This window comes from Notolepis coatsorum (assembly GCF_963971535.1).
Source record: "Notolepis coatsorum genome assembly, chromosome: 1".
Classification (NCBI taxonomy): domain Eukaryota; kingdom Metazoa; phylum Chordata; class Actinopteri; order Aulopiformes; family Paralepididae; genus Notolepis; species Notolepis coatsorum.
The window spans coordinates 201,517,290-201,661,468 of record NC_140165.1 but is presented as its reverse complement, the minus strand read 5'-3'; positions in this window follow the sequence as shown (position 1 = coordinate 201,661,468).

Here is a 144,179-nt window from a genome sequence, read left to right as displayed (position 1 = left end):
AAAAGAGAGTCAGTGGAGGTAGGTTATTATCTAACATTATGTTGTTGATCTTTTCATCAATACGAAAGCTAAGCAGGATAACATAACGTTAGCTAATAACCATACGCCAATTTTACCTGTGGCAGTTCTCGATGTTAACCCACCTTTCTATTTTGGAATTAGCATTCACCACCTTCTTTAAAGCGTTGACCAGGTTTATACATCCATGGCTATTGCTTGTCTATTATAGCTCTACTGATTTTTCATTACTAATACCACTCTCCTAAACAGCTAACTTCACCCACTCCCAGCTTAATATGGTAGTGCTGGGTGAATTTTACTCTGATACTGCTCTGCTCCACACTGCTCTGCATGCATGGGCGGAACTGTGTGACAAGCAGAGTGACGATCGAATCCCGATAGGTGGCAGTCTCGCCTACCTTTTGAGTACATCTGGGCTAGGATTGGTCAATTAAAGTGTAAAGAAGCCAGTTGGTCCTGTCCCCATGAACTCTGCATGAACTTTAGCAGCTGAGCAAAATTTTTTTGAAAGAGGTGGCAATATTGATCGGTGTGTAGCAAACGACTGGAGATCATCATGAAGAGGAAAAACAAATGTGAAGACTATCCAGAAGGTGCGTTTTCACCAGACTATGTTGGAGTCCGCATTTCTGGTAAATCAGAAAAATAGTAAAGCCAAACCGCGGCTGAGGATGTAATGTTACCGAGCCAGGGGCCAAGCCTGGCAGGGCCGAGTGGGGTGACTGGTCGCCAGTCTTTTCAGAGCGTCGCAAGAGAGCACGTCCAGAGCCCGAATATTTTACTGAAATGTTCAGTGATAGCGACACAGACAGCGATATTACCAAGTCAGACCCAGATGAGCTGGAATGGATGCCATATCGAGAAGCAGGTAAGATTAGGAACCCTAGGAAAGCGGCGGGGCCAGACGCGGTCGTGGGACGGGTGCTGAAAGACTGCGCTGACCAGCTGACAGGGGTCTTCACTAAGATCTTCAACCAGTCCCTGTCCCAGGCCATCGTCCCACCCTGCCTGAAAACCTCCATAATTATCCCGGTCCCAAAGAAGAACTCCATCAGTTGCCTGAACGACTATCGTCCAGTCGCACTCACCTCCCTACCCATGAAGGTCTTTGAAAAGACACTCAAGCCCCACATCATCTCTAGCCTCCCACCCGGACTAGACCCCCACCAGTTCGCCTACAGAGCCAACAGGTCCACGGAGGATGCCATCGCCATGACTCTCCACTCTACCCTGTCCCATCTGGAGAGAGCGGGGGGCTACGCACGGCTGCTCTTCGTGAACTTTAGCTCTGCATTTAATACCATCCTGCCTGACAGTGCCCAAACTCATGGACCTTGGACTAAACCATCCCCTCTGCCGGTGGTCCAAGGACTTCCTCTCTGACCGCCCCCAGAGGGTCAGGATAGGCCCCCACACCTCCACAGCCATCAGCATCAGCACCGGATCCCCCCAGGGTTGCGTGCTGAGTCCCCTTTTCTATTCTATTTACACACACGACTTCACCGCAGTCCACCCCAGCAACACCATCATCAAGTTCGCTGACGACACCACCGTGGTGGGCTGCATCACAAAAGGTGACGAGACCGCGTACCGCGATGAAGTAGAGCAGCTGTTAGCCCTGTGCAAAGATAACAACCTACAGCTGAATAAGCTAAAGACCCAAGAGATGATCTTGGACTACAGGAGGAAGAAGACCGACATACAGCCCCTGTACATCGACAGGGGATGTGTGGAGAGAGTCTTGGTCATCAAGTTCCTGGGTGTCCACCTGGAGGATGACCTGACCTGGAGAACCAACACCACGGCGATAGTGAAAAAGGCACAGCAGAGACTCTACTTCCTGAGAGTACTGAGAAACTACCACCTCAGACAAGACCTGCTTGTGTCTTTTTACCGCTGCTCCGTCGAAAGCATCCTCACCTACTGCATCAATGTGTGGTTCCTCAGCTGCACAGCCGCAGAGAGGAGGGCGCTCCAGAGGGTCGTCAACTCGGCCCAGAAGATTATCGGCTGCCCCCTCCCCTCACTGGAGGGACTATACGACTCCCGCTGCCTTGGAAAAGCAGTGAAAATACTGAAGGACCCACACCACCCGGGCAACAAACACTTCGTACGGCTGCGCTCGGGCAGGCGTTTCAGCGTCATGCCCACCCAGACAAACAGACTGAAGTTTAGTTTTTATCCCAGGGCCATATGTGCACTAAACTCAGCTAAATTTTAAAACAACAGTCTCCCTTGCACCGCCCCCCCCCCACGCACACACAACATTAAGGGATAGTGCAATTATAATTATCTTTTACACCCCCCTGTTTCTATTAATGTTATTTATGCCTTACTCCTGTTTTTATATTTAATATTGTGTTTAGGACTGTGTTTTTATATTTTTACTAGCACCTAGGGCTGCATTTAAAATGTCGTTGTAACAACTGTAACAATGACAATAAAGATCTATTCTATTATTCTATTCATTATCCACCGACATTTACAACAGAAATTGGCTATAATAAATTAGCACACACATCCCTTCTCCAACTAACGTTATTTATTTAAATTGTTCCTGTTCAGACTCAGACACTTCGGAGGAAGAGTGGACAGGGTTTGGCAAATAGAACAATAATATGTATCAACATGAGCCCTTTGACCTGGAAATGTATAAGTGTCAGACAAGCAACAAGCACAAACTGTGCATGCTTCACAGAAGACGCGATATCTCTCTTCCAAGAAAATTAGCAGGGTTTTCTTGGAAACTGGCCACTCTTTAGCCTGGGATTGCACAGGAACGGAGGTAACAAATACATGGTTTGTTCCCTGTTGGAGTAGAAAGATAAGTCTTTCAAATGAGCCATAGTATTTGTAACTGAGGGGTACAATTCCCTGACTGTATTGATAAGTATGGTATCATTAAACCACTACCGCTTTATGTACTTTAATTACTGGCCATACAGTACATGATATATAAATATGATGAACACTTCCCACAATGAAATCGGTTCCACACAAAGGTATAATCAAGTATTTATTGCAGCAAAAGGTACATAATATACTTCTTTATTATACTTTGGATGCGCTTATAAGGCAAAGGAATATGCGTAGGCAAATCAATAATGAATGTCCATTCTCTGGTTACGCAGGAGGTAATTATACAACCTGAATCTTAGGGAATTATATCTATGGTACACTAGTAATATATAGCGGGAGATACTGGAAGGGTCCCCCCGGTTGTAAGCCAGCAGGGGTAGAGGATCTGTCGGTAGTAGAAAGTCTGGTCAACGATGACTAAGGAGACTCCAAGTACAGGAGACGGTGCAATAGTCTCTTGATCCACAGACGAATACAGCTGTTCTCCGTAGACTGTAGCTCCACAGTGAAGAAAGCTAGCCGGCCTCAGGCTCTCTGAGGCGCCGACTCGACTTGGCTCCTCACAGGGTAAATCCCACACGTGTAGGCGTCGGCGATTCTCCGCTCCATAAATCACAGGACCAAAACAAATATAATCCAGCCGCAAAGGGCTATGTAGTCGTCGGGTAGATTAATCCAGTGTACATGTCCACACGGTTCTCGTCTAGGTCTCCTCGGGTGAAAGCGCCATGAAAGCAGCCCAGCCTGGATAAGCACTCTAGCTGGTACGAGGAAGCGTTGGTGATGCTGGTCACTGTAGAACTTTAGCCGCACGATACACTATACACAAATAGACTATTACTGACTTAATAGAAATATGTCGCACTCGACGGTATAGCGCCAAACTCTGACAATTCAGTTATTAATTCGCACGCGGTCTCAATGCTCTATTTGGGGCCAAACAGGCCATACTTCACCGCACGGAGTATCGTGGGTGAGGCTTCAACTTATTGGGTAACTCTACTGAACTGAACTACTTCTGTATTCACCTGCGCCATATTTATATGTACGGGGAATAATCTAGTGCCAGCCTCATTTCTGTCTCGTAGTCCTGGGCAGAACCGGGCATGTTGAGACAAGCCTTGACGGTAGCTTTGAACTCGACTCTGGGGGTAAGACCCTGGCGCCTGTGGACCGCTGTCCAATAGGAGAATGAAATATTATGGTCTGTACTAGGCTAAAGGGACATTCCGTGTATATGTACAAGGAATATACAAGGGATATCAAACGATATACAAATACTATGCAATATATATCAATCAATAAATATATATATTCGGTTTAATCTGATCCTTTGTAACAGCCGCCCCCTAATTAGTCCCACCTAATTAGCTAAGCAGAGACAGATTAACCGCACTGTCCACTACTCAATGTCTGTTGTGAGGGGTCGGGCAGTTCACAAAGTCATGGGGTCATGGTCGTCATCGATAGTATCAGGGAGCCTTGGCAGTTCTATTAGCCTCGCCACGGGTCGGGTGTAGATCCGTCCTTGGACGAGCACTTCGGCTGCTCGGACCTTTCCGTCGGCACCGGTGATCACTTTGCTTACGCGGCCAGCCGGCCACATAGCTCGGGGTAGTGACTGGTCGATAATCATGACGACTGTTCCTTCTGTCAAATTGTCTCTCTCTTTCACCCATTTCTGGCGGGTCTGTAGAGACGGTAGATAGTGGAGTAGGAAGCTGTTCCAAAACTTGTCAGCCAATACTTGACTGTACCTCCACATTCTTCGGCCGTTCGCTTCTTCAGGCCTGTACATTGTCTGTGGTAGCGCGGGGTCCAGCCGCCCCATCAAGAGTGTGTTGGGGGTGACTGGGTCGACATCTGCTACATCACTTGAGACGTAACCGAGGGGCTTTGAGTTCAATACTCCCTCGATCTCCGTGAGGACTGTCATTAGGACTTCTTCCGCCACGGTCTGGGCCCCAAGCACGGCGTACAGGGCTGTCTTTATTGAACGTACTTCTCGTTCCCAAGTTCCACCGAAGTGAGGTGCGTTCGGGGGATTAAACTGGAAGTCAATCTGGGATGGAGCGAGGTGGGTCTTAAGTTCTGGGCCCATAGCTTGGAAGCTCTCTCTCAGCTCTCTTTCTCCGCCTTTGAAGTTTGTCCCGTGATCAGACAATAATATAGACGGTTTGCCTTTCCGCGATGTGAATCTTCGGAAGGCCATAAGGAATGAGTCTGTGCTCATGGTTGGAAGGAGTTCTATATGCATCGCTCGGGTGGTCATGCATTTGAATACAATACCCCACCGCTTCTCTGTTCCTCTTCCTTTCTTTATATACAGCAGGCCGAAACAGTCCATACCGGTGGAGTGAAAAGGCTTGTCGCCGAGTCGGAGGCGACAGGGAGGTAGGTCAGCCATCCGGGGTATACTGGGCTGCGCTCGCCACTTACGACAGTCTAGACAGGTTCGCTGGAAGCGCCGCACTGCTTCTCTCCCTTGCAGTATCCAATAACGACGTCTGATCTCCGCGAAGACTCTCTCTGCCCCGGCGTGATGCACATCCTCGTCGTATTTCTTTATGATCAGCTCTGTGACCTTGTGTCGGCTGTTTAAGACTATCGGGTACTTGACGTCATCCGGTAAGTCTGGAGCTCTCCGCAGACGACCACCCACTCTGATGAGACCATGGGCGTCGCTCTCGGGTGCTAGGTGGAGCAGTCTGCTGTCTGATGGGACGGGCTTTGCTCCCTGTAGACAGTCTAGCTCATCGGGGAACGAGTCTCTCTGGGCTCGTTGTAGTAGAAGAAGTTCTGCTTCTTCGTAGTCAGCTGCTGTAATGTCAGTAGTGAGCTGAACCTCTGGGTGGTGCCTCAGGAATGTCTTTAGCTGCGCACTATCTAGGGTGAGGCAATCGTCTATGTCGGGTTCTGTAGAGACGAGTGTGTTCAATCCACAGAACATAGATTTCTTGTTTTCGGCCTCCTCCTTACTCGCTTCCCGTGGGGTGGGTGTAGGCCACTCTTCTTCCGGGAGCTTGAGGAACTCTGGCCCGTCACTGTATAGGTTGTGACGGGTGAGGTCATCCAGGGACATTCCCCGGGTGATGACGTCAGCTGGGTTGTGTTTTGTGTCCACATACCTCCAGCTTGCTACTTCTGTTAAATCTTGAATCTCTGTGACTCTGACTCCCACGAAGACCTTGTATCTGCACGAATCAGACCGGATCCATGTGAGTACTGTCGTGGAGTCTGACCACAAGATTGTTCTTTGCACCGGAATGGTGAGTTCACGTTGGATTAACGTGGCGAGTTGCGCTCCTGCTAGGGCTGCGCAGAGCTCTAGACGCGGGATAGATTGTTGCTTTCGTGGGGCTATACTTGAGCGAGCCAGGATGAAAGCAGTATGTATTTCTCCTCCCTCCTCTCGGGCACGCAAGTAGGCCACCGAACCGTAGGCTACTTCGGAGGCGTCGCTGAAGACGTGCAGGTCCATCTGGCACGTCTCCGGCCTCACTGTGGGTGGGAAGTAGCTGCGGCGTATGTTGACACCTGGGAGTGAGCTGAGTTCCGTCTCCCACTCTCTCCATGTGGATGCAAGGTGTTCGGGTATGGGGTCGTCCCAGCCCTGGTCCTTGTCCCATAACGCTCTTACAATCATCTTTGCCCTGGTGGTGTAAGGTAGAATACATCCCAATGGGTCATATTGTCTGGCGAGTGTTCTGTATACACTCCGTCTGGTGGTCGGTAGTGCAGTCGACCTTCCCTGCTCCTTGGTCAGGGGTGTGTGTTTATAATGGAGCGAGTCTGTTTTGAAGCGCCAGACTAGTCCTAATGTCATTTCTTGGGCTTCTCCTGGGATGGTCGCCATCCAGGTCTCGCTGCTTGCTGCCTTGTCCTCGGGGGAGAGGCTGCGCAATACTTGCGGGTCGCTGCTGGCCCACTGCCTGAGATCAAAGCCGCCTTTGATCAGGGAGGCGCGGAGCTTGAGTAGAAGGGCCTCGGCTTCTTCTGGCGTCGAGACGCTTTGCAGACAGTTGTCCACGTAGAAACTATTTCCTACACTTTGTCGGACCTCTTCATCAGCTGCTGGGTCCTCTGCGACATGTTTTTGCAGTGCAAACGTAGCACAGCATGGGCTGCATGTGGTTCCGAAAGGGAGGACTTCCCATTGATAGATGGCTGGTTGCTCATCCCCGATCCTCTCTCTCCATAGGAACCGCAGCAGGGGCTTGTCCTCCTCCACTAGTCTCACCTGCAGGAACATCCCTTTGATGTCGCCGCTGATGGCCACCTTGTCTTGGCGGAAACGTAGTAACACGCCTAGTAGAGAGGGGCCGAGTGTTGGGCCGGGCAAGAGCTCTTTATTCAGATTTTGTGATCCGATCTGGTAGCTGCAGTTGAACACAATACGATCCTTGCAGTTGTGGTGGACTTTGTGGTGCGGCACGTACCATGATTCGGTCGTCTGATCGGCCTCTTTAATGTCAATTTTCTTTATGTGTCCCGCTGTGATTAGCTTGTTAATCTCAGCGCGGTACACCGTCTCTTGAGCGGGGTCTCTGGCTAGGCGCCGCTCTGTGTTCAATAGATACCGCTCCGTCGCTTCTTTTGGGGCGTGGAAGGTAGGCATACCCTCTCGCCTCAGGAGTGGAGTTGCGTATCTCATCACTCCGTTGACTTTGACTCTCTTTGTCCCTTGCTCGAGGAGGGCTATAGCGTAAATGTCTTCCTTGGAACGAATGTCTTTCTTTTCGTTCTTAAAGGGCATTGTCTCTAGTCTCCATAGCCTCTCGACATGCTGTAGGAGGGTGGTGTCTTCTTCTGTCACTCTGGAGTGGAGGCAGTTAGTGGCTGCTGTTCGGTTGAGAGACTTAGCAAGGGGGCCTTGTAATGTCCATCCTAGGCGGGTCTCGACTGCTGCAGGACAGCCTCTGGGCCCTGTGTGGACCCGGTCAATCGGGAGGATGAGGTCTGCATGGTCGGAGCCTATCAGCAGGGTTGGGGTGGCACCGTCTATGAGCGGTATAGGTAGTTGACGCAGGTGCACATATTTATCCATCAGCTTGGCGATGTGGTAGGTGTACTGCGACAGGCCTATTTCTTGGCTGGTGAAAGCATTAGTAATCCTATACCGTCTCTCTGGCTGCCCGCTTGCTGCGATAGTGAAGGAGACATTCTCGCCCTTTATCGTCTTTAGATCTCTTCTTATTGTCCGAATCGTCATCTGGTTTTCGCTCCCCCGCAGCCCCAGCTGGGCCGCAGCGGACGCGAGGAGAAGGGTCTTCTCTGACCCGTCGTCAAGGACGGCGTAAGTGTCCATGACCTTATCTTGGTAACTCAGTGTTACGTGGACCACCTTTAAGAGCACCCAGGCGCCCCCGCTGCTGGCGGGGTCAATGTACATAACACTTGCCTTTGTGCTGCTTGAGGGTGCAGGCTTTCTTCTGTTACTGTCGTGTAGGACATCTAGGTGGGCTCCGTCACACCGACTACACCTCTTCTTTAAGCGGCAATCGGCTGCCATGTGACTGCGCGCACATCGGTAACAGCGTCGGTTGGACTTTATCCATTGACTCACCTCGTCGGCGGTCATCTTCTTGAACGTGTCACATTGTGACAACCAGTGTTCCTTTTCGCAGTACGGGCACACCATCTTCCACTTCTCTTTCATCGAGGGGGTACTGTGGTTCTTGCTGCTCGGTACTGATTCTGATTGGTGCATGACGGTCACCAATCTGCGGCCATCGTTTGCTCTCCTAGGTCCCTCTCTGGAGCTTGGGGTGCTCCGCATGAACGTATCCAACCGTAGGCTGTTGACTTCTCTCGCCAGGAAGTCGGCTAGGTCTAGGAGGGATGGCTCGGGACCGTTAGGATCACGGTGGTCTCTTTGCCGCCTGAAGCGCTCTTGTCGGGCGGGCGGAAGCTTCTCTAAAATCCTCTCGACATTAGAGTTTGCGTACAGTTCGTGCATACCCTTTTCTCTTTGCGCCCCCAGCATCCCTACCAGGGATTGCACCTTGATAGACAGGTCATCTAGTGAGCGATTGTCTGTGGCTGGGGGTAGGCCGTCAATATGCCTTATCTCTTGTATTACGTAGTCCCATATGCGTCCATATCTTTGGTCGAGTGCTGCTAGAGCCGCTGTGTATGGGGTAGTAGAGGTGGCATAGGCCAGCGCTATATTGTGCGCTCGGGGCACCTTGAGGTGCTTCAGTAGGATAGCATACTTGTACGGTTCATCAGCTACATCGGACATCATTGTCTCTAAGCACATTCGTAGCTCTGTGTACTGTGCTCTGTTCTCGTGGGTGAAGTCCGGAAACGTCGGTGTGCCAATGTATGATGCCATGGATGGCTGGCACATCGGTGAGCGTTGGAAGAGAGGCCTCCTAGGCGAGTCTCCTCTTACGCCTCTTGGTGGGCTGGTACCTGCTGGGTACCATGGCCCGCGTATCCAGGTGCTGTTCCTCGGGGCTGGTCGTGCGTCAAGCTCACCCGTGAATTGAGTCGGGGGTCTGTAGCGCAGAGCCGCGGGGGTAGAGCCTGGGCTGTACTGGACCTCCTGGTCCTGTGGAGTACTGTGCTGCTGTCGGGCTTGACTCTCCTCCTCTCCCTCTTCTTCTTCCTCTGGCAGGTCCTCTAGATCCTGTAGTCGTCTATTTAGCCTCTCCGCGGTGTAGACCGTTTCTTCCTTGTAGCTGGGTCTCACTTGGACCGGTCGGGGAAGGGGTTTGGAGGGGGGTATAGGCTCTCTCTGGTGGTCGGGCTCAGGGTCGCTTGATCGGGTAGGGGAGGGTGCCCTTGACCCTTGTCTTGACGAGGCCCTGGAACCCCGTGCGGAGGGAGGGGGTGTTGCCCTGGTGATCAGCTGCTCCATTATCCGCGCTTGTAATCGGTCGCGCTCGGCTTCGCGCTTGGTGAGAGCGAGGTCGCGCTCTGCTTCTCTTTGGGCACCGGCAGCGGCGCGCTGGGCTTCGGCCCGGCCCCTTACCATATTCTCTTCCGTCTGAAGGCGTCTAATCTCTAGACGTATACGATCTTCGTCGCTCCGTTGCTGCGCCTGAAGGCGTTCTCTTTCCATGGAAGAATGTTCGCGCTCACTAAGCGTCTGTGCTTGGAGTCGATCGCACTCTGTTGAGGCTGCTAGGCTGGCGAGGAATGCCTGTGCCAGCATCTTGTCCGCCTCGCTGGGGGAAGACGCTGGTTGAGGTGATCCGCTCCTGGCAGTACTCGTTGGAGATCTGTTCTCCTGTGGCGAGTCCTGGAGATCCATCTCCGGGGTGCTCTCCTCTTCTTGTAGCGGGTAGAGTTCCATCCCTGGAGAGCTGTCTTTATCCTGGAGCTCTCCGGGGACTACTTCTTCGGTCTTGGCGGGGGGTAAAGTCATGTCGGATCCCTCCTGGTCCCTACCGTGAGCTTGGTCAGTTACGTTAGAACCCACTAGGGCCTCTATTGGCGGGGTAGCCTGGTCGATAGGGTCGGACATAATTTTACTATCTACTTTTTCCGCCTTTACCGTCTGTAGAAAGCTAGGTAGTATATTGGCAACGTAATCCTCTAAGTACTGAGGTGTCTGCCGTCTACGCTGCGGGCGATTTGTGGAGTGTTCATCATAGGCCTTGTCAATATTAATACCACTATATTAATATTACACTAGTTACCCTCCGGCTCAAAGGACCAATTGTAACTGAGGGGTACAATTCCCTGACTGTATTGATAAGTATGGTATCATTAAACCACTACCGCTTTATGTACTTTAATTACTGGCCATACAGTACATGATATATAAATATGATGAACACTTCCCACAATGAAATCGGTTCCACACAAAGGTATAATCAAGTATTTATTGCAGCAAAAGGTACATAATATACTTCTCTATTATACTTTGGATGCGCTTATAAGGCAAAGGAATATGCGTAGGCAAATCAATAATGAATGTCCATTATCTGGTTACGCAGGAGGTAATTATACAACCTGAATCTTAGGGAATTATATCTATGGTACACTAGTAATATATAGCGGGAGCTACTGGAAGGGTCCCCCCGGTTGTAAGCCAGCAGGGGTAGAGGATCTGTCGGTAGTAGAAAGTCTGGTCAACGATGACTAAGGAGACTCCAAGTACAGGAGACGGTGCAATAGTCTCTTGATCCACAGACGAATACAGCTGTTCTCCGTATACTGTAGCTCCACAGTGAAGAAAGCTAGCCGGCCTCAGGCTCTCTGAGGCGCCGACTTGACTTGGCTCCTCACAGGGTAAATCCCACACGTGTAGGCGTCGGCGATTCTCCGCTCCATAAATCACAGGACCAAAACAAATATAATCCAGCCGCAAAGGGCTATGTAGTCGTCGGGTAGATTAATCCAGTGTACATGTCCACACGGTTCTCGTCTAGGTCTCCTCGGGTGAAAGCGCCATGAAAGCAGCCCAGCCTGGATAAGCACTCTAGCTGGTACGAGGAAGCGTTGGTGATGCTGGTCACTGTAGAACTTTAGCCGCACGATACACTATACACAAATAGACTATTACTGACTTAATAGAAATATGTCGCACTCGACGGTATAGCGCCAAACTCTGACAATTCAGTTATTAATTCGCATGCGGTCTCAATGCTCTATTTGGGGCCAAACAGGCCATACTTCACCGCACGGAGTATCGTGGGTGAGGCTTCAACTTATTGGGTAACTCTACTGAACTGAACTACTTCTGTATTCACCTGCGCCATATTTATATGTACGGGGAATAATCTAGTGCCAGCCTCATTTCTGTCTCGTAGTCCTGGGCAGAACCGGGCATGTTGAGACAAGCCTTGACGGTAGCTTTGAACTCGACTCTGGGGGTAAGACCCTGGCGCCTGTGGACCGCTGTCCAATAGGAGAATGAAATATTATGGTCTGTACTAGGCTAAAGGGACATTCCGTGTATATGTACAAGGAATATACAAGGGATATCAAACGATATACAAATACTATGCAATATATATCAATCAATAAATATATATATTCGGTTTAATCTGATCCTTTGTAACAGTATTGATTGATTGATTGAAAAGTTTATTAACAGATTGCAGAATGGGTACAGTACAGTACAGCTCAATACATACAATTGTTAAGAGGATGCAGACCTGAGAAAGACTTTCGTCTTGTTTCCATCAGGGTCCCCCATTTTCAATTCATCATATGACACACATGACATACAGATAGACAGTACTGCTACATCTATACATTTATGACATACCAGATTTTCAAATACAGTACTGTTTGTGATACTAAAAAAATCCAGAAGAAGAGTATATACATTTGACATAGAAACTGTGCATTGGGGGAGGTTGGGTAGGTGGGGTGGGGCTGTACATTGGAGGTGGGGGGGGGGGGGGGGGGGTGGGAGTATGTCTCCATAGCTATAATATAGAATATACTATGGGTCTACAAACATCGTCAAAACGGTCTGAAACGCTGGCACCAGGGTGTAAACTTGGGAAAACAGCGTGGCAGTCAATTAGTTAAAAGGAATGCTCTCATCGTGGCCGCTGGGCTCTTGACTCTCAAATATGTGGATCCGGGTCTGTGTTTCCAAAAATAGGAGGATCCGGTTCTGATTACAGGCATGACCTTTTGTACCCATGAAGGGTTTGTACCGAGAAGAGGTAAAAGCATGCCGTATGCAAGAGAATGAATGTGCACTTCTCTCTCCCGAGCGCAAATTGTGCTGATCTGTTGTCGATCCTATGGGGGTTGAGTTTTTTTTTGTTTATGTGTAGGGAAGGGATAGGGGTGGTATATGTGACAAGAAATTAGTGGGGGAGGGGGAGAGGGGACTAAGGTAGTGTTGACTCCTCTCACGCCTAAACATACCATTACTTAACCTCTTAACACTTTCCCGGCCACTTGGATGCGTCTAATATCACTCTAGACGGCCAGCATATCAAAACAGACTTGCATAGTTCGTGAGGCTGTTTGTAAAGCTAAATTTATACTTTATAGTATTGCTATCTGTCCATTCTCATTGTCAATTGAGACCATAAACCGTCCCATCAAAATGGCTTAAAAAAATCAGTTTTTCATCAATACGTTCTCATTTTATAGCGTCTTGAATATAAGCGTTATAAGGGATTTAATCTAGTATATTTCCTGGAAGGCTGGATAAAGGGCTAATAGCTACTAACGTTATATCCAATGGCATTTAGGTCATACAGAAGCTACAGTTAAAACTCAAAGTGCATATGATCCGTACGATCCTCAACCATGAATGCATGAAAGGGGGGGGGGGGGGGGGGGGGGGGGGGGCGGGGGACGTTGTTTCTGATTATTGATTACCAATAACCGTGTTAGCCTCAGTAGCCACATTCATTGATCGGCTGGTTGAGTATGATAACAAGGCCTGATCAGCGTGTAATTTACGTGAAAAGGATCTTACCGTGAGCCGGTTGGATCCCCCAGACCATTTCCCAGTTATCGATCGCCATCTGGTAGATCGATATGTCCATTGGCTGATGATAAATTCCTTTACTGCACACTGAAATTCGCGATCCAAAACGTATTCCAAGCTACAGGCTGCACATCCAGAATCCAGCTAACTGGAAACTCCATTGAAAGTAAAAAAAAAAAAATGCACTGTTCAGCCACAGGGCACACTGCATTATCGCGACAGCGCCCCTAAGAGGATCTGGCCGGTAATGCACTTTTTCGAATTCAAAGAGTAGGGTACAGTACATCTGCAGTGCCGCTCGGCGACCTTGAATAGGTTATTAACACTTTGAGTGCCACACCAGGTTTTCCTTTTTACCCCCTTGATGCCACGGTCCACTTCAATGTTAACGTTAATATCGCCTAATCTATGTTTTAAATTATGTGTCTAATCTGCCAGTCGCTTATCAAAGACTACTTTTCCAGTCAGTGCTGTCAAGGCAGATTGGTTTTTTATCGCTTCATTTCCGTTTCAGAGCATTTAGAAAAGCACCCTTTTTGAGTTAAAAAACAGTTCATTCTGGACCATTCTATGATAATCGTCTTTTACTGGAATATTCCAGAACGTTGATATTCGTCGGCCTATTTATGAATCGTTTTCAAATAAACGCTAGATGATTAATATTATATGCGCACGCAAGCACAGATAATCGCTGTGTTCATTTCCTCTCGGACTTTTACAGTGAAATCGAAAGAGCCCATTTCACAAAACAGCATATATCTTCATCAAAATTTGTCTGATTATCCTAACACTGATAACATAGATTCCTTACCTGACATCAGATGGTATCCAACTGGTATATTCCAATTCCTGATCACCATTTGAAAAAATCGATAAGTGTATGGATCCAACGTGATACAGTAGTACACATGATTCCGCAGGGCTGAGAGGCTCCAGAATGAACTGTGGTAACCCCGGCTGGATCAGTGGACTGGAAAATGTGGAGTACCGGATTTTTTTCCCCATCCATTTTCATTGAGTCCATTCCAAAATCCCTTATGTCATCTGGGAGACGATAGGGGGCGCTTTTTTCCACATATGATCGCCGGCGGCGCTCGGGTATACTCGGGTAGGCTCGCGTGATGCAATGTGATTTCAGATCGCTAAAAAAATAAATTAAAAAAAATCAGAGAAATCTCGTGAGTGGCTTTCAACATATCTATCGGAAACCCGAGATATCTCGTGTGTGGCAGTGAAAGTGTTAAAATGGAATAAAATCCAAAACAACCTTGCCACGGACATGTCATTTATAAGGTCAGATAAGGTCATTTATAGGCCTGATATTATTTTCTTTTATTAAAAAAAATGTCTGATATTCTATAATCATATTTCAAATTGTGTCCGTCCGGATGGCAGAATTCAGTACTGTATCTACAACATTTCCTGATTAATCATCTGCCCTTTTGTACACATGATCTCAAGAAGGTGCTGAATGAGCTCAATGGCAATTTTTCATGTCTGGTCATTTTTAGCATGGTGTTATTCACCGTCAAAGGGGAAATAAATGATATTCTCCTTTGGTTCATCACAATTGACCCAAGCCTAGCAACAGACACAATATTTCTGACACTGGGAATACATTCCCTGAGATCCATAGATGTCCCTAGATACCAAGAACATGCAAATGGACCGTGTAGAAGTGGAGCAATCTTACATTTACTTAGGTATGTATTTAAAAAAATAAAGATTGGCAGATTTTCAGAAAATAGGGCTAGGGCTTAACAGGATAAAGATTTGAAAAAACTAAAAATTGTGATATTGTTAACGACTTTGGACATGTTCTAGGTAATACTTCAGGCTATGGCCCCAGCAGTGTTTTCAGCTAATAACTATAGAGTAGATAGACCTGCAGGCATCTGTTTGCTAAATAATTCAGACGAAAATGAAAATAATTTTTATTTCAGTGTGTTCAACTTCAAACCTCTGTAACTCTATGCCAATAGCACTCAGAGTGATTACTTTCAAAAGAGGCCGGACTTGTGCATCTGCTACAAATGGTTCCAGAATAGCGTCCAATTTACTTTCAGTATGCAATCGACAGGCGTTTTATGCAAAATTTGCAGGACTGTTAATTGAGTGCCACGCCCCTTTGACCATATGGGCTAGAGTGCCAGCACTGAAGTCAATGGGAGGTTGGGGGAAATTTGCGAAGGAGAGAGAGAGAGAGGGGGGAGTGAAATACATTAGGCTATATGATAAGAGAGTAAGACGGGAAAGATGATAGAGGCAGATAACCAATAGCTCCAGTAAACCCTCAGATAATGCCGTCAGTCAACCATATATCATAGCTCATATCATCATATCAAGACAATCCTCACAGTAGACTAATTATATCTCCTTTGTACCAGGAACCATTGTACTAGGCACTTTGGTTGAATATCCAAGAGCTATTAGATAAGCAATAATTCATTTCATGCTTAATATGAGTTGATTATTAGTATATGCATTACCCATTGCTAGATTGTGTATTAATGTTCGGCGTACTTCAAAGCAGTCATGCCAGGGGGCAAGTGGTCCAGTTTTATTTAACTGGGTCAGGGATCTTCAGAGATATTACACACTCAACCCAAGTAGTTTATCATTATTCATTATTCTAGTTAAAAAAATAGTTTTTCTTTCAGCAAAACATCAAAACAGTCTTGACAAAATAGATGACACTGGTCACTCCTTATACTTTGATGTGCAAGATTTACATTACAGATGGCCTTCACCATTGACACCCTTTATCTTCTCACAGCCTTCATTATGCTGGGCCACACAGCAGGGCCAAACTCTGGGTCAGGCACTGAGAAGAAAGGCTTACTTTCGTTTTCAGTCAGGAGGCTACATTTTCAGCAGCACAGCATAAGGATACGAGGCTGGAAGCTAAATGTCCATCTCAGAGCAGCCATTCCCCTCACATACTTGAATTACCTTCAACCTGTCACCACAGTGCCTGGGAGGGTAGTGGGTGTCCTGGTGTCAGCTGCTTTTAGCACAGATCTATTCCCTGGCACTACAATACATGCCATTGGGCTCTAGTCCTCAGCAGCCTGTCCTACATCCTTATGACCCTGACATGATAGAATTGGACACAGTGTTAAAGACAGGGCCTCAGGACATTTTAGTTAACACACACCTTTGGCGTCTGTGGGACCAAGGCTTTCCTGTGAGAGACGGCCTATTTCGCATGACCCTACAGGGCTGTGGTAGATAAAGTCAGGAGGAAGGATGTTATTATCACTTATTCTTATACATAATTACCTTGCATTGTTATAAACTGTAACCACATGTCACATGTCCAAATCAAACGTATCTATTAGGGATGGGACAAAGAATATATTCACTTGATTATCGCAATCCTTTGTTGTGATGATTTTGATATCGCCACACTGCCTCCAAAATCGATAATTTACTGACTAGGTTGCCATGGCATAGTAGCCAGGCGGAACAAAATATTTGTATTTCAGATTGGAAGCAGTATAATACGTATATGTTTCTGAAAACTATCAAACATTTCTCAGGTGTCTGTATTTTCTATCAAGCCAAAAGATGCTACAGTAGGTAGTAGGTACACACTCCTGCTATTGTCCTTGACCAATGTATTGGCATTACTACTGGAGGTGGTCCCCAAGTGCTGCACTGTGGCTACCCATTGCACCTTAATAAGAATGTTTGTTTATAACTGCTTTTAAATGGTCTAATATTTGTAAAAAAAATTAACGTCTCATGCAGGCTGTTCCAAAATGACACCCCACAGACCGAGATGCCCATTTGCTTCAAGGTCGTGTTTAGGGTGTTTTAGGAGCAGTTTCCCTCTTAACCTGTAGATACCATCTCTGCCTGTGGACATGTTCTAAATGTTACTAGGCACTGTATTATTGATTACTTTAAACATAATTTGCGCAGTTTTGAATTTAACCAGGTCAGTGAATTTCAAAGTTTGATTCTTTAAAAACAGAAGGTGTGAGGGAGTGATGAGTTCATTTTGTGATGTGAACAGCGTGGCCAAAGGCCGGCAGCACATCTCTCGTTTTCCAGTAACCAGCTAGTGTTACTCAGTTGCGTTTTGAGAAATCATGACATGACTTGCAGACTTCTGGTTGGGCAGTCAGAGTAAACATTATAATAATAATAATAATAACTTTATTTGTATAGCACTTTTCATACAGAGGTTGCAGTTCAAAGTGCTTCACAACAGCAAAAAATACAGGCATAAGCGAGCATAAAAGATAGACAGGTAGAATCACAGTGTTTCACATTAGGATCTAGCATCCCAATAGGCTCTCCGCTTACAGTTTTCAGTAACACAAATAGTAAAAATAGTTTAAAATGATTCAGTTTAAAAATAGTCAAAAAATTATAAAATAGAACGGACATAAAAAATACAGGCATGAGCGAGCATAGCAAGATATGGCAAATCACAGTGTTTCACATTAGGATCTAGCATCCTAATAGGCTCTCTATTCAGTAATACTCCTGTAATTCATGAACAAATAATCACAGTGTTTCACATTTGGATCTAGCAAATAATAAGAATAAAATGATTCAGTTTAAAAATAGTCATAAATAATCAGTGTTTCACATTTGGATCTAGCAAATAATAAGAATAGTTTAAAATGATTCAGTTTAAAAATAGTCATCAGTAAGAAGTAAAAAGTGCAATAACCGACACATGAATTTGAGCAGTGTAAGAGTAGGCAGGGTACGAATAAATACAAGTTGTGTCAGGATATCCCTGATGTTTCCTCTTGCCACTAGGTGGTAGCAGATATCTATCAGTGAAATGCCTGAGCAAAGAGATAGGTTTTAAGCTGTCTTTTAAAGATGTCTAGCGAGTTGGCTTCCCTGATGTTTTGGGGTAGTTTGTTCCATAGTTTTGGGGCATAGTTGATAAAGGCTGCATTACCGATCCTCTTTTGACTGCTTCTGGGAGCAGCAGTGTTCTTGCTGGTGTGTAATTTATTAGAGTGTTGGCGATGTAGCTAGGTCCCCGTCCATTTAGAGCTTTGTATGTAAGGAGAAGGACCTTAAAGTCAATTCTAAATGTTACAGGAAGCCAGTGTAAAGCGGCTAGGACTGGACTAATGTGCTCTCTCCTTTTGGTTCTAGTTAGCAGTCGGGCTGCAGAGTTTTGGATTAGCTGAAGCCTCTCTGTGGTTTTCTTAGGGAGACCTGTGAAAAGTGCATTACAGTAGTCTAACCGGCTAGATATGAATGCATGAATTAGCTTCTCAGCATCGTTCTGATTAATAAATGGTCGTACTTTTGCTATATTTCTGAGATGGAAGAACGATGTTTTCGTCACTTTGCTAATATGAGAATTGAAGTTCAGTTCTGAATCTATGATAACCCCAAGACTAGTGACCTCAGATTTGATCCAGGGGGTTAGTCCCCCCAGGTTCTTTATTAATGTTTCTTTTTTAGTTTTGGAGCCGATAATTAGAATTTCAGTTTTGTTCTCGTTTAGTTTCAGGAAGTTCTTACTCATCCATTTATTTATTGCCAGTAAGCAGTCTGTAATGGAGCTAATCGCTGTATCATTTGGTTCAGCAGATATGTACAGTTGTGTATCATCCGCATAGCTATGGAAATCTACATTATGTTCTCTGATGATATCACCCAGCGGTAACATGTAAAGGGAGAAGAGTAAAGGACCTAAACAACTCCCTTGTGCAACTCCATAGTTGTTGTCGTATATATCAGACATGTGATCTCCTAGTTTAACATAGAATTTCCTCCCTCTGATGTATGTTTTAAACCAGCCCAGCACATGGTCTGAGAAACCGACATGGTTTTCAAGACGATCGATTAGAATATCGTGATCGATTATATCAAATGCTGCACTGAGATCTAACAGGATAAGGATGGAGATCTTATTCTCGTCAGAGTTTAGTCTGAGGTCACTGATTATTTTGGTGAGGGCAGTTTCAGTGCTATGATATTTTCTGAATCCTGACTGAAATTCTTCTAAGATGTTGTTTTCTTCAAGAAAGGAATTTATTTGAACTGAAACTATCTTTTCAAGTACTTTACTAATGAATGGTAGGTTGGATATTGGACGATAATTTGCCATTTCATTACTATCCAAGTTAGGTTTTTTTAGTAATGGCTTTACAACTGCTGTTTTAAAGGCATCCGGGAAAATACCAGTCCTAAGGGAAGTGTTTATGATATCTAGCACAGGGCTTGAAACACTATTAAATACCCGTTTGAAGAAAGCTGTAGGTATAGGGTCAATGTCTGAGGTGGAGGAGTTACATTCTGAGACAGTTTTGCAGAGTACATCTAATGTGATGCATGTGAAACTTCTCATGGTTACATTGCACGGTTTGCCGCAATCAACTTTATTTCCATCATGAGTAATGCTGGCCCTGATCAAGGTTATTTTGTTGTTAAAGAATAGTGCAAGTTCTTCACACTTAACCGTTGATGACTGAGGAGGTGTAGGGGCAGTGTTGAGTAGTACATTAATAGTGGAAAAGAGGATTCTGGAGTTTCCAGCATTTTCTGTAATGATTTTAGAGAAGTAATCTTTCCTTGCTAAGCGGATGGTTTTATTATAAGCAGTTAAAGCATCTTTGTATATATCACAGCATATGGTGGTTTTTGTTTTTCTCCATTTTCGCTCCGCTGCACGACATTTCCTTTTTTCTTCGTTGACCGTATTATAGTTTAACCAGGGCGAGGCTCTAGTTTTCTTCTTTTTTGTTTTTAATGGGGCGACAGAATTTAATATAGATGACATTGCATCATTGAGATTTTCTACCATTTCATTTAGAGAGCTGTCATGATTGTGTGGTTCATGTAGTCTGATAAGATCAATGAACTTTGATTCAGCTTTGTCGTTTAGGAGCCTCTTTTTAACTATGATTTCTTTTTTTGTTTTAGTAAGGGTTATTTGAGTATCAAAAAATATACAGTGATGGTCGGAGAGAGGTAATTCAGTTATTGAGATATTTGTTATGCTTAGCCCAGTTGTTGTTATAACTAAGTCTAGTGTATTCCCAAGCCGGTGAGTTGCATTTGTTATATGCTGTATTAGGTCAAAGCTATCCAGTAGATTTTTTAGTTCCATAGTTTTGGAGTCTGTTTTCTTATTAAAATGGATGTTCAGGTCTCCATTTAGGATCACCTTATCATATCCGGTAACACATAGTGAGATCAGTTCAGAGAGCTCCTGTATAAATATTGGTGAGTGTCTAGGCGGGCGGTATATTGTGACAATAATAGTTGATTCTGTTTTTAGTTCAATGGCAAGATATTCCATTGACATGAACTCGCCTAGTTCTGTGATTCTAAACAAGAGTTTTGAGGAGAAGATTGCTGCAACTCCTCCGCCCCTTTTATTTTTTCTGGGTATTTGAAAAAAGTTATAGTCTGGTGGACAAGCTTCTATCATTATTGATGTAGCTGTGTCATTATTTAGCCATGTCTCTACTAGGCAGATGCAATCTAAGTTATTTTCTTTAATCAGATCATTTACTAAGAATGTTTTATTATTCAATGATCTGACATTTAGGAAAGCTAATTTTATTTGTTGGACTTCTTTAGAGGAGGTCTGCTTTGGTTTGACCGTGATGGCCCTGAGGTTAATAGCAGGTAAACGCATTGGTGGCGTATATTTTTCACCATGCCATTGGCTAGTTATGATTACTTGTATGTTTTGAGAGATGGCATGGTAATTGTGCTATACTGTACCGTACTGACTGCACTGTGCTTTCGGGGACATTTGATCAGACGAGATGGCCTTGTGTGATATGGGGGGGGGGGACGGGGACGGGACGTCTTGTGCTGTACTTCGTGGTGAGATTGTGTCCTTCATGACTATCTCTCGTGCTGGTATGAGCTTAATATTCTTGGAGGCCATCAAGGCATGACGCATGTTTGCTGATAGGAGCTTTGAACCTAAGCGATTTGGGAAGAAGCCATTTCTTTGAAAACGTTCAGGGTTATTCCAGAAAACATTGAAGTTGTCAATGAATTTCAGGCCGTGTACGAGACATGCAGCCCCTAACCATGAATTAAAATTTAGGAGTCGACTGAATGCTTCCTGTCCTCTGCGAAAGCATGCAATTGGTCCACTGATGGACACATCAGTGTTTGTGTACACAGACTGATGTTTGTCTAGTGTGTTCATTAAACGTGTGAAATCGTCTTTCAAAGTCTCTGTGCCAGTCTTCTTTCGCAGGATGTCAAACGATCCAGAGTGAATGACAATTTTTGTTATTCCTGGTCTGATTAGTGTTGGAAGTTTTTCGGCTAGCTCTTTCACAGTTGTATTGTCTAGACAGATATTTTCTGTGTTTGCCATCTCCACATACCTTGTTATGGAATCTCCAATCAGTATGCAGTCTATTTTCTGTGTGAGGTTAGCATTTTTCTTTCCAACAGTTTTGGGGCCGTTTGTTTTTGGGCTAGGCCTAGTCTGCCGGTTCTTTCCACAGTCCTGTGGCCTTGGTGAAGCCTCGTTAGCCTTCTCAGTAGCCGGCATGTTAACGCTGGTCCCGTACCTTCGGCGTTGGCTACCGCGACGTTCTCGGCGCATGATAGTCTCTTCGCTGTTAGCCGTTCGCTCGGTCTGGGTCGTGTTTGCCAGCCATGTCGCTAGTGGCTCTGTTTTCCTCGTCGTCTCGTCGTTAGCGTGTGCTTCGCTAGCATTAGCGTGAGCTCCGGCATGCCAGCTGTTTGCTTCGCTAGTGTTAGCGTGAGCTCCGGTATTCTTGCTATTAGCGTCCTTAGCGTGAGCTCCGTTACGCTCGCTGTTTTCTTCGTTAGCGTTGTTAGCTACGCTTCTATGTCTCTTTGCCTTGGGTGTTGATATGCGTGTTTCCGAGAGTAGGTTGAAACTATTTCCTGGCGGTACCGGGGGTGAGGTCCTGGATCGTTTATTTCTCCTTTTATCCTTGACGGTGATCCACTGCTTTGGTCTAGCTCCTTGGTTGTGCCAAGGACCGTCTTTTGGGTGGTGCTGTTCTGTAGTTACTAGCATAGGCCAGTTCTCAATCATGGTATTGTTGGCTATATTTGTAGTAGCTTCATAAATAGAGTCAATGAGTTGCTCATCCTGCTGTATTTGGTACAGGGTAGAAACCCGAGCCTCCAGCTCTACAATCCTCTTTCTCATCTCCAAGCAATTAGTACATTCTGTGGGAGAGCCGAGTCCCGGCATCTTCCTTTATTTCTTTTCAGGTTAGGCTAAGCTGAAGCTAAGCTAGGTACTTAGCTGGTGGTGGTGGTGGTGATGATGATGATGATGGTGGTGGTGGTGGTGATGGTGGTGGTGGTGATGGTGGTGATGGTGGTGGTGATGGTGGTGGGTCACTCACTTCACAACCGGGGTCTTTATGAAATATCATACAAGAGAGCTGTCCGTCGCTCTCTCCTAAACGGGGCAGCTTCCGTCGCCCCGGATATGTCCGTTTCTCTCCCCTACACGGGGCAGTTCCGTTGCCCTGGAGCTGTGCTATTACTCACACTGTCGTCTTCCGTCTCGTTAAAACTCAAAATAACAAGGAAAACCTTCCTCGTCTTTCATAAATATCCTTGCCTTCCGACATAGTCCTTTGTGTGTAGCTGATAAGACGGCTCGCTATTCCTCCCACGGAGAATCTTGCTACTCGTCCTTTCGACTGTGGTAAAAAATCTGAATAGATAAGAAGATTCACAGTTCTGGAGAAGTACCATAGGAATTGGGAGTTAACGTACAGAGTAATTAAAGTTGAAAGGGCTGTAATAAATCATTATAATAGCGATAGGCAAAAGCAGCGGAGCGGAGCGACAGTAAAAGCAGCTTGCTTTGCTGAAGCAGGAAGTAGGAATTAGCGTTTTCTATTGGAAGCAACTTGTGTATGCTAAAGGAACATCAATCCCAATGAAAACCACAACTGCAAGAAAGCACTTGTGACTCACACACCTCCTGAACAGACCACAAGAGACAATATAAAATGCCATACCTCCTTCACTCATTGGGGGGACATATTTATTCCTATATAACTATATAGCATGTCGCGAACATATGTGCTCCAACGAGCACCCATTCTAGTTTGTTACTGTTTTCTCATCCGCCATGTTTAAACAAGATGCAATTACCTCTCATGGCCACAGGGTGCCAATCTTACACTATAGATAAAGCTGTCTCTAGTGTAGCTTTAAATGAAGTCTCTAACTAAAACTCTTCTTCATACGTTGATTTGTTACAGAAACAGCTGGGGGAGAGTCATTTTAAAGTCCAGGAGAGAGTCCAGGAGAGAGAGAAGGAGCTGAAAGCACTCAGACTGGCTGTGGAGACACTGAAGGTGAGGTCATATGAAACTGGACTTTGAAGAAGAAGTCTTTATTTGTAGCACATTGCTACATCGTCATGCAGCAAACACACACATGCAAGATGGGTGACCCATAGGACACACATGCATTTTTTGGCATTCAGTCGTCTGGTAATCTGAGGTTCACGGTTCGATCCCAGCTGATTAATTGATTGATTGAAAATTGTATTAACAGATTGCAGAATGGGTACAATACAGTACGGCTCAATACACACAATTGTTAATGGTCATGCCATCAACAACATTCTGGAGTTTCTCAACATCAGCATAATTGCAGTGTCCTAGAATTTCATGCCATGTCTGTATATCAAAACAGCCCTTACTCTGATCACATTGGTCATTCACTATGGGCAAATAATATAGCCTATTATGCTCATGGATGTGAAATTCAGTACTGTCTCTGTGCTGTAGGACGTCACAGTGGCTCCAGTGTCAGTGGTGGCTGCTCTCACAGAGAAGATGTCCGGCGGGAATGAGGGGATGTACACCGCCCCTCTCAGTGTTGTAGTCAGTCGCCTCCCTCTGCTGTCCATCAAGCACACCTCCGCATCCCCTCTGCGCTCTGCGACCCCGTTGCTCTTCATGCCGTCAGCTAACTCCATGCAGTGCGACTCGGCCTGGAATCCGTCATCGAACACTTTGAACTTGGCCAGGTCGGTGATTATATGCGCAGTCGCACCGGTGTCCACCATCAGGCCCCTCGTCTTAACACGGCGTCCTGCCTCGCCTTCCCCCCACAGACACGCATATGTGTTGGCATGGCAACTCACTTGCACAGACACGCCTTGCGCATCGTTCTGCTCCGGTCGCCGTCTGCAGGTCGCCCCTTAATGTGTGGAGCTTCTACAGTGGTGACACCACAGCTTGTGTCGACAGGTCCTTCTCATATGTCAACTTTGGCCACATCTGTAGCATATAATGTCTGTACGCTGTGTGCTCTGAATGCGTGCGCTTTGGGCATTCTGTGCACCCCGGTCAGACAGGGCTTGGGCTCGCATAACATTGTTATCCGACGCGGTAACACGCATTTTTTCAGTGTCCTCAAAACTCCTGAGCTTCGTCTTAGGCCATGGTTACACTGCTGAATACAGCAACGTTTTTGTTGCTGAATGATTACGTTTGCTGTCCAAGTTAAAAAGAAACGCCGCTTTGGCAGGATAACGCGTTGTCCTACTGGCAACGCTGAAATTGTCTTTCCGTTTTGGATACTCGCCAAAACTCGCAGACAATGGTGCCATGTAATCTGCGCGAGCCGGATACGGAGCCGTTGTTGCTCAACGCCCATGCGCAGTAGAGACCCGCACGGTTATTTCCAGTGTTTACAGCAGAGCTGTCCCAAGGAGCACACACTAATAACCCACAATGTCTCTGGCAGTCCTTTTAATACCATAGCCACAAGTGTCACTCAATGTCTCATCTGCGGTTCTCAGTGCACTTATTGCCCTTTCTGCCCGAATAATATAGTCTGTCACTGTTTCACTGCTAGACTTTTGCAGTGTAGTCAGCTTTGTATAGAGACTGATAATCCTCAGCTTCCCTGAGCCTGCATAATAATTGCGCAATATTTCTATGCCTTTCCGACCATCATCAGACGCTTCTCGCATTACCAGCGATAAACTCTTATCGTCCAGAAACTGGATGAGCTCTGCATATATCAATGCGTTTTTCTCATCATCTTCTCTCAACTCGTCAGCAGACTCCGTTAAAGGAAGCTCCGTTTCGAGAGTGTCTTTTAGCCTCTGTAGCCGGAGATGGCCCATGAACTTAGTTTCCCACAGTTCATACCTTTGTTCATCTCCGTCAAACGCTAGACGAGACCAATGCGAACTCCTTTCCGATTGTCTGGTCGTCATGATTCTAGCGCCCTGGGCCCATAACCTGTTGAATGTCGGCTATTGCGTATTGGCTAGACATCATAAGGCAGACTACACAGTATATAGTGATAAATAATACTGAATTAAGACAATAGACAATGCTAAATTACACAACACATAGGCCAGAGCAAGAGCTCCAGAGACAGACAAGCACATCCCTCCCCCTTCACTCTCTCTCTCTCTCTCTCTCTCTCTCTCTCTCTCTCTCTCTATCTCTCTCTCTCTCTCGCTCTCTCTCTCTCTCTCGCTCTCTCTCTCTCTCACTCCACACACAATAAACCACGCTGGACACTGCTGCATCTGGCAAAGCTCCAGACCAGATCAAAAGGCTATAGGCATAATCAGTGCATCCATTTGCATCCACTTAAAGTGCCACTTGCAGGTTAAACCCTACTCTTCAATTATGGGTAGTTTATATCATTGGTATCTAATTTCATTATTCATTTTTTTTCATTTGACGCCGGAAATTCCACTGAGAAAGGGTAAAAAATTTCCATGCACGAATAACATGTATGGAGCCAATCAAAAAGCGTATCAGACACTATCAGTGCCGTGCCGTCACTGAAGGTAACTTTTCCCTACTGCTCATCCACTACAATGGAGTTTGACGAGTGCAGAAAGCCATTTCCTTGATCCAAATGGACGCCTTACAAGACGTGAAGTATTCTTCATTAATATCTATAGTCTCTGTGATCGTATAGTGGTATTTACCCTTCTACTCTGCGTTGTTTGCATTTCAATTGTTCGGTTTCAGGAAGGAAGCGCAGACGAGATGTTCTGAATAAAGCAGCTGCTGTGTTTATTCAATTCCCAATAAACACAAACTATGAATCAAACAAGTACTGAATCTTCTTCCTATATCTAATCATCGTCCTCGGTGTGGCTATCGGCCCCTGTCTGATTGGCTGCGGCCGCTCGGATCGTCTTCTTCGGTTTGGTTGTCCCAGCAACACGAGGCCGCGTTCTTTGTTTGCTGCTGGCCTGGTTGCCAAAGCAACTTCTGGTCTCGGATCCTCTGAGTTGGGAGTGCTTGGTTCGTCTTTCTGGGAGTCTGGATCCCCTGCTGTGAGTCCTCTCTGTCTCCGTTTGTGTATCTCCATTCCATTTTCCTGCAGTTTAAGAAGAGAAGGCACCTCCCTGTTCCCTGCTACGTCATGGGACCTGGCTTCTCTAATTGGCTGCATTATTTATAGAGGGTAGCCATTGTTGCCCACGTCATCCTATTTCTGAGAACCCTATCCTTTTAAGGTAGTACTGAGTGGTTAGGCTAAGTTCGGCCGTTCCTTGAAGGCAGTGACTCTGATCCCCCAGTTTTGTCTATCAGCAGTTTGCTAAACTCACTATTCCTATCTGTTACTTTGTTTTATGTGGATTTACATGCATAGATTATTTTCTGTTTAGTATCTAGAGTAATACCATTCTTTCTCCCGATTTCTATAACCTGATATATCTTTTAACACTGTTTTACTGATCTGCTCAAACTCTATATAAGTTAAAGTGGTATTAGTTAGCTTAGTTGAACACTAAGTATCTTGGTCTAGTTTTCTAATCTTTGGTTCATAATGTTTTATAGTATAACTAAGCTTTTACCGAATTAATCTGTATCTTTATCGTTTTATATCAAGTTGCTTAACCTTATAGTTAATTATGTCTTGTTCTCTGGTTAACTTGTTAGTTTTATACTGAATTATACCCCAGTTCTCAAATCACTGTTTTCTAAAGACAGCTCTCCTGACTCAGAAGGACCTCATGTCACCCATTCCCAGGGCCCTCTTCTCAGGATTGGTGATTGTTGCAGCTGTTCAAATACCATAAACCTTACTTTTGGCCATGTGTGTTGCAATGTTTAACCTAAGGCCATCTAACTCATAGATATATATATAGAACACTAGATAGCTTGCCCGCGCTGCCGGCCAATGGAGAGCGACGTTACTGAACCGCCGCCATCTTGGGAGGGTCAGCCTTGAGTGAGAGTGAGTGAGCTGCACAGACAAAAATACTCATAACTCGCTGAAATATTGACGGATTTACAAACGGTTTGGTTTATTACAAGCATTATTAACGTGGCTATGATTCGAGCGGTTTGTAAAAAAAAACATCTTTAAATCTTTTTTTTATAAGTATGCAGTATCATAACTACATCTTTGATGTTTATAGCAAACCAACCCGTTTGTAAATCCGTCAATATTTCAGCGAGTTATGAGTATTTTTGTCTGCGCAGCTCACTCACTCTCACTCAAGGCTGACCCTCCCAAGATGGCGGCGGTTCAGTGACGCTGGTGACTCCGCCTTAAGCTATCTAGTGTTCTATATATATCTATGATCTAACTAATCTATCTGACAAAACCATCTGTTTTACCTATTGCCTCAAGGTCTCAAACCGTCCAGTCTATCTGTTCTATAGTTAATGTGTGACTGGTGTCCTTCTGCTTGCAGAATGTGTGCCTGGCGCGGGGGAGGTCATTTCTACCACAGTGGCCTTAGGCATGGTCAACTGTTTCTGCTATCTTTTAGGCTTTGTGCCAAATCTACACACACCACTTCACTTCCTGAGCCCCTATCGCCCCTGTTGCCAGCGACAGCTAGGATATTTGACCCCCTTCCTTACAACTTACCATCAGCATGATCCCCTGCACATGTACATTTCCTTGATATTTTACATGTTTTATTTGATAATTCATGACACACGAAAATGGGTTTAATCGTTGGAGAGACTTTGATGGACCTCTACTACTGCATTTTTGGTTGAAACAAAGGTAGTTATAAGGTTTTTAATGTCGTGAAAAAAAAAACTACATGTACCACTAGGCAGCCTGTTGTTCAGTACAGCAGCGCTATTGGCTGTCGCCTTATGCCCGTCACGGGTCATAGTACCAAGCTGGCTAGCTAACGTTAACGTTACCCTGCTAACGTTAGCATTATGTCTACTGTCATGAACCATTTCAAATCGGGGCATGTAGAAGAGTTTCGGGAACGAGTAAAATGTGCAGGTCCTCTTCTCAGACCTGTGGGGCAAAGCACTGCACGCATAATGCCGGCTAGCAAGCTACACGTGACGGCATGTTGATAGCACGATAGTAGCCCCTTTTGTGACTGTGATGCACTCGGTCACGAAAGGGGCTACCACGATAGCTAACTAACGTTACCGTTACAAGCTCAAACACTGTATAACTACTACTACTGTTGTGTCCATAAGTTCCCTGGCAGAATACTTTGTTTGTGAGGACAAAGGTATACAGGAGTTAGGAGTTTCGAGAATGCTGACTAGCAAGCTAACTTAGCTACTAACGTTATATACACAATATGTACAACGACACAAGTTTCAAGTTTCTTTAATAGTTGTCATACAGAAGTACAGAATACTTTCATACAAAATGCTTCTTACTGTTACGCTCCAGAGACTGTGCTAGACAAGATAGTATCAAATAACATAGTATAGCATGTAATTTAGAAGAAGAAAATGAGGTCACAGTGTTCGGTATAGACATATGTACAATGTTCTGAGTTACCATATAATATACAATACTATGCAGTGTACTAATGTACAGTACTATCTAGTGCAAAGCAGAAATGGGATGAGGTACAATTTAGGTACAATTTACAGTAAGGTGTACGAGTTGTAGTGCAATCCTTCATCAATAAATATAAAGTGTGGGGAGTGGGTGCTACAGTGTGTTTGTTTAAAGTGGGTGTGTGCTATAAAGTGTGTGGAGTGGGTGCTACAGTGTGTTTGTTTAAAGTGAGTGTGTGCGTGTGGATGTGTGTGCTATGTGCGTTTGGTGGTTGTTGTTGTGTAGTGTTCATTCATTGTTCGTTTAGCAGCCTGATGGCCTGGGGATAGAAGCTTCTTCTGAGTCTTTCTGTGCTCGCCTTGAGACTCCGGTATCGCTTGCCTGACCGCAGCAGTTCAAAGAGGCAGTTGTTCGGGTGACTGGAGTCTTTAATGATTCTCTTAGCCTTGCCCTTGCAACGCTTGTTGTAAATGTTCTGGAGGGTGGGGAGCCCCCCTCCAATTGTGCGTTCGGCTGAACGTGTCACTCTTTGTAGTCTGCTTCGGTCTTGTGCAGTGCTATTCCCAAACCAGGAGGTGATGTTGCCGGTCAAGATGCTCTCTATTGTACATGAGTAGAAGTTCTTAAGGATCTTCTGACTGACTTGGAACTTCCTTAGGCGCCTGAGGAAGTAGAGGCGTTGTCGTGCCTTCTTCACAACACTGTCAATGTGTGTGGTCCATGTCAAGTCCTCGGATATGTAGGCTCCGAGGTACTTAAAGCTGTTGACTCTCTCAACCGGTGCCCCGTCGATGCTGAGGGGGCTGTAGTCCTTGACCCCCGACCTCCTGAAGTCCACAATCATCTCCTTTGTTTTGCTGACGTTCAGGGAGAGGCTGTTTTCCTGGCACCATCCCGCCAGGACCTTGACCTCTTCCAGGTAGGCCCTCTCGTCGTTGGCAGAGATCAGGCCCACCACCACTGTGTCGTCAGCAAATTTGATGATTGTATTGCTACAATCATTAATGATTTACATTAGTATTTACAAATATGGTAACGTGGTTGTGGCTTTTACAAATAGTGGTTAGCTTTAGAGATAAATGGCTATGATCACGGAGCAATAGTGTTAGGTGAAACAGATACTAGATCCTCGGCTAGCCTAGTAGTAACAAGAAGGCTCCTTGCTTCCTGCCACTACCTGCCTGTGATTCTCAGCGCCCCTCGCTGGCCTGATACCTTGTGTGATGTCATCATTAAGATGACACACGCACGCTATGAAACATGGATTAAAATATGCATGTGCATGGTGGTTGTGGTTGGGCGGACAAAATGTTTGATAAAAACGCTAAAACTGGGTCAATTTCGATTTTTTCCCCCTCTACATGAAAGTCACTGTTGGCCTAGTCCACATTGTTTATTGAACAAAAATACAACATGCAAGTGGGCCTTTAAGTCCATTAGAACCTTTGGTGATGGATCTCACCAGATTAGCCCAGATCAAATAATTCAACTCATTGTCACAAAATGCCACAAGTCACTAATATACGATTAGCCAATGGATTATAAAACCCCGGTCAGATACTGGCCAAATACCACACTCTCCATCAATCACAGATTGTTATCAATAAGACACTCAAAAAACACACAGCCCCCTCTCTCTCTCTTTTTCTCTCTCCCTCTATCTCAGCACACACACGCACACAGACACACACACGCACATATATGCATGTAAAAATGCGTACCACGCATTCATGCACGGCAGACATACAGGCTGACCAATACACAAGACACACAACGTGCACTCAGGACAGAGACCACATACACACTGGACTATGGGGTCACTAATAAAGAGCACCCTGACAGGGAAGGAGGACTTCTTCTCTGCTTTGACTTCTGGACACTGCTGGACTGACTGGACTCCACGGACGAGACTGCTGGACTGACGGAACAATGACTTGACTGCATTTTTTTTTCTACACGACCGGCCGGTTGTACCAACTTGATTTCAATTGTACCTTGCTTATTCACTTTTTATAATAAATACCCTCAAAAGTGTTTCATCTCTTTTATCTTTAAAGATCGTATTACAATTTTCACGTATCCGAGTCTAAAACGTGACAATAGAAAGAATAAAAAACGCTGACAAACAGGATCCGTGTATCAAGGAAGCAACAATTTTATTTTGTGAAAGGTTGCTCTTGATATACACACTCAGCTGGTGTCTAATCAGTCCATCACTCAGCTAGTGTCAATGAGCCAATCATTCCCAGGGATGACGGGAGAGCACACTCATGATTGTCAACAGTTTTTATACTTTACTGTATCACTGTACATATTGATACTACAACTCTGTACATACATCTGATTAGCACTACACCCAGTAGTAATAATTTATATATTTGATTATAGTTATAGTTTAAAGTAGTTCAAACTATTTTCTTGTGGGATTTATTTTTTACTGGAATGTCTTGCTAGTATCAAGGCACCCCAGGCAAAACCTTTCCATTGATGAGAGGATGGTTGCAACCAAGGCCCATACTGGTATGACGCAGTACATGAAAGCCAAGCCAACCAAGTGGGGCTTCAAACTTTTCGTTTTGGCTGACAGTAGCAATGGCTACACTTTGGACTTTTCTGTTTACGCTGGGAAGTCAAAGTTTGTATCAGGCATTGGACTGGCGTATGACTCTGTCATGTCACTGATAAAGCCACCACATGTGGTGTGGCCCTCTATCTCATTCCAGACAGAAACTGCTTTTGCTCATATCACAAAGGCCCTGTAGCTCTCACCTCCATAGCCATGAAGTGCTTTGAGAAGCTAGTGAAGGGCTACATCTGCTCCTCCCTCCCCATCAACCTGGACCCCCTGCAATTTGCATATCGCCCCAACAGGTCCATGGAGGACGCCATAGCCCATGTGCTGCACACAGCAGCATCACACCTGGACAAGAGGCAGGGGAACTATGTGAGAATGCTATTCATCGACTACAGCTCAGCATTCAATAGCATAGTCCCCTCCAAACTCATAACCAAGGTCAGGGACCTGGGCTTGAACTATGACCTCTGCCAGTGGGTCTTGGACTTCCTGACGGGCAGACCCCAGGTGGTGAGAGCAGGAAACTGCACCTCCTCATCCATCACTCTGAACATAGGGGCCCCCCAGGGCTGTGTCCTGAGTCCCCTCCTCTACTCCCTGTACACACATGACTGTGTGGCACAGCGGAACAACAATACAATCATCAAATTTGCTAACGACACAGTAGTGGTGGGCCTGATCTCTGCAAACGACGAGAGGGCCTACCTGGAGGAGGTTAAGGTTCTAGCGGGATGGTGTCAAGAGAACAGCCTCTCCCTAAACATCAGCAAAACAAAGGAGATGATTGTGGACTTTAGGAGGTCGGGGTCAGGGACTACAGCCCCCTCAGCATCGATGGGGCACCGGTTGAGAGAGTGAACAGTTTTAAGTACCTCGGAGTCCACATATCCGAGGACTTGACATGGACCACACACATTGACAGTGTTATCAAGAAGGCACGACAACGCCTCTACTTCCTTAGGCGCTTAAGGAAGTTCAACGTGAGTCAGAAGATCCTCAAGTACTTCTACTGATGCACAATAGAGAGCATCCTGACTGGCAATATCACCTCCTGGTTTGGGAATAGCACTGCACAAGACCGCAGCAGACTACAGAGTGTTTGCCCGTTCAGCCGAACGCACAATTGGAGGGGGGATTCCCACTCTCCAGGGCATTTACAACAAGCGGTGCATGGGCAAGGCTAAGATAATAATCAAAGCCTCCAGCCACCCAAACAACTGCCTCTTTGAACTGCTGCGGTCAGGCAAGCGATACCGGAGTCTCATGGCAAGCACAGAGAGACTCAGAAGGAGCTTCTATCCCCAGGCCATCAGGATGCTCATTGAACAATGATTGCTCAATGAACAATGATTGAACAATGAACAATAACAAGCCATCTCACTCACTCACTCACACCAAGCCCTGGCAGCACATCACCCCCACCCTCATCCACCTCCACTGGCTCCCAGTCAAGTTCTGCATCACCTTCAAACTCCTGCTCCTCACCTACAAGTCCCTCCATGCCCTCGCCCCCCGATACCTGTCTGATCTCCTCCACCAGCACACTCCATCCCGGAACCTACGATCCTCTGATCTAGGTCTCCTCTCCATCCCTCGCACCAGGTTACGGACTTTCGGGGACAGAGCCTTCAGCGTGGCGTCCCCTACGCTCTGGAACTCTCTCCCCCCCCGAAATCCGCAATGCCCCAACCCTGGACACCTTCAAAACTGCTCTAAAAACACACCTCTTCACCAAGGCGTTTCCCCATCAGTTAGTTTAGATTAGATTAGGTCCATTATCCCTTACCTTCCCTCATCCCCTTTTCCCCCCTATTTCCCTAGCCCTATTTTTTGTCCTGATTGTGAAGCGACATTGGGTTATATGAAAGGCGCTATATAAATTTGATCTATTATTATTATTATTATTATTATTATTATTATTATTATTATTATTATTATTATTATTATTATTATTATTATTATTATTATTATTATTATTATTATTATTATTATTATTATTATCAACACACCCACAGCACACACACACTCACTTTAAATAAACAACACACTGTAGCACCCACTTTACCACACTTTACACTTTATATTTATATTAGTGGTAAGAGAATTGCACATCTCTTCCTTATTCCTTATTGCACCTCATTACCACAAGGTGGCACCACAAGCTAAGCTATACCTCACCATTTTTGTACCAGATGTACATACTGTATATAGAGGTATACTGAACAATTGTTGTTTACACTTGTGTTTACTTGACTTCTTGACTTAAAATTTTTTACTTATTATACTTATTTATACTATCTTATTATTATCTAGCACACTCTCAGGACCGAAACAGAACGAAACATTTCATGCAAAGTATTCTGTATTTCTGTATGACAAATAATAAAGAAACTTGAAACTTGAGAAATGTGATACAGAACAGGCAGATACAACCATGAGGAGACACCTATTACATTTTTTATAAATGTGCATAATAATTTTTTTTGCTTTTGAAGGGAAACGTTCAAAATACACATTTGTACATGTAGATTTTGCCTAAATTCATTGCGGTTGCTCTCTGCCAAATATCATATGAGGCACCTATGTATTATTATTGTAATTCACAATATATTTCAAAATACATTTCTAATGACTCTGCACCCCAGTGATATATATAGGGTTGTTCATTGTACAATACAGGGTTGATATTTCTTGTTGATTATTATTCTCTACGTTTTTTTAATAAAATTGTGTGATATTCTATTCCAGTGTCACACACACACAGCCTGGGCCTCTTGGAATAGTCATTGGAATAACAAAGGAACGACAGACTAGAAGCTGGGCCTTTGTTCCATGTGTGAATTGGTCTAGAGTGACATTGATCACACTGAATTCTGGGAGTGTAGTCCTTTCATCAAATAGCTGAATTCACTTTATTCCTTTCAAAGCTCTGTACTGGGATTTAGATAGAATGTTACCAGAATGTTTCATAGGACATTGATTGAAAACTATCGGCTTGAATTTTACAAATGCAGAGGACACATTTCCCCAAGGGGTTAATAAAGTATAACTTAAATTAAAGCAGACTTTAGAAGCCAAGGTAACAAGCTAAAGTCACACAAATGTAGCTTGCTAACCTAGTTAGCTAAGTTTTCAGTTTCCTGCAAGGCATAGGCTTCATCCAGGACTTCCACTACTACAATGGGTGTTAAATCAAGATGAAGAAACGAATAGAAGCTAACCACTATAGCTGCTAGCAACTCGAATTGTGACTCGTGGCTTACCCAACTCTGGTTCTAGGTGTTAGGTTAGATTAGGGACTCATAAACAATGTACAAGAATGGCACAGCCTTAATAAATGTTCTATTTGGTTTAATTTTCAAGATAATATTCTGTGCATTTTGGCTGCAATGACCTATCATCCAAACTGTGGGCACACACGGTTATGCAGGAGAGCCAACCAGTCTCCCTCGCTCTACACAGAGACATAATAATAATAATAATAATGGATTGGATTTATATAGCGCTCTTCTCTGACTCAGAGCACTTCACAGAGTCCATTATTCGTTCATACACAGTCATACCGGTGGTGGTAAGCTACAATTGCAGCCAGAGCTGCCCTGAGACATGTGTCTGTGCTAGATATGACCTCGGCAAATGTAAAAGAGAGAGTCATGCACATATATTTTTCATTTAAGGTTGGCTTGTTCTTGTAAATATAACTCAAAGTCCAGTAACCGCACAACTATGCTTGTGGTTGTGTTGGAAAGCAGCTTGCTGGTTCCCGGCTGTGCTTGCTTCATATCACAGCCAGGAAAATTATGTTGACTGAAACAAACCTTTGACCTACGTAATGTAATTTTATTTACTTACAAAGAAGCATTTATATGACTTATTTGTCAATGGAGAGGCTTGTCTGTTTACTGGGGGCTGCCATAATTAATCAAATGCGACTTGGAGTGACTTGGAACAACCAATTTTACATTCTAATCAAGATGCCAGCCAAAATTACATCACGTACCATCTCCGGGAGATCAAAAGTTTGTTTCAGTCTATGTTAATTTGCCCAGCTGTGATATGAAGCAAGCAAAGCTATACCTGTAGAGCTGGGAACCAGCAAGAAAGCAGCCGACCACGGAACTCAACAAGTAGGCTAAGCTAATAGCTTTGTATCCACTACACTACTGGCAAGTATTTCATACAACTAATGTCCAACAATCCAAACTATCCCTTTGAACATGCAAAGTGCCCTATAAATAAAGTAACCCTATAAATAACCATGTTGCTCAAAGAGTCTTGACTTGGACTTGCATAACATGACTTGTGGGCATCTGATCTGCTAGCGCTAGCCATCATACAGTACACTAGCCAGGCCAATTTAAAGTGCAAAACATTGGGAAGCATCAGGGAGTAAAATGACTCATGACAGTCAATGCATTGTCTCTGGAAGTAGGTTATAATTTCACATGGTCCAGTGTTAAGATAAGTGAACACAAGTCACAAGAAATCAAAACAGACATTCTGTGTTATCTTACTTATACAGCAGTATGGCTATTTTGAAACAAACAAAAAGTGGCTGTCCCTTTTAAAGCACATTCCAATCAAGTGTGATTAAAGCACTTTTGATTTCCTCTAAGTCATGCTTATTCAAATCAAAGTCCCAATCAAACAAACAGCTTGGAATGAAATTTCAAAAATTAGATTTGACTGTTATACTGAGAGAAGGAGGATGAGGAAATAAAATCAAAGCGACATCATGCTGAATGTTGCAAAGTTGAGGAGGTATGTGTGTGTGTGTGTGTGTGACAGAGATACTTCTGTTGAGCCTCGCTATTGTGCATTAATTGGGTGCACACACAGGCAATTTAGTTCCAATTGCAAATGTCAATCATAATTTTCCCTTCATGTCCATTCCCTTCCACAATGCATTGTTTCGTTTAAGTACTTTAAGTGCTCTTTTCTTCGGCTCTTGTGTTCTCAAAGCTTCCGGGGTCAATGAAAGGACCCAAGTGGCGACCCTAGGGTGGTTATGTAGTGCCTGTTTCCTTGCGTGCATGCGCAGTAAAAGCACTGTGATTTGGATCTGTCACACGGCTAGATGAACCCAAGAGCAGAACACAGAAACCGAGGCAGATATAAGAGAAACCCCAGAGATGGGTTTATTAGTGCTTATATGGGGGTATAAGGACGAAGATAACCAGGGGAAAGGTTCCAGACAAGGGGGGTAGGGCCAGGTGGAGGGCAGATCAGACGAGAGGGCTAGGGCCAGGCGGAGGGCAGATCAGAGAGGGCTAGGGCCAGGTGGAGGGCAGATCAAACGAGAGGGCTAGGGCCAGGTGGAGGGCAGATCAGACGAGACGGCTAGGGCCAGGCGAAGGGCAGATCTGACAAGAGGGCTAGGGCCAGGCAGAGGGCAGATCTGACGAGAGGGCCGGAGCTAGGAATCCAAGCTGAGGAGTTCCCAGATGAGGGGCTTGGGCTTGGAAGCCGGGACGGCAGGGCAGAGCAGGCTGAGGGCAGTAGCACAGAGTCAGAGGCAGGAGTCAAGTTGGAGAACTACAGTCACAGGGAAGCAAGAATCAAATCAGAGAGAGAGAGAGAGAGAGAGAGAGAGAGAGAGAGAGAGAGAGAGAGAGAGAGAGAGAGAGAGAGAGAGAGAGAGAGAGAGAGAGAGAGAGAGAGAGATATCGCAACTCTACCTTGTTAGTTGAAACGCACAGTGGTCCAGCAGGCAAAAGGGCTTGATAAAGTATATCCACTCCACTGTCCAGACTGTGTTGATGTCCACCCATGCCATGCTGGATCTGATCCATTCGTTTGAAAAAGGAGGCAGGGAAAGCAAAATAAAGCATTGGTTTCACTGCATGTAGTTAACCACGATTTCTTACCAAACCAATTTCTGTTAAACGACCGTGTATATTGTCTCCCTCTATCCGTGGCTGGTTGCTTAATGGTGATCTCAGGTTGGTGTGGTCCAAGTAGTTTCAAATCTTTTTTTTCTTGCATTGTCCGTCTTTCAAACGGTGTTGATTTGATGGATTTAACAGAATTATCCAATTCCATGGTGGTAGCTTTAGCTAACTATAAATCGAAATGAAAATACTCAGTCCTTGAATAAACCGAAAGCGTCTTTTCTCTATGTGAACTGGTTACTGGTGACGACTGACCTGCTGTGCATCCGACCAACAACTACCTGGCGCATTCTATCACCCTGCTCTCTAAGCCAACCCGATAAATGCGGCTACGGAAAAGTACTGGCATCGCCGCGTCAGCCAATCAGAGAGCGTCTCCGCGAAATGCGGCTACGAAAAAAAAACTGACATCGGCCAATCAGAGAGCGTCTCCGCGAAATGCGGCTACGGAAATTATAGACGCTGCTGGCTTAGACCGCTTCAAATCGCGCCCGGCTTCCATCATAAACATCATATTTCAACGCACAGCGCGTTACGCACTGATTGGCTGCGACGGATACAGCGATGAAACAGTGCACGGCGTGCACGCGCACTCAGAGCGCTATTGCGTCTAGCCCGAGACGAGAGAAATTAGGCTAGGAGAAATGAGGCTACGGTAACGGAACGTGAGTCACTTTGTAACTGAGGGGTACAATTCCCTGACTGTATTACTAGATATGATACTTACTACCACTACCTTTGTACTTTATATTCGGCCACCCAGTACTCGGCATAAATATATTATGATAAACACTCTCACGTAGATGAAACGGATCCAACACAAATGTACGAAGTCGAAGTATGTATTTATTCCTACACAGCAATGGTGTGTAGAGCAAGCACTTAATCACTTAATTACATTTATGAATTGAAATAGTATGCACTTTTATGGCAAAGAGTATTCGTCGGTATATCAATAGAGAATGTCCAATCTCTGATGGCGCAGGTGGTAAATATACGACCTGGAATAGTTAAGGAATAACAGCAATGATACTTTAATGATTATAAGACTGGATAGACTAGGGGGGTTAATCCGGTCGCTTGTAAGACAACAGGAGTAGGAGGGGGGGGGGGGTAGAGTCTGGCTGCCTCGTCCGGCTAAGGGTATCCTGGGTGAACCCACAGTAGTGCAGTTCAATGCGCCAGCGATCCTTGGACCACAGATGAAAGCAGCTGGACTCTCTGTGGGCCGGCTCTCTCCGGTCCACGGAGGAGAGACGTGAAGCGACCTCGTCTTGCAGAGCGCCTCCTCACCTTGCGTCCTCTCCAGGGGGGGGGGGTTCCAACACACGGCAGTGTCGGGGGTCTTTATCCATGGAATAATCACTGTACACAAAGCATAATCCGTGCCTGGGAAGGCGGGCTGTCGTCGGTAGAATAATCCGGTATACAGGTCCACTCGCTCGTCGGCTCTGGGGCTCCTCGGGTGCAGCCTCACATGGGGTCGACCACCCTGGATAAGCAGCCAGTTCTCTGCCCGAAACGATGGGGTACTGACTACGATAGTATTCTCACCGCACGAAGCACTACATATGAATAGACTATTATTAGCTTAATAGACTACGTCCAACTCGACGATATAGTGCCAAATATGACTATTCAAATATTAATATACACGATGTCTCAATACCGATGGTAGGCCGAACTTGGCCTTACTCCCACACGTGGCGTCGCGGGGAGGCTTTACGTCTGTCACTCTATTGGAGGGTAAGAAACTGGACTAAAAAAGGAAGTCCTACTTTAGTAGCGCAGTATATATACGCACTATGAACAAATAGTACCGTTAGTGGTGCGGTAGCCAGATTCCTACGCGGAACTAGGACTTGTTCGTACATGTTGAGCGGTACGTTTGAACTGGGTCTGGGGGGTATGGCAGCCTGGCACCAAGGTCTCGACCAATAGTAGAATGGAGACTATTATGGGATGTTCAGTAGGCTAGAATGGATATTCAATGCATATTGTACAAGGAATATACAAGGGATATCAAGGAATATTAGAGAATATACAAATACAATTAAATATATATATATAATAAATATATATATTCGGTTTAATCTGGCCCTTCACAACAGCCACCCCCTGATTGGTCCCAGACCTAATCAGTTAAGCAGAGACAGATTAATCGCGTTGTCTATTTACACATAAGGGTTTGCTGTAGGGGTCAGTCAACTTCACAAAGTCATAGGGTTATAGGGTCATGGTCATCATCGATTGTGTCTGGGAGTCGGGGCAGTTCTATGAGCCTCGCCACGGGACGGGTGTAAGTGCGACCCTGGACAAGCACTTCAGCTGCTCGGACCTTGCCGTCGGCACCGGTGATCACTTTGCTTACGCGGCCGGCCGGCCACATAGCTCTGGGCAGTGATTGATCAATAATCATGACGACTGTTCCTTCTGTCAAATTGTCTCTCTCCTTTACCCACTTCTGGCGGGTCTGTAGAGACGGTAGGTAGTGTAGTAGGAAACTGCTCCAAAACCTGTCGGCTAATACTTGGCTGTACCTCCACATTCGTCGGCCGTTCGCTTCTTCAGGCCGGTACATTGTCTGGGGTAACGCGGGATCTAGCCGCCCCATCAGGAGTGTGTTGGGGGTAACTGGGTCGATATCCGCCACATCGCTGGAGACGTAGCCGAGGGGCTTAGAGTTCAATACTCCCTCAATCTCTGTGAGGACTGTCATTAGGACTTCTTCCGCCACAGTCTGGGCCCCAAGTACTGCGTACAGGGCTGTCTTTATAGAACGCACTTCCCGTTCCCAAGTACCACCGAAGTGGGGTGCGTTTGGGGGGTTGAATTGGAAGTCAATCTGTGCTGGAGCGAGGTGGGTCTTAAGTTCTGGGCCCATAGCTTGGAAGCTCTCTCTCAGCTCTCTTTCGCCGCCTTTGAAGTTTGTCCCATGATCGGACAATAGTGTAGACGGTCTTCCTTTCCGTGATGTGAATCTACGGAAGGCCATAAGTAATGAGTCTGTGCTCATGGTCGGGAGAAGCTCGATGTGTATCGCTCTGGTGGTCATGCATTTGAATACAATACCCCACCGCTTCTTGGTTCCTCTTCCTTTCTTTATGTGCAGCGGGCCAAAGCAGTCCATACCCGTTGAGTGGAATGGCTTGTCACCGATTCGGAGGCGACATGGAGGAAGGTCAGCCATCCTTGGTATGCTGGGCTGCGCGCGCCACTTGCGGCAGTCTAGACATGTTCGCTGGAAGCGTCGTACCGCCTCTCTTCCTTGTAGGATCCAGTAACGACGTCTGATCTCCGCAAAGACTCTTTCTGCTCCTGCGTGATGTACATCCTCATCGTATTTCTTTATAATCAGCTCTGTGACCTTGTTTCGGCTGTTCAATACGATCGGGTATTTAATGTCATCCGGTAGATTGGGGGCTCTGCGTAGGCGACCACCCACTCTGATGAGGGTATGAGCGTCGCTCTCGGGGGCCAGATGAATTAATCTGCTGTCGGATGGGACGGGCTTTCCTCCCTGTAGACAGGCCAATTCATCGGGGAACGAGTCTCTCTGGGCTCGCTGCAGTAGAAGCAATTCTGCTTCCTCGTAGTTAGCTGCTGACATTTCAGCGGGGGACTTACACTCCGGGTGGTGCCGCAGGAATGTCCTTTGTTGTGCACTCTCTATGGTAGTGCAATCATCTATGTTGGGGTCTGCGGAGATAACAGTGCTCAATCCACAGAACACAGGCTTCTTATTCTCAGCCTCCTCCTGACTGGCTTCCCTCGGGATAGGCGTGGGCCACTCTCCTTCCGGGAGCTTTAGGAATGCTGGGCCGTCACTGTAGACATTGCGACGGGTGAGGTCATCTAGGGGCATTCCCCGGGTGATGACGTCAGCTGGGTTCTGTTTTGTATCAACGTAGCGCCACTCTGTTTCTCCGGTTAACTCTTCGGTTAAGTCTTGAATCTCGGTGACTCTGACTCCCACGAAGACTTTGTACTTGCATGAGTCCGATTTGATCCAGGCGAGTACTGTCGTGGAATCTGACCACAGGATTGTTCTAGACACCGGTATGGTGAGCTCACGTTGGATGAGCGTGGCTAGGTGCGCTCCGGCTAGGGCTGCGCAGAGCTCTAGACGTGGGATAGATTGTTGCTTGCGTGAGGCTATTCTCGAGCGGGCGAGGACAAATGCTGTGTAGATCTCTCCCCCCTCTTCTTGGGCCCGCAAGTAGGCTACTGATCCGTATGCGACCTCTGAGGCGTCACTGAAGACGTGTAAGTCCATTTTACATGTCTCTGGCCTCACCGTGGGTGGGAAGTAGCTTCGGCGCATATTAACGCCTGGGAGTGAGTGGAGCTCCATCTCCCACTCTCTCCAGGTGGATGCAAGATGTGCGGGAATGGGGTCGTCCCAGCCCTGGTCCTTGTCCCACAATGCTCGTACAATCATTTTTGCCCTGGTGGTGTACGGTAGAATACATCCTAGCGGGTCATATTGTCGGGCGAGTGTTGTGTACACACTCCGTCTGGTGGTCGGCGCCGCCGCCGGCCTTCCCTGCTCCGTAGTCAGGGGCTTGTGTCTGTAGTGAAGCGAATCTGTTTTGAATCGCCACACCAATCCCAGGGTCATCTCCTGGGCTTCTCCCGGGATTGTAGCCATCCAGGTCTCGCTGCTGGCTGCCTTGTCCTCGGAGGAGAGGCTGCGCAGTACTTGCGGATCGCTGCTGGCCCACTGCCTGAGATCAAAGCCGCCTTTGATCAATGAGGCGCGGAGTTTAATCAGGAGAGCCTCGGCTTCTTCCTGGGTTGAAAGGCTTTGTAGACAGTTGTCTACGTAGAAGCTGTTCTTTACGCTGTGTCGGACCTCTTCGTCCGCTGCTGGGTCCTCTGCTACATGTTTCTGTAGTGCAAATGTAGCACAGCAGGGGCTGCACGTCGTTCCGAAGGGGAGGACTTCCCATTGGTAGATGGCTGGGTGCTCATCTCCTGGCTTCTCTCTCCATAGGAACCGTAACAGGGGCTTGTCCTCCTCTACTAATCTCACCTGCAGGAACATTCCTTTAATGTCCCCGCTGATGGCCACCCTTTCCTGGCGGAAGCGGAGTAGAACGCCGAGTAGGGAGGGGCCGAGTGTGGGACCGGGCAGTAACTCTTTATTCAGATTTTGGGATCCGATCTGGTAGCTGCAGTTAAATACTATGCGGTCTTTACCGTTGTGATGGACCTTGTGGTGAGGCACGTACCACGATTCAGTGGTCTGGTCAGCCTCTTTAATGTCCATCTTTGTGACGTGTCCCGCTGTGATGAGCTTCTCAATCTCAGCGCGGTATACACTCTTTTGGGTGGGTTTCTTGGCTAAGCGCCGCTCCGTGTTCAGCAGGTACCGTTCTGTGGCGTCTGTCTTGGCGTGGAAAGTAGGCATTCCTTCTCGCCGCAGGAGTGGCGTGGCGTATCTCAACACGCCGTTGACCGGGACTCTCTTGGTCCCTGTCTCGAGGAGGTGAATGGCGTAAATGTCATCTTTAGAGCGAATGTCTTTCTTTCCGTTCTTAAAGGGCATTTGTTCCAAGGTCCATAACCGCTCTACGTGTTGCAGGAGTGCGGTTTCTCCCTCTGTGACTCGGGAGTGGAGACATCTAGTGGCTGTACTTCGGTTGAGAGATTTGGCGAGCGGGCCTTGGAGAGTCCATCCCAAACGGGTCTCGACTGCTGCAGGACAGCCTCGGGGTCCGGTATGAACCCGGTCTATCGGGACAATGAGGTCTGCATGGTCGGAGCCTATCAACAGGGTCGGCATAGCATTGTCTATGAGCGGGATCGGTAACTTGCGCAGATGTGCATATTTCTCCATCAGCTTGGCGACGGGGTATGTGTACCGCGACAGTCCTATTTCTTGGCTGGTGAAAGCGTCTGTAATCTGGTACCGTCGCTCAGGCTGGCCGCTTGCTGCGATAGAGAATGAGACATTCTCGCCCTTTATCGTCTTCAAATCTCGTCTTATTGTCCGAATTGTCATTTGGGTTTCGCTTCCCCGCAGCCCTAGCTGGGCCGCAGAGGAGGCGAGCAGAAGGGTCTTCTCTGACCCGTCATCGAGGACGGCGTAAGTGTCCAGGACTTTATTCTGGTAGCTTAGTGTCACACGCACTACTTTTAGGAGTACTCGGGCTCCACTGCTGCTGGCGGGATCGATGTACATGACGCTCGCTTTGCTGCTGGATGGTGCGGGTGAAGGGCGCCGTCTGTTACTGTCGTGAAGTATGTCCAGATGGGCTCCATCGCACTTGGTGCACCTTTTCTTTAAGCGGCATTCGGCTGCCATGTGTGAGCGCGCACAGCGAAAACAGCGCTTGTTGGACTTTATCCATTGACTTGCTTCCTCCGCGTTCAGCTTGGGGAAGGAGTCACATTGCGCTAGCCAGTGTTCTTTCTCACAGTAGGGGCACACTATCTTCCACTTCTCCGTTCTGGAGGGGGTACTGTGGCTCCTGCTGCTCGGTACTGACTCCGATTGGTGCATCACAGTCACCGATCTTCTTCCATCATTTAGTCGTCTGGTTCCTTCTCTGGAGCCAGGGGTGCTCCGTCCGAATGTATCTAGCCGTAGGCTGCTGACTTCTCTCGCCAGGAAGTCTGCTAGATCGAGGAGGTTCGGTTCGGGGCCATTCGGGTCTCGGTGGTCTCTCTGCCGCCTAAAACGCTCCTGTCGAGCGGGCGGCAGCTTCTCCAAGATCCCTTCCACATTTGAGTTGGCGTAAAGTTCATGCCTCCCCTTCTCTCTCTGCGCTCCCAACATCCCTACCAGGGACTGCACTCTGATGGACAGGTCGTCCAGTGCTCGATTGTCTATTGCTGGGGGTAAGCGGTCGATGTGTCGGATCTCCTGGATCACGTAATCCCATATGCGCCCATACCTCTGGTCCAATGCTACCAGCGCTGCTGTGTATGGGGTGGTGGAAGTCGCGTAGGCGAGCGCTATATTATGTGCGCGGGGTACCTTTAAGTGCTTCAGTAGGATGGCGTATTTATGGCGTTCATCCAATACATCCACCAACATGGTCTCCAGACACATGCGGAGTTCTGTATACTGGGCCCGGTTCTCTTGGGTGAAGTCGGGTACCATAGGCGTGCCAATGTATGACGCTGACTGTGGATACATCAGAGAGCGTTGGGGGAGAGGCCTCCTAGGCGAGTCTCCTCCCGCTCCTTGGTATGGGCTGGTACCGGCAGTGTACCATGGCCCGCTTGTCCAGGTGCTGTTCCTCGGTGCGGGTCGTGCGTCGTGCTCACCCGGGTATAGAGTCGGGGGTCTGTAGCGCAGCTCCGCGGGAGTATAGCCTGGGCTGTACCGGACCTCCTGGTCCGGTAGAGTACTGTGCTGTCGTCGGGCGTGGTTCTCCTCCTCTTCCTCTTCGTCTTCAGTTAGGTCATCCAGTGCTTGTAGTCTCTGGTTTAGCCTCTCCACAGGATATGCTGCTCCTTCCCGGTTGCTAGGTCTCGCTTGGACCGGTGGGGGGAGGTGGTCTGTGGGGGGTATAGACCTCGTCTGTTGGTCAAGTTCAGGGTTGTTTACTCGGCTAGGGGATGCCGCCCTGGAGGTGTGTCTAGACGAGTTCCTGGAGCCTCTGGCGGAGGGAGAGGGTGTTGTCCGTCTGATCAGCTGTTCTATTAGTTGCGCTTGCTGTCTGTCGCGCTCTGCGTCCCGTAGAGCACCAGCAGCTGCTCGCTGGCTGTCTGCTCGGTCTCGGGCCACATTCTCTTCCCTCTGAATGCGTCTTATTTCTAGACGTATATGCTCTTCTTCGCTCCGCTGCTGGATCTGCAGTCGGTCGCGTTCAGCAGCGGCGTTCAGGCTGATGAGGAAGGCCTGCTGTAGGGTCCTCTCTGCCTCGCTGGGAGAAGGCGGTTGTATAGGGGAGCCTTCCCTCGGGGTACTCCTTGCGGAGCCTTGGAGCTCTATCTCCACGGTGCTCTCCCCGTCTTCTTCCGTGCCGAGTTCTCTCTCGGTAGCGTTGTATTCCTCCCGGGACTCATCGGGGACTACTTCTTCAGTACTGGCGGGGTGTGAAGTCATGTCTGGTTCCCACTGGTCCCCACCGTGAACTTGGTCAGTTACATTAGAACCCGTAGGGGCCTCTATGGTCGGGGTAGTCTGGGCGTTGGGGTTAGACATACTTTTACTTTCTAGTTTTACCGCGTTTACTGTTAGTAGAAGACTAGGTTGTTGACTGACAGCGTAAGCCTCTAAGTACTGAGGGAGCCGTCGTTCGCGCTGCGGGCGTTGGTTAGGAGGATCGTTTCGTGGAGTGTTCATCATAGGCCATTTCAATATTAATAACACTATATTAATATTACACTAATTACCATCCGGCTCGAAGGACCAAATTGTAACTGAGGGGTACAATTCCCTGACTGTATTACTAGATATGATACTTACTACCACTACCTTTGTACTTTATATTCGGCCACCCAGTACTCGGCATAAATATATTATGATAAACACTCTCACGTAGATGAAACGGATCCAACACAAATGTACGAAGTCGAAGTATGTATTTATTCCTACACAGCAATGGTGTGTAGAGCAAGCACTTAATCACTTAATTACATTTATGAATTGAAATAGTATGCACTTTTATGGCAAAGAGTATTCGTCGGTATATCAATAGAGAATGTCCAATCTCTGATGGCGCAGGTGGTAAATATACGACCTGGAATAGTTAAGGAATAACAGCAATGATACTTTAATGATTATAAGACTGGATACACTAGGGGGGTTAATCCGGTCGCTTGTAAGACAACAGGAGTAGGAGGGGGGGGGGGGGGTAGAGTCTGGCTGCCTCGTCCGGCTAAGGGTATCCTGGGTGAACCCACAGTAGTGCAGTTCAATGCGCCAGCGATCCTTGGACCACAGATGAAAGCAGCTGGACTCTCTGTGGGCCGGCTCTCTCCGGTCCACGGAGGAGAGACGTGAAGCGACCTCGTCTTGCAGAGCGCCTCCTCACCTTGCGTCCTCTCCAGGGGGGGGGGGGGTTCCAACACACGGCAGTGTCGGGGGTCTTTATCCATGGAATAATCACTGTACACAAAGCATAATCCGTGCCTGGGAAGGCGGGCTGTCGTCGGTAGAATAATCCGGTATACAGGTCCACTCGCTCGTCGGCTCTGGGGCTCCTCGGGTGCAGCCTCACATGGGGTCGACCACCCTGGATAAGCAGCCAGTTCTCTGCCCGAAACGATGGGGTACTGACTACGATAGTATTCTCACCGCACGAAGCACTACATATGAATAGACTATTATTAGCTTAATAGACTACGTCCAACTCGACGATATAGTGCCAAATATGACTATTCAAATATTAATATACACGATGTCTCAATACCGATGGTAGGCCGAACTTGGCCTTACTCCCACACGTGGCGTCGCGGGGAGGCTTTACGTCTGTCACTCTATTGGAGGGTAAGAAACTGGACTAAAAAAGGAAGTCCTACTTTAGTAGCGCAGTATATATACGCACTATGAACAAATAGTACCGTTAGTGGTGCGGTAGCCAGATTCCTACGCGGAACTAGGACTTGTTCGTAGAATGTTGAGCGGTACGTTTGAACTGGGTCTGGGGGGTATGGCAGCCTGGCACCAAGGTCTCGACCAATAGTAGAATGGAGACTATTATGGGATGTTCAGTAGGCTAGAATGGATATTCAATGCATATTGTACAAGGAATATACAAGGGATATCAAGGAATATTAGAGAATATACAAATACAATTAAATATATATATATAATAAATATATATATTCGGTTTAATCTGGCCCTTCACAACACACTTCCTGTTCAGGAAAACGATTATTTATATTTGATATTATTACCGTTATATTGTGCATTGGAAACACAAACATACTTAAAATGAGTAAATATTATTCATTTTAAACATGTTTATATTATTTATAGGGCTATAAAACAAAAAACAAAAAAATAATATTTCTTGTTCATCTCTCTTTTAACCAGGGTTAACCAGGGGGGTCGGCGCCCGAGCGCCCCTAGTGGCGAGTCGCCACTGCTAGAGACACGACTAACTGTATGTCAGAGTCTAAGAAAACAGGATTCATCACACGTGCGTACACAGGTCCTACGCACACCTGTCACGATAAATATCACCTTGGTCCTAGGCCGAGGCTCGTGCACACTTTCACGTATTTGCATACCAGAACCGCCCCGATTAACCATATACGGTAATGGACACCCCCATGAAATGTGGAAAAGTGGACTAAGCGAGGGTGTTGTACACTGTCGGATATTATATCTATTAACTTCCTAAAAGACCATTGCTGCCTGGACACCGCAAACACTAATAAAGACAATTAACCACTGTTTTGCCATTGCCCGTTAGTGTCATTAATGCATGCTGGAATAAGAATGCCTTTCTTAATTTATTTTTAATATTAATAATTATTATAATACAATAAAAGACAGCTCCGTCTTTTAATACACATATATTGTACAGTAACGTCAAATAAATACTACAGTCCCCGCTGAAATAAAGGTTCTGCACGCACATACCAGCAGTGATCTACAGCATAAAAGATAGCCACTTTATAATACTATTCTGGTAGATAATTCATCTGTATCACAACAGAGTCACGGATCTGGTCGGGGCAGGTAGCATTATGTCGGGAAAATCTTTATGAAATAAACAAAAGTGAATTAAAGAATTTAAAAACAAAGTTTAGCATATTAAATCGTTTTATAAGCTTTCTGAGTAGATAATTCATCTGTATCGCAACAGAGTCACAGATCTGGTCGGGGCAGGTAGCATTATGTCGGGAAAATCTTTATGAAATAAACAAAAGTGAATTAAAGACTTTAAAACGAAGTTTAGCATATTAAATCGTTTTATAAGCTTATAGCTTTTTTCGTGCTGATTTGAGAAGGGTCCAGCTGCAGAGCCGGAAAGCAACTCTCAGGGCCAAGATAGCACTTATACTATTTTGAGAGAGACAGCAGAGAGACAGACAGCAGAGAGACAGACAGACAGACAGAGACAGACAGACAGACAGACAGACAGACAGACAGACAGACAGACAGACAGACAGACAGACAGACAGACAGACAGACAGACAGACAGACAGACAGACAGACAGACAGACAGACAGACAGACAGACAGACAGACAGACAGACAGACAGACAGACAGACAGACAGACAGACAGACAGACAGACAGACAGACAGACAGACAGACAGACAGACAGACAGACAGACAGACAGACAGACAGACAGACAGACAGACAGACAGACAGACAGACAGACAGACAGACAGACAGACAGACAGACAGACAGACAGACAGACAGACAGACAGACAGACAGACAGACAGACAGACAGACAGACAGACAGACAGACAGACAGACAGACAGACAGACAGACAGACAGACAGACAGACAGACAGACAGACAGACAGACAGACAGACAGACAGACAGACAGACAGACAGACAGACAGACAGACAGACAGACAGACAGACAGACAGACAGACAGACAGACAGACAGACAGACAGACAGACAGACAGACAGACAGACAGACAGACAGACAGACAGACAGACAGACAGACAGACAGACAGACAGACAGACAGACAGACAGACAGACAGACAGACAGACAGACAGACAGACAGACAGACAGACAGACAGACAGACAGACAGACAGACAGACAGACAGACAGACAGACAGACAGACAGACAGACAGACAGACAGACAGACAGACAGACAGACAGACAGACAGACAGACAGACAGACAGACAGACAGACAGACAGACAGACAGACAGACAGACAGACAGACAGACAGACAGACAGACAGACAGACAGACAGACAGACAGACAGACAGACAGACAGACAGACAGACAGACAGACAGACAGACAGACAGACAGACAGACAGACAGACAGACAGACAGACAGACAGACAGACAGACAGACAGACAGACAGACAGACAGACAGACAGACAGACAGACAGACAGACAGACAGACAGACAGACAGACAGACAGACAGACAGACAGACAGACAGACAGACAGACAGACAGACAGACAGACAGACAGACAGACAGACAGACAGACAGACAGACAGACAGACAGACAGACAGACAGACAGACAGACAGACAGACAGACAGACAGACAGACAGACAGACAGACAGACAGACAGACAGACAGACAGACAGACAGACAGACAGACAGACAGACAGACAGACAGACAGACAGACAGACAGACAGACAGACAGACAGACAGACAGACAGACAGACAGACAGACAGACAGACAGACAGACAGACAGACAGACAGACACTGTTCCACAGTGTGAGTGTGTGTGTGTGTGTGTGTGTGTGTGTGTGTGTGTGTGTGTGTGTGTGTGTGTGTGTGTGTGTGTGCGTGCGTGCGTGCGTGTGTGTGACTACTAGTCTAATAGTAGAGACTCAGCCCCCCCCCCCCCCCCCCCCCCCTCTGGACCACCTCCTAGTAGAGACTTCTCTAGGAAGAAGACGAAGATGAGGATTAAGGCGAGACACTGCAGGTGAATAGGCAAATATACTTTTTTTGTTGATTTTGAGATTTTGTTATATTTTGCTTCCTAAACATGTCTTCTATGAAACTAGTGACAATAAAACGTCAATAACACACATTTAGTTGTTTATTTTACTTCATTTTGCCTTATTGCATCCATAAATGTCCACATATTTAATGGGGAAGTGCCTCATTTGCATATATAAACATAAATTTCAGAAAACTACTAGGAGGTGGTCCAGAGGGGGGGGTCTCTACTGGGAGGTGGTCCAGAGGGGGGGGGGGGGGGTCTCTACTAGGAGACTAGTGGTCACACACACACACTGTGGAACAGTGTCTATCTGTCTGTCTGTCTGTCTCTCTGCTGTCTGTCTCTCCGGCTCTGCAGCTGGACCTTCTCAATAAGCACGGAAAAGCTTTTAAGCTTATAGCTCCAATTTGGGTCCCAAATTGCGGTACAAATGAAGGAGGTGTCTCGGGTAGTGGACTCTAGTTAATATTATGTTCTCTCTGCAATTAGACTGCCCCTCATTCATTCATTCATCCCTATCTGATGCTATCTCTGAAAACAGTTCCTGCGAGCGCAGTCAGTGCACCCGATAACGCTATATATATAAACCTGCATTCATTCGGAGAGAAAGACCTATTCCACATGCTATTTAGGGTTTGACAATAATTACACTAATATCGCTATTTCACAATGAACTATAATGAATTACGGGGGTCATACAGAACACGTCAGTCAAGCTTATTTCCGTGTTGAAACTAATGCATGCAACTGATCTATGCCGTCCGTCTGCAGTCCCCATATTCTACCACAGGGCGTCAGCTAAGCATGGTCCGACCTGTGCTTAAATATACGCACAAAGTCAAGCACAAGTTCAAATAGATAAATCCCACACTTTGCTTAGGAATGGTCGTACGCACGGCTTACTGTAAGCACATATCTGTGCGTAAGTCAAGTTGATACATGAGGGCCCTCATTCATCAATGTGTGCGTAGAACATGTTCTATTTCCACACGTAAGCACGGAATGTAGAACCAGTGTACGCACAGGGAAGTCGGGATTCATCACACGTGCGTACGCAGGCTCTATGCTCCTCCGTGTTGATGAATACCACTTTGTTCTACCGTTAATGCTCGTGCATGATTATCCATATATGGTCATGAAAGTGAGGAAACACCCCCCATGGGATGTGAAATAATGGACTGACCCGAGCGGAACTCCAAGAAACTCCACGGAGATTGTTCACTGCTGTCGAACCAAGAAGACACTATCGCGTATTATGGGATAAATAAAAGGCGGACTTGTAAACGGTGATGTCAGATATCAACGGCTCCCTAAGACCATTGCTGCAATTCTGCCTGGACAGCTCAAAATACTAATAAAGACCGTTCGTTGACCACTGTTTGGCGTTGGTTGTGTGTCATTATAACCGTGCTGTAATATGAATGCCTTTATTAGTTGTGTTCGATTGGCTATATGATTTTTAGAGGCATCTATTTTGTTGTTGCGCTGGAATATGACTGCCTTTTCCCGTGTTGTTTGATTAATACCCAGGGATTAAAGTTCTCCTCAATTTTATTCCAAATCGCGATGGATCTCCCGTCAATTTCCTACCTGCTGCATATGATTTCTAGAGGCATACTACAATCTATTTTGATGTCAGTATTGAGTAGCCTATATAAACAATAATACGAGAGCATATACAAGAACAATGAATCTCACTGCATGTATGATGTAGCCTGCCTTTCAATACGCGAACTTGAATCCCATCATATACATAGTCTGTCCACTATCTGGTGTCATTGCAATGCGTTTTCTATTATTTCTTATACAGTAAAAAGGGGGAAGAACACTATATTCATATGACTTGTATTCTGCTTACAGCTTCGAAATTCCACTTGTTTCGTTTAACGTAAAGCCTTTTAAATATAATCAAAACGTTCCCGTGTTTCTGCGGTCTGCGCAAAATAATAACGAGTTGAGCTTTATGATTTATGATGAATTGAAAATGGGGGACCCTGATGTAAACAAGACGAAAGTCTTTCTCTGGTCTGCATCCCCAATTAACAATTGTATGTACTGAGCTGTACTGTACTGTACCCAATCTGTTAATAAACTTTTCAATCAATCAATCAATCAAGCTACGCGGAGCGCAGTCAGTCAGTAGCCTACACCCCGTATATTCCGATAACGCTATATAAACCATGCTGCATTCATTCTGAGAGAAAGATCTATTATTCCAAATGCTATTTATAGGGTTTTGACCATAATTACACTACTGTTGCTATTTTACAATGAACTATAATGAACTACGGTTCGTACAGAACATGCCAGTGTTATTATGCACAGAAGCTCATTTCCTTGTTGTAATAATATATTCTACCACTGGGCGCCAGGTACGCATGGTCCGAGCTGTGCGTAGACGTAAGCACGGAGTCAAGTTCAAGTTGAAATTGATGAATCCCACTCTTTGCTTAGAAATGATCGTACGCACAGGGTAAGCACAAATCTGTGCGTAGAACACGTTGATGAATGAGGGCCCAGGTCTTTATGGCAGGGCTAATTGATGGGAAGATGACAGCTGGTAGCCTGACTCCCACACACCTGACTCCACTCCTGTAATCAGAGAGAAAGAGAGATAGAGAGAGAGAGAGAGAGAGAGAGAGAGAGAGAGAGAGAGAGAGAGAGAGAGAGAGAGAGAGAGAGAGAGAGAGGGAGGGAGGGAGAGAGAGAGAGAGAGAGAGAGAGAGAGAGAGAGAGAGAGAGAGAGAAGAGAGAGAGAGAGAGAGAGAGAGAGAGAGAGAGAGAGAGAGAGAGAGAGAGAAATATGGAATTGGAAAATTAAGTGTTTGAGAAAGTAATTGCTGCTTATTAGAGGGAGGATATTTATAATTAAACCAGCATTTGTTTAGGAACTCAGTAGTTTCCATTTAACGCTATTGAATTTCATTGGTAATTAATGGTGGTTTAATATAAAATAATTGGTTTAAATTAAGTGTTTCAGGCGGAGGGCAGATCAGACAAGAGGGCCGGAGCTAGGAAGCCAAGCTGATTGATTGATTTAAAACTTTATTAACAGATTGCAAAATGGGTACAATACAGTACGGCTCAATACAAACAATTGTTAAGGGGATGCAGACCAGAGAAATACTTTCGTCATGTTTACATCAGGGTCCCCCATTTTCAATCCATCATGACATTTATGACATACATGACATACAGATATACAGTACTGTTTCATCCAGATATTTATGACATACAAGATATACAAATATACAGTACTGTTTAAGAGAAAGAGATCATAAATAAATATATATACATTCGAGGGGGAAGAAACTGTACATTGAAGGGCAGGGCCGGACTGGGGAAATAATTCATACCGGGAGATATAGCGCGAAATATAGCCCCAATCAGGCCACTTTTTAAGCGGGGGGTCTGGGGGTTCCCCACCAGGAAATGTTTTGTTACAAAGACTTAATTTCCTGCATTCTGGTGAATTTTAGTGCATGTGAATCACAAACTAATGAGCCAACAATTGCTTAGTACAATGTACTGTTATGAACCTCAAATAAAACTGTTGTGGCACTAGCAATGCTACTCTCTCCACCTTCAAAAAGAAAAAAGCAAGAGCACAACATATTTTTCTATTTACTATTATAATACAGTTAACCACTCTCTCCACCTATTCAAACAGAGCAAGAGCACAATACCATATTCACTTTACTGATGCACTACCCATCAACAGTTAAAATAGCCCTTTACACAAACATTAAATAACAGACCTTTCATTACAATACTATAATAACAGTAGCCACTGCCAGAATAGTGACACATGTATCGCATGTGGTGAGCAAACGCATGCATGCACAACGAAGACAGAAGATTGCATTGTCTCAATCATTTTAACTATAAAATGAGCTCAAAGTATGAGCTCACTGACTGAAATTTCCAACAAAAAGCATCAATTGTCAAATAATATTGATCACATTAACTAGACTAGATGTTTTTGAGGAAATTAGAAAGGGAACAACAACTTAACCGTTGTGTCTGATCAGATTCTTATTTTTTGATAACTTTTGCAGTGATTATGTTTGTAGCCAATATATGTGGCAAAGGTGTTATGGTTTGACACCGACCCCAAACGCTAACGACACAAGAGAGTAGGATTCAGAGTTGCCAAATACGAGGGCTTGTTTATTTGATAATAAGAATAAGTGAAACAGGGAAAGCAGGTCAACAAGAACAGGTACAATGAACAAGGGGCAAAGTTCTGCTGCTCTGCAGCTTCTCCCGGAAGGGTAGTCTTGGGAAGCAGGAGCAGACCTCTGTACCGCTCTGCAGACTCTCACGGCGGACCTCTCAGATGTTGTGCAAGACCGAGAGAGGGAGAGAGGGAACGGGTCAGTGACAGAGCAGACTTGAAACGAGCTGGAGGACAGGGTGTTATATTCTTCGTGTTAAACAACACAGTGATGTGCAATATTCCAAAAACAGCCCAAGTGAATATCTTCATGTAAACACACAGAGAGCAAAAATCCAAACACCGTCCAAATGTGAAATACTATCTTCGTGTAAACACACAGTGAGCAAAAATCCAAACACAGTCCAAATGTGAAACAATATCTTCGTGTAAATACACAGTGAGCAAAAATCCAAACACAGTCCAAATGTGAAATAATATCTTCGTGTAAATACACAGTGGGAGGTGGAAGATCCCAAAAATATTATTCCATAAAGGAAAGAGCAAAAACGATAATGGCTGGGTGAGTGACTGTCTGACAAAAAGGTGGTAGACTTCAGTGTAAAGGTTACACACGAAAATCGGAAATAGGTCACGACAGTCAATCTAGAAAAACTCACCCAGACGAGCTGCGTAAAAGGAACAGGAACAACAGTGGAGGCGAGCACGCGCCAAGGAGCAGGTATCCAAGCGAAGGCTTCTAGGAATTCCTGGAGAATAGCACAGTGAAACAGAAGCAACGGGGAAAAACATCCAGCGACAAATCAAGACGAACCAACAACTTAGGGTGGGGAAAACGGGGTATAAATAATGAGGGATCGATTGATTGAAAAGCAGTGACAGCTGGGGAATGTGATTGAAAAGCGTGGGGAAGTGAGAGAACCAATCAGCGACGTCTCAGATGACGTCAGCGGGGAGAAACGTGTGAACGAGGGAATTGAAATACTTGACAGAAAAAATGAATGAAAACAAAGCGAGGGTGGTTAAAGGAACAGAACGAGTGAGAAGGCAAGGACAGAAACCTCACAGTACCCCCCCCTCCACGGGAGCCGCCCGGCGACCAGGCCGACCCGGCTCGTCAGGATGGGCCCGATGGAAGTCGGTGATCAAACCGGGATCCACGATGAGCTGCCGGGAGACCCAGCTACGCTCCTCAGGGCCGTAACCCTCCCAGTCCACCAGGTATTGGAATCCCCGGCCCCGCCGACGAACGCCCATCAACCGGCGGACCTGCCACTGGGGGTGACCATCCACTAGCACAGGAGGCGGTGGATCAGGAGCTGGAGGCATAAGGGGACTGAGGGAGACGGGCTTAACCCGGGAGACATGGAACACGGGGTGGATGTGCATGGATGCAGGAAGCTTCAGGCGCAGGGCCGCCGGACTGAGTACCTTCAGGACCTCGAAAGGACCGACGAAGCGAGGGTTGAGCTTCTTGGCCGAGGACCGTAGCGGGAGGTCCTTCGCGGAGAGCCACACCCTCTGCCCAGGGCGGTAAGTCGGCGCGGGAACCCGGCGCCGGTCGGCACCACGACAGGCGCGCTCAGATGTCCGGAGCAGCGCGGTCCTGGTGATCTCCCAAACGCGACGGCAGCGGTCGAGGTGGACCTGCACGGAGGGAACTGCCACTTCCGTCTCCAGTGCGGGAAAAAGAGGGGGCTGGTAGCCCAGGGAGGCCTCAAAAGGGGAGAGGCCGGTGGCGGAACTGACCATTGAGTTGATCGAGTATTCAACCCAGGGAAGGAAACGACTCCAGGATGCCGGCCTCTCGGCTGCCACACACCGAAGAGCAGACTCCACGCTCTGGTTCATCCTCTCCGTCTGCCCGTTTGTCTGGGGATGGTAGCCAGAGGAGAGACTGACCGTTGCCCCCAATCCCTTGCAGAAAGCCCGCCATACCTGGGAGGTGAACTGGGGCCCCCGGTCAGAGACGATGTCCTGGGGAAAGCCGTGAAGGCGGAACACGTGGTGCGTCAGGAGGTCCGCCGTCTCGGCTGCTGAGGGAAGCTTGGAGAGGGCCACGAGGTGGACCCCCTTGCTGAATCGATCCACCACGGTCAGAAGGCAGGTGTTCCCCTGGGAGGAGGGTAGACCAGTGACGAAGTCGAGCGCCACATGTGACCACGGACGGCTTGGAACGGGAAGTGGCTGCAAGAGCCCGGAGGGTGCCTGGTGAGAGGCCTTGCTGCGGGCACAGACCGCGCAGGCCAAAACGAACTCCTTGACGTCGTTCCGCATGGTGGGCCACCAGAAACGACGAGCCAGGAAGGAGAACGTGCGATGGACGCCTGGGTGGCAGGCGAACCGGCTGGTATGGCCCCACAGCAGTACCTGGGACCGGACAGAGTCAGGGACGAAGAGACGGCTCCTAGGGACGTTGCTTGGAGCACGTTGGAAGCGTAGGGCACGCCTCACCACACCCTCGATGCCCAAGGTGATGGCTCCAACCACTCGGGCCTCCGGGATGATGGGAGATGGGTCCTCAGAGGGTGGAGCCCCCTTGGAGTGCATCCGGGACAGGGAGTCGGCCTTCGTGTTGCGGGAACCGGGGCGGAAGGTCAGCGAGAAGTCGAACCGACTGAGGAAACTGGCCCATCTCGCCTGCCGACCGTTGAGGCGCCTGGAAGCGCGGATGAACGTTAGGTTCTTGTGGTCCGTCCAGATGGTAAAAGGCTCCTCGGCACCCTCTAGCCAATGACGCCACTCCTCCAGAGCAGCCACGACCGCCAGTAGCTCCCGATTGCCGGTGTCGTAGTTCCTCTCGGCGGGGAGGAAGCGACGCGAGTAGAAGGCGCAAGGATGTACCTTCTGGTCGGAAGGAGAACGCTGAGATAGGACAGCGCCCAGGCCAGAATCCGAGGCGTCCACCTCCACGATGAACTGTCTTTTGGGGTCAGGGTGGAGCAGGATAGGAGCGGAAGTGAACCTTCTCTTGAGGGAGCGGCACGCAGCGCGTGCCGCTGGGGACCAGTCGAACGGCAGAGCGGGGGAGGTCAGCTTGGTAAGAGGCTCCGCCACTTGGCTGTAGTTCCGGATGAACCTTCGGTAGAAGTTTGCGAACCCGAGGAAACTCTGTAGCTCCTTCCGAGTGGTGGGTTCCGGCCAATCCTCCACAGCCTGGATCTTGCGAGGATCCGCTCGGGTCAAGCCCTTCTCCACGATGAAGCCCAGGTAGTCGACGGAGTTGGAGTGGAAACGGCACTTCTCCGCCTTGACGAAGAGCCGATTGTGGAGGAGGCGCTCCAGCACCCGGCGGACATGCAGGATGTGTTCCTCGAGGGTCCTGGAAAAGATAAGAATGTCGTCCAGGTACACCACCACGAACACCTCCAGCATGTCACGGAGGACATCGTTCATGAGTGCCTGGAATACCGCCGGGGCGTTGGTGAGGCCAAACGGCATCACAAGGTACTCATAGTGGCCCCTGGGGGTCTTGAAGGCGGTCTTCCATTCATCGCCCTCACGGATACGGACAAGATGATAGGCACTTCGGAGATCCAGCTTGGTGAAGAACGAGGCCTGGGTCAGTGGCTCGAAGGTGGAGCTCATGAGAGGTAGGGGGTATTTGTTCTTGATGGTGATCTCGTTGAGCTGACGATAGTCGATGCAGGGTCGCAGGTCCCCATCCTTCTTACCAACAAAGAAGAACCCGGCCGCCACCGGGGAGGAGGAAGGCCGAATGAGTCCTGCTTCCAATGACTCAGAGATGTAGAGATCCATCGCCTTCTTCTCCGGGACAGTCAGACTGTAGAGGCGGCTGCCGGGAAGGGGAGCCCCTTGGCGGAGGTCGATGGCGCAGTCATAGGGGCGGTGAGGTGGAAGGGACTGAGCCCTGGTCTTACTGAATACCTCCATGAGGTCGTGGTACTCGGGAGGAATGGACGAGGGATCCGGGGGCAACTCACCAGCCGGTCTCCGGGGCGGGGGACAAGACGCCGCCTGTAGACAGCGGGCGTGACAGGAGGAGCTCCAGCCCCTGATGGTACCGGAGGCCCAGGCGATGTGGGGCTCGTGCAGCGCGAGCCAGGGCCTACCCAGGACCACCGGGACAAGGGGGGATTGGGTAATGAGGAACTGGATCCTCTCAACGTGGTTCCCAGCAATGGTCAGCAAGACTGGGCCGGTCCGTTGAGAGATGTCGGCCAGGCGGTGTTGGTCCAACGAAAAGATCTCCAAGGGCCTCACAAGGGCCTCAAGAGGTATGTTGGCTTGGGTGGCAAACTCGAAGTCGAGGAAGTTCTCGTCTGCCCCAGAGTCGATGAGGGCCTCCACCGTGGCACGTTGGTTCCCCCAGGCCAGGGTGACGCTCAACAGATGGTCAGGCGGTGCGCGGCGCTGGGAATGGGAAAAACGGCTCACCAGGATCTCCCGGGGTCTTGGTGAGCCCGATCTTTTGGCCGGATAGGGCAGTCGGCGAGAAAGTGTCCCGTGCCTCCGCAGTAGAGGCAGAGCTCGGACCTGAGCCTTGCCTGACGAACCACCTGGCTCAGACGAGAGCGTCCCAGTGGCATGGGTTCCTCCTCGCGCACCGGACGGGGAAGCCTGTTACCTTCAGTAGTGTTGGGGACGGGGCGTCCAGGAGTCCGGGGTGCTTCAGGAGGTGACAGTCGGGTCCTCTCGCGCCTTCTCTCCAGGAGGCGTCCGTCAATAAGGATGACAAGGCTAAACAGCTCCTCGAGGGAGTCGGGCACCTCCCTGGTAGCGAGCTGGTCCCGGACTGCGTCACTGAGCCCCCTAATGAAGGTTAGGCGAAGAGCAGGTTCGTTCCATCCACTCTCCACCGCCGCCAGTCGAAACTCCATGACATAGTCCGTCACCCTGCTGCTCCCTTGTCGGAAGGTCCCCAACCGGGCTCCAGGGTCCAGACCTCGGGCTGGATGGTGGAACACTCTGCGGAGCTCCGCCACGAAGTCTGGGTAGGAGAACAAAAATTCTGCTTCCATTGCCCAGGAGGAAGTGACCCACTGGGCAGCATGGCCTGAAAGTAGGTTGGTTATATAAGCCACTCGGGACCCATGAGCAGAAAAACGGCTTGGTTGATGACGGAAAACCAACTCACATTGCATGATGAATGTGGCACACTCCTCGGGATTACCGTCGAACAGCCGTGGGACGGAGAGAAGGGGTTCCCGAGGTGCGAGATCTGCTGGGGCTGCGGGGAATGTTCCTGAAGGGTGTGAGAGATGAAAAGAATTAACGGCGTCGCCCAGCGAGTTAAGCTGGGCGAGAATCTCGGACTGTTGTCCCGCCATAGCGGCCATTGAACCCTGCATAGGCAGGACCTGGTCCCTGAGGTCCTGCACCGCAGCCGCAGCCCGCTCTAGTTGGAGACCGTGATCCCTGGTCAACTCGACTTGAAATGCAAGTGCGGTTCTGACCCCCTCTGTGTCGGCTGGGGTCGTCATGGTTGGTTCGTAATGTTATGGTTTGACACCGACCCCAAACGCTAACGACACAAGAGAGTAGGATTCAGAGTTGCCAAATACGAGGGCTTGTTTATTTGATAATAAGAATAAGTGAAACAGGGAAAGCAGGTCAACAAGAACAGGTACAATGAACAAGGGGCAAAGTTCTGCTGCTCTGCAGCTTCTCCCGGAAGGGTAGTCTTGGGAAGCAGGAGCAGACCTCTGTACCGCTCTGCAGACTCTCACGGCGGACCTCTCAGATGTTGTGCAAGACCGAGAGAGGGAGAGAGGGAACGGGTCAGTGACAGAGCAGACTTGAAACGAGCTGGAGGACAGGGTGTTATATTCTTCGTGTTAAACAACACAGTGATGTGCAATATTCCAAAAACAGCCCAAGTGAATATCTTCATGTAAACACACAGAGAGCAAAAATCCAAACACCGTCCAAATGTGAAATACTATCTTCGTGTAAACACACAGTGAGCAAAAATCCAAACACAGTCCAAATGTGAAACAATATCTTCGTGTAAATACACAGTGAGCAAAAATCCAAACACAGTCCAAATGTGAAATAATATCTTCGTGTAAATACACAGTGGGAGGTGGAAGATCCCAAAAATATTATTCCATAAAGGAAAGAGCAAAAACGATAATGGCTGGGTGAGTGACTGTCTGACAAAAAGGTGGTAGACTTCAGTGTAAAGGTTACACACGAAAATCGGAAATAGGTCACGACAGTCAATCTAGAAAAACTCACCCAGACGAGCTGCGTAAAAGGAACAGGAACAACAGTGGAGGCGAGCGCGCGCCAAGGAGCAGGTATCCAAGCGAAGGCTTCTAGGAATTCCTGGAGAATAGCACAGTGAAACAGAAGCAACGGGGAAAAACATCCAGCGACAAATCAAGACGAACCAACAACTTAGGGTGGGGAAAACGGGGTATAAATAATGAGGGATCGATTGATTGAAAAGCAGTGACAGCTGGGGAATGTGATTGAAAAGCGTGGGGAAGTGAGAGAACCAATCAGCGACGTCTCAGATGACGTCAGCGGGGAGAAACGTGTGAACGAGGGAATTGAAATACTTGACAGAAAAAATGAATGAAAACAAAGCGAGGGTGGTTAAAGGAACAGAACGAGTGAGAAGGCAAGGACAGAAACCTCACAAAAGGTGTGTAATCTTTGAATTATCTTTGAATTATTTTGACTTCCTCTTTCATAAATTGTTTATTCAACTTCAGCCCCAATCATAACCACCACATATTGTTTTTTGTCAGATTTAACAACTCCTTTCAGAAAAGTGGGAGTATTTCATTTTTAATCTGAAGTTGAATAAAATATTTATGGAAAAGAAAGTGGGAAATTATTTCAACATATAATCTTTTTATGGCGTTTTTCAATTTAGTCCCCTAATATGGTAAGAGTATAACACTTTAGTTTTCAGACACAAGGGTTAAATTATTAATTTGTTTCTTGGCAGATTTAACATTGGGCGTTTGACAGGGGAGATGATGCATTGCATGGTAACGTTAGCTAGCTAACATCCACATGTTTATTTTTATCACTGACTAACCTGCTGGTTCCTTGACCTTGGTGCAAGAAAACATTTGATAAATGTTGCCGGATTTAGCAGAATCTCCTGTAAGGGCCTTTCTTTTTCTTGTCTGTTTTATCCCTCTCTCCTCCACCCTTTCTCTTTCTTCCACTGTTCATCTTGACATCAACGTTAATTGACTTTCGCTCTACTGTATCTCTCCCGAGTCCCTCACTACCTAGCGCATTGCCTGGCTGTTATTCTGCATCTGAGTGCCATCTGCCATTCCATTCGCCGCCTCCTCTGTCAATCAGTTGTATCGCCTGGTCTCGCCTCCACCAATCACAAGCGGCAGCACGGCTCCATTGTGTGTGTGTGATCTGCGTGAGATAGGTTATCTAACCCACCTAGGTTATCTAACTATCATGCCGCGCCGCCGCCACAACTACAAACAATGGCCTGGCAAAAAAAAAAAAAAAATTAATTTTTAATTTTATTTTAATTTTAATTTTTTTTGCAGGCCAGGCCACCGGGAAAACTCCCGGTGCTCCCGATGGCCAGTCCGGGCCTGTTGAAGGGGGTTGGGTGGGTGGTAGGGGTGTAACGGTACGTGTATTCATCCCACAAATTTACGGTACGGCCGTCACGGTGCGGTATGCCCACCCATATGACGAATACGCCCCACAGCGCAAACCCACGAGTCCCACATGCAGGCACTCGCAGGTTCCGTGCGAGAACAGCGCGCGGCACACCGAGTCCCCGACTTCAGTTCACACTGAGCGGCGAAAGTGCACGGAGAAAGGCACATTTACATTGGAACGCTGCAGGGTCATTACAGTTTTCTTTCGTTTACTTGTTCGCCCAATAACGTTAACCAAATGAAACCAATGGAAAGAAACACACACGCGTCGCCGACACACACACACACGCCAACAAACACATCAACATTCTCCCCTGCCGGACTCACAGACACAGCTCATCAAATAAAAAAAAGAAACATACTTTTCCGGACAGATCATCTGAGCTCCACTGTGTTTAAAAACTTTAAATCCAAATAATCCTCTGCCATTGTTGTAATATGTCATCTGTTCTAGTATTCAGTCTCGTCGTGAAGTTAAATTCTTTCTAGAAGTGAAAGTGAAACTTATCAAGGATTGTTAAAGGGGCCGTAGGCAAGTGGATGCCTGAACACAGAATGACACCAGTATCACTGACTACCACGGCAAGCCTATAGAAAATTATTCTATTTAATAATTATAATTATAATAAGTTAAAAAAGAAATTATATTCATAATAATTATAAAAGAAAATCTGTTGTACCGAACTCGTACCGAACCGTGACCCCAATACCGAGGTACGTACCGAACCGTGGCTTCTGTGTACCGTTACACCCCTAGTGGGTGGGTAGGTGGGTGACATTTACCGGGGCCAGTTTAGAATTGCAGCCACCCGTAGGTGCTCTTTGAGAGCAGTTTTGAAGGAGGGTAGGGATTCACATTATTTTACGGCTGTGGCTAGGGTGTTCCACATTGTTGTGGCATAATCAGGGACGCAGGAAGGGGGGGTGCGGGGGGGGCTACAGCACCCCCTCTCAATTATTGCAATTTTTTTTATTTTATTTTTTTTTATGACAGTATTTATATATTTGTATATACTGTAACTGTATAACTGTAACACTGTATATTATAAGTTTATCCTGCTCAAAGCACGTCACCATTTTAATATTGTGTGTATTGAGCCGTACTGTATTGTAGCCATTCTCCAATCTGTTAAATAAAGTTTTCATTCATTCATTACACTACTGTATGTACACAATCATACATGTAAAACCGAGTAGATTTTCTAGTGATGACAGACTGTCACAGACTGATTGAGTGACATGTGAAACAACTAATTGTATTCACCTCCCGTCTCCCGCCCTTCCCACGCGCCACGAACCAATGAGCTACTGTGATACAGAGCTTGCGCAGTCAGTCGATTTGAGCTAGTAGTCAGACTTTGCTAGCACAGAATGTCTCACTCGCAGAAAAGAAAAATATCAGATTTATTTTCGAAACGTCCCGCCGGTCCCAGTGACAGTCCCACTAAATCTGATAAACGTCAGAGAGAGACAGAGACGACAGGTTCAGCCTCAGCATCAGGTATTGAAGAGTTAACTGAGTCTGTTCCCCTATACCCCCCCTCGGGCGCCAGGGGCTTCCACTGAGGGGTGATGCAAATAGGGATGGGGTGTTATGGCAGCTCATGATGGAAAGAGTGCGCACCGAGTCTGATCCCGAGTTGAAGAATTGGCTCCAAAAGAGAGACAACTGGATGTCCAACAACATCCAAAACGAAATCTTACAGCTGCTTGCCCATGATATTCAGCGACAAATTAGAGGCAAAGCATCCAAAAGCCCAATCTTTGGCTTGAGCGCTGACGGAACCACTGATGTCACTCACTGGAAAAGAACAATTCTCGTGTAATATACAGTTCGCCGATGACAACTTGGAAGCTCAGAACTTCTTTTGGGGTTTTTACAATGCCCGGCCCAGACACAACAGCCGAGACGCTGTTTTTGTGTATAAAATACTTTTACTGACCTGCCCATGGAGAGGCTGATAGGATACTGTTTTGACGGGGCCAGCAACATGTCTGGGGGGTACAGGCTAGACCAGGGGTTCCCAAACTTTTCAGGCCGCGACCCAAAAAAAACGGTGTCAGAGAGCCGCGACCCCCACTATTATAGGAGGTAAAAAATAATTATTTTAAATGGAAATGTATGGTTGAAACATGCAAATGTTCAAACGCACACACACTAATAAGCAGTGTTGTGCTAGTTACTGAAAAATAGTAACTCAGTTACTTTACTAGTTACTTCATTTCAAAGTAACTTCGTTACTGTACTAGTTACTTACACCCAAAAGTAATGAGTTACTGTGAAAAGTAACTATTTAGTTATTTAAAAAAGAAATTAAAAAAAAAGGATTGCTCCCGAGTCCCATGCCCCAGATAGTACTCAAAATCGGTTGATCAACTTGACAGTTTCCATTCACATCACCGAACTCTGCTAAGCAATGTGGTCTAGATACAAACACAAATCTGACACAAACAAATGTTGTCCCGAGTCGATATAATAAGAAGTGCGCCGGTTGAAGGAACAGCCTTGATGTCGCCGGAGCGTTTCATTATAACCATTATAATTCAAGTGTACTACGACTATGCGTGCACCTCATGGTACCAAAGCACCTCAAAGGCGCTTAAAACAAAATTACAAACATCACAAAACAAACTGGTCAGACTACTACTTGACCTGAACCCCAGAACCCACCTCACCCCTGCCCACTTCGACAACCTAGGATGGCTTAGAGTAGACGACAGAGTACAGCAACTTGCAATGGGCCTGGTCTACAAGATACACTATACGACCGGGGTACCCATGTACATGTCAAAATACTTCCCAAAGGTCAGTGAATACCACAACCACTACACCAGAGGAAGCTCAACAAATCATGTAAAACCCAGATTCGGCTCAAACAAGGGATTAAACACGTTTCGCAATTATGCCACAACAATGTGGAACGCCCTACCCAAAGCTAGGGGTAACAGTACTGTATATTTGAATACCGTTTATGTCACAAATGTATCAGTACTAAATACCTATATGTCCCTATGCCATAAATGTCATGTATGTTGTGTATGTCATAAATGTCTATATGAATTGAAAATGGGGGACCCTGATGGAAACAAGACAAACGTCTTTCTCAGGTCTGCATCCCCTTAACAATTGTATGTATTGAGCCGTACTGTATTGTACCCATTCTGCAATCTGTTAAATAAAGTTTTCATTCATTCATTCATTCACCATCTTGCAAGTTGCAACGTTGTTTAAGATATCAATCAAAGCATTGCAAAGTTTGAATAGTTAGGATATCAATTGTGCATGAAAGGACTATATTTATATTGTTTGATTAGTATTATGAGATTCCCTGGCAGATTTCGTACAGTCAAAATCCGTTGATCAACTTGAGTTTCAGTGAACACATTGCACTCACCAAAGTCTGCGGTGGTCGAGATGTAGTAACGTTACGTTAGTCCAGTTGACTCCAGCAGCGCCTCAAACATGTTCTTTATCTCGTTTCCATGTTGTATATTAATTATCTCTCCAAGTAGTTGCTAAATGGTTTGTTAGTTTGTTACTGCATTCTTTTTATGTAGATTCATAGCGAGCGTTTGTTTTGTTTACAATAGAGAGGGTCTATTTCTTTCCGTAGCCGCATTTCTGGTTTGCGCATTTCTGATTGGCCAGTGGCCAGACTCGCCTCGTATCATTCTACGCGGGTGGCGAGTGGATTTGGATGAGTGACAGTCCTCGTAGTTAACGTTAGACTCCAGTATCTTTGAGCCAAAACACAAATGACATAACTAAAACGTTATTTTCTTTTCGCTCGACAAAAGAGAAATACGCGAGTGCTCTGCCTGGGCGCTGCGATTATCAGTCAGGAATCTCAGGAATAGTAAACAAAACACGCCCCCAGCATAGCGTTCCCCGCAGCCAGGCAGACAGGATATGAGGATAATAATAATAATAATAATAATAATAATAATAATAATAATAATAATAATAATAATAATAATAATAATAATAATAATAATAATAATAATAATAATCACTACCGCTCGCTATCAATCTACGCCGTATATAACGCAAATAACGCAGTGACGAACCATTCAGTAACGTAAGTAGCGTTACTGAATTTCAAAAGTAATGCGTTAGAGTACTAGTTGCGGCAAAAAGTAACTTTGTTTCTGTAACGCGTTACTTTGTAACGCGTTAGTCCCAACACTGCTAATAAGCATTGGAGGCTTTTAACCAGGGCCGGACTGGGGAAATCATTCAGGCCAGGAAATATAGCCCCAGTCAGGCCACTTTTTAAGCAGGGGGTCTGGGGGTCCCCCACCAGGAATTTTTTTGTTACAAAGACTTAATTTCCTGCATTCTGGTGCAGGCATTTTTTTTATTTGTACCCTTTAAATGCCAGTGTTTGTGATGGCATCACAACTTATTGTTAAAAACCAGGCTAGCATATGTATGATTAGCAACAACACAGATTTTTATGGATTTTCAGTTTTTTGTAATTGATAAATACAATATTTTATTCAACTTCAGCCCTGATCATAACACCACATATTAATTTTATAATTCTAACCCTTTAAATGCCAGTGTGTGTGATGGCATATATTTGCAATATATCAAATGCAAAGTACATTTTTCTGGGGGGGATTATTACAGGCTAGCATGTGTCAATGATTAGCAGTTTTTCGTAAGGATCCCGCCTCCACCAATCACATGCGGCTCCCTTTGTGTGTGTGTGAGAGCAAGAGAGAGAGAGAGAGATAGTTCTCCAACTTGTGTGAGTTGCAGTGATCTCCTGGTTGTTCCCCACCTAGGTTATCTAACTATTGCGCTGGTGCAAATAGAGAAACACTGGCCTGGCCTGCTTCTAAGTTCAGTGGCCTGACCGCAAAAAAAAAAAAAAAAAAAAAAATGTAATTTTTTTTTTTCATCTGGCAACCCTCCAGCACCCCCTGCCGTTTTATAGTTCCCGCGTGCCTGGGCATAATTGCGGAACGTGTTTAGTCCCTTGTTTGAGCCGAATCTGGGTTGAACATGATTTGTGGAACTCCCTTTGGTGTTGTGGTCATGGTATTCACTGACCTTTGGGAAGTATTTCAGGGAGAGAGAGATGGAAGTGGAAAATTAAGTGTTTGAGAAAGTAATTGCTGCTGATTAGAGGGATGATATTTATAATTAAACCAGCATTTGTTTAGGAACTTTCTTTTTTTTATTGAAGAACCATTTTAACTAGTAGCTACCTAGTAGCTAGTGGTACCTCTGTCAGAACACGGTTGTCTGCTGAGGCAATGTAACTTACCCTAGAGTGCAGTTGTCTTTTCTCTATTCAACATTTATATTTATATTATCTACAAATACCTTATAAAGGTCTTATAACTGAGTGTTATTATAAAGTATTACAGTATAGGTTTGTGGTTTTTGCCATCTTTTGCCAAATATTTTTTTTTAACTTAAGCCAAGTTGTGCTAGCGAGTTCACCCACATGACAGTGTGCGAGCGTGCGTGCGTGATGTGTTGATGCTTAAATTCTATAAACCCAGGCCTGGCCTGGCCTGGCTGAGTCAAATTCCCAATACGAATTATGGTCCCAGTCCGCCACTGCAGGCAGAAACACACATACACATACACACACAGACAAAATGCAGCCTGCTTTAAGCCCCTATGAGTTATTGTAGCTGCTACCAAAATGAACATGTAGCTTAATTCCTCAATGCTGCCATAGATGGAAGATAGTTTACAGGTTGACAATATGAAACATGTAGGGGAGAGTGGGGTAAGTAGTGCCAATTTTTACTTAAAGTGCCTTTAAAGCAAGGGGATCACAGTAATGCCCCCAACTAAAATATGTACATATAGTTTAGGATGTTGTGCATCCCTGGGGACAATCACTTTGGATCTTAAATAAACAGTTTCAGAAATATAGCTTTAGAAAAAAAAGTGGTTTTGTGGCACAACTTGCCCCCGGGGCGGTGTAAGTTGTGACATTAGAGAGAATACACTGGGGTAAATTGTGCCATTGATAATTTTAAGTAAAACAGATCATTTTAATCTCAAAAGCGGTAAAAGCATCCTGCAGATCTTCATCTCCTTTCCAACCTGACGCAGTGTTGGGAAAGTTCACTTTCTACATGAACTAGTTCAGTTCACAGTTCACACATTTTAAAATGAACTAGTTCAGTTCATAGTTCATGGTTCACTAAAGTTCATGGTTTCAAAAATGAACTAATTTATAGTTTATAGTTCTTTTTTCAATACGTTGCTGCAAGCTATTATTTGTCAAATGTATTGCTACAACCCATAATAGAACCACATAATACTGGCATTTCCATAACGCTTTGCTGCCGCCCAGTCAGTCCACACTAGTAGCAGCTGCAGCTTTCATCTCTACAGTATATTTTCAAAAACATGAGGAAAAACGTGCTGCTTGAATGGTCTTTATTAAGTATAATAATCTAAATATACTTAAAGTACCAAAAGTGAAAGTAGTCATTGTGCAAACATATACACATATAAACATGTGCCGACAATCCCGACATAACTCTGTACTAACACAACACGAGGTAGGAACCGGGCTGAGGTATGAAACTAAGGTTGTATCTCAAAGTTCAATATTCAAAGTGCAAAACATTTACTGACTTTAACTAAAACTCATTTAAATGCTCATACACCGACGTCGTAGAGTCTGACTCTGACCGAGTGCAGAGCCAAGTGCGAGTGCTGCTGCTCTACTACCAGACTCCCCGAAGCTCCGCCCAGAGCGGTTGCCAGAATGGGTGGTTTTTCAGCATTATTTTGAAGCCTGTTTACGGTGTGTTTTAACTGGGTTTTCGGCTGAAAGGCATATGAAATCTGGCACACTTCCCCTGTTGCACCTCTTTCACTGCTCTTTCCAACTTCTCAAGAGGAGTTGAAACCCTGTCTGTCTTCCGTTTGTATCTGCGTGGCATGATGGATTTTGGTCTAAAACTAAGAATGTCACATAGTTTTAGTGAGCAAATGTAAGAATACAATGTACAATAACAATAAAATACAATAAATTAATATATATAGTTCTGTTTCGTTATGGATCTCGCTCAGCATCATACTGCACTGTACTTCACTTCGTGCACGAGCACTGAATAAAAAATTCCACCATGTACCTTTACATCCCAACATTCGTCTGGCCACACCCCCATCCGCTTACCTTCATAAGCAGGTGTGTGGTCACCTACCTGCCTCCTTCTTCACTTTCACCACAAGGAAGTGCCTTCGGTAGATCCCCACTTGACGAGGTTGTTAGTAGAAGAAAGTTGGAAAACAAAAGAACAGGAAGATACGTTGATGTCATATCTTTATTTTCTCTCTCACTATTTTGAGGATATACGGCGATATTGTCTTCGTTACTGGAGTGTCTGGAAGATGATGATCATGCTGACCTTCAACGGCTTTTTCGTATTAGGAGCTCACGCCGCTGACATGCTCCCCAGCTACAGTCCTCCTTGCTGCGGCTGGATAGGGTTGCCCTCCGGCCACACAGCTGGACTGTGGGAAGCACCGACTGTTGTGAGAAGCGGTTGTTTCCAGGATGGGGTACGTACTGTTTTGCTTGCGAGCTCTGGTTGTTGTTGATGCTGTGGGGGTTAGCTGACAATTTACGAAACGCCGACTCCAGGCTGGGGTCCTCTGCTCGGCTTAAACGGCGGTCGGAGGATCTTGGTCTGACGCCCATGATGGTCAATCTAGTGGGCCGCGACCAGGTCCTGGTGAACCCAGGATTCTCGAGCGGATGCTTCTCTGTCCCGTGCAGGCCCCACCTTTCATATAAAAATGAAAGTATACCCTAACGAGGAAATGTGGGCATAGGATCTTCTTTATCGGGAGTTCCATGCTCAAAGTCGGCTGCAGCCCGAAATGGGAACTGTGCTGGCCCCGCTGTATGTCTGGATCACCGTTGAAAACTGTGTTTGACATTCTTTTTCATTTCCCTCTTAGGGGAGGGACTTGGACAGCAGCCTGTCTGAAGTGTGGCTTGTTATGTCGTTGTGTACAGTTCAGGTGATAGCTGCTTAGCTGGCGTGCTAGTTGTGGCCTACTGTGTTAGCCAGTCAGCTGTTAGCTGTGGCGCTAGCCCGCTGTGTTTACCAGGCTAGTAAACGTTAGCTTGTTGCTATCAGTCGGATAGCTGCTTAGCTGGCGTGCTAGTTGTGGCCTACTGTGTTAGCCAGTCAGCTGTTAGCTGCGGCGTTAGCTCGCTGTGTTACCAGGCTAGTAAACGTTAGCTTGTTGCTATCAGTCGGACGGCTGTTAGCTTAATGCTACACTGTTGAACGTTTTCTATGACTATAACATGCCTTAAACACTCTGACTACGACGTCATCTTTGACAGAGGATGTTAGTCGAACCTACACCGGGAGCCCTGCCAGCGAGGACTCCGTCAACATGGAGAAAGGTAGCGGCTGGGTGGCGCAGCGACGCTACCCTCGTCGCCGACACAGGAGATGCTGTGTTCAACTTCGGTGTCCCGTTAGCCAGATTGCAGGTCTCTTGGCCTGCGGTCAGGGTAGGAAGGTCCCGACCAGACTTTAAACATTTCTTCTTTCCTTCCCTTCTAAATGTTTTGTAATAACGATGTTTTCCAAAACGTGTGTTGCTGCAATACATTGAGGATACGACGCGTGTTGTGTGTGAATTGTCTTGTCACTGGTATAGCTTCTCTCTCCATAGAAATCGGGTTGTTGTTTACATGTGTAAAAATTATCTGGTTAGTTGTGATGAGAACATGTGTGTTCATGTAACGTGAACTCACAACTAAGGGGGTTAATTAACCTATGAAGCTATGCTTAGTGACATGTGATTGAGGAATGAATTCTTTTCTCAGCCTGTAATGACAATGAACAGTGTGTTCACATATTAACAGGGTTACCTGTTCAACTTGGTCGTATCAATGGTAAGGAAGGAGGGGTGGTCCCCCCGGTTTCCCTGGGGCTTCCCCACCCTCCTCTCAGACATGTTGTTTACAATATATTGTGTCACTGTGTTTGTGGGGATACGATGTAACCCTCTGCTTACTTGCTGGGGTTGTGCTTTCCGCTTGAGAAACTATTTGTTCCTAAAGAAAAGATTGTTTGGTCACTTATCATGTGTGCTTGGCAAGGCCTGTGGCCAATATGTAATCGAGGATTCTGTATTCTCTCGTTATGAAAAACGGCGTTCCTCTGTAGCAATAGTGTACTTTTGCCATTTTTTGTTGTGATGAAGGGTTGTGTGTGTCTTGTGATCTACAACTGGGTTAGGTTTGGCCCACAGAAGCACATATGTAAGTCTGGTACCAGGGCTCTTAAAGGGGGCCCTCTCTGTTCTGTGTTTTTTCCTTAGTAAAAATCAGATAGCAGGTTAGCACATGAGTTATGTGAGGCTTTTCGATGTTTCATGTAGCGGGCTATGCCTGTGTCATGCTCTACTTGTCATTACATCGTATCATGGGTGTGGGGTCGTAAAGGGGTGAACTGGTAATACTTTCCTCCCCTTTTCTGATTGGTCAGGGGTTAAAACCTCCTGTCCTTCAAGGTTCCTGTTATGTTGCTGTTCGGCACGTTACAGGGTAAGAGGGGGGGGGTTTCCTGGTCCCACGCCCTGGAAGATTGGGTGTGTGCACCGCGGAAATTCCCCCGCCATAGAGTACGTCACTGAGCGCGTCTCTGTTGGTAAGACTTCCGTGGGTTGTTCAGGTCCATGTTATGGATCTGTTTCAGGGAGTTGTCAGAGCTCCTCCTCACGAAGCTCCTCCTCGGGCCTTCTGTGAGTTCGGACTCTCCTTCCCTGTGAGGGAGCCTCCTCAGAGTTCAGAGCCTCCTCCTCAGATTGTCAAGGTGAGTAGAACTTCAAAAAGGAGTTCTGCTCTATTGTGTGTGCATTCGATTCAATTCGATTATTGAGTGTGTATTGGTTCAGTGCCTCCTCCTTGGAGAGCCCTAACCCAAGTATTACATAACTCAATGTTGCAATATATTCTTTTCAATCTATACAGCTCGCGTGTGAAGTCTCTCTGGGGATTTCCATCTCCTCCCTATGGCGAGGGTGGTGGGATGTAAAAATGTAAAAAAAAAATACCCTCAGCTGCGTCACGTGGGATTCATGTCAGTCTGTGTTTCTTTCTTTTTTGAATAAAAAGAGGAAGAAACATGAAGCACTACGGCTCCATGTCGTTCTCCCAGGCGACTTGGAGGAACAATGTTTGGTGTCTTGCTAGACTATCCATTGATGTGTTTGGGTCTCGACGCATACATAGTGTTGGCTCGGTGTGTTTCTGTTAAGAATCACGCAGGGGCTAAGTGCGCCTTGGTTGCTTGTTATTAAAACAGCGTTTTTATAGGGCAACTGGGATGGAGTTTTGTCTCTTCCCAGCGCCAGTTTACTAGGTTGTCTCGATGAATTCTCGTTCATATCTGGGGGATGTTAACGGAATAGATCAGAACATAGGTAGAGGGGTCTCACGCCCTTGGGGTGGGCCACTGAGAACGGTTCAAACCGGCCCGTCTGGGTGGCGCCCTCTTTTCATGTTTTAGATCAACACGCATATCTGCCCCTTCTCCTGGAGTAGGCATGTCGGCGTGGTTAGGGCACGGGACTGGTTCTGGTCACGCTGGTCCAGGTCAGTTAACCCGTTTGTCCGCCGGGGATGCAGATCTGCTGTTCTGGTACCCTGAGGGACTTGGGCTTTTTTCAGGGGGATCACAAGGTTGTCACAAGGTTAGGCGTTATGGAGACCCTTGTTGGGTACATGTTGTACTCTGCACTATCATAAGGGGCTGGTTCTCTTTTCTTCGCTCCTCTCTCACGCATGGCGAAGAGGGGGCTGTTGGGGTGGTCTTTTGGACCTCCTCTGGTAACCCTGTGCTTCCCGAGCCGCCGGGCCCGGTCCGAAGTAAAGTTTCGTTGATGGAAACTGAAACACTTGTACTGCGGTATATCTGGTGTATACAGTGGTGCAGTCCTAATATGGGAACTGGTAACACGCCACGCCACGCGCACACGCGGGTACGTGCATGCGCACATAACTGATTTATACACACACACACGCACACACACACGCACACACACACAAGCGCATATACGCAAGTGCAATCTTTCTATCATACAAGCTCTTCTTGCTCTCTATTTGTGTGAATGTGCGCGTGGAAAGCTGGCGCGCAGCACAGACGCTTGATTCAATATCATAAGCAGGTAGACCCCCATCACGAATTCCGAGCCACATTAGTATTCACCTCCACTGCCTGTGTCACACAGAATGAAGGGGGAGATGCATTCAGATAGCCAACACCCAGACACTTAGTCTACCTGCGCTTTTTGTTAAGTAAAACGGTGGCCGGGTACTAGTCACAACGAATGGATACAGCGCATTTTTGTGTGCGCGTACACGCGAGTACACATCCGTGCGCGATCGCGCGTACTTCTGCCTCAGTGATCTGGTAACACGGCGTGTAACCGGGTGTGACCGCGACTGCACCACTGGGTGTATACCCGCAGGTGTGTTTTGGAGTTTTTCTTCAGGGGTTATAGGAACAACCACCGTCGGTACCAAGAGGGTGGTTGATTCCCTGGTATGTTGGGGCAGTGTCGACTCCCGGGTTGCCCGGTTGAGTGTGCCCCTGCACGTTCATGACGGCTGCCAATCATGTCAGCCTTCTCTGCCTCGACCCCTCTGGGTGGTTTTTTTTTAATGGAGGCTTTGTCATGGTGACCAACAACGCCAGCATATGCCCCTTCCGCCGGGGGGGCTGTTTCAGCTGACTCCTTTGGCGCCTGTCTCATCCGCAGTGCTCCAGGCTCAGGTTACAGCCTGCTGCATGGTTTCCCCGGTGCGGTGCCTGCTTCCGTTGGTTAACCTTTTTTGAGTGCTTACGGCCATGCTGACTGCCTGTGTTTCAGAGTCAGTGTGCCAGGCGGTGTGCTATTGGGGGGAAAGGGCCCGCTCTTGGAGGGGCCTTATCCGAATACGCTGGCGATGTGGGGGGCGGTGTCACTGAGTGACCACCTGGTGGGGTCTTGATGCCTGGCGTCATTGAACTCTCCGGGCCCCCTTTTTGCAGGGGATCCAGTCCCTTCAGTACATTTAGTCCATTAAAAGGTAAACCAGTTCTGGAGAAATTGTTCTCAAAGTGCTTTCATGCAGATAGAGCGAGAGAGTGTGTGTGTGTGGGGGGGGGGGGGGGGGGTGGGGTAGAGAGAGTGGGGGTGTTTTCTCAATTCTGCAACAGAATTTAAATGTTATGTTCAGTGCCTTCATTCATTTTGGACCTTCATTGCCGCTGGAGGTCTTTCTCCTTCTCTCCCTTTCCCTCTTTCTCGGCCATGAGAGAGAGAGATTTTTCGTATTTTTTAAGTACTTTATTTTGTACTGTATCAAAAGCCTTTAAAAAGGCCTTTAAAAGACTTTATATCAAACAAATATTAATAATAAATAAAAATAATACACAACAATACAAAAATAGAATTTCACATATTCATAATGTTGTTAAACACCAATTCACCAATGACATCACAAATTACATTTCCATAACACCATTCCTGAGCAAAAGCCTCCAAATTGCCCATAGCTTTATAAAACCTGAATTCCAGCCAGACTCTAGCCTTCACATTACAGCACCACACTAATACTGCATCCTGGTCTGGTTTATCTTCCACTCTATTTCTCCTGTTTACATAGACTGCAAGCTTAGTTTCCACCACCAGAAAGTTAACACTTTAAGGACCAGCCACGAGTTTATACGTGTTACGGTGCCATGCGTTGTGGACCAGAGCCACGAGTTAACTTGTGGCGAGTTGTTATTGTTTTATTCCATATTAATAACGCTATTAACGTCCCCGATCGACTTGCAGGACCTACCCGCATATTTGATTTTCGAAACATGCAATACCGGCCAGATCCGGTTAGGGGCGCCATCGCTCCACTGCAGTATCATTGAGGGCAATTGAAAAAAAAAATTTACTGTCTGTGGGCGTTTCATATGAGCCTCGATCCCAGCCGAACATACACCATCTTTGATCCTGTTACCGAACGCAGATTTCAGCCTGGAATAATGGGATTTATGATCAGCCAATGGACATATCGATCTACCAGATTCCGATACTAATGACGAAATGCTGCCGGCGATCACATGGGCTGACGGTAGGATACTATTCCCCCAAATTACAGCTGGATTGGACATTGTTTTAAAACGCAACGTGATCGATCAGTAAAAATGGCTACTTGAACGCACACTGTATTGCTAATCAATAATAGTAATCGGCGTCCCCCGCCACCCCCATTTCACCATAGATGCTCTGTAATAGTCCGGATGCTACGCAGTTTGTTTTATTTCATTCGTATATATACAGCAGAAATGGCGTTTGATATAACGTGCCTTTAGCCTATTATCTAGCTCCCCAGAAAAAAGACGAGACAAAAACTGCGATAAACCTTATATTCACGGCGCTATAAAATGACAACCAACCGATGGATTTTTATTTTCTTTAAGGCATTATGAAGGCACGGTTTATGCACTCAAGTGACAATGAGAATGGACAGATAGCAATAATATAAAGTATATATATAGCTGTTAGAAAGTACATCGGTTTGTTGACAAAGCGTTGTCCTCCAGCCATATATTACACTGCAAGCCGTGGTCGTCAATGTGCAGTTGCCATTTTTTGCTTATTTTCTTTTTTATATCCTGCTCCAAAAATATAACTGATAACAGAAAAGGTGAGCAGCTCAAATAGACCTGAAAGCCTGTTACACACAAAATGCATAAAAAACAGTCTCAGTTAACCCACAGAAAGGACATTTATTCTCCACCATTGGGTTGATGATAGAAACAAAAGTGTTCACTGCTACAGCACCATGCAGAATCTTCCACTGAAGGTCTGCCGTTTTTTCTTTTTTTTTAATGAGGCTTGTATAAAACCCTCCACACAGGTTGAGTGTCACTACCGGCACACAGCCTGCTCCTCCATACAGCGTCCACTCTGTTATTTAGCCATTTCTTATTCATTATTTTTACAGAGTTTCTTCCTGTTCATTTTGTATAATGTTAAACTTGAATCCTTGATAGAAAGCAGAGGACCAGACATCTCGCCCAGTACAGGGCTCAGATAGAATCTTTTTGCTAACTCCTCCAGTTTTGTCCGGTTTTATTGCTCCACTGCTGTATAAGCTAAGCATGCCCAGTTCCTCAACAGTCAACTTCTGTCTCCAGAGATCCAGCATCCTTGTTGCATAGCGCTGTGACCTAAGGCCCAATTAAGAACACAGCCTGCGCATCTTTTAACTCTGGTCCTGCTGTGTCTTGCAGTTGTCCCAGACATACATACTACTTCTGTAGCACACAGCAGTCCAGTCAACCCAGGGCTTGCACAGTCACTTATGTCCATTCTTGGACTGTGGACAAGATGCTCCTCCAGTAACCAGTGCAACAAGTTAGTAGAAGCAGTTCTTATACACTTGAAAAGTGTCCATGACTTAAAAATCCCCTGATAAAAAGGAGGAAGTCCATTTAGTCTTAACACATTAATTGCCAAAAATTTGTTAACTTGTTATTGCCCTCCATGAGTTAACTCGTTTTTATGATCGTTATGATCTATTCATAATTCATGGCTGCAGCCTCTGCAGACCCTGGTGAATGTGTCTGAGCTGGCAGATGGTCAACACCGCCCTCTACTGCCTTGCGGAGCTATTGCACTTCATTGGAAACGGTCTGGTGTGTTTTCTGAGCTGATCTGAGCCATGGAGGCAGGGTTTAAATACTACGAGGGCCATTTCATGTATGCACCAGGAGACATAATAATGATAATCTAGCGTTTATTTCAGGATGATTAGATAATCAGCCGAAAAATTACTACAACATGATGACTGGATTACACTAAAATGCCTTTTCCTGGAATTACTCAGAATCACTCAAATTCAAAATGGTATAAAACGGAAATGTACGGATGAAAAAACAATCTGTTTTTTGCATGTTGACCAGAAGCAACTCACTGACAGTCGACAGCGTTATTAGATCCATAGCTATAATATAAAATATAGTTTTAGGACTCGCAAGTTTGGCATTCTAAACTATATCCATTGAATGAAGACCTGGTGCTAAAGGGGGATCAGCGCCCCCTGCTGCTGGCGGTCAATGTTTAAAGTCGTCAGGTCTATTAAAAACAAAGACACATCAAGACCAAGACTATTCACTTTTCTAAGAATAATAGAGGCAACTTCTCTCCAAACTAGGGCTGGGCGATATGGCCTAAAAATTTTATCTCAGATTTTTTCACACCACATCGGATTTACGATTTTAATCGATTTTTTTTTTAGAAACGCCAAGGAAATCATTCAAATAATCTTTGTTTTTATTTGACACAAAAATTATCAAATCAAGATTGGGATTGAAGTGCAAATCTAACTTTCACCAACCTTCACTTAAAAAGAAAGAATATATATATATATATATATATATATATATATATATTAGGGATGTCCGATATTATCGGCCGACCGATATTATCGGCCGATATCGGCAGTAAAATGTGATATCGGAAAATATCGGTATCGGTTTAAAAAAAATTAAAAACAATAACAATATTTGTTATATATATATCCAGTGAAATGATTAGTTACCTGAAATTATTCAGTATTTTGAAACCCTGCATATATCGGTATCGGTTGATATCGGTATCGGAAATTAAGAGTTGGACAATATCGGAATATCGGTATCGGTAAAAAAGCCAATATCGAGCATCCCTAATATATATATATATATATATATATATATATATATATATATATATATATATATATATATATATATATATATATATATATATATATATAGAGGTGGGCATAGATTAATTTTTTTAATCTAGATTAATCTATCTGCAATCCTGGATTTAATCTAGATTAAAATGGCTCAAAAAAAATAAAAAATAAACTGCCGAAGGCATTCAAAATATGTGTGTTCTACCCAAATAATGACCAGAAGTAAGTCCTTACTTTTTCTTTCCTCCTTATGTTTCTCAGGCCAGGTGGCCCATTACACCATGAGCCCATCTCCTGTTTCCAAAATGCATTACAGACTGTTTGAAAAAGCTGTTTTGTTATGATAATTGGTAATGAAATATCAAAATAATGTTCAATAAGATGTACTTGTGTTTAATAAGTTGTTTTATTCAGAAGTTAACACAAATAAATAATATTACCAGTACAGTACAGTATCTAGCACTCTCAGGAGCAAAACAGAAAGAATCATTTCAAACTTGAACTATGTGACATGGCTTGAATCAACTGCTCCAGTGGAGTTGCTCAGTGGCCAATGGTGTCAACTGTGGTTGTACTGGGCAGCTCCCAGGTGTGAATGGAACTGTGTGAATGTGAAGCAGGGCGTTCCTGAAAAAGAGCACCTGTGCTCAGCGAACCTACCCTGGGTAAATAAAGGTAAAAAAAAAAATGTAAAAAAAAAAAAAAAGAAAAAAAAAAAATTAGATTAATGCGTTAATTATATTATCGCGCGATACTAGTATAGCGTTAACGCAGCACGTTATATATATATATATATATATATATATATATAAAAGGTTACTCTTGATCAAACAAAGATGAATGGGTCTCATTCTCCAACATTTTCCAAAGACTTCTCTTAGGGCAACCATCTTGGAACCGACTGCGAGAGAATTGACGACAAGTTCACTCTGATTCCCCAACGCATGGGGAAGATGTCTTAAGTGGCTCAAACGATCACAGCTGGGATACCGGTGATGAGGAAGATGGTATTGTCCTCAGGAAAACGGTGCGGATTTTCCCAAACCAGAAACCGTGGGTGGATAGCACTATTAGAGCAGCTCTGAACTCTCGTACCACCGCCTACAACCTGGGTAGAGAGTCAGGAAACATGGAGGAGTATAAGGCTTCAGTCTATACTCTACGCAAAGCAGTCAAACTTGCTAAGAGGACATATGCTGACAAACTGGAGACACAAATGGCACAAAACGACACAAGAGGATTATGGCAGGGACTGAAGTCAATAACTGACTATAAAGTCAGCGCCCCGTCAATGGGGAGCGACGACGCCTCCCTCGCGGACAAGCTCAACACCTTCTACGCTCGGTTTGGTGTAGACAGTGGCGCTGCTGGCTCTCCGGCTAGTGACGTCACTGGCGCGCCGGCTGTTGTGGAGGGGGGGGGGCAACCGCGAGGGGGGGGGGACGCTCTCTCGTTGTCGGAACACAGTGTGAGAAGAGCATTTATGCAGGTGAACACCAGGAAGGCTGCTGGCCCAGATGGCATAACAGGACGTATACTCAAGACCTGTGCCAACCAGCTGGCCCCTGTGTTCACCGCCATATTTAATCAATCACTGGCGGAGTCAGTGGTCCCTGCCTGCTTCAAGAGGTCTACCATCATCCCTGTGCCGAAGAAACCCTCCCCAGCATGTCCAAATGACTACAGACCGGTGGCACTCACCTCTGTGGTCATGAAATGTTTCGAGAGGCTGGTCAAGGACCACATTTGTGCCTCCCTCCCCAGTGATATGGACCCTATGCAATTTGCATACAGGACAAACAGGTCCACCGACGACGCGGTCTCCCAGGTACTGCACAGCACCCTCTCGCACCTTGACCGTCAGAAGGGGGGCTATGTGAGACTGTTGTTCATTGACTACAGCTCAGCGTTCAACACCATAGTCCCCACCAGACTGGTGGACAAGCTGATCGAGCTAGGTCTGAGCTCCGCCCTGAGCGCCTGGGTACTGGACTTTCTGAGCGAAAGACCCCAGGCGGTCAGGGTGGGGGGTCAGACCTCCAACACCATCACCCTGAGCATCGGGTCCCCCCAGGGCTGTGTTCTGAGCCCCCTGCTGTACTCACTCTACACACACGACTGTGTGGCCAAGTTCAGCTCCAACTCCATAGTGAAGTTCGCAGATGACACGGTGGTGGTGGGGCTGATCTCGGACAACGACGAGAAGGCCTACCGGGAGGAGGTGGAGGTACTGGAACGCTGGTGCCAGGACAACAGCCTGCTCCTGAACATTGGCAAAACCAAGGAACTGATCGTGGATTATAGGAGAGGACAGCAGGGGACACACACACCACTGATGATAAACGGGGCTACCGTGGACAGGGTGAGCAGCTTCAAGTACCTGGGGGTCCACATCTCAGAGAACCTGACATGGTCAACACACATAGGCACAGTAGTAAAGAAGGCGAAACAGCGTCTCTACCACCTGAGACAGTTAAGGAAGTTCAGAGTATCGGGGAAGATACTCCAGTCCTTCTACTCAGGAGCTGTAGAGAGCATCCTGACCGGAAACATCACTGCCTGGTATGGAAACAGCACGGCACAGGACAAGAAGGCCCTACAGAAAGTGGTGCGCTCAGCCGAGCGTACCACGGGTATTGCACTACCCCCCCTGCAGGTTCTATACAACAAGAGGTGCAAATCCAGAGCCTGCAGGATAATGAAAGACCCTCACCACCCCAATAACAGCCTGTTTCAGCTGCTGAGGTCAGGCAGACGCCTGCAAATCCTAGCTACTAGGACAGAGCGGCTTAGGCTCAGCTTCTTCCCCCAGGCCATCAGAGCCATGAACAATGTACATTGAGTGCTCCGAACATTGAACTGTCCACACACAAGCACACATGAACACACACACGACACGCACACTGTGCACGCTCACACACGAGCAGCCACTTAACACTTTAACATGAGCGGGCACACACTCATGTCGCACACACGCACACTTATGGCCAAAGGAAAGGACACTTTAAATTAGAATAACAGGAACAGTGTATTGCACTACCAAAGCTAACTAGCATGTCACACATGCGCTGTAAATAACTATGTACAGATACCGAGATGTCACTCCATGTTACCTGCTATCTGTTACTGCACAATGTTGTTTCTTCTTTGATTCTATTATATGTACCACTGTATTGCACATCGTTGCGGGCAAGACCACCCGCATTTCATTGTATACCTGTATGCCGTGACAATTAAAACTCTTGACTTGACTTGACTCTTGATCATTCAGAAACATGAACGTGCGTTCCCGTCATTTGCATACCAACCACGCCTCCGAAGCTCCTTATAAGGCAGCCAATAGGGCAGTGTGCAAATCAAATCGCAAAAAGTCGAGTTCAGACACACCTGTCCAGCTCATTAAATGCAACTGAAGCGATGCAGCCGTGTAAAAATGGTGGCGGAAGTGCTTTGCGACCGATAAAAATTTGATTAGATTAATATATTGTCATCATACAGGCTACTACAGCTCGTGGCCACGACATGTCCGTGGGAAGCTTGTTTTGGCTTTTATTCCATTTTAATAACCTATTCAAGGTCGCCGAGCGGCACTGCAGATGTACCCTACTCTTTGAATTCGAAAAAGTGCATTACCGGCCAGATCCTCTTAGGGGCGCTATGTCGATAATGCAGTGTTCCCTGTGGCAGAAGTTGTCTTGTTTTTTCTGGATTTCCAATGTAGTTTTCTACTAACCTGAAGCGATCCCTATAGCCTGTTGCATGGAATACGTTTTGGGACGCTTATTGCTTATTGCCAGCGGAGGAGTTCTGCCGAGTGCTTCCGCGTTTTCCCTGATTGGCTGCGACACGCCCCGCGGCAGGCGCGGCAGCCGCGGAGCGGAGCGGCAGAGCTTGCGGCAGAGCTTGTGGCATTATGTAGCCGTAATCCGCGATGATTTTCATTCGAAGCTTAGCTCACCTGGCAGCGCTGCGGTCCTGCGGTCTGATGGTGACAAGTTTGAATCCCATCAATTTTTTTTTTTTTTTTTTTTTAATGTGTATTATTTCGCCGGTTAAGGTTAGGCATGGTTAAGGTTAAGGTTAAGGTTAGGCATTGTTTCGGAGTTGGTTAAGGTTAGAAGGGTTAAGTTTAGGCGCTGTTAAGGAGCTGGTTAAGGTTAGAGTTTGTCTTAGAGAATGGCAATATTCTTTCTATGGTTAAGGTTAAGGTTAGGCATGGTTAAGGTTAAGGTTAAGGTTAGGCATTGTTTCGGAGTTGGTTAAGGTTAGAAGGGTTAAGTTTAGGCGCTGTTAAGGAGCTGGTTAAGGTTAGAGTTTGTCTTAGAGAATGGCAATAGACAGCCTATTTCCGCACTGCCGCTCTCTCGCGCTGCCGCGGTCACATGGGCGTCGGTGACGAATGCGGACTCTTCCGCTGGCAATAAGCTACACGCTTTTGGGACACGGATTTCACTATGCAGTAAAGGAATTTATCATCAGCCAATGGACATATCGATCTACCAGATGGCGATCGATAACTGGGAAATGCTCTGGGGGATCCAACCGGCGCACGGTATGATCTTTTTCACGTAAATTACACGCTAATCAGGCCTTGTTATCATGCTTAACCAGCCGATCAATGAATGTGGCTACTGAGGCTAACACGGTTATTGGTAATCAATAATCAGAAACAACGTCCGTCCCCCCCTTTCATCCATTCATGGTTGAGGATCGTACGGATCATATGCACTTTGAGTTTTAACTGTAGCTTCTGTATGACCTAAATGCCATTGGATATAACGTTAGTAGCTATTAGCCCTTTATCCAGCCTTCCAGGAAATATCCTAGCCAGAATCCCTTATAACGCTTATATTCAAGACGCTATAAAATGAGAACGTATTGATGAAAAAATTATTTCTTTAAGCCATTTTGAAGGGACGGTTTATGGTCTCAATTGACAATAAGAATGGACAGATAGCAATACTATAAAGTATAGATTTAGCTCTACAAACAGCCTCACGAACTATGCAAGTCTGTTTTGATATGCTGGCCGTCTAGAGTGATATTAGACGCATCCAAGTGGCTGGGAAAGTGTTAAGGTAACACAGGTAATCTGCTACGCCAGTTACCAACAGCTAAAGCCTCTTCCTCCAATTTATTTTGGCAGCGGACACAGCCCTAAAATTGTCAGCAATTCTCTCCAATATCCTTACATAATTTAGTTTTTTTTACAAAAACAACTACACCATCAGCATAAGCAGACAAAACAATGTTTTCTTGGAAAGCAGGTATAGCTAACCCCCTCATCTCATTCCTAAATCTTTGTAGAATGGGTTCCAGAGAAATAGCATATAACATGCCAGAGAGCCTTGTCTAATTCCCCTCTGTACTTCAAAAGCATATAGAGCACCATTGAATTTGAACACACTCTCAATGTTCTGATAAAACACTTTCACCATAGCAATGAGACCATCGCTGAACCCAAAACTCTCCATAACCCTCCAGAGATAATTGTGCTCAATGCGGTCAAATGCTTTCTCCCGATCTATTGAAATAAGACCAGTATTCAAGCCCAATGATTCAGAAACACCCAAAACATCACAAATTAAATATACATGATCTAATATTGACCTGCCAGGTACACAATATGTCTGATCCCGATGCATTATCTGGTCCATTACTTCTCTCAGACGGTTTGCTAAGGTCTTTGACAGAATCTTATTCTGTCCATAAAATTGACACAGGCCTTCAGTTCCTGATGTCTTGCAAAGTCCCCTTTTTTGGCAGCAAGGTTATCACTGCCCTGCGACAGGTAAGCGGAAAAGCACCCTCAGCCAGACTTTCATTGAAAACCTTGAGAAGATCATCTTTCACAATGTCCCAAAAAGCTTTGTAAAACTCCTCCGTCAAACCGTCAATACCAGGGGCTTTCCTGCCATCCATGCTATGTAAGGCAGAATAGAGCTCTGATGAGTCCAAAGGTCTCTCAAGCAACACATTAGACTCCCGTGATACCTTAGGCAATCCTTCACAAAAGGTCTGTAGAAGGACATCATTTTCAGTGTACTCACTGCTATACAAAGCAGAATAAAACTGAAAAGCCAGTCTCCAGGTCTGACTGGCATCAGTGATGTCCTGCCCTGTCTCTGACAGAAGAGAGTGCATGAATTTGGTCTGTCCATTCTTCTTCTCCAGACTGAAGTAACTGGAAGGCACATCCATAGCATTTACATTCATAAAACGGGACCTTAACAAAGCTCATTGAGCCTTCCCACCTAGCAGGTCTGCTAAAGCCATTTTTTTAATTAAGGACTTAAAATTGTCCTTGATTTCCTGTGGACCCAAACATTTTCTCAAGGTCCACTATCTCAGTCTCCAAATCCCTCATGGAGGTAGGGGAGCATGTCTATGTTCCCCGGGTCCTATGTTCCCCGGGGCCTATGTTCCCTGCTTGATTGATTGATTGATTGAACATTTTTTACCACCAGCCCTGATTCCAAACGCTAACCTTAACCAACTTCGAAAGAGGGCCTAAGCTTAACCAGTTCGAAACAAGACGGACATTAATAATTAATAAAATAATACAAATTTATAGAAATTTCAATCAATTAATCAATCAACCGGGGAACATGGGACCCGGGGAACATAGGACCCGGGGAACATTGGGATGATCTCGGAGGTAGTGATGTCTCTAGTCACATGTTTCCTACTCCTAAACATGTCCCAAAAAAAGCTAAAAAAAAACATCTCTAAAATCATTTTCATGGAGCAAAGCTGAATTTAAATGCCAATAAACACTTCTAGGCAACAGATGTTTATGAAGCCATTGCACATTACCAGTGAATGGTCTGTAAAACCAACAGGCAATATTTTGCACATTTTAAAAACATTAAAATTGTGCTTAAAACAATAAAAATGGTCAAGTCGCTAAGGAGACAACATTATCCCTACAATGAGACCATGTATACTGACACTCATTCCCATGAAAGGGGTATATTTATATATTTGGAGAATGGTCAATTTCCCGGCAGGGGTGATACTCTTATTGTCCAGGGTGTGCGCAGGGACCAGAGAGTCAGAGAGACGGGGGGGTCAGAGCAGGTACAGGGATAGTCAGCCAGGCAGGTGTTCAGAGCAGTTCCTTGTGAGTCAGCCAGTGTCTCCAGGTCTTCGCCAACAGGCTGGGGAGAGAGGACGAGAGGACAGAGTTAGACACGGTCAAAGAACATGAGATCCAGGCGAACAACTAGAAGTATCAGAATAGGGAATACGAGCAAAGTAACACAACTAATTGGTAAGAAGAGTTGCCCGGCAGGAACCATGACATGCTTTGAGAGAAGAGACCCAGGGCTTTCGATGGGCTTTCAAATTTCAAAAGACTACACTTCCCAGCTCACGCCAGCCCCTGTCAATCATCTGACTTCTTGCATGAAGCTTTTTTCCCCCGGGATCATATCTCACAGGTGGAACAAACCTGAACGTTATTGCCATACAATAGAATGCAGTTAGTTTCTCTACCTTTCTGTGAACGTCTAGCAAAAAAACAGCATTGCAATCTGATGAAAAATGGCAGAGCAATTTACATTATAAAAAAGTAACTGTACTTACAGTATATTTCATTCATGGTATTTGCTGCCCTGTCAGGGGCGCCTGATGGTACTAAATCCATTTACATTTAGTCATTTAGCTGACGCTTTTATCCAAAGCGACTTACAAGTTCTGTACGACAAGTCATAAGGAAGGGTACAACTCTATCAGCTGAGTAACAATGTTCATCAAAGTGTTGCGTGTTACAGTGTAGGTTAGTTTATTAGGACAAGTGCATGACAGTAAGGTTAGTTCGGGTTAGAGTTTTTATATATATATATATATATATATATATATATATATATATATATATATATATATATATATATATATATATAATCATTTCAGATAATGGTTGAAGAAGTGCGTCTTAACCTGTTTGAGTCACTCCCCAAAACTTCACGCCACAAGAACAGTTCCTTCCCCGCTGCAGTGAGCCTCATCAACATGGCTTGGGACCCTCCCTGACACCCCCCACTGTGTTACATTACCACACCCTACTGGACTATATACTTGCCCACTGTATTGTTACTTCACTCTAATTAGTGTATATAATTGTATAATTGACCACATCTGCCCAGTTGCACAGCCCTGGCCTATTCCTATTTTATTTTTTACTGTACTATATCTATTGTGCTATATTTAATTTAGTTTATATCCCATATAATTGTATTCAACCTCTTATATACAGTCGTACAGCCCTGGCCTATATTTAATTTCATAAATATATTATTCTATTGTCCTTAACTTAGCTCATATTTAATTTTACTCACTTACTATTGTAGTATACTCGTTATTAGATCGTTTGATCTTTTTCCTTTGATCCCCGCTCTACAGACTCGCCCGGAGTGCTCTGAATCACTTTGGCACAGCCTCATATGCTGGAACTGCAATGCCGATCGAATATCACCAGATGGCAGTATCGTCTACCATTTCAACTCTGATAAGAAGGCAGCAGTATTGTCACTGAATGTATCGAGGCATCGCTCTGTGGGGGAGGAGCTCTTCCAAAGCAATCCCAAGCAGATCTGCTCGCCTCAAAATCTATAGTGTCCAGTAAACATGTGTAATTACATATAAACTTGTAATCGCGATCGCCGATGGGATAATTGGAATTATTCTTTTTGGATTCCCTTCTGGCTAAAGTAAGGACCCCCTATGTCTATTTTACTGAATGTGAAACATGCTTATGTAACAATCACAGTGACTTACTGTACCGGTCATAAGCGAGGCTTTCTCTAACGATCGGATTTTCGGGGTAAAACTAACCCCACCCCCCTTGATGTTTTTGTGAAGGTACATATTATGTACATGTTATATACCTTTAATTTGGGAGTATTGGGGGTTCAGGGAATCAATCTCAATCTCTGCTTCACCGAAACGTGGCTCACGACGGACGTTCCAGACCACGCAATCCAACCAGCTGAACACTTCTTTATCCACCGCAAGGATCGTACAGCAGAGTCCGGTAAACAACGTGGAGGAGGTATTGCCTTCATGTTTAACAACAATTGGAGCGATCCAACTAACGTGAAGGAATTATCCAACCACTGCTGCCCAGACCTGGAATATATAACCATCAAGTGTTGTCCTTTCTTCCTCCCGAGGGAGTTAACGGCGATCATCCTTGTAGGAGTGTATATTCCACCGCAAGCCAGCAACAACGTTGCGCTCTCCAGACTCCACGACGAGGTAAATAGAATACAAGCGGCGAATGTTAACGCCGCCATTTTGGTGCTGGGTGATTTCAATAGTGCCAATCTGAGAAAGGTATTACCTGACTTCTATCAGCATGTGACTTGCAACACCAGAGGCGGTAACATCCTAGATCACTGTTACACGCAATTTAAAGGTGGCTACAAGGCTCATTCTGATAGTGGCTTTGGTAAATCAGATCACACGTCCATCTTTCTTTCACCAATGTACAAACAGAGAATCAAAAGTACTCCTGTAGTCTCGCGAGAGGTGCAGAAATGGGATTTGACGTCGGGGGAGACGCTCCGGTCTGCGTTTGACTGCACAGACTGGAATGTGTTCCGCGACACAGATAACATTAATGTCTACACGGAGACAGTGCTGGACTATGTTTGTACTTTGGTGGAAGAAACAATCCCCACTACCAAAATGAGAGTTTACCCAAATCAAAAACCCTGGGTAGACAAATCCGTCCGTGAAGCTCTGAGAGAGCGCACCAAAGCATACAACGACGGCCTAGTGGCAGGCAACATGAATGACCACAAGGTGGCGCGATACAACGTAAGGAGGACAGTGTCAGAGGCCAAACGGCGCTACAGGGATAAAATTGAACTCCAGTTTGAACAAGCTGACTCTAGAGCTATGTGGCAGGGGCTCAAAACGATGACAGACTACAAAGGCGCCTCCCTCAAACTGAACAGTGACATCTCCTTAGCAAATGACCTCAATACCTTCTATGCGAGGTTTGATGCTGGTAATAACAACACCAGCTCACAAGCCACGGCAATGGGGGGGGGGGGGGTCGGCTGCTGATGGAGGCGCAGTGTTCAGGGTAACAGAGCATGAGGTGAGGCGGACCTTTAAAAAAGTGAATATCAGGAAGGCAGCAGGTCCGGACGGCATCCCCGGCCGCATCCTAAAAGTCTGTGCCGACCAACTGGCCCCAGTATTCACTGACATATTTAACCTGTCCTTAGAACAGGCTGTCATCCCCACCTGCCTGAAGAAGTCCACTATTATCCCTGTACCCAAAAAATCCAAGCCTGCTTGCCTCAACGACTACCGCCCTGTAGCTCTCACCTCCATAGCCATGAAGTGCTTTGAGAAGCTAGTAAATGGCTACATCTGCTCCTCCCTCTCATCAACATGGACCCCCTGCAATTTGCATACCGCCCCAACAGGTCCACGGAGGACGCCATAGCCCATGTGCTGCACACAGCAGCATCACACCTGGACAAGAGGCAGGGGAACTATGTGAGAATGCTATTCATCGACTACAGCTCGGCATTCAATACCATAGTCCCCTCCATACTCATAGCCAAGCTCAGGGACCTGGGCTTGAACTATGACCTCTGCCAGTGGGTCTTGGACTTCCTGACTGGCAGACCCCAGGTGGTGAGAGCAGGCAACTGCACCTCCTCATCCATCACCCTCAACATAGGGGCCCCCCAGGGCTGTGTTCTGAGTCCCCTCCTCTACTCCCTGTACACACACGACTGTGTGGCTCAGCGGAGTAGCAATACAATCATCAAATTTGCTGACGACACAGTGGTGGTGGGCCTGATCTCTGCCAACGACGAGAGGGCCTACCTGGAAGAGGTCAAGGTCCTGGCGGGATGGTGCCAGGAAAACAGCCTCTCCCTGAACGTCAGCAAAACAAAGGAGATGATTGTGGACTTCAGGAGGTCGGGGGTCAAGGACTACAGCCCCCTCAGCATCGACGGGGCACCGGTTGAGAGAGTCAACAGCTTTAAGTACCTCGGAGCCTACATATCCGAGGACTTGACATGGACCACACACATTGACAGTGTTGTGAAGAAGGCACAACAACGCCTCTACTTCCTCAGGCGCCTAAGGAAGTTCCAAGTCAGTCAGAAGATCCTTAAGAACTTCTACTCATGTACAATAGAGAGCATCTTGACCGGCAACATCACCTCCTGGTTTGGGAATAGCACTGCACAAGACCGAAGCAGACTACAAAGAGTGACACGTTCAGCCGAACGCACAATTGGAGGGGGGCTCCCCACCCTCCAGAACATTTACAACAAGCGTTGCAAGGGCAAGGCTAAGAGAATCATTAAAGACTCCAGTCACCCGAACAACTGCCTCTTTGAACTGCTGCGGTCAGGCAAGCGATACCGGAGTCTCAAGGCGAGCACAGAAAGACTCAGAAGAAGCTTCTATCCCCAGGCCATCAGGCTGCTAAACGAACATTGAACACTACACAACAACAACCACCAAACGCACATAGCACACACATCCACACGCACACACTCACTTTAAACAAACACACTGTAGCACCCACTCCACACACTTTATAGCACACACCCACTTTAAACAAACACACTGTAGCACCCACTCCCCACACTTTATATTTATTGATGAAGGATTGCACTACAACTCGTACACCTTACTGTAAATTGTACCTAAATTGTACCTCATCCCATTTCTGCTTTGCACTATATAGTACTGTACATTAGTACACTGCATAGTATTGTATATTATATGGTAACTCAGAACATTGTACATATGTCTATACCGAACACTGTGACCTCATTTTCTTCTTCTAAATTACATGCTATACTATGTTATTTGATACTATCTTGTCTAGCACAGTCTCTGGAGCGTAACAGTAAGAAGCATTTTGTATGAAAGTATTCTGTACTTCTGTATGACAACTATTAAAGAAACTTGAACTTGAAACTTGAACCAGAACGATTCGGGACGGAAAAAGACTGGATTATTTTGGAAATGGGCGATGTTCAGCATGTAATAAACTACAAACTACAGTGTGTAGAAACAAACGCCTTTTTACATGTTGTACTGCAAATAGTGTCTGTCAAATGAGCCATACCATTTTCCCCATAGCTATAATATAGAATATACAAATAGCTCTGCAAATATCATGAAATATCGCAAAAACAGTCACGAAAAGCCGGCCTACTGACCCAGTGTGGAGGTCAAAGAGTTAATGGCTGTCCGTTAATGTCGCACCAGTAACGTCTAAAGCAAATTCCTTGTATGTGAAAGTATACTTGGCAATAAAGACCTTTCTGATTCTGAGGAAGAGACATTTCCATGGAAAGCATTGGAGTCCATAAGGAAATCGTTTTCTGCAGCCTTTTTTTTCCCATCACGTTTGACCAAAATCACTCCTAATGACTCATTTCTGAACAGATTTTTATGTACTACACAAGACTTCAGGCTATGGACCCAGGATGTTTCTTTCAGCCTATCAAATTCTTTTGGAAATACTACTTCTGGACTACTAACGTGAGTAACACGTTTTTCTACAACTCAAGTTCAGACCTATGTTACTCTATTTCATTAGCACTAAAAGTGAATTATCTTTGTTGTATCAGGAACTTCAGAATGTCATCTTTCAAAAGAGACCAGGCTCATGCATGTGCTATAAGTATAAAGTATAGTATTTTGGTTTTCAAAAATGTATGCAGTCCTCAAGTTCAAGTAAAAAAAATTGCCACTTTTGGGGGCGCCAGTTTTAATTTGCTTCGATTTTTTTTGTACACGTGATCTCAAGAACGTGCTGAATGAGCTCAGTGGCAATTGTTCTCGTCTGGTCAATGTTGGTGTTATTCACCGTCAACTATTACATTTTCTTTTTATAATAATTTAATAATTCATATTCTCCTTTGGTTTATTACAATTGACTCAAGCACAGTCACTGACACAATATTTCGGACACTGGAATACATTCCCTGAGGTCCATAGATACCCAGAACATGCAAATGGACCTTGTAAAAGTGGAGCATTTTTCCATTTACGTGGGTATGTACTTTTAGGCAAGTTTTCTGAAAATATGGCTAGGGCTTAAAACCCTTGTGGACGCCTGGCGCCTTTTTTGTGCTTTTTGCCTTTTTTGTGTGTGTTTGTGTGCACAACGGTGGCTGTGTTGATGAGTATGTCATCAAATTGGGTCCATGTCTTTATTTTACATATATTTTCAATATGTCAAAAGATTATCATTTGAATCTCTCTCAAAAAAAAGTTATACATATTAGCTTTGAAGAGGACCCTAGTGGCTTTTTCATGCCATTGACTCCCATGTTTTAATCTGCAATCATTAATTTAATTTTCGATATAATTAAAAGATGAACGCCTTTTTCAGAATGTAGGGATTGAAGCAATACTCCAGAAATGCTGTTACCGGATCTCTACACACGGTGGCGCAATTGTCCTATGGCTGTTGTTACCAGCTAGGAAGGCGTCACATGTGTCCCAAGAGGCGGAGATCTGCAGGCTGCTTGCTGCATATTGCTCCGCGGGGGAGGGGACGCGACTCGGTGCTGGTGAAAGATTCACAAATTGGGACTTCCAACCACTTTACTGTTGAAATTACGCACAGACCTAACTGGATTATAATACCATTTGGCTTTATGATGACTTTTGTCTGTGTTTCAGACCATTTCTACACTATGTCAGGGTATTTTATAACGTTAGCGCATTTCCTGACCAACGTGCAACATGATGGGAGGATGAGGAGGGGTGATTATGACTCCAGACATCCACTGTACATGTATTCCTGTATCTGTGTTGATACAATTATATAAAACTATATATTTGAGCGACTAGCTCTCTACCCCTAGCGTGAAGGACCTCCTCCACTCAGAGCCATCACACTTGTGTCACCGCAGCTGCACTTTGATGGATCCCGCCCCCCCCGGCTCCTCACTGGGCTCGCTCTGTTTGGGAGGGGCTGTGGGCGTTGAGTAAACAGCCCTCATCTCTAAGATTAAGATAAGATATTCCTTTATTGGTCCCCTTGGGGAAATTCAGGCATCATAGCAGCATGGGGGAAGGGGGGGGGGGGGGGGGGGGGGGGGTACAGGTAGTAAAAACAACACAAGCAGTGTAAAAAAATAGGTCAATATAATTAAAAAAAATATAACTAAAATATAACTAAATATATATTCACAGTATTCACAGTGTCACATAAGGTGCAGTATGCATCAGGTAGTGTTATAATTTACTATCTAACTAACTGAAATATACATTATTCACAGTATCACAGTATCCACATAAGGTGCAGTATGCCTAAGGTAGTGTTATTGTCCTCCTTGGGTTCCTATTAGTCCTAGGTCAATGTCTGGCAGCAGTCGCTGCCGCCTGTTGTGGAGCCTGGAGGCCGCTAGTCGCTGCCCACTGTTGTGGAGCCTGATGGCCGCTGGTATGAAGGACTGTCCAAGGCGGTTAGTTGAGTGTCGGGGGGGTATGAGTCTGTGGCTGAACTTGCTTCTTATCTTGACTAGCTCGTCGTAGAGGGGGTGGTAGGGGTTCTCCATGATGGCAGCCAGCTTCCTTCTCATCCCCCTCTCTGCCATCACCCAGTGGCGGCTCCTGAATTATTCTGCAGAGGGGGCGCTAGGGGGCGCTATACCAAACATGTACCTCGCATTGGCCAAATAAAGTACAGTCTAATTCACAACTTGAAACACAATATATAAATAGAAACATTAGAAACAAACTTGCTCCGTCTCCAAACACACGCATAGGCAGAGAGAGAGAGAGGGAGAGAGAGAGAGAGAGAGCGAGAGAGAGAGAGAGAGAGAGAGAGAGAGAGAGCGAGAGAGAGAGAGAGAGAGAGAGAGAGAGAGAGAGGAGAGAGAGAGAGAGAGAGAGAGAGAGAGAGAGAGAGAGAGAGAGAGAGAGAGAGAGAGAGAGAGAGAGAGAGAGAGAGAGAGAGAGAGAGAGAGAGAGAGAGAGAGAGAGAGAGAGAGAGAGAGAGAGAGAGAGGGAGAGAGAGAGGGAGAGAGAGAGAGAGGGAGATAGAGAGCGAGAGAGAGAGAGAGAGAGAGAGAGAGAGAGAGAGAGGAGAGAGAGAGAGAGAGAGAGAGAGAGAGAGAGAGAGAGAGAAGGGGGAGGGATGTGCTTGTTGAGAGAGAGAGCGAGCGATATTGCAAATCTACCTTGTTGTTGTTGTTAAGTTGACAGCAGAGCAGGCAGAAGGGCTTGATAAAGTATATCCACTTCATTGTCCATTGTGCATGTCCCTCCACACTGCATCCATATATAGCTTATAGCCAACAAGTACTGTGTGAGATAACAACAAATAGCTGCATCTCACAACAACAGCATAAACTCACTTTGTTTAATTGAAACGTGGTGGGCTTGATAAAGTGTATAATCCGCTATTGATGATGTATATCCAGACCACTGTCCACTGTCCAGACTGCATCCGCCATATAGCTTGTTAGCTGTTAGCACCACACAACAAGACAGTACTTGATTTCTTTGTCCATTTCCGCGTCGAACAGCCTGCAAACTACCTGGCGTTCTATCGCCATGCTCTAAGACAAACTCTAACCTTATCCAACTTTGAAAGAGTGCCTAAGCTTAACCGTCGAAAGAACTTGCAGTCACGCTCTAAGACAAATAGCTGCATCTCAGTCACAACAACACAACTATCTCTACCACCAACCTAGAATAAGCTAGAATTGCAACAAAGAAAGTGGATTCGGCCAATCAGAGATCGTCTCCGCGAAATGCGGCTACAGAAATTCTTGACGCTGCTGCCTAGACCGCTTCAAATCGCGCCCGGATTCCAACATAATAGTCATATTTCAACGCACAACGCGTTACGCACTGATTGGCTGCGACGGATACAGCGATCAAACAGTGACGCGCACTCAGAGCGCTATTGCGTCTAGCCCGGGCCGAGAAATAAAAAAAAATAAAAAAAAAGTGAGTCACTTCCTGTTCAGGAAAACAAGTATTTTTTATTTGATATATTAACATTATATTGTGCATTGGAAACACAAATATACTTAACATGAGTAAATATTATTCATTTTAAACATGTTTATATTATTTATAGGGCTATAAAACAAAAAACAAAAACGTTTTTTTTTCTTCTTCTCTGATTTAACAGGTGGGTCGGCGCGCTAGCGCCCCCGGTGGCGAGCCGCCACTGCCATCACCTCTAGTCTAGGTAGCTCGACTCCCACCACGGAGCTAGCCTTCCTCACCAGCTTGTTGAGCTTGTTGGTGTCCCTTGAGTTGATGTAGCCTCCCCAGCATGCCACAGCATAGAAGAGGACGCTGGCCACTACAGACTGGTAAAATGACTGCAGCAGTCTATTGCACACGTTGAAGGACCTGAGTCTCCTCAGGAAGAACAGCCTGCTCTGTCCCTTCCTGTAGAGGGCCTCTGTGTTATCCGACCAGTCCAGTTTATTGTTCAGGTGTACCCCAAGGAACTTATATGAGTCCACCACCTCCACCTCCTCCCCTCGGATGGTGATCGGAATCGGGGGGGGCCTCTTCTTGTCGGTGATGTAGCTTACGATGGAAGAGTCGTCTGAGAACTTCTGCAGGTGGCACCCGCTTGTGTTGCGGCAGAAGTCTGAGGTATAGAGAGTGAAGAGGAAGGGTGACAGCACAGTTCCTTGGGGGGCGCCGGTGTTGCTCACCAGTACGTCAGACTGACTGTCCTTTAGTCTGACGCACTGCGGTCTCTAAGTAGTCCTTGATCCAGGCCACCAAGCCGTGCTCCAGCTGCATCGCAGAGAGCTTCTCCGCTAGCAGTGATGGCTGGATGGTGTTGAAGGCGCTGGAGAACTCAAATAACATAATCCTCACTGAGCTGCGCAGCTTCTCCAGGTGCGTGTACGCTCTGTGGAGCATGTAGATGATGGCGTCCTCCACCGCGATGTTTGCCTGGTATGGAAACTGCAGGGGGTCGAGGGAGTCACACACCAGGGGCTTGAGGTGTTGCAGGACCAGTCTCTCAAACATCTTCATGACGTGTGACGTCAGAGCGACTGGCCTGTAGTCGTTGAGGGTGCTGGGTCGTCCCTTCTTGGGCACCGGGATGATGCAGGAGGTCTTCCAGAGCTGGGGCACCCTCTCCAGCCTCAGGGAGAGGTTGAAGAGATGTTGGAGCGGTGCTGCCAGCTGCTCCGCACATGCTTTGAGCACCCTGGGATTGGTGTTGTCCGGTCCTCTGGCCTTATTCACACTAATCTTGGAGAGCTGCCTACTGACCTGGCTGTTAGTGATGGTCAGGGTTGGGGCTGATGTCTCCGTAGGTAGTGTGTTGTTGGTGTTTGTGGGTGGTGGGCAGTCTGCTGCTGCTGCTGCTGTTGGGGGTGGGGTGCGGGTGCTGATGCGTGTGGGTGGGTGGGGGGGGTGCTTGGTAGGTGTGAACTGGTGCTGGTGTTGATGGGTGGGGGGAGGGGTGTGGGGAGGCCACTCTGGTCAAATCGGTTGAAGAACGTGTTGAACTCGTTTGCACGCTCTTGGGGGCCCTCAACAGCTGTGCCCTGCTGTTTGAACCCAGTAATCTTCCAGACACCCGCCCACACCTCCCTGGTGTCTGCCCTCCAGCCATTCCTTGTAGCTGTCCTTGGCTGCCCTTAGCTCTTTTTTGAGCTCCCTTTGGACAGCCCTGGCCTGCTCAGTGTCCCCTGCCATGAAGGCCCTCTTTTTCCTGTTTAGCAGGTGTTTAATGTCCTTGCTAATCCAGGGTTTATTGTTTGAAAAGCAGCGTACCTTCTTTGTGGGTACGATGCTCTCCTCACATAACCTGATGTAGTCTGTGATGCAGTGGGATAGTCCATCAATGTCATCTCCATGGACCCTCTCAAACATGTCCCAGTCTGTCGACCTGAAACACTCCCGTAGCTCCTCCTTGACGTCGTCAGACCACTGTGGGACAGACATGGTGGTCGCTGGCTGTCTCTTAATGACAGGCCTGTATGTAGATACAAGCCTCACTAGGTTGTGGTCTGACTGGCCAAGGGGGGGCAGGGAAGTCGCACTGAAAGTCTCCTTCACGTTAGCATACAGGAGGTCCAGTGTTTTGTCTCCCCTGGTCTTGCAGGTGACATACTGGGTAAAGTTTGTCAGGGTCTTGTTCAGTCTGACATGGTTGAAGTCCCCATTGATAAAAAGAAATGCATCCGGGTGTTTTGTCTGGAGCCCCGCGACTGTGGAGTGTATGACGTCACTCGCCTGCGTCGCCACCTCGCTCAGTGGGATGTAAACAGTCAGCCAGAACATGTGTTATTTCTCACGGTAAATAGTATGGCCGCAGACTCAGTGCCAATAGTTCAATGTCGGGGGAACAGATGCGTTCCTTAATGGTGATGTGCCCAGGGTGGCACCATTTGGAGTTAACAAAGACAACAAGCCCTCCGCCTCTCCTTTTGTCGCTCTGTTTAGTCCTGTCGGCGCGCACCACCGTGAAGCCCTCTTGTTCGATTACACTGTCCGGGATGTTATCGTTCAGCCAGGATTCTGTAAAGCACAGTAGGCTTGCCTCCTTGTACTCACGCTGGCTGTTCATCAGGGTTGAGAGCTTGTCCGTCTTGTTGGCCAGCGAACGCACGTTCCCCATAACGACAGAGGGCAGGTAAGGTAGGAATCTCCTGCTATCCTTTCTCCTGTCCCTCACGATCGTGCCAGCTTGTTTCCCCCGTCTGCGTATCCTTATGTCGGCTGGTAGATTCCTCTGTGGCGCTACAACTGTCTCGAAAGCAGAGGAGAGCCTCCCGAGAGTACTGCAGCCCGCCAGTGTTGTTGTTGTTGTCGTTGTTGTCCATTGTTCAGCTGTGCTCGACCGAACTTGCCTAACTCAGCCAACTTCACAGAAGTTGTTAACAATTGCCTTAACTTGGTGTAAAGCAATGCACAGTCACTTAGACACCTATTAATGTAAGTAGAATCACAAAGAAATAAGTAAAAACTAGTAAAACGGGATAAGAAGTAGAGGGGGGTGGGAGCTGCTATGAAAGGCTGCCACTCACCTCGGCGCCTACTACTGCAATTATAGCGGGCGACCATGGACTGTATCCCCGCTGTAAATATATGCAATAACTAGTGCTTACTAACGTTAGCGTTTCGGCTATTCCTGACCAAATGAGTAAATTATTTGTTTAAAACAGGACATTAGCTTAGGGCGGCTACGTGGCGTAGTGGGCAAGGCGCTCGCCACGGAATCTGGAGACGCTGGGCTCGCCTGTTCGAGCCCAGCGCTCCACATTTGCTTTCAGTTTAGCTGGTCGTCCGTACTAATACACATTGGCCGTATTAGGGGGTGGGAAACTGATGGGTGGGGATCGGGCGTTGTGGACAGCGACTCCTACAGGTCGGTTGGTGCGCCTGCGCAGTGGAATCAGGAAGTGTCGGGGGCAGCGTGAGCCTCCCACGCGTTACTCCTCACCACTGAGAGATCGAGCTGCGCTGCTGTTACCTCAAGTACCGGAGGGGACTTGTGCTATGTATGACTTAGTCCACATTGCAGCCAGCTTGTGGGAGGCAAGAAACAGCGTTCGTGACAGGGGAGGGTTGAATTGGATGATACGAAATTGGGATGGGAGAAAAATATAGAAAATGGGAGAAAAAGTGGATAAAAAAAAAAAAAAAAACAGGACATTAGCTTATTCACAAGAACTTTGCGCTGGTTTGCCACACTGGACTATGTTGTCGAAAACGTATATAAATATTATAAATATGCCGTTTTGTGTATTTTTTTGTCATTAAAAGGCAGTTATTATCAAACAAACAGAAATATAAGTGGTTAAAATTCTGAAATATTTGTAATCTTTTATAGATATCTTGAGGTAAGGTTCTTAGTGGTAATCGTGGGGAAAAAGAATTTATATAAAAAAATTTATGACCTTGAACTTGATGCAAACTTTCGTGCTTTAAGCATCATGATCTCCCTATGTAGTGAGGAAGGCACAAGAGTGGTCAAATCATATCTCATCTCTGATTACAGTATGTCTCCTGAAAAATAGACCTCAAGAACCAGTTCATTAATACTAACTAACTAACTCTTCTACTCGAATGGTTCTGCATTATTCAGGGAGATCTCAATGTATGTATCTTTTTAAATATGGATTTATTGATCCAACAGGGAGAGAAACATGGCAGAGATGACAAAATCCTCATGCACATTACCCCCAACCAAAGTTTATCTTGGCCATGTTGCAGAGCTATTTAAATGTAAATGATCTGAGGTTGTGTTGAGCTTTTCTTAAGGAACTGCTCTTTCTATTTTGACAAAATAAATCAGGGAGAGCTCTCTGAAACAATGACTTTCAATTGCTGTGAAATTACCAGGCAGAAGAGGGCTGACTTATACAGACCAAATTAATCTCAAATGATTCCCTTCAGTCTTTATTTTTCTCTCTGACTGCTTATACATTTCCATATAATGTGGTCCTGAAATAGCTGATTGATAGTCAAAGCCAAATGAGACCCCCAGATGGAGGGCACCCATTGCCCTGAGTGCATCGGATAAATGATTCCTTGTCTTTGACTCAGAGAGAGTAGTGATGGATTTGTAGAGATCCTGTGAGTCCCAGAGTGCAGCAATAGGGTACACAATAGGGACAAATTACCAGGTAAGGAAGCAGCACAGAGGAGGCCAACAGGAAATAGAAACATCCCCAGTAGGAGACACCGGGAAAAACTCTCCATGCCACTTAATATGCCTATTCTGTTCATGGGAGGGAACCTCAAATGAAGAACCATATACGTCTAGTCTAGTAGATAGAGGGGGTATCATGCACCCGCTGGAAATATACTTCTAACCAGACTTTCTAGATTGGAAAAAAGGTGAAAAAAATCAAGGGCTATGTTAACAAGTTGTCAGAGTGTCCCATGTATCATTTATATGCAAATTAAAGATGCGATTATTAAAAAATCGCAAGAAAATCAGTTTAATATATCTCAGCCAATATTGCAGATAACTGAACAAATGAGGTGTCTAGACCCATGTTTTGAGGGTCAAATATCACAATAACACTATCGTGATCACATGTTTCTATGTAAGTAGCCTATGCAAATATGTGCCGTCAATACAAAATAATCAATTACCAATTAGTTGAGTAGGAAAGCGGATACTATCATGCACCCCCTGGAAATATATTGTTAACCAGTGTTTCTAGATTGGTCAAAATGTGTCGAAAATGATAGGCTATGTTAAAAATCTGTCAGAGTCCCATGTATCATTTATATGCAAATGATGTATGTCGCTATTTCAGCCAATATTGCAAATAACTGAACAAGTAGGTTGTCTAGACACATATTTTGAGGGTCAAAATCATAATAAAACTATTCCCAGAATGATCACCTGTTTGTGGCGAGCTAGTATGCAAATTAGTGGCACCTTTGCAAAGAATAAAGCATTTTTACCAATAAAGACACATCATATTGTAGATGACTGAACAACAAAAGATGTGGAATCATGTTTTGAGGGTTACAGATAGTAATACAATTTCTGAAGTGGACACATATATCTCTGGCATGCTTATATACAAGAGTATAGTCAATTTTTGCATGGAACCAGTAACAGGCATGTGTGTATGTGTATGTGTGTGTGTGTGTGTGTGTGTGTGTGTGTGTGTGTGTGTGTGTGTGTGTGTGTGTGTGTGTGTGTGTGTGTGTGTGTGTGTGTGTGTGTGTGTGTGTGTGTGTGTGTGTGTGTGTGTGTGTAACTGTGTATGTTGTGGGGGTGCATGTGCGTGCATGCACAGATTGATGTACCCTCTTGCTGTGAGTGCATGCTCTCCAACCAACCAACCTACCTCTCTTCCTGCTCTCCAACCAACCAACCTACCTCTCTTCCTGCTCTCCAACCAACCTACCTACCTCTCTTCCTGCTCTCCAACCAACCAACATACCTACCTCTCTAGCTAGCTCTTCAACCAACCTACCTACCTCTCTTCCTGCTCTCCAACCAACCAACCTACCTCTCTTCCTGCTCTCCAACCAACCTACCTACCTCTCTTCCTGCTCTCCAACCAACTACATGTATGTCAGTGGAGGTTTCTCTATGACAACACGTGAAATACAAATGCACTCATAATTCATAATAATTATTAATTTAAATATACCTATATATATATATATTTCTTTTTAATTATTATTATTATTTTTTTATTATAAATGTTTTCCATTGTCAGTTTTTGCATGGAACCAGTAACAGGCGTGTGTATGTGTGTAGTGTGTGTGTGGTGGGGGTGCAATTTTTTTTTTTATTATAGGCCTATAATATGTCCAGGTAGAGGGTACAGGTCCAGTCTTCCACTCCTGTTGTTGGTAGTGCTCGATTCGGGCCTTGCTGTCACGACTTCTGCTCACAACAGCACCTCAGACTCACAGCACCTCAGACTGGACACACAGATAGAGAGTTATGGAGTTGCTCATGCACTCTACAACAACACACATTATTGTATCTCTTCTCCATCTCTAACATTTCCATTCCACAGCATGCAAGCATCCTGCTTCAAGAGGTGTATGATTGTGTATGTGACAATGAAACTCGATTTGATTTGATTTTAATATTTTAGAGGGTTTAGAGTTCACCCACCAGTTTCTGCTGTGGGAAACTTGGTATTTTAGTATAAATATTTTGATTGCTTAATCATAACATCTAACATTTTACCATGGTTGGCTGTGCAGCATTTGGATGCACCAATTGGTCTGGGCTTCCCAAAAGACACAGACAGGAGAAGAAAATGGTTGACTAGTTCATATAGTTTAACTAGTATACAGCTCAGACAACAACTTAAAGGTCAGGCCAGCTTGACTTAGATATGACATGTCCAAGTAAATCACATCTTGTTCTTTTTCTCGTTGTCTTCATATCAATCTTGTGACAGATACGACAAAACCCCTAATCTCATCTTTGTTTACCTTTCTTGTAATATAAAATATTATGTATCTGTTATTAATTTATCTTCTTTTGATGTCATGTCAAACTATGTATTTATTGTCATGACCAGAGCTCTTTCTCACTTTCTAGTCAGACGCTTTTGTGTGTCTGATTGTAAACTGTGCATACTCTTTCTATGGCCATTGAAACAGATAATAAACTATATTCTATTTTTGATACAAATTGACTCATCTGAATTTCTACAGGTTCACTGTTTGGCTCATTTAAAATATTCCACAACAGGTTCAATGTGTTATACTGCAATATGTACATGACTACAATGAAATTGTGATTGACAATTATAGGGTAAAGTCTGGAATGATTCTGCAGGCACATTTAGAGGGAGGGCAATTCACAGTAAACCGAAAAGGCCAACTGAAATTGATGGCTGATGCTGTTCCAACCATATTTGTGCATCGCCCTGAGCCCAAGAGGAGGAAGGCTCCCGCTGTGAGAACCACCCCAAAACCTCCAGCACATGTTCATGCAGTGGCCAATGACCACACATATTGTGCCAAAATGAACTTTGGTATGAATAACGTGAAGATATAATTTATATAATATTTAATATTTCAATGACTAGCCTACACACCCTCGCTGTAACACTGACAATGCCCTATCATCATTTCAGATTGTAACATATAAAGATGGAACCAGGAGTATTATAGGGAAGGTTTTTGACATGCTGAAGGTAGATGGCCTGACAGAGATGATAGTGTCTGATAGTAATGATAGTGTCCCCCACAGTTACAGCATGTTTGAAAAGCTTACGTGGAAGATAATTGGGTCCTCAGCCAGTAATCATCAATCAATAATCGTCACCTGTGGCTCCGTGAAGTTTCTGCATTGTGTTTATCTCTTTCTCATCGTACTAGCTGATACACAATATCTTTCCCCGTTGATACATTTGTCTCAAAATAATTAACGACACACTGGAAACAGGATACCTCTCCTGGATGTTGACGTTTATTTCCATAAACATAATCTGTACAAGATGGAAACTGTTCTGAAAAGTCTTTGACTGCTATTGAATTCATTATTCTAATGTCCTCTCTCTCTCTATCAGACCGGTGGTTGTCGCGGCCTAGTGTTATCCAAAAGCCTTCCCTGTTAGCCGAGGCTTGCTACCTCGAGGCCTAGGAGAGGGGGGAGGCCCCTCCCACCACCCTCTAGCTAGTGCTCTGTCTCTCTGTCCACGTCTATACGTCTCAGCTTTGTTTCCAAGTCTGACCAAACCCGGAACAGCTCTCACAGCTATCACATCTTTCCCCTAGCAACCGTGGCCATCCCCGTAGCCACGCCCCTTCTCTCGTTACTAAGTGACGTGATGCCATGGCAATGGCGCTCTTGTCACCTCTGACACACTTTAACGCCCTTTTCTCTATCTCTTCCCCATAGCAACGGCTCCTCTGTTGATAATAACTCCCCTCTCTAGCCGAAAAGCCTTGGCCCTATCTCTAAACACCAAACACACACACTGGCTGCCAGCTACTTTTAAGATCTATAGATCCGTCTGAGTAGATGCTGTCCTCTACAGATATTTACATTATGTACACATTGAAAAACAGGGCTATTCTTTCAGGAGGGAGAGGGAGTTGGCTGGGACCCTCAGTGGCTGGCCTGCGGTGGTCTGTGCCTTTCCCGCAAGGCACAGATCAGTGCATCCCACCTCCTTCACAATACCTTTTCCATGCAAGCCTACAGGCTACTCCACACAACACCATCTGAAACTTCCATGGCCTCCTGGGTCAGGACGAGATGGAGGGACCAGTGGAGGTCAGCAGAACCATCCAGGCTGCACCTCTACATAAATGACCCTCTTGACGTCCCTGGTCAGGACTTGCCCCGGAAGCAGTGGACAACCCTCAACCGCCTAAGGACCGGCGTCGGACGCTACGGCGCCTCAATGAAGAGGTCAGTGCCTCATGCGAGTGTGGAGCCCCTGCACAGACTGTGGAACATATCATCACCAGTTGCCCCAAACACCGGCCACCGTATGTAGAACGCGGTCTGATGGAACTGGACGATGAACCGTTGGCCTGGCTTGCCTCAACGGAGCTGCAGGTCTAAAGACACACGCCAGAAGAAGAAGAAGAAGAAGAAGAAGAAGAAGAAGAAGAAGAAGAAGAAGAAGAAGAAGAAGAAGAAGAAGAAGAAGAAGAAGAAGGAAGAAGAAGAAGAAGAAGAAGAAGAAGAAGAAGAAGAAGAAGAAGAAGAAGAAGAAGAAGAAGAAGAAGAAGAAGAAGAAGAAGAAGGTGGGCTGCAAGCTCTGAGAAATTGTTAAGAAAAGACAATTAACATCACTACATGACAATAAAACATGACTATTTATTCATATGAAAATCAATACCTTTTTTGCTATCTGAGAATGTTGTCTCCAAAATAACTGTTAAGCGAAAACAAATAAATAAAAACCCCGGGGGACACTCCTCTTCTGCGGCTGGGGAGAGAGCCGCCGCCATACGGGAGGAGGCTGTGGAAGTCCGGGTTCTTTGTTTTTCAGCCCACTGCCGGTCTGCCCTGGCCAGAGCTCCTGCCTCAAGACGAGCACAGGGCTGGGTGGGGGGCTAGGGCACGGGAGCTGGGTGCTTATATATTACATATAAAGATGGAACCATGAGTATTAGGGGAGGTGTTTGACATGCTGAAGGTAGATGGCCTGACATAGATGGAGAGGGAGTGTGTGCTGACTCTGGATGAGATGTCAATGTGACGTTACCTGGCTACACAGGAGAGGCAACACATGTGTAGCTGAGGGGCTACACAACCCGGACTGTATTAAAGATTGTTTAGATTAAACCACTACTAAAGAATATTAATAGCCAGACAGTACAGTTAGACAAAATGGCGGACACTCAATTGACGGCGCGGGGACAAGGATACCTGGTTTATAAGCATTTTAATAGTCATAGCAACATACATCTTAATTATCACGGTTCTCCTTTAATAATAGAATGTCAGGGTATCAAAGTCAGCGGTAATGAATAATTCCTAGGTTACGGATACTCGACCGGAGCTCTGCAGGGAGTGAGAAGAAACGAGGCGATACTGGGAAAAGCAAGGGTAGCTGGAGACGATGGTTTCCCTCTGGAGCTCCAAGCTCCGGAGGACCTGTAGACCGGTCGGATAATCCTGTCGTTGCTGGAAGAAAAGGGGTCTCGTACGGAACCGGTCCTTGTAATCCTAGCGCCCGATGGCAGGGTTAATAGCTATTAATCCAAAAGCCTGTTGGCATAGATGGTAGCTAGCTAGCTTCGTTTGTACTGGAAGCTAACCCGCAGACGGTCATCAATGAGTAGTTATATCCAAACGCCGCTGGGTTTAACTATACGTTTCTCCACGTTACTTCGCTTACACAAGTCACTATACTGCGCCAATAATGGCTCTACAATATTATAGTCGTATCTAAGTAGCCATTAGCTCTCTGTAACGATACACTGCTTGTAGGTCTGTGTACAACTGTACCGGACGTATCACGTTCTCGCTCTGCTACTTCTCCTGTTCTGTTACTGCCGCTGCTGCGGCTGCTTGCACCATCTACAATATATATACTCAAACTGATCCCTATGGGGCTCAGCCGATTTACCTGTCCAGAATCAATGCGCCTGCTAAGGGCAAGTCTGAACTTGTCTGAACATGTCTAGAACCATGTCTGGGGGGGCTCGTCTCTGGCGCCTCCAATGTCAAGGGTGGGACCCAATGAGGCGAGCGAAGAATACTATTATGCAAACAGATGGCATAAAGATATATATCTTATATATATAAACAATATACAAGTTATACAAAATAATAAACGCAGACTTTCAGTGTTAATCTGGACCTTCAGAACATCCGCCCCCTAATTAGTCCGCACCTAATTAGTAAATAAAATGTGGGGCACAGATTAATATTAAGGGTCAAGTCAACTTCTCCATAATGTGCTATGGGGAGTTGGAAATAATCTATAAGGTCAGTGGGCCATCGTCGTCGTCAGGGGGTTTAGGGAACGCAGGCAGCTCTATCAACTTGGCTACTGGTCTGGTGTAGGTCCGCCCTTGGACGATGACTTCTGCCGCTCTGACCTTCCCATCGGAACCGTTAATCACTTTGCTCACACGGCCGGCCAGCCACGTAGCTCGGGGCTGTGACTGGTCTATTATCATCACAACGGTACCCACGGTCAGGTTGTCCCTGTCTTTAACCCACTTCTGACGGGCTGGAAGGGAGGGTAGGTTGCGTAGGAGGAAGCGGGCCCAAGACTGGTCGATCAGTACTTGGCTGTGTCTCCACATCCTCCGTCCGTTCATCCCGTCCTGTCCGCACACTGTCTGAGAAAGGGCAGGGTCCGGCCGCACCATCAATAGGTGGTTTGGGGTGATGGGTTCGATGTCAGCTACGTCGCTTGGAGCGTAGCTGAGGGGCTTGGTGTTCAGAACTCCCTCTTCTTGAGCCCACAGTTCCCTCACCAGCATCTTCGCCCGGGTGGTGTAGGGGAGGATACACCCCATTGGGTCGTACTGGCTGGCGAGTGTTCGGTACACACTCAGCCGAGTGGTCAGTCTAGTCGTGGACGTCTCCTGATCCGTCCTCAGAGGTGTGTGTCGGTAGTGAAGCGAGTCTGTCTTGAAGCGCCAGACGAGGCCCAGGGTCATCTCTTGCGCTTCGCCTGGGGTGTGCGCCATCCAGGTCTCGCTGCTCGCGGCCTTGGTCTCTGGAGGGAGGTGCCGGAGAACTTGAGGGTCGCTATTGGCCCACTGTCGGAGGTCAAATCCACCGTTGGCTAACGAAGCCCGTAGCTTCATTAGGATGCTCTCTGCTTCTTCTGGCGTGGATACGCTCTGTAGGCAGTGGTGCGTCGCTCCCTTAGGCACATGCAGAGTGGGCATCCCGTCCCGCCTCAAGAGTGGGGTTGCGTTGGTGAACACTCCGTCAACCTCGACTCTCGTAGTCTTCTGATCTAGTAGAGCGATGGCATACTTGTCCTCTTTGGGCCGAACCATCTTGCGTTCGGTCTTGAATGGCAGCGCGTCTAGTGTCCATAGCCTCTCAACGTGCTGTAGGAGAGTGTTGTCTGTGTCGCTCACCTTGGTGTAAAGGCAGCGTGTGGACGTTGGTTGGCTGGCAGGTCCGTAGAGGGGGCCCTGGAGCGTCCACCCCAGTCGGGTCTTAACCGCGGCTGGGCATCCTTTGGGTCCGATGTGGGCCGCCTTGATTGGGACAATGAGGTCCGCGTGGTCGGAGCCAATGAGTAGGGTCGGTGTAGCTCCGCTGATGAGCGGTATGGGCAGTTGGCGTAGGTGGTCGTACTTCTCCATCAGCTGTGGGATGGGGTAATCGTAGCGTGACAAACCTATGTCGTAGCTCATGAGCGCCTTGCTGATGCTGTACCGCTTCTCAGGCTGGTCGATCGCTGCAATGGTGAACGAGACGTTTTCACCTTTGATTGTCTGTAAATCTTGACGAATGGTACGGAGGGTCATGGTCTCTTCTGGGCCTCGCAGGTCCAACTGGGTCGCGGCGGAGGCGAGGAGGAGTATCTTCTCCGACCCGTCGTCGAGGACGGCGTAGGTGTCGAGTACCTTGTCCCCGTGGCTGAGGAGTACTCGTACTACCTTGAGGAGCACTCTGGGGCTCCCACTATTCGCGGGGTTGATGTGGAGCACTTCTGTTCCCGAGTTGCTTTGTAGAGCTAATCTTCGTTTGTGGGCCTCGCGCAGTGTTTCGCAGTAAGCGGCGTCCTGCGTGTTAGCCTTACCCCACTGATCCATTTCGCGGGGATCAGTTTCTTGTATGCGTCGCACCGTGACTGCCAGTGTCCGCTGCGGCAGTAAGTACACCGGGGGGGGGGGTAAATAATCTTCTGTTGTGACACCGACTTGGCCTGGTACATCACTGTGATGGGCCTACTTTGGTCTTCTGGTGGGCGCTTGTTGCTCTCGTGCAGTGCTTCGAGGTGGGCGCCGTCACACTTGCCACACTTCTTCTTAAGGCGGCATTCTGCTGCCATGTGGCCGTGCGCGCAGCGGAAGCAGCGGCGGTTATCTTTAATCCACTGACTTACTTCGGCTGTGGTCAGTCTCTTGAATGCGTCGCACTGTGACAGCCAGTGTTCACTGTCGCAGTATTGACAGGCAATCTTCCATTTTTCCTTGGCGGGGGGGTTGTGACTCGTCTGCCGTGACACCGCCTCGGCCTGGTGCATCACGGTGATGGGCCTGCTTTGGTCTTTAAACCTCCTCGGTCCCTCTTTAATGTTCGAGCCACCCCATGCGAAGGTGTCAATTCTTAGGCTGCTAACCTCCCTGGCTAGGAAGTCAGCGAGATCCAGCAGTGACTGTTCTGGGCCATTCGGGTCACGGTAGTTTCGTTGCCGCCGAAAGCGTTCTTGGCGGAATGGGGGGAGCTTCTCCAATATGCGCTCCACGTTGGAGTTGGCGTACAACTCGTACATCCCCTGGTCTCGTTGGGACCCGAGCATCCCTACTAGGGACTGTACCTTGACGGATAGGTCGTCCAGGGCTCGGTTGTCTCTAGCCGGGGGGAGACGTTCAATCTCACGTATCTCCTGAATGACATAGTCCCATGTACGTCCGTAACGTGCGTCGAGGGCAACCAGGGCGTCAGAATAGGGAGTTTGTGAATTGGAGTATGCCAGCGCTATGTTGTGCGCTCTAGTTACCTTGAGGTGCTTAAGGAGAATGGCATACTTGTATAGCTCGTCCTGTACTCCGGACATAATTGTCTCTAGGCACATGCACAGCTCGGTATACTGCGCTCGGTCTTCTCTTGTGAAGTCTGGGAATGTGGGTGTCCCAATGTAGTGTGCCATGGATGGCTGCGACACTGACGCACGTGGGGGGAGAGGCATCCGTGGCGAGTCTCCCTGTACGTTGGGTCGTTGGTTCGTGCTGGAGGCGGTCACGCTCACCCTGGAGGCGATCTCTTTCCGCTGAAGCGGTTAGTGTGGCGATCAGGACTTGCGCTAGCCTCTGGTCGGCCTCGCTTGGGGATGACGCTGATGATGGTGATTTGGAGTTGGCAGGGCTTGGCGGTGACCTGGTCTCCTTACGCACTCCGAGGTCCGTTTCGGGGGCGCTGTACTTTGTCTTCTCCCGCGCTCCGAGGTCCATCTCGGGGGCGCAGTGCTCTTTACTCTGGTGCGCTCCGAGGTCCATCTCGGGGGCGCATTCTTTACCTTCTTGCGCCCTGAGGTCCACCTCGGGGGCGCGGTGTTCTATGGGTTCATGCGCTCCGAGGTCCACCTCGGGGGCGCGGTGTTCTATGGGCATAGTCAAGTCATGTCCCGCTTGTCCCCCCCTGTGAGCTAAGTCAGGGTAGGTGGGTGGGGGACACTGTACAACTGTACAAGCAAAACTGTACATTGGAATATTGACAAAACCATACTTGGTCATTTACTGTACATTGGAGGGGGTTGTGTTAGGACATTTATAGGGGCCAGTTTCGAATTGCAGTGCTTGCATGCTTACACTTACAGCGGATATATGATTTTTTTTTGACAATGCTGAAGGCAGCAAACAGTGGGAGTCTTCTGCATAATTTGCAAACCTCTGTGGATATTTCGTCATCGGGCCTATACACAATTGATTAGGCTACATTTAACATATTGGGAATATTGTTTCTGAATGCCAAAAAACAAAGCAGATTTATACATTGTGGCAGACCGGCCGGCGTGGTGCCCGAAGGCCAGTATAGCACTGCCAAGGTACTGGGGCATATGCCCATATTAGGAAGTCGGATGAGACTCTTGGTTGAGCAGAGCGCATCAGCCCGATGCAGTGCACCTGTGCCAGACGCGCACAGGACAGGTGAGCACAATTAGAGCATGATTGCTCACGGTAGAAAGAGGAGACCTAGCCAAGGAGAGAACGAAGTAGCTACGGTGAAACCTGAGAGAGGAGGAAGGAGAGGAAGTAAGTGGAAGAGGAGAGATATAGAGAAGAGGAGGAGATTGCTGTGTGAGTAACTCAATGCTGTCTATAACATGAATAAGATCCCCGCTGTGTGCCCGACTCTTCGACTGCTTGCCCGACGTCTCCTCCCGGATCAACCCCTACCCGTATGAGAACCGATCCCTGTATACTGACCCCCGCTATCAGACAACAACGATTCTTACGGATTACGGACTGGCTGACACTTACACTAACCTCCCCCTAAACAGAAATAAAACGTCTGTTAAACTTGCTTCTACCTTGTGCCGTGTGTATTTGATTAATTCCAATCTGGTGACAGCTCAATACACCCTAGAGACTCTGTCACAACATTTACATTTAAATGTAGTCATTTAGCTGACACTTGTATCCAAAGCGACTTACAAGTTATGTACAATAGGTCAGCAGGAAGGGTACAACTCTGGCAGCTAAATAACATTTGTCAAACAGTGTTGAACTTGATTACGGTCGATTAACTCATTCTGTGCCATTCACGTATATATACGCGTTTGCTCGCAAACCGTTGAGTGCCAATCACGTATATATATACGTTATTTGCTCCGCTTTCCTTTTTTCTATTTTAATATTCTATGCAGTCTCACGGACCTCTATGTTACCGTTAAAAGCCATACTGAGACACAGAGAGTGCAATACCTGCCAGATCCTGCTAGGTGGCAGTATCGCCCACCCCCTGTTCCAGACTGTGTGTCACATCTAATGTCGTCTGGGCGGAGAATTTTGGCCCAGGCAAGTCTAGTGGTTCATCCGAGCACATTGGAACGCATCCAGGACACTCGATGCATGTGTTATGTCGGGGACATCAATACTGGACATCAATACTGGAAATCGCGATCAGACAATTGGAATATTCTTTTTGGAATAACCCCGATCAAAGGTAAGGACTATCTGACGTCAATTCCACCTTGATCATACAATGATTTCACATCGATCCAGCCGATCAACGTATGTAGTATTCAAAACGAATGCAGTTAGGCAATCAGAGCATCAACCCCCCCCCCCCCCCCCCCTCTTTGATGCATTCATGATGAAACATAATACCTATTATATACCTTTGATTTGGAAACAGTAGCGTGTCCAGGCGAGAAACGCGAACGACTTTAGCAAAATTCACATAGCGCTCCATAACCCAGCTTTCAGGAATTAGCCCGGATCACTCTGAAACTATACAATATTCACCACGAGATAACGCGCGAACATATACATTCTAAAATGTACTCCTTTTTGCATGTTGGACGATAGATAGTTACTGTCAAATGAGCCATAGTATTGTCTCCATAGCTATAATATAGAATATAGATATAGCTATGCAAACATCGTGACGCACAGTGCAAATGCCTATATTTTAGGGTGGCCCAGTGAGAACAGGATAAGGATAATAGTTTCAAGTTTCAAGTTTCAAGTTTCTTTAATATTTGTCATACAGAAGTACAGAATACTTTTATACAAAATGCTTCTTACTGTTACGCTCCAGAGACTGTGCAAGACAAGATAAGAATGAAATAAAATAACATAGTAAAATTAGAAGTAAAAAAATGAGGTCACAGTGTTCAGTTTAGACATATGTACAATGTTCGATGCAGAATAGACGTAGTTACCATACAATATACAATACTGTGCAGTGTACTAATATACAATACTATATAGTGCAAGGCAGAAATGGGACGAGGTGCAATTTAGGTACAATTCACAGTAGGTGTACGAGTTGTAGTGCAAATCCTTTATCAATAAATATAAAGTGTAAAGTGTGTTTGTGTGATCTAAAGTGTGGGTGCTGCAGTGTGTTGTTTGTTTGAGTGAGTGTGTGCGTGTGGGTGTGTGTGCTGTGTGCATTTGATGGTTGTTGCATAGTGTTTATTGTTCGTTTAGCAGCCTGATGGCCTGGGGATAGAAGCTTCTTCTGAGTCTTTCTGTGCTCGCCTTAAGACTCCAGTATCGCTTGCCTGACCGCAGCAGTTCAAAGAGGCAGTTGTTCAGGTGGCTCGAGTCCTTAATAATTCTCTTAGCCTTCCCCTTGCACCGCTTGTTGTAAATGTTCTGGAGGGTGGGAAGCCCCCCTCCAATTGTGCGTTCGGCTGAACGTGTCACTCTTTGTAGTCTGCTACGGTCTTGTGCAGTGCTATTCCCAAACCAGGAGGTGATGTTGCCGGTCAGGATGCTCTCTATTGTACATGAGTAGAAGTTCCTAAGGATCTTCTGACTGACTTGGAACTTCCTTAGGCGCCTGAGGAAGTAGAGGCGTTGTCGTGCCTTCTTCACAACACTGTCAATGTGTGTGGTCCATGTCAAGTCCTCGGATATGTGGGCTCCGAGGTACTTGAAACTGTTCACTCTCTCAACCGGTGCCCCATCGATGCTGAGGGGGCTGTAGTCCTTGACCCCCGACCTCCTGAAGTCCACAATCATCTCTTTTGTTTTGCTGACGTTCAGGGAGAGGCAGTTCTCCTGACAGTGAATGAGTTAAGCCTGTCATCCATTGTTATCATCCTTCATTGCCTCCGTCTGGTGTTATCTCTCGATCCTCTGTGTTGTGTTTGTTGTCGTTCATGGAGGCAAATTTTTTCGTGGAATTCTGTCCTCCCACGTGCTTACTGGCTGAAACACATATTTCTATTCCCTGGTGCATTCGGACAATAGTATAGCCCGCCAATCGAATAGCGCCAACAACGAGTTGTTATGATCGTTATTTCTTTTATTCTGCATTTCCTTCATAATTCATCCAGCAAGGCTCTGGGAAAATCTAGCACTCTGTCTGAGATCGCAACGGCCCGATACCGCCGTCTGGTGGTATTCGGCCGATGTTGCACTTACTTTCTGCAGGAATCTTGGCTCTGTGCGTCAGTGAATGTCATCCGGGCGCAGTTATTTTGTAACGTGGATCCAGATAGACAGTCGAGTGCATTGAATCGCCTGCGAGACGCAAGAATCAATATGCTTTTGGAGCTTATGGTGTCGGTGGCAATCAAATAATTGGAATATTCTTTCTGCAGTATAATCAGCCAGAGGTAAGCGCAATCTAACGTTAATTCCAGCTTGATTGTCCATTTATTTCATTGCAAACGATCTGATCAATGTATGCTGCTGTACTAACGAATGCTGTTATTGACAATCAATTAATCATAAACGACCCCCCCCCCCCCATTTCCTGCATGCATTATGGAACATAATATATACCGATCTTATGCATTTGAATTTTTTATTGTAGCGTGTATAGGGACAAAATGCCAATGGATTAAGTATAATATGCATCGCGGCCTATTACTAGCGTTATAGGAATTATCCTAGACCACTCTAAAACTATACTTATATTCACCACGGTATAAAACGACAATGTATGAATGGAAAAAAAATTACTTTGCCACATCTTGAACGATAGATACCCAATGTCGACTGGGCCATAGTATTGCAGATATATCTATAATATTTAAATAGTTATAGCCCTGCAAACAGGGTGAGCGACTCCCACCGTTTACAGCGCTGGCAGTAGCTACTATAGAATGCTGATATTGCGTGGGAGCTATTGTGTTAATATCAAAAAGGATAGTTTATTTACATAAACAAAAGTCTCACATCCAGAATGAAGTGAAGTAAAAATAACAAAGTCTTTAACCACTTCCACCCGTGCGGTCCGGTACCGGATTTATGACATCACGTAATTCGGACACCAGGTAGCCTGAAAGACTGGATGGAGGAGTATATTTCATACCTTTTCCGAAGCCCAAAAGAAAACTCGGGAAATGCAAGCGGTGGATTCTGCTGTGTCGTCGACCACATACACAACTGAATGTGAAGACCATTTCCAAGGACACTTATGTTTGCTCAAAGGTAAGGTCAATTCATAAAGACATAATATTTGACGGCATGTATTAGAAACGTAGACCAAACTATTAGTTTGCTAACGTTTGACTTTGACTGCCAACTAGCTAGCGTATATCCAGCCCAGCTAGCTAACGTTAGCTGCCAACTTGTTAGCCAGCTAGCTAGCTAAAGTGTTATCAACATCAAGGTTTGCTGTCTGACTTTTCGTCCTCGCTAGTTAGCTGGTGTTTTTAGCTAACTTTTGCTAACTGTCTTTTCACCCCAAAGCACTTCAGAGATGGGAAGCCAACTCTGGAAAATCCAGATCCCATCCGGGCTCTCGTGTCTGCTCCGAAAAGACACAGACCCTAACCCAAAAAAAGGTAACGTTACAGTCAGCCGGGTGCATAACAGTGAAAAAAGTTGACCAACAAGGACAGTTATAGATTTAATGTAGTGACCACCATCAGGGCCGGACTGGGGAAATAATTCATACCGGGAGATATAGCGCGAAATATAGCCCCAATCAGGCCACTTTTTAAGCGGGGGGTCTGGGGGTCCCCCACCAGGAATTTTTTTGTTACAAAGACTTAATTTCCTGCATTCTGGTGAATTTTAGTGCATGTGAATCACAAACTAATGAGCCAACAATTGCTTAGTACAATGTACTGTTATGGACCTCAAATAAAACTGTTGTGGCACTAGCAATGCTACTCTCTCCACCTTCAAAAAGAAAAAAGCAAGAGCACAACATATCTTTCTATTTACTATTATAATACAGTTAACCACTCTCTCCTGTAAGGGCCTTTCTTTTTCTTTGTTTTATCCCTCTCTCCTCCACCCTTTCTCTTTCCTCCACTGTCCATCTTGACATCAACGTTAATTGACTTTCGCTCTACTGTATCTCTCCAGATTCCTTCACTACCTGGCTCACTGCCTGGCTGTTATTCTGCATCTGAGTGCCGTCTCATTCGCCGCCTCCGCTGTCAATCAGTTGTATCGCCTGGTCCCGCCTCCACCAATCACATGCAGCAGCACGGCTCCATTGTGTGTGTGTGTGTCCGCGTGAGGGAGAGAGTCAGATAGTTCTCCAACTCTGTCGCAGACAGTGAAATCCTGGTTGTTCCCCACCCACCTAGTTTATCTAACTATCGCGCTGCACCGCCGCCACAACTAGAAACAATGGCCTGGCAAAAAAAATTATAATAATAATAATAAAAAAAAGAAAATTATAATTTTTTTATATATATATATATATATTTTTTTTTAATCTGTGCTGGCCAGGCCACCGGGAAAACTCCCGGTGCTCCCGATGGCCAGTCCAGGCCTGACCACCATTGATAGTATAAAGAACTGGCTAACAGACAACAGGTTGTCACTGCATCTAGACAACAAGACAGAATCCATATTAATGGGTTAAAAAATAAGGCTAAGCAGGGAGGACAAACTTGTCATAACCACCGGAGAAACCTCTGGTGAACCTGGTGAACCTCTGGTGAACGATGAGTAATGTCTCTATGCACTTTGTTGATGAAAATAATTGTTTTTAATGCACCAATGAGCATGAATGATGCTTTTTTTTATAATAAAAAAAAAATTAAACATGAATACTACTACATGCACTTTAGATTATGCACTAAGAATGATCGATGCACTTCAGATGCCATAGTGCCACTTGAAACCAGTAACAACAGGGACAATGATGTAAATAAGTCTTGGACTTTTCGTTGTATCCCTGACAAGGCAATACAAATGTTGATCTGTCAAAGTTGTTATGTTTGTTGTCAATAAAATCCACTTTGAGCTCCATTTTATGTATGAAAGATGCTCCATAAATGAACTATTATTATTATCTGTCTATGCTTAGCTAATACTCAGCTTTTTGTGTTTTTTTCACAGAATGAGGTGTGCTGGAGATGTTACTGCCCTCGCAGAGACGACACAGGTCAACCCAAGACAGGACATGAGTGACAATGAAAGAGGTCTGATTTATGTTTTTGGACTAAAGTGAGCATCATGGAATGTGTGCAGCTTTACAATCATGTCATTGATGAACTGAATATCTCTGTGAACTCTCTCAATATATATATCTCTTCTTGTAAAAAGTACAAAGTCACAGAAGTTGAGTCCGCTAAGTAGTAGTTGCCCTTGAATTTGGTAATAACAGTTGTGCCTCTCTGAGATGTGCATGTCTTCTCCGTCTTTACGCACATAGAAATCTTTTATGGCTGTGGCTGCCTCTGCTACCGTCATGTCCCTTGCTGCAAAGGGATATTTCACCTCAAGCAAGCCTGTTTGACCTTTATCACATATTATTGGTCTTGGTACAGGAATGCTCTTGGTACAGGAAGAGGATACAGGCAGGGATGTTGCTGGGTTGGTCTGTGGGAGCTGCAACAGTGAGAGCTGCAGTGAGAAAAAAAATCAAGGAGTAATTTGTATCCTCTTATCCCTTTCTCCTCTCATTTCTTTCTCCCCTCATTCACCTCTCCCCCTCACCCCTCTCTCCTCATTCACCTCTCCCCCTCATCCCTCTCCCCTTATCCATCACCCCTCTATCCTCCCCTCTTACTCCTCTCTCTTCTCTAAGAAGGTCAGGGTGTGGAGGAGCCTCCAGATGAGGAGCGCCGGCCTGTGGAGCAGGCTCCCCCAATGGAAGGTGGACAAGAGGAGCGAGATGAAAGATTGAGAAATCAACAAGCACAAATCGAATCACTGATGAGTATAAATACTGTTCTGAGACATAATCAAGTACCAAATAGATTAACACCAGATGTAACTGAGGGGTACAATTCCCTGACTGTATTACTAGATATGATACTTACTACCACTACCTTTGTACTTAATATTCGGCCACCCAGTACTCGGCATAAATATATTATGATGAACACTGTCACGTAGATGAAACGGATCCAACACAAATGTACGAATTAGAAATAGGTCTTTATTTCTACACAGCGATGGTGTGTAGAGCAAGCACTTAATCAAATCAATCACATTTATGAATGGGAATTAGTATGCACTTTTATGGCAAGAGTATTCGTCGGTATATCAATAGAGAATGTCCAATCTCTGAAGGCGCAGGTGGTACATATACGACCTGGAATAGTTTAAGGAATAACAGCAATGATACTTTAATGATTATAGGCTGGATGCACTAGGGGGGGTTAATCCGGTCGCTTGTAAGCCGACAGGAGTAGGAAGGGGGGGGGGGGGTAGAATCCGGCTGCCTCATCCGGCCAAGGGTATCCCAGGTGAACCCACTGTAGTGCCGTTCAATGCGCCGGCGATCCTTGGACCACGGATGAAAGCAGATGGACTCTTTGTGGGCCGGCGTCCTCCGGTCCACGGAGGAGAGACGTGAAGCGACCTCGTCTTGCAGAGCGTCTCCTCACCTTGCGTCCTCTCCAGGGGGGGGGGGTTCCAACACACGGCAGTGTCGGGGGTCTTTATCCATGGAATAATCAACGTATACAAAGCATAATCCGTGCCTGGGAAGGCGGGCTGTCGTCGGTAGAATAATCCGGTATACAGGTCCACTCGCTCGTCGGCTCTGGGGCTCCTCGGGTGCAGCTTCACGTGGGGTCAACCACCCTGGATAAGCAGCCAGTTTTCTGCCCGAAACGATGGGGTACTGACTACGGTAGTATTCTCACCGTACGAAGCACTATATATTAACAGACTATTATTAGCTTAATAGACTACGTCCAACTCGACGATATAGTGCCAAATATGACTATTCAAATATTAATATACACGATGTCTCAATACCGATGGTAGGCGAACTTGGCCTTACTCCCACACGTGGCGTCGCGGGGAGGCTTTACGTCTGTGACTCTATTGGAGGGTAAGAAACTGGACTGAAAAGGAAGTCCTACTTTAGTAGCGCAGTATATATACGCACTATGAACAAATAGTCCCATTAGTGGTGCGGTAGCCAGATTCCTACGCGGAACTAGGACTTGTTCGTACATGTTGAGCGGTACGTTTGAACTGGGTCTGGGGGGTATGGCAGCCTGGCACCAAGGTCTCGACCAATAGTAGAATGGAGACTATTATGGGATGTTCAGTAGGCTAGAATGGATATTCAATGCATATTGTACAAGGAATATACAAGGGATATCAGGGAATATTAGAGAATATTCAAATACAATTAAATATATATATATAAATAAATATATATATTCGGTTTAATCTGGCCCTTCACAACAGCCACCCCCTGATTGGTCCCAGACCTAATCAGTTAAACAGAGACAGATTAATCGCGTTGTCTATTTACACATAAGGGTTTGCTGTAGGGGTCAGTCAACTTCACAAAGTCATAGGGTTATAGGGTCATGGTCATCATCGATTGTGTCTGGGAGTCGGGGCAGTTCTATGAGCCTCGCCACGGGACGGGTGTAAGTGCGACCCTGGACAAGCACTTCAGCTGCTCGGACCTTGCCGTCGGCACCGGTGATCACTTTGCTTACGCGGCCGGCCGGCCACATAGCTCTGGGCAGTGATTGATCAATAATCATGACGACTGTTCCTTCTGTCAAATTGTCTCTCTCCTTTACCCACTTCTGGCGGGTCTGTAGAGACGGTAGGTAGTGCAGTAGGAAACTGCTCCAAAACTTGTCGGCTGTTCAATACGATCGGGTATTTAATGTCATCCGGTAGATTGGGGGCTCTGCGTAGGCGACCACCCACTCTGATGAGGGTATGAGCGTCGCTCTCGGGGGCCAGATGAATTAATCTGCTGTCGGATGGGACGGGCTTTCCTCCCTGTAGACAGGCCAATTCATCGGGGAACGAGTCTCTCTGGGCTCGCTGCAGTAGAAGCAATTCTGCTTCCTCGTAGTTAGCTGCTGACATATCAGCGGGGGACTTGCACTCCGGGTGGTACCGCAGGAATGTTCTTTGTTGTGCACTCTCTATGGACGTGCAATCGTCTATGTTAGGGTCGGTGGAGGCTACGGTGCTCAATCCACAGAACACAGACTTCTTATTTTCCACCTCCTCTGGACTTGCTTCCCTCGGGATAGGCCTGGGCCACTGTCCTTCCGGGAGTCTTAGGAATGCGGGGCCGTCACTGTAGACATTGCGACGGGTGAGGTCATCCAGGGGCATTCCCCGGGTGATGACGTCAGCTGGGTTCTGTTTTGTATCAACGTAGCGCCACTCTGTTTCTCCGGTTAACTCTTCGGTTAAGTCTTGAATCTCGGTGACTCTGACTCCCACGAAGACTTTGTACTTGCATGAGTCCGATTTGATCCAGGCGAGTACTGTCGTGGAATCTGACCACAGGATTGTTCTAGACACCGGTATGGTGAGCTCACGTTGGATGAGCGTGGCTAGGTGCGCTCCGGCTAGGGCTGCGCAGAGCTCTAGGCGTGGGATAGATTGTTGCTTGCGTGGGGCTATTCTCGAGCGGGCGAGGACAAATGCTGTGTAGATCTCTCCCCCCTTTTCTTGGGCCCGCAAGTAGGCTACTGATCCGTATGCGACCTCTGAGGCGTCACTGAAGACGTGTAAGTCCATTTTACATGTCTCTGGCCTCACCGTGGGTGGGAAGTAGCTTCGGCGCATATTAACGCCTGGGAGTGAGTGGAGCTCCATCTCCCACTCTCTCCAGGTGGATGCAAGGTGTGCGGGAATGGGGTCGTCCCAGCCCTGGTCCTTGTCCCACAATGCTCGTACAATCATTTTTGCCCTGGTGGTGTACGGTAGAATACATCCTAGCGGGTCATATTGTCGGGCGAGTGTTGTGTACACACTCCGTCTGGTGGTCGGCGCCGCCGCCGGCCTTCCCTGGTCCGTAGTCAGGGGCTTGTGTCTGTAGTGAAGCGAATCTGTTTTGAATCGCCACACCAATCCCAGGGTCATCTCCTGGGCTTCTCCCGGGATTGTAGCCATCCAGGTCTCGCTGCTGGCTGCCTTGTCCTCGGAGGAGAGGCTGCGCAGTACTTGCGGATCGCTGCTGGCCCACTGCCTGAGATCAAAGCCGCCTTTGATCAATGAGGCGCGGAGTTTAATCAGGAGAGCCTCGGCTTCTTCCTGGGTTGAAAGGCTTTGTAGACAGTTGTCTACGTAGAAGCTGTTCTTTACGCTGTGTCGGACCTCTTCGTCCGCTGCTGGGTCCTCTGCTACATGTTTCTGTAGTGCAAATGTAGCACAGCAGGGGCTGCACGTCGTTCCGAAGGGGAGGACTTCCCATTGGTAGATGGCTGGGTGCTCATCTCCTGGCTTCTCTCTCCATAGGAACCGTAACAGGGGCTTGTCCTCCTCTACTAATCTCACCTGCAGGAACATTCCTTTAATGTCCCCGCTGATGGCCACCTTTTCCTGGCGGAAGCGGAGTAGAACGCCGAGTAGGGAGGGGCCGAGTGTGGGACCGGGCAGTAACTCTTTATTCAGATTTTGGGATCCGATCTGGTAGCTGCAGTTAAATACTATGCGGTCTTTACCGTTGTGATGGACCTTGTGGTGAGGCACGTACCACGATTCAGTGGTCTGGTCAGCCTCTTTTATGTCCATCTTTGTGACGTGTCCCGCTGTGATGAGCTTCTCAATCTCCGCGCGGTATACACTCTCTTGGGCGGGGTTCTTGGCTAAGCGCCGCTCCGTGTTCAGCAGGTACCGTTCTGTGGTGTCTGTCTTGGCGTGGAAAGTAGGCATTCCTTCTCGCCGCAGGAGTGGCGTGGCGTATCTCAACACGCCGTTGACCGGGACTCTCTTGGTCCCTGTCTCGAGGAGGTGAATGGCGTAAATGTCATCTTTAGAGCGAATGTCTTTCTTTCCGTTCTTAAAGGGCATTTGTTCCAAGGTCCATAGCCGCTCTACGTGTTGCAGGAGTGCGGTTTCTCCCTCCGTGACTCGGGAGTGGAGACATCTAGTGGCTGTACTTCGGTTGAGAGATTTGGCGAGCGGGCCTTGGAGAGTCCATCCCAAACGGGTCTCGACTGCTGCAGGACAGCCTCGGGGTCCGGTATGAACCCGGTCTATCGGGACAATGAGGTCTGCATGGTCGGAGCCTATCAACAGGGTCGGCATAGCATTGTCTATGAGCGGGATCGGTAACTTGCGCAGATGTACATATTTCTCCATCAGCTTGGCGACGGGGTATGTGTACCGCGACAGTCCTATTTCTTGGCTGGTGAAAGCGTCTGTAATCTGGTACCGTCGCTCAGGCTGGCCGCTTGCTGCGATAGAGAATGAGACATTCTCGCCCTTTATCGTCTTCAAATCTCGTCTTATTGTCCGAATTGTCATTTGGGTTTCGCTTCCCCGCAGCCCTAGCTGGGCCGCAGCGGAGGCGAGCAGCAGGGTCTTCTCTGACCCGTCATCGAGGACGGCGTAAGTGTCCAGGACTTTATTCTGGTGGCTTAGTGTCACACGCACTACTTTTAGGAGTACTCGGGCTCCACTGCTGCTGGCGGGATCGATGTACATGACGCTCGCTTTGCTGCTGGATGGTGCGGGTGAAGGGCGCCGTCTGTTACTGTCGTGAAGTATGTCCAGATGGGCTCCATCGCACTTGGTGCACCTTTTCTTTAAGCGGCATTCGGCTGCCATGTGTGAGCGCGCACAGCGAAAACAGCGCTTGTTGGACTTTATCCATTGACTTGCTTCCTCCGCGTTCAGCTTGGGGAAGGAGTCACATTGCGCTAGCCAGTGTTCTTTCTCACAGTAGGGGCACACTATCTTCCGCTTCTCCGTTCTGGAGGGGGTGCTGTGGCTCCTGCTGCTCGGTACTGACTCCGATTGGTGCATCACAGTCACCGATCTTCTTCCATCATTTAGTCGTCTGGTTCCTTCTCTGGAGCCAGGGGTGCTCCGTCCGAATGTATCTAGCCGTAGGCTGCTGACTTCTCTCGCCAGGAAGTCTGCTAGATCGAGGAGGTTCGGTTCGGGGCCATTCGGGTCTCGGTGGTCTCTCTGCCGCCTAAAACGCTCCTGTCGAGCGGGCGGCAGCTTCTCCAAGATCCTTTCCACATTTGAGTTGGCGTAAAGTTCATGCCTCCCCTTCTCTCTCTGCGCTCCCAACATCCCTACCAGGGACTGCACTCTGATGGACAGGTCGTCCAGTGCTCGATTGTCTATTGCTGGGGGTAAGCGGTCGATGTGTCGGATCTCCTGGATCACGTAATCCCATATGCGCCCATACCTCTGGTCCAATGCTACCAGCGCTGCTGTGTATGGGGCGGTGGAAGTCGCGTAGGCGAGCGCTATATTATGTGCGCGGGGTGCCTTTAAGTGCTTCAGTAGGATGGCGTATTTATGGCGTTCATCCAATACATCCACCAACATGGTCTCCAGACACATGCGGAGTTCTGTATACTGGGCCCGGTTCTCTTGGGTGAAGTCGGGTACCATAGGCGTGCCAATGTATGACGCTGACTGTGGATACATCGGCGAGCGTTGGGGGAGAGGCCTCCTAGGCGAGTCTCCTCCCGCTCCTTGGTATGGGCTGGTACCGGCAGTGTACCATGGCCCGCTTGTCCAGGTGCTGTTCCTCGGTGCGGGTCGTGCGTTGTGCTCACCCGTGTATAGAGTCGGGGGTCTGTAGCGCAGCTCCGCGGGAGTATAGCCTGGGCTGTACCGGACCTCCTGGTCCGGTAGAGTACTGTGCTGTCGTCGGGCGTGGTTCTCCTCCTCTTCCTCTTCGTCTTCAGTTAGGTCATCCAGTGCTTGTAGTCTCTGGTTTAGCCTCTCCACAGGATATGCTGCTCCTTCCCGGTTGCTAGGTCTCGCTTGGACCGGTGGGGGGAGGTGGTCTGTGGGGGGTATAGACCTCGTCTGTTGGTCAAGTTCAGGGTTGTTTACTCGGCTAGGGGATGCCGCCCTGGAGGTGTGTCTAGACGAGTTCCTGGAGCCTCTGGCGGAGGGAGAGGGTGTTGTCCGTCTGATCAGCTGTTCTATTAGTTGCGCTTGCTGTCTGTCGCGCTCTGCGTCCCGTAGAGCACCAGCAGCTGCTCGCTGGCTGTCTGCTCGGTCTCGGGCCACATTCTCTTCTCTCTGAATGCGTCTTATTTCTAGACGTATATGCTCTTCTTCGCTCCGCTGCTGGATCTGCAGTCGGTCGCGTTCAGCAGCGGCGTTCAGGCTGATGAGGAAGGCCTGCTGTAGGGTCCTCTCTGCCTCGCTGGGGGAAGGCGGTTGTATAGGGGAGCCTTCCCTCGGGGTACTCCTTGCGGAGCCTTGGAGCTCTATCTCCACGGTGCTCTCCCCGTCTTCTTCCGTGCCGAGTTCTCTCTCGGTAGCGTTGTATTCCTCCCGGGACTCATCGGGGACTACTTCTTCAGTACTGGCGGGGTGTAAAGTCATGTCTGGTTCCCACTGGTCCCCACCGTGAACTTGGTCAGTTACATTAGAACCCGTAGGGGCCTCTATGGTCGGGGTAGTCTGGGCGTTGGGGTTAGACATACTTTTACTTTCTAGTTTTACCGCGTTTACTGTTAGTAGAAGACTAGGTTGTTGACTGACAGCGTAAGCCTCTAAGTACTGAGGGAGCCGTCGTTCGCGCTGCGGGCGTTGGTTAGGAGGATCGTTTCGTGGAGTGTTCATCATAGGCCATTTCAATATTAATAACACTATATTAATATTACACTAATTACCCTCCGGCTCGAAGGACCAATTGTAACTGAGGGGTACAATTCCCTGACTGTATTACTAGATATGATACTTACTACCACTACCTTTGTACTTAATATTCGGCCACCCAGTACTCGGCATAAATATATTATGATGAACACTGTCACGTAGATGAAACGGATCCAACACAAATGTACGAATTAGAAATAGGTCTTTATTTCTACACAGCGATGGTGTGTAGAGCAAGCACTTAATCAAATCAATCACATTTATGAATGGGAATTAGTATGCACTTTTATGGCAAGAGTATTCGTCGGTATATCAATAGAGAATGTCCAATCTCTGAAGGCGCAGGTGGTACATATACGACCTGGAATAGTTTAAGGAATAACAGCAATGATACTTTAATGATTATAGGCTGGATGCACTAGGGGGGGTTAATCCGGTCGCTTGTAAGCCGACAGGAGTAGGAAGGGGGGGGGGGTAGAATCCGGCTGCCTCATCCGGCCAAGGGTATCCCAGGTGAACCCACTGTAGTGCCGTTCAATGCGCCGGCGATCCTTGGACCACGGATGAAAGCAGATGGACTCTTTGTGGGCCGGCGTCCTCCGGTCCACGGAGGAGAGACGTAAAGCGACCTCGTCTTGCAGAGCGTCTCCTCACCTTGCGTCCTCTCCAGGGGGGGGGGGGTTCCAACACACGGCAGTGTCGGGGGTCTTTATCCATGGAATAATCAACGTATACAAAGCATAATCCGTGCCTGGGAAGGCGGGCTGTCGTCGGTAGAATAATCCGGTATACAGGTCCACTCGCTCGTCGGCTCTGGGGCTCCTCGGGTGCAGCTTCACGTGGGGTCAACCACCCTGGATAAGCAGCCAGTTTTCTGCCCGAAACGATGGGGTACTGACTACGGTAGTATTCTCACCGTACGAAGCACTATATATTAACAGACTATTATTAGCTTAATAAACTACGTCCAACTCGACGATATAGTGCCAAATATGACTATTCAAATATTAATATACACGATGTCTCAATACCGATGGTAGGCGAACTTGGCCTTACTCCCACACGTGGCGTCGCGGGGAGGCTTTACGTCTGTGACTCTATTGGAGGGTAAGAAACTGGACTGAAAAGGAAGTCCTACTTTAGTAGCGCAGTATATATACGCACTATGAACAAATAGTCCCATTAGTGGTGCGGTAGCCAGATTCCTACGCGGAACTAGGACTTGTTCGTACATGTTGAGCGGTACGTTTGAACTGGGTCTGGGGGGTATGGCAGCCTGGCACCAAGGTCTCGACCAATAGTAGAATGGAGACTATTATGGGATGTTCAGTAGGCTAGAATGGATATTCAATGCATATTGTACAAGGAATATACAAGGGATATCAGGGAATATTAGAGAATATTCAAATACAATTAAATATATATATATAAATAAATATATATATTCGGTTTAATCTGGCCCTTCACAACACCAGAGGTCTTGCATCACAGCCGTGTACCAGCCTATTTCAAATATGCCAATGGATTCACTTATGATGAATTCAACAATCTATGTACTGTGTTTAGCAGTGGCGAAGCGTACCGGAGTTAACCGGGCCTTCATAATATTATATATTATTAATATTATATTCCAAATAAAATAAGTCCCTCGATACTCCGTGCTGCTGCTGCTGACTTGAAATAAAATAGACAGTTCTGTGGGCAGTCGGCCCGACACTAAACAGCAGTCTGTTATAATCACATTTGTATGAGCTAACGAATTCCGTTATATTGGACATTTGTATTAATTATATCAAGCGAAGAATTGAGAAAGCAGAGAGAGACGGCAACATTATCGTGTGGTTCAACGTTGCGTGATCGCTAAAACCAATGCCGATCTCCGCCTCCCAGCGAGTTGTCATTATTAGACATGCATGGTGACTCAACAACGAAACAAATGTAACTATTTTAATACAATTCAAATTGTGCTTAGAGGGAAGTTACGGTATGCAAAGAAAGATCAAGTCAAGAATTACCAAATGAAACGCACAGCAGCCCAGCCAATATTTCAAGACAGACATATATGTGTGGAAATAAAATGCGCAGCGGCAGATCAATATAATCAATATAAATTAATTTGTTTCACTCACCATTTTGACGTGGTTCACCTGAAGACGAAATCCATCCTCCTGTCCGTTTGGGTGAACTTTTCAATGACCCGGTCATACAGCTGATCAGTCCTTTTCAGATCCAGGAGCATTTCTTTTTCAATTGACATGGAGGATAATGCAGAGAGTCGGGCTTGTCCGGTTGTATTCCTCGCATATGTTTTAATGCGCTTGAGGGCAGAAAATGTCCTTTCCACGGTTGAGGTGGTGACAGGGATAGTTACAACTAAACACGTCAGTTTATATAGCTGCTTCATGCTTTCACTGAGTTTTTTTTGTTGAAGAAATAGAAGAAGGTCAGATGGGTCCTTTCCCTGAAAATCTGCCATAGAATACATGACACCAAGTTCGGTTTTCAGCCGTGGCAAGTCAAAACGCGGCCCGTAGCTGTCAGTCAGGCTTGTGAAAGCAGTTTCAGGGAACGTTTTCTTATAGATGGTGAACTGCGTGGGATCCAGAAGGGAAAGGAATGAAAGCTTTTCGTGATCTTTAAAACGAGTTGTCATTTGATTTAGAATATTGTCAATAATGCCATCATGCACCTTCTTGTAGTATGTACGTGGATCTCCGCACGCTCTGCGCCCAGGTGGCACACCGGTGGTGTTCACTGTCTCGTCATAGAGTTGCTCAAAACGTGGCCTCTGCTCCTCAATGCGAATGCAAAACTCGTCCACCCGAGCCAAACAAAACTGCATGTCAAATGACTTGCTCTGCAAAATGTCAAAAAGAACATCTGCATGGGAAAACATTTCGTAAAATGTTGAAATTAAAAAGCTAAATTCAAAGGTGCTCAAGTATGATATATGAGCATCAGCACCGCCTGTAGCAGTATCGTCAAATTCCTCGTGGTGGTCAACTATGTACTGGAACACGTCCTTAAGAGCATCTTTCTGTTCAAATACAGTGCAAACCAATCTTGATGTGAAATTCCACCTAGTTGGTGCAACTCGTGGCAGTCGCCTTTGACACATCTGGTCAAGCACTTGCGTACGTTTGGGCGATTTAGTAAAGAACGCGGCCATGGAAGACAGGTGTGAGAGGAAGATTTTGCATTCTTGAATTTTTTTTACACCTTGAGATAAAACTAAATTAAGGACATGTGCATAACAGTGTATGAAAAGCGCATCGGGGACCCTTTCCTTCACTTTGGCTTGGACACCGTTTAGTCCCGAGGCCATAACAGGTGCACCATCGTAACACTGCGCTACAAGTTTATCTGTGCATGCATATTCCTCCAAGAAATTAAGAGCCAGGGTTGCAACCTCTTCTGCTGTTTTGCCCCCCGACACATCCACATATTTAATGAACCTCTCTTTTACGCCACCGTCTGTTACATAACGAAGAACAATTGACAGCTGTGCAGCATTGCTCACATCGGACGTTTCATCCAGCATTAGAGCTACACATGACGCGTTCCTTATTTCTTCTTTAATTTTGTCATTCATCACATCAGCAACAGCACTTATCAAATCGTTCTGTATTTGACTTGAGGTTCCAATAAATACCTTGGAAGTGGTCAGATGGTAGTGCAAAGCTGGATCATATTCTGCTAAAAATGACAAAAGCTCCAGGTAATTCCCCCGGTTCAAAGATGTTCCACTCTCATCATGGCCCCTGAAAGCCATCTCCTGTTTCCCTAGGAAAACCACGCAGTGTATGAGCCGTTTTAAAATATCCCGATTTTTTTTGACCTTTTCGTTGTGCATCGTTGTTTCTCTCCGTCTCTGTTCATCCAGCTGTAAATCAATCCTTGCGTCTCCAAATGTTTTCAGACTAATTGTTGCCTTAAGGTGACTTGCCGAGCCTTCATGCTTTTGTGCAGACTTTGTTAAACAGGTAAGGTTATCGAAGCCTCTAAAGTTCCACGCACCCTTGTCGGTCCCAAACAACAAACATTCCCAGCAGAAAAGCTTCTTCCGTGAAACCGAGCCAGTCATCCAGGGGTACCGTTCCCAATTACTAGCCTGGAAATGTCGCTCGTAACCAGCCTTTAATGCCTGGCTGATTTCCAGTCCTTCTGGGGTTGGGCGGCCTTTTTTGATAATGTCCATCTTTTCATTGAATGTTCTTCTTGAAAAGGGAACTGTTAATAAATCCGCAACAACATCGACGGTATCATTTGCTGCTGCCATGTTTCAGTTTGTCTCGTGTTGTCTTGCTTGATAGTTAACTAAGGTAGCAAGTTCTGCGTTTGCCGTTTTGCGCTCTGATTGGCCGACGCAGCCAGACTCTAGAATACTTTGGCATCTAAAAGACTACGCCCATTGACTACAGCTCCAAATGTGATTGGCTGATCAAACTGTCACTCCACACCTGGGCTCCTGTTAAGGTTTATTGGGCAGGTCGAGCTAGAATACCCGATGGAGGAAAGTCTGCCCAGAGACTTGTGAAAAGAAATCTCCGATTGGCTGTTATTTTCTCCTGTACAAAAACGCTCTAATGCGCAGTGAATGGGTCGAAAACAACTATGGCGAGTGAAACAGTGCGGTTTTAACAGATTAGCGACACAAACTATTTTAATACATTTGATTAAAAAAAATAAAAAAATAAAAATAAAAAAAGTAATTTTTAAAATTCATATTTTCTTTCTTCTGAGGCTCACAGGGCCTTCTCTGAATACCTTGAAGGCCCTGAGAATTCGCCACTGGGTATACCTAGCAGTGAAACAGCACAGCAAACTTCAGTCCCATTGACATATAGCAGTAGTGATTGGCAAATTAACACAATGCCCCTGCGTGTGCAGCTCTTGCTTGTTCTTATGAAACTGAGACAAAATCATGATTTAAAAGATTTGGCATTTAGATTTATGATTGATGAACGTAGTGTTGGTACTTTGTTCAACGCATGGGTGGACTACATGTTCACAGTTCTAGGGGAACTACCCGCATGGCCTCATAGAGACATAATAATGGCACAAATGCCAGGAAAGTACAGAGAAGAACGATGGCAATATTAGACTGTACAGAGTAAAAAATTCAAAAAGTCTGCAAACACATTAAAATCCCTCATAGCATGTGATCCACGAGGTTCTGTAATATTTTGTTCAACTCTTTTCACTGGATCTATGTCTGACAAAGAAATAGTTAGGCAGAGCAACTTTATTAAGCTAATGAAAAATCTGCTTAAACATGGCTATCTGCAGGAAGGGGAGGGGCTTATGGTAGATAAAGGATTTTTAATTGAAAATGACCTACAAGGTAGATATCTCTAGATAAATCACATCGAGATAGGTAAGAACCCATACCTTCCGGCACATTTTATCCGGTTGAATCCAGCATGATGCTATCAGCTTTTTGGCAGCCGTGAGACCGGACAAAATTTGTCTCTTTACATGTACAGAGGTTGATAACTGAGAAACATCATTCAACAACAATACAGAAGGCAGTACAGGTATGGTAAAAAATTATAATTCTGATAATTGAGTGGTTACTTCTTCCCAGAATATCTTAACAGGAGGGCATTCCCAATACATATGCATAAATGTACCAATATCACCGTTTAAACACAAGGAGCATCGAGGGTCTTGTTTAAGCCCCATTAGGTGCAAATGTCTAGGAGTTAAGTAAGTCCTATGAATAAAATTAAGATTAATCTGTTGATGATCCGGGTTTGCCCAGACTTCATCCCAATCAAAATCTACTTCCAAGTTTGGTATATCCTTCCTCCAAACTAAGTCTAGGGGAAGGATATCATATGAGGACGTAAGTAAGTGACGATAAAAGTCATAGACGAAGCCTCTCGATGTCTCCTTTTCATAAAATAATTTGATGTGATTTATCTAGAGATATCTACTGCACGAATTGTAGGTGTTAATGAAGCCAGCATAGCAATCTGGTTAGATGTGGTGGAGAAGATAAAGGATAGCATATGAATTTTTAATCCCTGGCGTTAAACGGAATAATGGATGGATAGTCCAAGAGGGGGTCCTGAGGGGGGGGGGGGTGGGGGGAAGTGAAGGAGAAGGAAAGAGGAAGAGCAAGCAAGAGCATATGTGTTGTATTGTATTGTATTTATTATGTGTATGTCTTTTAATCTACATTTATTTTGATTTAAGTACTGGACAGTCATTATTGTTATTATTATGTCGGTCATAGTCCTGTGATTTATTGTGGATGTCTACTGTTAATGTATTGTGTGTCTAGTTTTATGTTAAAAAAGGGAAAATAAAAAACATTTGTTCAAAAAAAAAGAAAATTACCTACAAGAAATTGGAAATTGGAAAAAGGCAGATGCCCTCTACAGATGTCTGCCTGACAAAAAAAAGTGGCTGCACACAGGATACATGTTGAACGTGCTATATCAAAGATAAAGACATTTAAAATTGTGTCAGAGAGGATACCTAACATAAGGTTGACAAACATCAACCAGATCTGGTATGTTGTGAGCATGCTGTCTAACTTCCAGCCAAGAATACCATTACCTGATAGCTCAAGCCACAACCAATGGGGTAGTCCTTTCCACCTACTGCTACCTATAGGGGTCTGGTTAACGATGTAGCTTATAGGTGTGCCTCTCATTCCTCTGTGTCTTATATATTTCCTCACTGATTCCTGACTCTTTCCTAAAGGCAGAAAGATACATGTTACGGTTAACTGTGTTATGCATAGTATTAACTATTCACTGTAGAAATGTATCGGATGTTGTGCCTAGGCTATTTAGGGATCACTTTTGCCACCACTGCAGAGGTTATAGGCTGGCCTGCTACCTTCTTCCCTCTGGGTTTATGCCACTGCTGTGGCCGACTTGTACAGGAGGCAGTGTCTTAATTTTATGCACGAGAAATGTCTAAACTGTACATGAGCCCAATGATGTGTGCACAGTACCCTGGTGCCCTATGGTTTCAACAGAAATGAGAAGGGGAGAATAGAAATAGGCTACTGTTTGAGAACACTGCTCGTACTAGCTGCTACTTGAATATAGCTCCCCTCTCCACTAAAATGTATCAACAATAGTAGTAATCATGGATTATCGTCATAGTTCTTGTAATCTTCAATCAAGTCAAGTGTAAGTAATGCTTGAGAGTAGCTAGCTAACGTTATATATAGCTAATGCTTGCATCACCATGGAGGTCTAAGGTAAATGTGTATCTCATGAACATACTTTTCCACTGCATATTGTATCCCTCTCTGTCTGCTTCTAGATGAAATATTTGTGTTATCTTTTAAAAAACAGGTCTATTACCTGCTGTGGTAAATCTCCCGCGGCCTAGCCCCTTTCGTGACTGTGAAGCAAGGCTTGCATCACAGTCATGAAAGGGGCTACCTGCGGCCATTGTCAACAGTCATTCACGTCGACTTTGTTTGTCCGACTTTTCAAAGGGGGCGTGGCTTAGTGATAGGTCTATTGTGTGTATTGAGCTGTACTGTACTGTACCCATTCTGCAATCTGTTACATTCATTCATTCTCCCCCTTTCTTCCTCACTCCCCACCCCTTCCTCCCTCCCTCCCTCCCTCCCTCCCTCCCTCCCTCCCTCCCTCCCTCCCTCCCTCCCTCCCTCCCTCCCTCCCTCCCTCCCTCCCTCCCTCCCTCCCTCCCTCCCTCCCTCCCTCCCGCCCTCCCTCCCTCCCTCCCTCCCTCCCTCTCACACAGAGAGAGAGAGAGCGCGCTTAGGTTCTAGGTTGAAAATAAGTGCACGCTACGTTGAATAAATGTATGAACAATTCATGTCGCCGTTGGAACGTTTTATTATAAGCGCCTTGCAAGTTGCAACATTGGTTAAGATATGAAAATACTTGCCAGTAAGGATGCATTAGCCATTAGCTAGCTTACTTACAGAGACTTGTGGTGGAGGTTCTAGCTGAACGAGCCTGCCAGCTTGATTTCAGGCAGCAAACGGGTCCAGAAACGAACGTTTTAATCCACACCACACTATGTAAACAAAGGTTTTAACTTTTAACCATCCACAACAAAATACTGCAGTCCAAATGTATTTCCGATGCTTGATTGTTCTCTCAGACCGACACAATGTATTAACTATTATGTTTATTGGCGATGCGGGTGTAGTAGCAGTGTGTAAACAACCACGCCCACAACGTGTCTCCCCACACAGGAGTTCTACGCACACACAGAGTAATTCGACCAGATGTACATCAGCTAATGTAATTGGCTCCCAGACCCAATTTTGAGAATAGATTAACGGTGTCAATTTCTTTAACGCGCGATAATAGTCACAAACAGTACTGTATTTGTAAATCTGCTATGTCATAAATGTATAGATGTAGGAGTACTGTCTATCTGTATGTCATGTATGTCATATATGTTATGATGAATTGAAAATGGGGGACCCTGATGTAAACAAGACAAATGTCTTTCTCTGGTCTGCATCCCCTTAACAATTGTGTGTATTGAGCTGTACTGTATTGTACCCATTCTGCAATCTGTTAATAAAATTTTCAATCAATCAATCAAGCACAACAATTAACCAGCTGGTAATCAGCAGCAGTTATTAACGAAAATGTAGGTAACACCAGTCATTTGACTCAAATTGTAACAAATAAAATACTTCACCACATGAAAGAACAAAATGAGAATTACATGCAGACTCTGAAACAGATTGGCCAAAAAACGAAAACAAAACGCATTTTCATGGTTTTCAAGTGCAGTGGCCTGCAGAAAGATAGCGAGGGGGCAGAGAGAGGGAGTAAAAGGGAAGGGAGAGAGAGAGAGAGAGAGAGAGAGAGAGAGAGAGAGAGAGAGAGAGAGAGAGAGAGAGAGAGAGAGAGAGAGAGAGAGAGAGAGAGAGAGAGAGAGAGAGAGAGAGAGAGAGAGAGAGAGAGAGACATTCCCAGTAGGCCAGGCCTGAGATTAATTATAATTGCTTTTGCTTGGGTTTGTGTTGTTTTCTCTGTTATGTGGAGTCATGTTCTACCTGCGTTTAATTTAAAATTTATATATTAAAACCAGCACTAACCTGGTAGCAATAATAATATTGATGGTTAATTACATACCCTCGTTAACTCTTTCTCTGCCAACAACGATTAAACTCGTTATTGGCCGCCAATCGTTGAACGCCAACGAGTATACGTTATATACGAGTATATAGCGGCACGGTGGTGTAGTGGTTAACACTGTCGCTTCACAGCAAGAAGGTCCAGGGTTCGATTCCCGCTTGGGCACCAGGTTTCCATGATGCCAGTTACCCAGGTGGGGTATCTCCCAGGCCTTTCTGTGTGGAGTTTGCATGTTCTCCCCGTGCTCGCAAGGGTTCCCCCCCCCGATAAGATAAACCCAATGGAAAAACATGCACAACACCAATAGATTGCTAACGCTGTGGCATCCTTGACGAAGACAGACAGGAGCACTTGGATTGGTCCCCTGGCGCGGCTCACGTTGACGCCTGTCTGCTCCCGGCTGCCCTTGGGGGGGAAGGATGACGGGATGGGTTAATCGCAGATACGAATCGCATTCATGCATTGCATGCGTGCCGAATGATGACCTCTGAGCAGGTCCTAAATTATTATTATACTCGTTATTTGATCGTTATTTATTTTATTCGATGTTTCCATTCATTATCCATTCAGGGAGCCTGGTGTTATCATGGGGCTGAGTCAGAGATCTCTAAAGTGCAATACTGGCCTCATCCTACCAGGCGGTGGTATCGAGCACCATTTGAAACCTTGTGTATTGGGCTGTGCGTTGATGAAATGCCTCCGGGCGCTCTTTTCTACTAACCTGAACCTAGGGCTTCACCCGATTGCATTGAATAGCTTTCGGGACCCCCGATTCATTATGCTGTCGTGGGCCAAATGGGCATACGATCTACCAGATGGCAATCAAATAATTGGAATATTCTTTTTGGAATCCCACCGGCCACAGGTAAGAGCAATTTAACGTAAATTTCAGCTTGAGTGTGCCTTGTTTTCATAGCCATCGCCATGATCAGCGTATGCTGTTGTACTAACGAATGCCATTATTGATATTGATCAATTAATCAGAAACGAACCCCCCCCCCCCCCTTTCATGCATTCATGATGGAACATAATACCGATCATATGCATTTGAATTTTTTATTGTAGCGTGTGTAGGGATGAAATGCCAATGGATTTAGTATAATACACGTCGCAGGCTATTACTAGCCTCCCAGGAATTACCATAGACCGCTCTAAAACCATACTTATATTCACCACGGTATAAAACAGGAATGTATGGATCGAATTTTTTTTTTTTTTTCACATATTGAACAATAGATACTCGATGTCAAATGGGCCATAGTATTGCATCCATAGCTATAATATAGAATATAGTTATAGCCCTGCAAACAAGGTGACGGACTCCATTGGTTTAATGCGTGGCAGCGCATAGCCATATCCCGGAAACAGCGTGGCAGCCAATGAGTTAACCGGACGCACTCGAGCGCACTTCGCCCTCGGGTCTGTCAGCTTAATGCGATGGATGGGCCTGCATCTGTGCACAAAGCTCTGCAAAGTTTGGTGATTTGGCAATTGAAGACAGTTTAATGCGCAAGTCCTTCTCAACATCATGCAGTCTTTGGCAATATTTTGTCTTCACTGCTGTGAGAGCAGATAATCCAGCCTTGCATAGGTTGTGGCGAAGGGCATTAAAATCCTCACAGCTTGCATTGCCAGGTCTGGGTATATGCTGTCATTGCCAAAAATCCACAAGTGGCTTTCGTTTTAACCGCAGCAGTAGCTTTCCATCAGATGGTCGATCAGCTGTTGCTGCTGTTGTAGTGACAGTTGTGGGAGAGGAGGGGGAACTTCAAATAGGTTGAATCCACGTCTGAGATGCATCCATAGGTGGGGAAATATGTCCGTAGCTGCTCAGCGAGTTGGTTGAGGTGTTCTGTGGCTTTCACCCATGACAACTTTGTTTCCCTCCAAGAACGCATGAAGTGTAGGGAAACACATGAGCATAATATACGCTGCCACAATAATAGCGCACCGGTTGCGTGCCTATGGCCTTTTGGCAGTAAGTAAATAGCATTTTGGATACATATTTTTTTTTAAATTATTATTAAAACGTATGTTTTTAATTTAAAGGTTTCGTGAATTTCATGATTTACACAGTGAAAATCCCCATTTGAAATAATGTATATTAGTTCTATTTATTAGTAAAATAACACCATAGCACCGCCATTAGCCTTTTCATGTCACACACCCCCAAGAGGGAACCGCTGTCCTAAGGAATGCCGACCTTGAGGCAGCCATCTAACTCTGTCTGTCCACTTTCACCCAAAGAAAGGACCTCCCTTATCAACAAAGTTGCTTACCACCTATATCTCATCACCATAGCAACCCCCCTGTGACCCATATTCTCTCCCCAGAGCGGGCCCGTCGTTGAATCGTAGATAAGCCTGAGCTATCCGTTGAATCGTAGATAAGCCTGAGCTATCAACCATTTTTACACCTACCACGGTATAAATGCATGTGACATGTATCTGTCTAATACAGATTCTGTATTAAAGACTAAACACCACTTTGCCTGAATACATATAATCATCACAAAAGCCATAAAGTCATAAATCAAATCAAATCAAATCAAATTTATTTATAAGGCCCGACAACACACGTTAATGTCCCCATAGGCCGTACATGTCTTCTTTAAACAAGTCAAGAAGAAAACATAGCAATAAGTCAAGAACAGAACAAGAACACCATAAGGTCCAACAAATTTAAAATAAATGAAAGAATATCTTTCAGGTGCTACAGTCTTGAGTGCATAATAGTAAAGATATAATAGGTAGTAATATAGGCAAGGATGATTATTTAGTAGCAAAGTGCATGATAGTAAAAGAGTTTGATTGAAGAAGTGTGTTTTAGTCAATGGTGGGTTTCGGCCGTCCTGACTGGTGGGAACTTTGTTCCACCATTGTGGAACAAGGACCGAGAATAGCTGGCTTTTCTTTGATGACCCCCCCCCCCCCCCCTGGAGCTTGGATAGCAGTGGGTCTGAGGCGCCCAGAAGATGTTGAGCGGAGGGGTTTTGAGGGTGTGTAGTTAGAGATAATTGACTGGAGGTAGGCAGGAGCCGTTCCCTTCGCTGGACAGTATGCCAGCTCCAGGACCTTAAAGAAATGGGAAGCCAGTGCAGCTAGTGGGGTAACATGGGCTGACTTTGGTAGGTTGGAGATCAATTGGGCCTCTGTGTTCTGTATGAGTTGAAGTGTCTTGGTGGCGGTAGTCGGTAAACCAGCTAGCAGTGCATTGCAGTAGTCAAGGTGAGACATGACTGTTGATTGCAGGAGGAGTTGAGTGGCTTCTTTTGACAGGAAGATCCTTCTGACGTTGGTCAGGAAGAATCTGCAGGTTTTGGTGTTATGTTGTAATAAGCTATAAGTTATGTTCGGACAACACGTTGTTGTAGCATGGTGTTTACTCACAGGCATTAAAGCGTTCCGTCGTGAGACGGATTACCGTCAATTTGATTATTTATATAATATTTTGATTAATATTTATAAAAAAAATTAAATAAAGAATAAAAAAAAGAAATTATATAAAGTTTGCCAATAGGGATGTATCAGTAATATTGGTAGTATTCGTAATAGTAATACAGTCTATTTTTTTTTTTTTCTAAAAAAGAAACAGGTAACCACGTTTGCTTAATTTCTTTGATGGCTCAAATGTATGCTCTAGTAGTGTCTAGTCGATCTTGTGTTTTGAGCACAAAGTTCATCATAGATCTAGCCTCTTAATTTTGCTCTCAAAGTGCACCAGATTGATGCATTTAACTTTAAAACTTAAAAAAAAAAAAAAAATTCCGGACCCCCCTAGAGGTTCACCCACCACCACAGTCTCACTAAATCCTGTGGGAAACACATTCACAATTTTTTAGGCCTGTGGGTAGGGCGTTGTGGCATAATTGCAAAATGTGTTTAGTGACTTGTTTGTATGATAACAAGCCTTTTAGTTCATGGTTCAAAGTAATGGGGAAAGGGTGCTAGCTCGCCATCAATCAGAAGCTAGCCACAAGACTTGCATTCATGCTCTCCAGCACACAGCCTCCCTGCCTGGCACAACAACCACAACAGTAGGGTCTATAGTCACAGTCAGGACAGTAGCTCTACAAGTAGGCTCCCTTAAAACGGTAACGCTATTAAAAATAAATAAAAATACAGTGGAGGTTAAAATAAGAATATGACTTGGCCTGAAAAAAGGTTCAGTCAGGAGATTTTTTTTGCTTTAATCCCTGTACTCAACTGACACACATGCATAGTAACGTACATAGTAACAACGTCAACTGACACCCATGCATACATAGTAACAACAACGTCAAGGTTGACGAACGAAGGCTGCTGACAGGTCCAGGAGAAACAGGAGAATAACTTTGCTCTTGCTGAGTGAAGAGCCTGTGACTGCTAAGAGATAAGATAAGATAAGATATTCCTTTATTGATCCCCTTGGGGAAATTCAGGCATCATAGCAGCATGGGGGAAGGGGGGGGGGGGGGGGTGGTACAGGTAGTAAAAACAACACAAGCAGTGTAAACAAATAGGTCAATATCATTTACTATCTAACTAGCTGAAAAAAATATTCACAGTATTCACAGTGTCACATAAGGTGCAGTATGCATAAGGTAGTGTTATAATTTACTATCTACTGAGTATACATTATTCACAGTATCCACTGAAATATACATTATTCACAGTATCACAGTATCCACATAAGGTGCAGTATGCCTAAGACAGTGTAAATTGTCCTCCTTGGGTTCCTATAAGTCCCAGGTCAATGTCTGGCAGCAGTCGCTGCCCCCTGTTGTGGAGCCTGGAGGCCGCTAGTCGCTACCCACTGTTGTGGAGCCTGATGGCCGCTGGTATGAAGGACTGTCCGAGGCGGTTAGTTGAGTGTCGGGGGGGTATGAGTCTGTGGCTGAACGAGCTTCTCATCTTGACTAGCTCGTTGTAGAGGGGGTGGTAGGGGTTCTCCATGATGGCAGCCAGCTTCCTTCTCATCCCCCTCTCTGCCATCAGCTCTAGTCTAGGTAGCTCGACTCCCACCACGGAGCTAGCCTTCCTCACCAGCTTGTTGAGCTTGTTGGTGTCCCTTGAGTTGATGTAGCCTCCCCAGCATGCCACAGCATAGAAGAGGATGCTGGCCACTACAGACTGGTAAAATGACTGCAGCAGTCTGTTGCACACGTTGAAGGACCTGAGTCTCCTCAGGAAGAACAGCCTGCTCTGTCCCTTCCTGTAGAGGGCCTCTGTGTTATCCGACCAGTCCAGTTTATTGTTCAGGTGTACCCCAAGGAACTTATATGAGTCCACCACCTCCACCTCCACCCCTCGGATGGTGATGGGAATCGGGGGGGGCCTCTTCTTGCCCCTCCGGAAGTCCACCACCAGCTCCTTGGTCTTACTGGTGTTGAGTTGGAGGTGGTTGCTGTCGCTCCACCCCACGAAGCTCTCCACCAGGGCTCTGTACTCCTCCTCATCATCGTCGGTGATGAAGCTTACGATGGAGGAGTCGTCTGAGAACTTCTGCAGGTGGCACCCGCTTGAGTTGCGGCAGAAGTCTGAGGTGTAGAGGGTGAAGAGGAAGGGTTGTGAGGGCCGTCTCTGTGGAGTGACCAGAAGCCTGAAACTGATTAGGGTCTAGGAGGTTGTTCTGTAATAGACCATCAGTGAGCTTGTTGGATACAGCACGTTCAAGTGATTTAGAGAGGAAGGATAAGAGAGACAGGGCGACAGTTATCTATGACGATGGGGTTCAGGGTTGGTTCTATATAATTGAGAGACTTGCATTCAAGTATGAAGGTCTGGTTGGTGGTCAATTTCTGGAACTCGAGGGGTTCAATAACGCGAAATGAATATATATATTGAAATGAATATCTCACAGGGGGATATGTATTAAAGGGGTCATATTTTGCTTTATTTTCCACTATTTGGGCAATTTTACACAATTCCTGTGAGTCTATGAAACGCATATGTGAGTTTTTTTTCAATAAAATTCATTGTTATGTATTTTTAATCAAGTACTTTGGTGCACCACTTTCTGCCCTTGCAAAGTCCAAGCTGTTTTTGGCTGGGCTCCACCCATACTCGCAATGCACTTTGAGTGACAGTCACCCACCTGCACTGGCAGATACCTTTGGTGGAGAGAGAGAGATAGGGAGAGACAGATAGAGAGAGGGAGAGAGAAGAGGCTCTCACACATGCTAGGCGTCAGCAGCCTGGACAATTTGTGTGTCCGTGTCTCTGTGTGTTTTCATGTGTGTGCTGACGCGTGGTTCTGTGGGACTAATTAATTTCGGCCCGGGGAGGGGGGGGGGGGGCATATTCCCATGGGACAATGCATTGGCAACTTGTTTCGCATGACAAGATATACCTCTGTGAATATTATTGCATGGATCGGAATACGGGTGCACGCGTGGGAGTGTGCGCTATGATATTTTGCAACAGGTTGACAGTGATATGGCGAGTGCTCTCTTGACAGAGATAGAGACAGATAGAGGAAGTGCTGAACAACAGGGAAACCGCTTCCGCATTATTTCCACTTGCTCCGTTTTGATCATAATTTCAATATATCACAGTTGATTGTGGGCAGGCGGTGGCAGATCAGTGCCTTCCTACGTCGGAGAGCCAGTCAATTCTGAATGGCTTGGTTCAGTGGGGGAGGTTCCTCTCAGCTGAACTGGAGGAATGGGACTGGGTAGAAATTTCACATCTAGTCAGTGTTGGTGTTGCAAACCACTGGAAAAGGCCATTTATAAGATAGGGGACCTTTAAATTATTTCCTCAAGTTGTGTACAGCATAATGGATGGGCAGATTTGCTTCCTTGGTGCAGTCAATTTCTGCTTTGCTGCAAATGCATTTCATTCAGAACTGTGGTCTTAAACAAAAAGTCAACTTCACACTCAATTGTATTTATCTCAACAATTATCAACTACAAATTATCACATGCTTAATAGTACTCATTTCATTCTTGTTGTTAATTCTTTGAAAATCAGGCCAGATATGGTCATTTGATTATTAGTGAAGTTTTGTACAAACAGGATGCCCAGGCTCCGTTGGTACACATCAGAGAAACATCTGTACACTCCATAAATAGCATCTGCATGGCCCATCTGGAAGTACATACTCTGTCATACTAATGAGGGTTCGTTTTTGGAGCAGAGCAGTGGCCATAAATCTCATTCAAGGTTTTCAGTGTCACTCACAATATGTGCTCTTTCTGAATGGTAATGTACAACATATCAGTAATTTAGACTGATGATGTTCGACTAAAATGAAAAATGTGTTTGTGAACCAAGTGGGTGGCAAACTATACGGTAGAAGACCATCCGTGCTGTATTGTTAATTCAGTGATCACCTGTTAATTTATAATGTGAAACGTTTACTGTTTATTTTTGTACATATCCTTTACCTTTCAACCTATGACAATGTTTTGCTCTGATATACTTGACATAAATACTACATAAGCCATGGCTTCCAGCAGTGGAGTGCTTTATGTAATACCAGCTGTTCCTTGATGCAAAGTGACAAGACAACTCTAAGAAGAATACATACACACTAGTGCACTACATCCCTGCCCGAGCCCGACGGGGCCCTACCCGACCCGACAGGTTCGGGCTGGGTAGGGCTTTGTTTTTTAATAAATAATTCGGGCTCGCCCGGGCTGGGCAGCGCCCTCTTTTTTTTATTTATTTTTTTATTGCGTGCGCACCTCGCGCTGCTTTCACTTTCTGTTTTGCGCCAGCTGTCATCAGAGATCGGAGAGTCAGAGCCTCGTGTCTCTGAGTCGCGATGGATAAGTTAACAGATAAACTAGTAAAGGGAATTAGGGAAAGGGAGCGCTTTTGAAAGTTCCCAATGCGTCTGGGAAAGCTGCATTTTTGGAAACATTTGGATGTAATTACCGCAGGGAGAATTCGAGGACAGTAGAACAGTGCTGAAGGACATCAACGGTGGATGGTGAACAAATGACCAGCAGACCAAATGGTTCAATTGTTGTTTGAAGTTGGAATATAGCCTGTTGGCGAACGTTTTAATTTGTTCTTGGATGTAGCAGCCGGTTGGCGAAGTTTTGTTAACGTTATTCAACGCAAGACGTTTTTGTTGCTGACGTCAACAGCGTGGTGAGTCCTGATTTATTTCATATATAATTGGCTGCTGGTCGAATTTTTTCTGTATGCTTTTGTGTCATGATGACATTAATGTTTTAGTCTGTGTCTGCCAGTACCGCTGTATACTCGCGACATTGGATTCGGTAGCATCTGAGCAGTTTTTGGACTGATTGTGAATGACAAGGCACCATGTGAGTCAGTCTAACGGCGTGCTGGGAAATGGAAATAGACAGCATTCTAATAAGAAAGACGTGAAACAGGCTATATAATGCTTGTTAGTTTTCAACGTGATATGCGTTATTTAGGTAGACCTATTGGACATTTTCGTTTTTGTTTATTTATTAAGTTAATAGTGTTTCGAATATTTAAAACAAAAAAATTATTTAATATTTGGCTATAATATAATGCTTCCAGGGGCGTCGTTTTGGTATGGCAAGGTATGGCACTCATCCAAACATTTATGTAGTCACCGAGAGACTAAACCGGGGAAATAATTCTACCTGCCAGACGCGCCGATTGTCAAGAAATCACTGCTCCAGGATACTGCGTTTGGTTACTTTATTGCAGTTAAAAACAGTTCATATAGTAACGTAAAGCAAATAACAGCTTGATTTAGTATTGTGTAGCGTGCGGTCAGCAAAGTATGACTTCCCTGTTCACTCCCTCATCATTTCAATACCTGAAACTCGCCGGTGAACAGCTGACTTTACTACTACTACGACACCACGTGACCCCTTAGTGAATGACGTGACCATAACAACCCGAGTTGTCTATACCTGTCACCAACAACACAGCCCCTAATTATTACATAATCTCATTTCACAGTAGTAATTACCAATGTGTCAATTCATACAAAACACCACAGTACAATTTTTTTTCCCATTTTTTTTGCCTTTTTTACAGGTTTTTTTATGCAAGGAGTTCATAAGGTCTTGATACTCTTCTTGAATCGAACCCCCCCAGAATCAAGTCAATCCAAAGTCACGAAAAAAATCAAAGTACTCCAATGTCACTCAAAAGTCAAAGTAATCCAAAGTCGTGGGAAAGAAGCAAAACCTTCATGACTCTGTCGACTCCTGAAGAAGGCAAATCTTCGTCACGGGTCTGCAGAGAAGGCTGGTCCGGGTCTTAATCCAGACCTGTCACACAAGTCCGTTCTTGTCTGGCATTGTCTCTGTAATCCTCCCTATGATCCAGGAATTCCGTGGTGCGGAATCGTCCATTATGAGCACTATGTCATCTGGGACGAAGTTTCGCTTGATGTTTGTCCACTTCTGTCGTTCCTGTAATTGTGGCAGATACTCTTTAATCCACCTTTTCCAGAACAGATCAGAAATGTATTGCACCTGCTTCCATCTTCGGCGTGCATAGCTGTCCTCCTTGTGAAACAGACCAGGTGGTAAGCTGGGCTTGACTTTAACATTTTAAGCCTTAAGGTCCCCCTATAGGGGGACCCTGCTTTTCTTTATCATGCATCGATCAATAGAGACCGTATTACATCCCCAATTATCATATCATGGGGTATCATTGGAAAGCCACACTCATTGGCTACAACCCTGTGCAAATACTTTCGAGATCGCCAAATGATTGACGGAGCTAGAGCCCCGGGAGTTGGGGGTGGTAATGTGTACTTTTGCGTACTTTGGGGCACGCCTCACATATCGGCATGTAACTCGAGAACCGCTGAACAGATTTTGTCACCTGAAAGGGCAATCAACAGGCAACAAATAGGGCTTTAATCCTATCTATATATTGTATTAAAAGAAATGCACACCCGAGCCACTAGAGGTCGGCAAAGAATCGTCCACATGTGGGCCCTTCGATGTTAAGAGGTCAATGTTTTTAAATATTTTTTTTGTAGCCAAGAGTAAAGACCATAACCCTATCAAAAATAGTAGTCAACGTGTATATTTTCATTTTTACCGATGTTTTATATGTTTTATCGGAAATACAAATGTATCGGAAAATTCTAATTATCGTAAAAACCGCAAGAAATGACTAAATCCAGATTCAACCCTGCCATTGGAAAGAGGAGCATTTTCCCTATCCATAGATGTATGATTTGGCCATAATAAGGTCAAGTTCAAGGTCAAATATGAATTTATAATTAAGTCTGTTACAAAGGGTCAGATTAAACCGAATATATATATTTATTACTTGAGATATATTGTATAATATTTGTATATCGTCTGATATCCCTTGTATATTCTTTGTACATATACACGGAATATCCCTTTACCTAGGTACAGGCCAGACCATAATATTCATTCTCCTATTGAACAGCGACCCCTAGGCGCCAACGGCCATACCCCCAATGTCGAGTTCAAAGCCACCGCTAAGACATGTCTCAACATGCCCAGGTTTGTGCAGTAATACGAGACAGAACTGAGGTTGGCACTAGATTATTCACCTTACGTATAAATACGGCGCAGGTGGATACAGCAGTTAGTTAGACCAAAACGTTGAAGCCTTCACCACGATACAACGTGCTGTGAAGTGGGCCCTTTTTGCCCCTAAATAGAGCCTTGAGAACCGCGTGCGAATTGATAGCTAAAGTATCAGAGTTTAACGCTGTATCGTCGAGTTCGACTTATTCTATTGTAAAGTAATAGTCTATTATGTATAGTGTATCGTGCGGCTACCGTTCTACAGTGACCAGCATTACCACCGGTTCGTCGTACCGAGCTAGTGCACTCATCCAGGCTGGGCGGCCTAACCTCGTGCCGCCATCCGAGGAGTCCTAGACGAGAACCGTTGGATATGTACACCGGAGAACCTACACCGACGAATGCAGAGCCTTTTCCGGCTGGATTATATTGCTTTGGTACTGTGGCTGCTGGAGCAGAGAACCGTCTACCCCACTGCTGTGTGGGATCTACCCTGTGAGGAGCACCGTCGAGCCCGCCTCTAGGACCCACAGAGGCTGGCTAGCTTTCATCCATGCTGCCATGCATACCGGAGTATAGCTGTTGCTTTGTCTACGGACCAAAGGATTATTGCACTGTCTCCTGTATCTGGAGTCTCTTTATTCCTCGTTGATCCAGACTTTTGCTCCCGACAATTCCTCTCCCCTGCTGGCTTACAACCGGAGGGAACCCCCCTTAGTATCTCCAGCGGACTACGAGTGTGCCTTATATAATTCTTATGCTACAGGTGGTATTAATTATACCCATCTTAATATGCTCATGGACTTACGCTCTTGACCTACTTAAGTGTTCTTCGCCATATAAGCGCGACTCATAATTCTCAATATTGTAACCTACTATTGCTGCTCTGCTAATAAATACTTCTAAATATGACTTTTTGTTAAGCCGTATTATTGTGTGGGTGTTCACCATATATACCGTGTACTGTATGGCCAGTAATTAAAGTACATAACTAAGTAGTGGTTTAATGATACCATACTCTCAATACAGTCAGGGAATTGTACCCCTCAGTTACAAAGTCAATTATCATTAATTACTGTATCTACAAATCCTTTTGTTTAATCATCTTCCCACGGTTAATTTGCTTAGATCTTTTGTACACATGATCTCAATAAGGTGGTGAATGAGCTCAGTGAGCATTTTCTCGTGCCCGGCATACATTTTTGATCATCACAATCATAAATCATAATTAATCATAATTAATGTATTCATTACAATTTACTCAGCCTAGTAACAGACACAATATTTCTGACACTGGAAATACATACTCCCAGGTCCCTAGATGTTCCTAGATACTAAGAACATGCAAATTGACCTTGCAGAAGTGGAGCAATCTTCCATTTACTTAGGCATGTACCTTTAGGCGAAAACGGTCTACAAATTAACGCAGGAGATGATTGGGTGTTAAGGCTTCCAAGTCATTTGGATCTGTGGATTCCTTAGTGAGAGGCCTACTGTTGAGAATTGACTCCACTTCGCAGAGTACTGTATGGACTCCTTCCTAATCCAGACTCTGTGTCCTCAAAGTGGAATTCAGAATCTTCATGATGGAACGAATCAACCTCTCCCATGCTCCACCGTGATGTGATCCGGTAGGAGGGTTAAAGGTCCACTTGATTCCTTTCACAGAGACCATATCATTGCTCTGCTCCAGGTTCCATCCTTCAATAGCTCGTTTCAGCTCACGCACTGCACCAATGAAATTTGTTCCATTGTCGGAGTGCAGCTCTTTGATCTGTCCTCTTCTTGCAATGAAGCGCCGCAGGGCGTTGATGAACGAATCTGTGTCCAATGATGAGGCAACTTCAATGTGTACAGCCCTTATTGTCAAACATGTGAAGATTACTCCATATCTTTTCACAAGACGCTTGATTTCAAATGGGCCAAAATAGTCAACTCCGACGTAAGTGAACAGAGGTTCTTCTGTTGAAACTCTGTCACTGGGCAAGTCTGCCATTTGTTGTTGACCTGCAACTCCGTGTAGCCGACGACAGGTGACACATCTGGAAATGATCTTCCTTGATGGCAACACCTGCAGCAGGAATCCAATAGCGCTGACGCAGCTTTGACAACATATGGTTCCTACCGCCATGGCCAACCTCCTGATGTATCTGGTGTAGGATGAGGTCTGAGATGTGGAGATCTTTAGCTATTATGGCTGTATGTTTAGACTCTTCGGGCATAGCAGCCTTACTAAGTCGGCCTCCGACCCTCAACACACCATCTTCCAGTATCGGACTGAGCCTGTAAATGTGACTGTTCCCCTTCACAAACTCTCCCCTTTGGAGGCAAGAGAACTCTTCAGAGAACCTTCTTCTTTGACTGAACTTAATTATCTCCAGTTCAGCTTCTTTGATTTCTTTCAATGAGAGACGAGTCTCCTTGTCGAGAACGTCTTTCTGTTCAGTTGCATTTGATGCTGGCTGAGAAGCACCTCCAGTGACTTCTCTCCTCTTCCTGTTTTTCCAAAGTATGGCTCTGAGCCTCAGGATCCATGCCATCACTCTGGTGAGACATCTCCAATATGAGCTGCAGTTCATCAAACGTGTCACGGCATCATCATCCTCCTCTTGTTCCATGGAGACAATGGCGGCTGACACCTTAACCTCTGGATCTCCGGGTGGAAGTTCTCCCAAGTTGTCTGGGTTAACAGGCCAAGTCTCTTCTGGTTGCATGAGAAATGGAGGTCCAGATATCCATATCTCATCCTTGAGGAAC